The 143,809-nt window shown below is 45.2% G+C and overlaps 2 protein-coding genes across 2 annotated transcripts; one reads left to right on the top strand and one right to left on the bottom strand.

Moving 5' to 3' along the window:
- The first annotated feature begins 20,580 nt into the window (after positions 1–20,580).
- Positions 20,581–61,922, top strand: RPIA (ribose 5-phosphate isomerase A). The gene is made up of 9 exons (XM_016201854.2): positions 20,581–20,865; positions 30,473–30,533; positions 32,080–32,135; positions 49,409–49,468; positions 51,560–51,624; positions 53,087–53,155; positions 53,824–53,965; positions 55,401–55,500; positions 61,601–61,922. Exons 1-9 carry the CDS (start codon positions 20,581–20,583, stop codon positions 61,696–61,698), a joined length of 936 nt encoding a protein of 311 aa, XP_016057340.1. The 3' UTR covers positions 61,699–61,922.
- A 30,054-nt stretch (positions 61,923–91,976) lies between these two features.
- On the bottom strand, positions 91,977–127,004 carry LOC107528717 (immunoglobulin kappa light chain-like). The gene is made up of 7 exons (XM_087820032.1): positions 126,923–127,004; positions 123,836–123,938; positions 109,098–109,394; positions 105,056–105,173; positions 104,557–104,851; positions 95,120–95,157; positions 91,977–92,299 (listed from the first exon to the last, which is right to left on the bottom strand). The coding sequence occupies exons 3-7, from the start codon at positions 109,110–109,112 to the stop codon at positions 91,977–91,979; spliced, it is 789 nt and encodes a 262-aa protein (XP_087676158.1). The 5' UTR covers positions 109,113–109,394; positions 123,836–123,938; positions 126,923–127,004.
- Positions 127,005–143,809: the final 16,805 nt, after the last annotated feature.

Genomic DNA, 143,809 nt, shown 5'->3' on the forward strand with positions numbered 1-143,809 from the left:
AAAACAGTCCCAAGAGGGTAGTTCATAGCACTGCAGGCCTACCTCAAAAAGTAAGAACAATTTTTAGTAAACTATCTAACCCTACAACTTAAAGAATTAGAAAGCTGCCCTGTGAAGCTGTCCGGACCAGGGCTTTTGTTTGCTGGGAGTTTTTTTTATTGCTGCTTCAATTTCATCAGTTGTTATTAGTCTATTCAAGTTTTCTGATTCTTCCTGAGTCAGTTTTACATGATCTCACTCATATGTGGAATCTAATAAACAAAATAGACTGAGGAACAAACTAGATCCAAAGACATAGAAGCGTGGAACTGACTGATGAGTCTCAGTGGAAAGACGGGGTGGGAGAGCGGGTGGGGAGAGATTAATCGAAGAACTTATATGCATAACCCATGGACACAGACAATAGTGTGGTGAAGGCCTGGGGTGGGGGTCGGGGAGCGGATGTGGGGAAGAGGGGATCAATGGGGGAAAAAAAGAGGGATATCTGTAATACTTTCAACCATAAAGATAAATTTAAATAAATAAATACGAGTTTATATGTCTGTATACTCTTCTTTCTGGTATTTAAAGGGTTTCAAATGTGATTTTAAAAATCCACCCATGACCCCTTCTCCTATCCTAAATAGGTACCACTTTTATTAGTTTCTTGTGAATTCTTTCAGAGTTTCTTTATGCAAATTCAGCTAATGCAAGTATTTATTTTCTCACTTTCTAATAAACATACTATGCTCTATACTGCATTTTTATTTCCCTTTTTTATAATTTAAGAATATTTTGGTATCTTAGCACCCAAAGGTTTAAATACCAATTAAATACCAATTTTCACTTAAAAGAACCAGAAATTTTTGAAGAAACAGGTCATTTCAGATTAAACCAAGGAGTGTAAAAGGTGATCTGGAATACCTTGTGTCACAAGAAAATAAGCAGACTCTCAAAGACCAGCGAAGCCTGAAGAAGATCCTTCTGGAAAAGATTGTTCAATATGAGTATCAGCAGGATTGAAAATCATTACATATATTCACACCCATAATTTTAAATGATACTCCAAAAATGTCACCTTTAGAGGATTTTAGAGGTCCCCATTCACTTAAAACTGGGTAAATTGGGGTGGAGAGCTTAGTGAATCAAGCATTTTTATACTAACTATACCACTGAGTAATCAAATACAATGAGGAAGGTTTGTTTTTGTAGACGTATTCTAGCTAATTAAGAAGGAATGATAGAGCTAGAATTTTGCTATTCCGCACCTCTGAGGAATTAACGGAGCCAAGGCAGTGGCAGGATGGCAGAGGACAGACAGATGTCACAGACCGTGTGACAGGAGGACACAGCACTACTTATGAAGTCATCTTGCTGCCAAAGAAATCAAAACATCAAACGTAGATTGGATCAAGCCTGTGGATATAACTACAAGTTCATGGGAAAGACAAGGGACAGAGGAATTTTTCAAATAACTCTACAGGGATGCAATAAACAAAGTTCACACTATGGGAAACAACAAATAAATTAAAAGGGGAGCCCTGGCTGGGTGGCTCAGTTGGTTAGCGTGCTATCCCAATACGCCAAAGCTGTGGGTTTGATCCCTGGGAAGGGCACATCCAAGAATCATAAATAAATGGAACAACAAATTGACGTTTCTCTCTTCCTTTCTTAATTTTTTTTTTTTTTTAAAGGCTTTCAAAATTACAAGGGGAGAAAGATGGAGGGGATCCTACAGATTAAAAGAGATTTAAGAGATATCAATAAGTTAAAATGTATGCACCTGTGAAAAAAAGACAAGTTAGCAAAGCAGGCCTGAGACGTCTGTTCTTAGAAAGGGCTGTTTGCAAGGCTGGCCCTCGGCTGGTATCTGGACCCTTGGATCGGGGTGCTCCTCACCATTCCCTACCGGGGAGGATGGCTCCCTGTGCATACACTAAAAACAACGTGGTTTGTGCGATTACCAGCTTTCCTTCTGGGAGTCTGGAACTCTGGCATATGCTACGTAGCTGATGCTTACGTGGCCAGCCCCCAATACAAGCCTTGAGCTCGGAGTCTCCAATACGTTTCCCTGGTAGACGGCATTTCACACGTGTCATCACGATTTCATGTTGAAGGACTTAGGTGCATGCTGTGTGGCCGCCCTGGGAAAGGGCTCGTGGAAGCTTGCTCCTGGTTTCCTCTGGACTTCACTCCCTGTGCCTTTTCTCTTTGCTGATTTGCTTCCTACCCTTTCTTCATAGTAAAGCATGGCTATGAGTACGGCCATGTGCTGGCTCCATCTGTCCTTGTAATGAATCGCCAAACTTAGAGGTGCTTTTGGGGACCCCAGGCCTAGTACCTTATTTGGATCTTGATAAAACAAGCAAGCAAGCAAACAAACAAACAAAAACTGGAAAAAATTAGACAATCAAAGACATTTGAACTCAATATAACGATACTGTGGAAGTACTCATTTTTTAGATGTGATAACAGTATCATGGTTCTGCTTAGGAGATACATATACTGAACTATTTGTGGTGTTTGAGACTTGCCTCAACATATTCTGGAAGGAAGGACTGGGTGTAGGTAAGGGTGTGGATGGAAAAAGATTAGCCACGAGCTCATGGCTGATGAAGCTGGAAGATGTGTCTATGGGACTTCATTGCCCTATTTTGTCTCCCTTTGTGTATGATTGAAATTTCCCACAATAAAATGGTTTTTTTTAAAAGAGCACATTTTGGATATCTTTCCACTTAGGTTCATAGAAAGTTTCATCACTGGTTGTTAGTTTCACTGCTGCAGAGTTTCCCACTGTAGGGGTGGCCTCAGCCCCATGTCTGCCACTGTCTGTAGATCACAACCCTCATGTCATGAGCAAGTCCACTTGGAATTGCTTCTCAGCTGAGCTTCTAGAAACTTGCTCCAAATCCCCCAAAGAAATAACTATTCGCCTAAGAGAGGTGCCACGTTGGTCATTTCAAACCAGGGGGAAAATGCGGTGACTCCTAGGGGACATCCTACCCGAGGCGAAATGCACTGGGACAACAGTGTGGTCGAGGGATTGTGGTGACCCCCGGAGACCCAGGGCTGGGGTGTCCAGAGTCCCGGAGTCTGCGTGGAGCACGTGGAGTCAGCAGCACTGTCCGGCCAGGTCTCCAGGTCTTTGAGAAATTCGAGGAGGGGGATTAGTCACCAGATTCATAGCTTGTGGTACTTGTGCTGTCTTAGGATAACTGACCCTAAGGCTTTGGGAGGACATATCAGTCAGCACTCTTCTGTGCAAGCCACAGGAATGAACTGTTTTAAGAGAAATTTTAAAAAAATATGTTTTTATTGATTTTTTTAGAGAGAGAGGAAGGGAAGGGATAGAGAGATAGAAACATTGATGAGAGAGAAACACCATCGATTGGCTGCCTCCTGCCAGCCCCTACTGGGGATCCAGCTGCAACCTGGTCATGTGCCCTGACCAGGAATCGATCCGGTGACCTCTTGTTCCTGGGTTGATGCTCAACCACTGAGCCACAGCAGCAAGGCTTAAGAGAAATCTTTTGAAAGATATATTGGTGAAAGGATACTGGATAGCTCACAGAATTCAAGAAAAAGCCGAACAACGAAGTCTCTGAAAGTACAGGAACCGAGGCAGCTTTGGTTTGGAATAGTTATTTCTTTTGGGGATCTGGGACAAGGCTCTAGAAGCTCAGCTGAGAGGCAGAACCCAAAGGACAGTCTCTTTCAACATAACCATCAGGAGAGACCACCTTAATCTTTTTTTTTTTTCTGGAGTCACACTGTCAAAGTTCAGCATCCCTAGAGAGAGAAATCTTTGCCTGAGCTTGGATTATGAGTTCATTCTCAGCTAGAGGAGAGCAGGGACCTTGGTCAATAGTCCGCTCAAGACAGCACCCAGTGGATGGGGGAGGGCAACGTTCCTACAGGGAAATCGGAGTTCCTCTATCAGCTGCTGGGGGGATGGATCCTGGGCAGACAAAATACAAAATCCTTACACTGAGGAGAGGAAGAACTGTGGGGTAGGACCTTGGCATGGCCAACTGTGGAGCTGGAGTCCCAGGAAGACTAGTTGGACCTTAGGGGCTATATCCTGGGGCCTTGATTTTCTCTTCACTGGTGTAGCCTGAGAAACAAGGGCTATGCTAGAAAAATAGGCCTATGACTTTCCTGCTTTTCCCTGTTCTACAGAGGTTTTAAAACTCTGGACATTAAAAAAGATATTTCAAACTAATAAAAGAGAGGAAGCAACATGAAAGACTCCTGGGCGGGAGGCCATGCAGTGACTCACTGCAGCTCAAGGCAAGAGCTCTGCTACCTGATCCTGTCAAAGAAGGTTCCACCCATTTCCCAGTCAACCAGGTTGTGTTTTGGGTCCCTCCCAATTCACCTGCACTGACTCCCATAAACCCCAGTGCAGGAGTGGCTCACTGCCCGCCAAGGGCTGTTGCACTGTAATTGGACTATGAGAACATAGAAGAGCGCTTTCCCGATCCAAAACCAGAGCATGCTACATCCACTCGGAGATGGAGCTTAGAAAGGGCTAAAAGGTTATGAGACACTGGAGGGGTTTACTCAGGAGGCTGTGGAATTTCCTTCCTTGGATATCTTTAAATACACAATAAAATACATTTCTAGCTAAATACTGTACCATCTACAAGATGGCTTTTCTGGGTGCCTCCAGTTCTAAGGCTTTTTATTCTGTCAAGAGCCAAAATGTAAATATAAAAGTAATCTAATGTGTCCTTCAATGATAATGTTGATGGCTCTTCAGGCATGTTGCTTAGTTCCTGACGTCCCATTCTGAAGCTTAGCTGCTGAGACTTGGAGAGTGGGTGGCCACGATCTTTACCCACCGTTTTTGAGTAAGCTCTCTCGCTGTGGCAGAGTGGTTATGAGAGGCCCAGGAGGTAGGATTATTAAATTCCAATCTTGCTTCACCCACAATCATACTGAGCCACCGTGGCAAGTTCCTGGCTTCTTTACCTCCAGTTCTTTCTCCCTGTTTTCCTCCCTACCCCAACTCTTCCCATCATTTGTACATTTATTTTGATAAAGCTATGGCACTGATGGTATCAGGGACATTAGCTATCTTTGTGCACAATACAAAAAATAAACACCTTTCACCCTCTATTGTATGGTTACAGAATAATTCCTATTAATTTTCTTTAAAAATTAACACAGTTGACCATAGAGAAGGCTGGTGACAAGAATTAGAATCAGTGCCGATTCACAACTAGAAAAATAATTCAGTGTTAAGCTACTGATCACGAAGCAGTAAGTATCCTTTTCCTGGGCATAACATGAACAACACTGGCAGTCAGAAAATAAAGAAGTGGGGAGATAATCTTGACAATCCCTCGAGACCCAACGGTCCCTGGGCTCTCCACTCACCTGTTTGAATTTCTAGCCCTGCACATCCCTTCCTCCTTGGCAGGGCGGTGACTGGGTAGCACCGTCCATTCTCCTGAGGCACGGGGGGCCGGGCTGCCCAGCAGGCATCGCCCCTCGGGCTCACCGCTGTCCCCTCAGCGCGGGCACATAGCGGGCTCTCGGTAAATATTGGTTAAACGATGAGCGAATGAATGAATGACTTGAATGAGCAGCGTTTGCCTGGACTTGTTTTGGAATTAAGACTATGGGGCCTTCACCCTTCTCTTAGCCGAGGTGAGAGAGCCTCCAGGAAGAGGGGTTCAGGGAAGGCGGGTTCCATCCCCCACCTCGGCCCTTCCTCCAGCAGCCACAGTCCGAGGGCCAAGCGGGCGGGATGCCGGCAGCCTGCCGAGTTCGCCCCTCTGGGCTGCCTCCCTCCTGCGGCTGTGCTTCAGGTAAGATGTTTCCATGCTCTTTTCCATCCCCAGCAGCTCCCAAATTCCAGAGACAGGGATGCACGCTCTCCCTGTTGTCTCGGTGGTGCTGTTTTCAGCAGGGGGACTGTCACCTGGTCCTGGACACGAGCCCCAGCTTCACTCGGAGAGGCCAGTAGTGACTCTGATCTCCGTTGTCCTGAACCTGGAAGGCAGGGGAGGCTGTGGCCTGGCTCCTGGTGGGTGGCCCGAGGATGAGTGCTTTCTTCTCCAGTTTATTCTGGGAGGACTGGCAGAAGCTGGAAAATCGAGGTCAGTGTCCTCCACCTTCTTCCCTTGGCCGCCTCCCGACGACTATCACCCTCTTTGTGGAATTGGGGGCGGAAACCTGCCCTTTAATAAAAAAAACCTTGATCTTAGTTCTGAAAAAAAGCAGAAAGATGGGCAGTGTCTATACCCAGCTCTGGGTTGCACATTCCTCAGAATTCTTTTTCAACTTAAAAGGCCAACCCCCTCATGCACCTGGATGTGCCCCAGGTAGCCAGGAGCAGCTCCGGGAGGAGGGGAGATGAACCCCATGGAGGGCTCCCTGAGGGGAAGAGCGTCTTCTCTCCCAAAGGAAACTTGTGAGTGCAACGCACACAGGTCTCGCCTGGAAGAGGCCTGGCGCTCCCAGGACCCGCTGGACCCCGGCCGCCCTGCCCAGCCACTCTGCCAGGCCTGTGCTTCCCTGTGCCTGTGAGCATGCTGGAGGCCCCCTGCTCGCTCCTGGGGTTTCCACGTGGGCTAAAGGAGGGAAACTGCGATTGGTCCCTTCTAACTGAAGTATAAAAATAACCAAAATCATGAAAAGGAAGCTTTCAAACACGTCCTTTGGTCATAAGCCCCAGCTCTTGAGGCTGGTTCTTAGTTCATATTAAGTTTCTCAGAGCTGTGAGGGCCTCACCGAACCTTGTAGCTCTACATATGCTTTCTTATTTTTATTTTTATTATTTTTTATTTTTCAGTATATCTTTATTGATTTCAGAGAGAGGAAAGGGGAGGGAGAGACAGAGAGAGAAACATCAATGATGAGTCATTGATCAAGCCCGCAACCCAGGCATGTGCCCTGACCTGGAATCGAACCCTGATCGCCTGGATCCTAGGTCCACGCTCAACCGTTGAGCGAGGCCCGGCCAGGCCTACATATTCTTTCTTAAATCCAGGTGATCCCTTGCGCACATTCCCTAGGACAGGGCCTTTAGACATGGCCTTTACTATCCTAACAACCGGTAAAGGCTTAGCCGATGCGCTCAGGCTGTCCTGGGCTGGTGGGTCCCAGGAACCAGGCCTCTGGCTGCAGGAGCCCTTCCCTGGCCGGCGTGCATGGAAGACAGGGCTCTGGAGGGGGCGGGTAGGGAAGGGCCTCACGCTCAGACTGGGGGCTTGTCTGCAAGCAGAGAGAACAAAAAGCTGGGGAGCCATGCGAAAAGCATCTGTAAAAGATTGATTTACAATTGCTTCAAGGGTTCCATGAACCACTAATCCCAAGAAACGCTTCTTGAAAAAGGGTCTTGGGGGTAAAACGCTTCGGACACCCAGTGCCCTGCAGTCCTGAGATCTCCGGGTGATTCACAGAACATGGTTTGAGTCTCCGGAAGTCTGGAGAGATGGACTTCACTCTGCTTAACTCGGGAGAGGAAAAGGAGAGCACATTGCTGAGAGCCTGACCATGTTTCCAGCCAACCCCACAGCAAGGGAATTGCCCCATCTCATCCTCAGTCATGTAGGCAATTTCAAATGGATTTGTAGGTAGCTTCTTTACTTTACCAGAATATTGTCCAGCCAATTTAAGATCAGGCAAATGTAACTTGCATGTCCAAACTCCACTAGTAAGTGACCTCGAAATAAAGTTTTATTGATGGAATATCAGACGCTCAATGCTTCTAACAGAAAGTCTTGTGTTTCTGTGACAATGTTGGGCTGCCTTTTTTTTTTCCCCATGGAGCAAATGCCACAAGTGTCCTGGAAGGAACCTGAGAGGAAGGCCACAGCCCCACCTTGTGTGCCCTGGAGGCCTGTGTTGGCCTGAGGTTGGCACCTCAAGCTGGGCTGGAGCCCTAGGGAGTCTCAGAGACATGTGCCATAGAACTGTCAAATGGTCCCATTTCCTTGGTTGTCTTCTTTGTTTGTTGTTGTTTTTTTGGCAGAGATAATTGTGTTTTAAAAAGTTGTTTTTTAAATGACAATAAAACAAGCCAGAACCTAAAAAAAAAAAGTCTTGTGTTTATAGCGATTCTCCGCTGCAAATATTCCTGGATGCCCACAGGTACAGCCTCAGTGCCCTCTAGGCTGGGCCAGTTCCAGGTTCTAGTTTGGAGAACAGAAGGGCTAGAGGACAGTTCCCTCCCATGTTCACACCTGCACCCGGCCCTCACGGTCCTGGTCCACGGGCTACGCTGCGACTTGCTGCCTGCTTACCGCCTTTCTTCGTTCACGGAGACCCTCTAGGTGACTCTGCCGCGTTCTCTCTCTCTGGCCAGCAGGAAAATTAATTTCAGAGGGATGCTCCTGGGAGAGCTGCAGGGCCCCCATGTCATGGTTTCCCTCTTATGCTACACTTCTGCCCTCCTCAGGCATAGAACACATTAGCACGCTACAGGTGCGTAATGGGGGCAAGCTGGGTCTGGGGCATCACCTTCTGTAGGAGCCAGGGTTCCCAAAGAAACAGAACCAATAGGACATACAGGGGTGGGCAAAAGAAGGTTAATAATAATAATAAATAATAAATAATACAATAATAATAAAAGAATAAACTGTGTATGTGTTTCACATACAACTGTAATAACTATATATCTACTTTTTCCCATATACATAAAATAGATCCAGGAAAGAGTTGATACTGCAGCCTTAAGACTGAAGACAGGATGGAGGCAGAATTCCTCCTTCCCAGGGAGACCTCAGTCTTTTCTCTTAAGGCCTTCAACTGATTGAACGAGGCCCACCCACATATGGAGGGTAATCTGTTTTACTCAAAATTGACTGCTTTCAATATTAATCTCATCTAACATGTATCTTCACAGCAACATCTAGACTGGTGTTTTAAAAAAATGGGTGTAACGGCATCACCAAGCTGAAATTAATGTCACACCCAGGGGTTCTGTAGAGCTGGGCCCACTGCGCCAGGCTCCTGGGCCACTTGCAGTGACTTTCCTCTCAGGCTGCTGTCTCTCTCTGCAATCTGATGCCCACAGCGTCAGGCCCTGGCTACGTACCGAACCCTGGTACAGCCACGGTGGTGTGTACAGTGGACAGAGCCCTCCTCTTAAACCCATTAGACCAGTCTTAGTTTGCATCAGGTTCTGCAGTTTTTTCTTTAATGTACTTTTCCCAAAGAGTTTCTTCATCTTCAAACACTAAAAGCTTTAATTATTTTAAAACAATATGACAACATGGAAATGGAAAGCGAGGTGCTGGCTGCCAGACAATAGCAAAAAGACAACCACACTATCCAGTCCTTAGTGTTCAAAAGACTGACTTCAGAGGGTGGAAGGCAAATCGATTTGGTGATGTCCGTGTACAGGGCGGGACAAAAGCAGGTTTCGAGTTGTTCACATGGAGAGCAATACAGTAACTGATGAATAACAGCACACGCACAACTGCGTTTCCCGTGCTTCCACCTGGAAGCCTCCTTTTGCCACCCCGCATGGCGGGAAGAGAGGCTGTCCACAGCCACGGAAGCCCCACCCCGCCTGGGGGTTGGGAGGCTGGTGGAGAGCGTTTCAGCCACAGAGACGGTGAAACACACCCAGGCTCCAACCTCAGCTACATGAAGACTGTTTTTCTATTTTATGGTTTCATCTACTAAATAGTTTCTAAATTTCACTTCTTTCCTCTCTTGCCATTCTGAAGTCTGGCTTTTTTTTTTTCAGTCTTTCCTCTTTAGATATGCCAATGTCAGAACTCTTTTGGAAGGCAGGCCACTGTCACAAAATTGTGCCTGGTGACCAGTCTCCCACACTGATTTTCATAATACTTGTTCACTTTACACTGGCTCAGGCATCATAGTCCATTGCGGAATGGCAACAATTCCATTCTGGCTACTAGCAATGTGCACAGAGGGGATTAAGAGGGGGTGGGACCATTAATCTTAAATCGACTAATCAAAAGTGGCCTCGCTATGGACTGTAGAGGCCATGGCGATGCTCAAGCCATAGAGGTGCAGGGGATGCACCTCTATGGGAAGTGAACAACACTGGTCACCTAGACAGCTCATCTTCCAGTCTTTGTGGGATCCATCCAGCTTTGAGTGAAAAAGCAATTGTACCAAAATGAACAAATATTTCTGAGCATCTACCCTAAATTAGACACTGTATTTGCTCTACATACCCAATAGCGCATAACACCGTGTATTTAAATGCCATTATGTTTAAAATGTTTCATTATAAAATGGGTCCATATTGGAACTAAACCAAGGGTTTGACTGCTTAAAATGCAATGGACCTTCACCAAGCCCAAAGACATGGAGCTCAAGCTATTTCATATCATCATAACAAAAATTTGTCCTACTCCAAACCTTAATTACTTGTGCAGTGCATATTCTTATGAATATGACCAGTCTGAAAGTATCTGTGCCCATAAGTAATAGGACATTACCTGGAGAATACTATGCTAAGCGAAATAAGCCAGTCAGAGAAAGACAAGTATCACATGATCTCACTTATAAGTGGAATCTAAAGAACAAAATAAACTGATGAACAAAATAGGTCCAGAAACATGGAAGCATGGAACAGACTGACAAATCTCAGAGGGAAGGTAAGGGGGTGGGGTGGGAAGAGATTAACCAAAGAACTTATATGCATATATGCATATCCCAGGGACACAGACAATAGTGCGGTGAAGGCCTGGGGTGGACGGATTCAACTGGGAGGAGAGAAGAGAGACATCTGTAATACTTGCAACAATAAAGATGAATTTAAAGCAAGTAACAGTACGTTATCAATTTCCAATTCACTTCTGCTGCCATGTAATGGACATGTGTAATGTGCTAAATATCTAAGCAGGGGACTTTAAGAAAGAAGTATTGTCCAATTTGTGACTTTTTTGTCTCTGAATTTAGTTCTCATGGTAATTTAGAAATTTTAATAGTCAGCACCGTTGTTGTTTTTTTAATGGTCTCTTCAACTAAATAGCAAGTCCTTGGAATAGTACCGTAGCTCTGCGCTCGCTTGAGACCCTTAGCAGGCTAAGAGAGAAGGTCCTCGCATCCTATCTCAGTGTGACCAGTGCAAAAGCTCAGCACTGTGGCCAACATGCAAAGCACAAAACAAGTGTCTTTCTTTCCAGGATGGTAGTTCTCCAGTTTTTCTGCATATTAGATGTTTAAAATTCTGGTGCTCAGACTGCACCCAGACCAACAAAATTGGAACCTCTGGAGGTGGGAAGCAGCATTAGCATTTTTCATTCTCCCCAGTGATTCCAAGGTGAAGCCAAGTCTGAGAACCAGTGTTGGGCCAGCGCTTCTCAAGTTCTAATATTCATGCAGATCACCTGGGACCTCGACACAATGTAGGTCCTAATTAGGCGGGGGTGAGGCCTGAGACTCTGCATTTCTAAAAGTTCACAGGTGGTGCTGATACTGTTGGCCCACAGCTCACTCTGGATCAGCAAGGTCAGAGCAGCCGGGTAGAATGGGGTTTCCCATGGAGAAGCCAAGGTCCCATGTGGCCAGGTGCAGCGGGTGCTGTGGATCGCGTCCCTGTGTCAGCTCCACCGCTTCCTCAGGTGCCTGCCTGTGTTGCAGAGGCAAGAAACCTGCAAACTACAGTCCCCATTGCATCTAGGGCTCTGAATTTGATTTCCATCCACCAGTCATAAGGGCTCAGGTGGCATTTGAATTCAGAACTGAGTTGAGTTAGGGAGGTGGCAAGATACAAGGCACCCATATTGCTCTGAGGATTGTAGAAAAAGTTCTAGAGTGAGGTGGAGTGGCAGCCTCCCAACAAAGCAGAGCCCTGGTGGCTCATTTCCTCAGTATGGACTTGGGAGTTGCTCTTGAATTCTCAGTCTTCTAGACTCTATGTCTTTAAGGCTTTCTGAATTAAACCCTTCCTGTGGAAGCTGGTTATGGTGAGTTCTGTTCTTTGAAACTAAACTTTGGCCAATACAACAGGTGTTATGAAAGAGAGCAAACCTGTTACATTGAATGGGCCAAGGAGAACATCTGGATACAGTCAAAGCTGGGGTCCAAACAGATGTAGCTCACAAAAAGACAAGTGGCAGGGCCAGAGGATCCTCGTGGACATGCTTAATAACATCCAGTATTCTTTTGAAGATGGGAACTCACCCACATATCAAAGTCCCTCGAGTTTTGTTTTGCTTTGTTTTTATTAGTCAAAATCAAAGACTTTTAAACTGGCCTCTGGTGCCTAAGAGCTACTGGAGTTATCAAGTGTTTCTTTTGGGATCCTGAAGGAACACCTATCTAGAAGGGAAGGGAGACTCAGAGCTGATACTGAAGAGGGAAGATTTAAGAAATTAAGATGGCAAAGCTCCCTTATTTTTCTAGGGTCCTAGGTGAATGGGTTTCTGAGATTGGGGCCAAGCTGTGTGTTGTAGCCAAGCTATTTTCTCTTTCTTAGAATGTTGTGTCCCAGCCTCAGGGGCCAAGGACTCAGTGCCAGGCTTCTGAAAACCGCACGTGGTCACCAAACCTTTGGCAGTGGGTTGAATAAACAATGGATCCACACGAATACATGACAATCCAATAAATGAAGAAATGGCATGGTTAATAAAATACAAATATATTTAAGGTTATTGGAGAACTCACAGTTTATTTCTCATTATGAGTTTTGTTAGGTCAACAAATACTGGAGGAAACAACTCCTAACAAGTAGAGATCTGAAAGCCTTTTTTCCCCCATAAATTAAAACAAAGGCCCGCAGGCCTAAAGTATTACTGCCCAGTCCTTGTATAGGAACGGCAATGTTCCAGCTATTTCAGCTGTGATACAGGGTGGAATAGGAAGAGTTTTCATGGCCGGGCAGGGGGAAAAGACCAGGGTCTGAACAGAGGTGCAACCTCGGGGCCAGCGGCACATGCCTCACATGGAGATTTTTCGTCTACTGTACAGTTTGGAGATTCTGTTTTTGTTTTGCAATTAAGAAGAATCCATCTTGCTTCTAATTCAGAGTCAAGGTAAGAAGATAGCCCCACTTGGAAGCAGTCTGTGGTAACAGCATAAAGATAAAAACACAGAGAAAACCCTGTCCTGGCCAGCTGGCTCGGTGGCACGAGGGTTGTCCCATACACTGGAAAGGTTGCGGGTTCCATTCCCGGTCAGGGCACAGACCTAGGCTGTGGGTTCAGCCCTCCACCGGGACACGTGAGGGAGGCAACCGACTGATGTTTCTCTCTCACATCTCTCTCTCCCTCTCTCTCTTTCCCTCCGTCCCTTCCTCTCTCTCTCAAATCAGTAAACATATCTTCAGGTGAGGGTTAAAAAAATAATAAAATAAAAATAAATAAAATAGCTGTGATTTAAAAAAAAAGAGAGAGAGAAAATCCAAGACCAGAGTACAGTCACTCACTCATTCTACAAACAGCCTTGACCATCACGTCAGTTCTGTTCCAGGTAGAGCGCACTAGGTCTGGGGGTGTCTGCTAGATACCACCGTTGCCCTCAGGAAGCTCGGTTGAGTCTGGGGGACATACTAATATAATGGTGACCAAATACAGTAGAAAAAGTATCAGGACGGGGTGTTTCAACTAGGACCATGTTGAAAGTGGCCTTCAAATAAAGAGAAAGATTCAGTTCTGTATCCTTCATTTCTTACATAAACCTGATCTCAGGCTGAGCAGGAGCAGGCAAGGGAAGGCCTGTCTTTACAGCCTGGGGCTGAAGTGTTAGGCACGGACCGAGACCCCCTGGGGCCGGGGGAGAGGCTGCCTTGTGAGGAGCTGCCAGGCTAGACTGAGGCTCTCGCAAGGTGGCTGGGTGGCAGCGCGCCCGCCTCCCAGCTGCCGCCGCTCGCAGGTGTCCCGTTCTCAGGCTCGGCCGATAGCAGGGCTGCGTTACCATCACGGGATGCGGGGCTGCTCCCGCCCTCGCCCAGCCAGATCAGTCACGCTGGCCACAGACGCAACTGACTGCGAGCCGGAGCCTCGTTCACCTTGAAGACTTGGCACAGTGGCGGTGGCTCACCCACTCCCGAGGCACAGCTGTGCGTGGACACAGCCTGCTGGCTCCACATGGGGCGGGGGCCTGCTGGGCGGCCCGAGTGTCCCTCTCTGTTCCCAGCAGTACTCGTCTAGGTGACAGCTTTCCTGGGCCAGGCGACCCAGCTGTGCGCAACCCTCCTAACTTATATTAAGCACCTGTGTGTCTGGGGGCTGCCGAGCCCTGCGGCCCACACTCCTCGGCCTTGCGGGGGCGGGGTTGCTGAAGACCAGCAGTGAGGCTGAGTGTTTTCAGCGGCACCAGCTGACATTCATTGTCCCTTTCCCCAGGTTTTATTCATGAATCGGTCTGTATGCTCGCCCCCGTCCAAAGGTGAAATGGGGTTCCCAGAAGAGCAGGCGACCTAGGAAAGCTCCCTCTCTCCCTTGGAGCTCTTGCCTTTGCAACCAAAAACCTCAGCAAAGCTGGGGCTGCTCCGCAGGCCCCACTCCTCTCTAGACACTGACCACCCAGGTGGCCTGGCCCGCTGGAGGCTTGCTCGTGCCCTGCCAGGGAGGCTGCCCGGTCCCGCATTCACACTCCCCTCCAATGCAAGGCATACGGCGGTTGTATCCTGAGATTCAGCAAGAAGCTTGACAACAGCTCTGCTCGGCTCCAGCATCGGGCTGGGCAGAGGGGAAGCCGGTGGGATTGACAGTGAGTTGCCCTTCAGGACTAAGGGCACTAAAAAGTGTCCACCATCTTCCTGGGTCTCCCATTTTCTACCACATCTCCTCACTCCTCTCCTTACGGGGAACTGGGTGGGCAGCGGTGTCCTTGGTGCTGGGTGTCTGTCTTGGGGTCGTCCTGGGTCCACTCCCCAGACTCTATGAAGGTGAAACAGTCGGCCTGAAATCCAACTAAATCACTTTCGTTCACTTGATTTTATTTATTTATTTTAGCTTTGCCCAGGTCATATGAGTAGGTACCAAAGAAGAACAAATACTTTTTGCAAACCTCATATAAATTTATATAGGAGGATCTGATAGGCAAACACCTTGCAATAAATACACGGCCTAGAGACATATGTGCTATCCACGCTGAACACTTAATATGGCTCGGTCCTCAGCCCTTTGCACAGTATCTGTCATATGAGCATGATAAATATTTGATAAACTTTTTTAAAAAAAATTATCTTTATTGTTGAAAGTATTACAGATGTCCCTTTTCCCCCATTGACCGCTTTTACTCCGATAAACTCTTGAGCCAAGTTTAGCTGAGTACATTATTGGATCACATCCAAAACCTCAGGGCCAGCCGATCTGGAGAAACTCAGCTGTTCCAGAAATTTCTCCCAGCAGGAAACAGAAAGGCTTCATGATCCAAACAGCTGGTTGTCTTCACCTCCGCGACCAAATTGATCCTTCAGCAGAGGCCTGCCACCTGGTGGTAGCTGCTAGTATTGCTCACTGGCAAACCACAATTCCTGCGTTGGGTGAATTTATTGGGCATAGAATCATCAAAGGTAAGGGCTGGGAGAGTCTCCATGCTGTAACTATATTTCTAACCACTAGTATAGAGAAACTGAACAAAGAATACATTTTAAAAATATATATCTTTATTGATTTCAGAGAGGGACAGGGAGAAAGAGAGAAACATCAATGATGAGAGAGTCATGGATCGGCTGCCTCCTACACACCCCCGACTGGGGATCGAGCCTGCAGCCCCGGCAGGTGCCCTGACTGGGAATCGAACCTCGATCTCTTAGATCATAGGCCGATGCTCTACCACGCTGGCCAGCCCAGACAAAGAATATTTTAAATAATTTATGAATTCATTTATATGAGAAATCTCATAATGGGGTAAGGGAATGGAAAAATCTGTGAAATCTGTGGAATGCTTACTTGAACTAGGTATTCTATGTAGATTTCCCCCCTCACAACAACCTTGTAATATGGATGGTATTGTATCAATTTTACAGTTGATAAAATGGATACTCAGAGAGGTTATGTATGACTCTTCTCTGACATTAAACAAGAAAGTAAAAGGGTAGATGCAATTCTTTCTGGCTCCAAAGCATGAACTCAGGCTGTTACACTGCACTTTGCCAAACATTTAACAAATCATTTTTAAAAATTAACTTTATTGCAGTATAGTTTACATACAACTGTATGCTTTTTAACATTTTAACAGGAAATTACAGCTATTTTACAGCTTATTCAACTACACCACAATATCAAAACCAGGAAATTAATATTGGTACAGTGTAGATATGTGCTATTTTATCACATGTATAAATTCATGTAACCACGACTACAGTCAAGAGGCAGAAGTGTTCCATCACCACAAAGACCTCCTTTATAGCCACACAATTCTGTGCTGGTCTCAGCCTATGAACAGTGATGCTGTGAGCTGGCAATGCCCGGGGCACTCCTTGGGGCCTGTACTACTGGTGTGGACTCCAGACAGTTCTTTCAGAGCCAGCGTTGTGGCTGAACTGGCCCTGTGATTCTTATTATAGTAAGACACAGTTCAGGCCTGGCCAATTTGGTTCAGTAATCAGGGTTTGATTCCAGCCAAGGGCACATACCTCGGTTGGTTGCAGGTTCAATCTCCAGCCCCAGTCAGGGCACGTGTGGGAGGCAACCAATCGATGCATTCCTCTCATATCCATGTTTTTCTTTGTCTCTCCTGGGTGGGAAGCCTGGCTCTTGGTCTAGTTGTGCAACTGGCAATGTGTTTATTCCAGATTTGAAGTGGGTGCCTCAGCAATAAACAGCTTAACATCAGCCAGTTACATTAAAATCAGAAAAGCTAATTGTCAGCCCTGGCTGGTGTGGCTCTGTGGTTAGTGTCAGCCTGAGTACCAAAGGGTCCTGGGTTCGATTCTGGGTCAAGGGCATGTTCCTTGGTTGCAGGTTTGTTCCCCAGCGTTGGTCGGGGCACCTGTGGGAGGAAACCAATTAATGTGTCTGCAGGCCGACACTTTAACCACGGAGCCAAACCAGCCAGGGCCACAGAGGACTTTTAGGGCAGCAACACTATTCTGCATGATACTGCAGTGGAGGATACACGCCATTCCACATTTGTCCAAATCCACAGAATGTGATATACCAAGAGTGAACCCTAATGCACTATTGACACTTTGGGTGGGGAAATTCCTTGTGTGTGTGGCTATCTGTGCATGTCAGGTGTTTAGCAGCATCCCTGGCCTCTTCCCATTCAATGGCAGGAGCATCCCCCAGTTGTGACAATGTCTCTAGACTTTGTCAGGTATCCCCTTGGGGACAAGAATCACTCCAAGTTGACAAGCACTTCTGTAAAGATTTTGAAAGGCAGCCTGGTATCACACAGCAGGAGTAATTGTGCTATACATTTATTTTTTTTTCTCAGAACCATGAGGTCAACCAGCAGGAAAACTCAGTTTTGGTAAAAGGATTGCTGGTTTATGCCCCAGTGTTAAATGTATAGCAGGGTGGCAATACTGATGTATTTACCGTGGCTCACTTTAATCAATAGCCTATCAGAAATGATAAGGTCTCACGTCTTCCTAGGCCTTTCCAGCCAGTGAAAATGATTAGTAAACAATAAACTTGCCCTCAGGAACGGGATGAAGCAATGCAGGCCACAAGTTAAGGCTCCAAAAGACCAGCCTAAGTGTGTGAGAGTCGGATGTCAGCTAAAGTACCTATTTCTAAATTAGTATAACTGCTGTATAAAACTAGGTCAATCTGAACTCTAGCCTGAGGTGTATTTGAGTCAGCACCACTTGCCTCTGGCAGGACCCCAAATCCATTCCAGCTTCTGCCTTGTAGCTCTGTACAGCCGGCCCTGGGAGCCCCCTTCCAAATGACCACACTGAGGAAAACAGAGGTAGGGGAGGGAGGTGGGAAGTGGGGAGAGATTTCCTGCTCCACTGAAGCACAGGCAGGCATTGATGGTGCTGTGTACCTCCCTGGGGGCCTACACCCCAGGACTAAGGGAAGTACTCAGTGTTCCTCTCAGACTGGACCACACTGGAGCCATCAAGGGGTGAGGTGCCCAAGGCCCTCTCATCACCAGTTATAGTGCAGGGTGGGTTTGTCCCTGTGATCCTTCATTCTGGCCCTGAAATCTGTTCTAAGGATGTAAGATTCCATGAAAGAGGGGAAAATGAGCCACATGTGGTTCTTCTCAATGTGAGTAATCTACAAAAAAAATTAAAATTTTTGGTGTGTTACTAAGATTATAAAGTAGATTGATCTCACCTTTGTGAGACCTGGAATGTGGTCCAGGATCTGAAAACTATACCTCCCCATTTATAGTTTTTTCATTCTTTTTTCCCTTTTTATCCATTTTCTCTCAGGGTCCTTGCTATTACTTGTGACTTGAAAGACTAAACGCATGACTTGTGTGGTTTACACACATCAAAGTTTACAGCTAGATTGGTGGTGGCATCGGGGCCTTGGCTAAGTGAGGACTTCTTTAATGCTTCCTCTGTGTAATGGGGGTAACAGTACCTACTTCTTGGAGTTGTTAGGACTAAGTGTGACAGCATCTACAAAGCATTCAGCTTGGTACTTGGCTCCATCACCAATACATATGCAAGTAAGTGTCCTAGGAACATGGTAACATACCATTCCAAGGGTCAGCATAGTCTTCAGCCCCAAGAGGTGCCAGTGGAACTTTAGAACATCTGTGAGAATCAGTGGGCATCACTGCAGACCTAAGGAGAAGGGTTAGGTGGGGCAGGAATGAGAAAGGATCGCAAGATTGGGAAGACAGAAAAGAGAGAGGCACAGACAGGGAGAATTTTGTAGAACATTGGTCACCCTCAAAATACTGAGCCAGGCGCTGCCCATTCTATAAGGAAAAGGTCTCTGCCATCAAGTGACTTGTAGTCTTTAGAATGAGACAGTGAAGTGAATAGACTGAGATAAATTATGACAGAGAGGGTACAGGTGACTGGAAGCACAGAAGAGCAGCTATCCCAGCAGGGGAGGAGTCCCTAAGGTTGTCTGAGAGCTAGAAGGGTAACTGTGTGCAAAGACATGGAGATAAGATGTGCACAGCAGACTGAAATTCTGTCTGGCTGAAGACAGAGTGTGAGGCTGAGGCAAGAAATCTGTTATCCAATTCTGCTCTAGGTGTGTGTTGTGGACTATCTATAGGACAGACACATGGAGGATGCTGTAGGGAAAAAGCAAAGTCCCTCTCCTCAGAAATATTATTTTCTAGAGAGGATGATAATAAACAAGTACAAGACTAAGTAAACAAATCCGTGAGAGGTCTGCTGGAAATAAACAATGGGTAAAGTGATAGATGGGTGGGTAGGAACCCGGTTTAGACAAGGTGATCAGGAAGACTGAGGAGGTGGCATTTTGGCTGAGGGAAGGATAAGATTCAGCTGGTAGTGCGGAGATGGGGAGAGCATTTAATGTGGTGGGAAGCCCCAGGGCAAATGTGGAGGCTGGAGGGGTAAAGCAGAGACTGGCTACGAACAGTTGCTCCAACCTCTGGGTAGTGAGTACTGAGGGGCGAGAATGGGGAAAAGACTGCCCCCCAGAGGATGCAGAAAAGGTCATTGGTTTGACTCAGGTGGCCTTCAGAGGTGCACAGACCAAAAGTAGGGGGGGGTCCCAAATATTTTCTCTTGCATCTTAGCCATAACTTTGTACTACTTTCTAAATTCTGCTTAAAACCTAGGATTCAAACATCACCGCAAGTAACTTTTCTTCCTTAGAATAAGGCGGAGAGGCCCAGGGGCTGACAGCCTCAGTGGGCATAGTAAAGAGAATCCGTGACGAGGGCGCTTAGGGGCCCATACTGGTGCTTTGCACAAACAGGGAGAAGACCTGGAGTATGACGATGGCTTCGTGGGCAGACAGGGAATTCCACCAGCATGGGAGCGAACCACAAAGGCTGCAAGCTTGGTAAGGACTTCCTAGTGGTAGGTATGGCTGGGGTCGGCATTAACTTCCTCTTCTGTAAAACGGGGACAATAAAAATTCTCCAATCCTTACTATGGCCCCAAGCAAGACACCTTACAGAGAGAAGAGAAAGCTGCTACGTTCGGTGTAAGTCCTTCTTAGTCAACAGGAACTGCACGGTCTCTGCAGGGCACACTCGGAGGGGACGAGGCTCCATCCGGAGGAGCAGGCCCTCCAGTACCGCAAGGAGCAAGACAACGTCTAGGGCGCGGGGTTCTAAACGTGCTGGTTCTGAGCCTCCGCAGGTCTCGGCCAGGCCTCTTCGGGTGCGGGCGTCCCATATGCGTTTCTCTTGGGAGTCTAGAGAAGTCACCCCCCAACGGAAGTCTCCAGAAGACCGACTGCCCCGCCGAGAGATCTCCGCCACTGCCCCTTCCTTACTGCTGGGAAAACAACAGGGTCGGCTCGAAAATCCCTCCTCGGAAGCTCGGGAAGACGGAAAAACCTCCCGGGTTCCCCCAACCGCGATTACTTCCCCATACGGGCCGACGCGCCAAAGCTGGTCGCTGCCAATTTGCGTAACGATCGCGGAGCATTGTGGGGCTGGTAGTCCAGGCTGGGGGCGCGGCACCGGGCTACCGAAGCCACAGAACTACATTTCCCAGGAAGGCCCGCGCGGACGCCCGTCGTGTACGTGACGACCAGACTTCCGGAAGGACCTGGGGAGGAACCCTGGCTGAGGCAAGAGCCGGGCGTCGGGATGCAGCGCCCGGGGCCCTTCAGCACCCTCTACGGGCGGGTCCTGGCCCCACTGCCCGGGCGGGCCGGGGGCGCGGCCTCTGGAGGAGGCGGGAACAGTTGGGGTGCCTTGGGCTCCCACGTGCGGTCGCCAGTGTGCGCTCAGTCTGGGATTCCTTGCGGCGTAGGCGGAACGAGCAGCAGCGGCGGGGAAGCCGGCAGTGCCTCCCTGGCCCCCTGCACGATGTCCAAGGCTGAGGAGGCCAAGAAGCTTGCGGGCCACGCGGCAGTGGAGAATCACGTGAGGGTGAGCACCTCGGGCTGCGCTGTGGGCTCCTGTTGGGCTCCGTTGGGGGGCCTAGTTCCTGGAAGGGCGTGGGCCGCTGGAGAAGAAAGAGGGCGCGCTTTGTCCCCGGTTGCATCCCTGCTCCTTAAAGGGCGTTTTGAGGTGGGATCTACGGGGGGCGAGCTCTCTAAAGACTCCTTGTGCGCCGGACAACGGTTCTGCAAGTGGAGTCAGGTGGTGTCAGATGTGGAGTGGGGCTCGAAGGGGCCTGCCCTCTGGTTTCCTTATCAACAAATGGAAACGGTCGAGTCCTGGCTGCGGAGAGGTCTTCTCTTCGCTCTCCGGGGAGCGGGTGGAGAGCTGGCTTGAAAAGTGCCAGAGCGTTTCACCCCAAGTAGGTGTTAGCTTGGCGCGCCCGCTCCTGAGTGTACCCGCCAGAGGGAAGGGGAGAGTCAGAGGGGAAGACCTGAGCTTTAAAGCCCTTCGACAGGCCCGGTGGACACTTGCAGTCTGGGGGATGCTGTTCGAGGTGTCCAGCTGTTAGTGGTGAGGTTGTGGCTGTTTGTTAAGTGGAGAGTGTGATGCTTTTAGTGGAGTTTTTTGACCTGAGTGAATTTGCTGCTGCCAATCAAGTTAATTATCTTAATTATAGTATTTGGGGAGCCAACTGGAGTATCTCTGTCCTTAGATGAAGTTTCTTTGACTTTATGGGCTTTTTGTCTTTTTTTTTTTTTTTTTTTAAATTCTCACCCAAGGATATTTTTTTCCATTGCTTTTTGGAGAAAGTGGAAGGGGGGGAAGAGAGAGAGAGATATATCGATGTGAGATAGACACATTGATTGGTTGCCTCCTGTACCCACCCTACCTGCTCTGGGATTGAGTGTGCAACTGAGGTACCGGCCCTTGACCTGAATGGACCCGAAGACCCTTCAGTCTGCAGGCCGATGTTCTAACCACTGTGCAAAACCAGCTAGGGTGGCTTTTTGTCTTTTCTACTTAAACAGTGGTACCTTCTATTGATAGTTCTGTATATGTATTTGATAGTGCATTAGCTTACAAAGTTATTTGGCACAGGTGGGTAATGTTTGATCTCCAAACAGCCTGTTGAAGTGGGAGGGGCCAGTGCAATAAGCTGGTTCAGCATGTAGAAGGAATGGCCAGCCATCCTCCAGAAGGAGTGACTCCTGTTCCAGTGCCCTTCCACAGTTCCACAGCTGCCCTGTCCTGCAGTCTCTTGTTCCAGGTCTGGTTAGCATAGGATTTTCTACAGGAATTCACAGAGTTAATGTAAAATGTGTACTTTTGGGATTCAGTGTCTCAGCTGCAAAATTGGGACAATAAGCTGAGATTTCAAAATGCCTGCATAAAGTGAATAGCTGATCTACGGGTTAATGAAATCAGTACAATTAGAAAAGCCCCATATCTTAGTTTTCCTCTTAACGTATTTACATTAATATTTGGTGGCACATGTCTTCCTGACCTTGGTTTTATGTATTTGCTTAAATAAAAATCTGCAAGCCCCCACCTCCGTCTACAGCCCCAGACACCAGATTCCAGCTACATTATTCCAGAAGTTACCAGGTGATACTGGGGAGATCTCCATTGGTCTTTTAGGGTTACCTCATCCCAGTCTCAATGGCGCCCACTTTTCCTACCACCATTCTCTTCTGAAATGCCAACACTACTTGAACTTTGTATTTTGTGCTCTTTAACAGTTATTTATTTCATTTGTTTGCCAGGTGTTTATTGAGTGCCTAGCAGTGTCAGTAGGTGTGGTCACGGGAAATGTGGCTGGGGGTGGGGGGATGAGGAGAGTTTGGTCTTGGACACTTTGCAATTCTAGTCAGAAAACTAATTCAAATTCACACACTTATTGAGCATATTCATGAACTTAATTGTCATACTTTCTCCAGGGGGTATCCTTTGCTCCATCTAAGGCCATGTTTTCCTCTAGCACTTTATGACTTGGCTTGGTGTACTCACTTGTATAAGATTATCAGGGTGGGTTATATGCAAATTCCTTTTGGTTCCATCTTTGGAATGTTCTTAGAGCTGACCCTTCCCTTTGACCTACCAGTTTGCCCCGTTTAGGTTCTCCCCGGGGCCAGGTGATAGTGGTTACCCTTATCTTTTCTCTTTTGTTAACCTCCCAAGTGGTGCATTATCATCCTCTGAAGCTGTCAGCTGCTCTCTTGATAGTGGCTCTCACTGGGCTTCATCCTGACCTCCATGTGACACATCGGGAGCATCTGTTGTAAGTTAGGTACTTAGCCAGGTGGGGAGGATCCATAGACAAGAGACTGGTCCTTGTCCTCAGTTCCACCATCTTCCTTCTCTGCTCCCGTCTCCCGATGTACCAGAACACTGGAAAAGTCAGACTATATAGTGTGTGTTTTCACATCATATCCTTGACCTCGAATGCTCTTTCTTGTCCTCTGCCTTTATGTGAAAACCATGTATGTCCTTCAGAATTTGCTTCAAAGGCCATTTCTTCCTTTCTTTTTTTCCTCAGCCTCATAAGGGGAGGGCAGATTCTCTTTGATTTTGTAGCACTTTATACCTCGTAGGCGCCTTATGCAGGTGTCTTATGTTCTAGTCATCTCTGTGTTTGTGTCTCCCAGCCCTGTAAAAGGTAAGCTCCTATGGAGGAATTAGCCTTATCTTCATGCAGTGAGGGTTCAGTGAGGCTTCCTAGTAAATGTTCAGTGAATTGGGTGACATGTGGACATAAATATGGAGGTCATGGGATTAGTGGTGGGTTGAATCTCTGAGTGCAGGTCCAGTTCCATAGTCCATTGGTGTTCCAATGTGGTGACCACCTCCACATCTGGGTGGATGGAGGACTTGGAGAGTTCTCAGCTGAATCCTTTGAGTAGCCACTCTGAACTCAGATCTGCCAGTTTCTGGGAGTATAGCACCCTAGATGGGTTACGATCCAGGGCCCTGTTCTCCTGAAGGTCCAGAGCCCCCTTTGTTCTCTTTAGAGTCTGGTTTGTTGTTGTTTTTGACTGGCTTAGCTTGAAAAAATTGTGGGGCTGTGGTTCCAGTTGGTTAGCAGAAGTATTTCCAAAGTTACCCCACTGCATGAGGTTAGTGAAATTCTGATGTTGCACATAGAACATGCGGTTTAAGTGTTGCCTATTAGAAGGGGCCTACTCCTCCAGCACAGCCTGCTCAGCAGCCTTCTGCTGTTGGGTCACCTCATAGTCAGTCTTTGATCACCTCAGTTTGGCTTTGGCTTGGACACTGATTCCTGGGCTAATCATTTAATTCCAGGACCCCATCACATGGTTGAAGAGCCTTGGGCCTTGCAGCCCCCTGCAATTTCTGGCCACCTTCAAAAGCCAAGGGAAGAGCTTCGCACAGAGCTTGTGTGACTCACCCTAGTTCATCTGTGTGTCACTTGCCTGCTGGGGGACAAAAGTTTATGGCTGAGTGTTGCAGTGAGGAATGTGGCAGTTGAATTTCTGTATAGCTAGAGCTCTCAGCTTCAAGTGAGTTTGAGTCTGCCTAGGCATGAGTAAGTCAAGGTATTTATTTTCTCAGTTGAAGATCTTTACATGTTCTGATATTCAGCTACTCTGCATGGTTTTGTATTGTGATGTACCATTTACTTGTGTTGAAGATCTTGCTGTTGAGGTTTGCCCAGGTAGCTGAATGACTATTTTTGTGCATTGTCTTCTTGAGGGCATCATCCTGACCTAGCATGAGCTCTGTTTTAAGGCCCCTTGGTATATTTGGTGGCTTTGAAATGATGAGCTAGTAAGTCATTTCCATCAGGTCAGGAACTCAGAGGCTTATGGGTAAAGCCCTCTGTAGGTAGGAGAGGCCCAGGTGGAAGCTGGGTCATTAGCATTAGACCTCTTTTTTGTAACTCCCTCGACATATTGGTCATTCTTTCCAGTCTTTTCTAGTTTTAGGTGTAGTCTCAATTGCGGGAGGGGGGGCACATAGGGTATTCCTCTGGTGATTTTGTCCTGTGGGCCTTCAGACCTTTTCCTCTACAAAGTAAGTTTCACTAAGGGCTTCCCTTGCCAGATGAGTTCACTGTTAATCAGTTGAAGTGAAATGATGTTTCAGCAAATTGAACTTCCTGAAGTTGCTTATTCAAAGTGAAGTTGTGTAGGGGGTGTTATTGATATTGTTCAGAGATGGTTGTTCAGAAAGGTAAAATCATGATTCTTATACATATATAAACCTATATCAAAGATTTTATTTTACTCATTGAATTAATGACGGAACTGGAAAAGATGTTAAAACCTCTTCATAGGAAATACCAAAGAACCATGTGTGTTTTTTTTCTTTTCATTTTAAATTATAGTTGATGTTAAATATTACATTAGTTTCAGGTGTACAACCCTGTGATTAGACATTTTATGTAACTTGGGAAGTGATCACCCTGATAAATCTAGTACATATCTCACACCATATATAGTAATCTTTGTTGTTGGTCCTTACTTTTCATCAGTGAACATTTCATGCTAGTCTCTTCTGGCCTAAAATGTTTCTGTTGAGAAATCAGCTTACAGCCTTAGGGAAGCTCCCTTATAAGTAACTAACTGTCTCTTGCTGCTTTTAGGATTCTTTTTTGTTTTTAACCTTTGCCATTTTAATTATGAGGTGTCTTGGTGTGAGCCTCTTTGGGTTTATCTTGTTTGGGACTCTCTGAGCTTCCTGAACCTATATGTCTACTTCCTTTACCAGGTTAGGGAAGTTTCCCATCATTACTGTTTCAAATAGGTTTTCCATTCTTTGTTCTCTCTCTTCTTCCTCTGCACCCCCATATCGTGAATGTTGGCACACTTGATGTTGTCTCAGAGGCTCCTTACACTCTTATGCTGTCTTCATTTTGGGGGGGTTCTTTTTTTTTTTTTTTTTTTCTGTTCTGATAGGGTGTTTTCTGCTTTCCTATATTTCAAATTGCTGATTTGATTCTCTACTTCATCTGCTCTACTGTTGATCCCTGTAATTTATTCTATATTCCAGTTAATGTAGCCTTATTTCTGACTGGTTCTTTTTTATGGTTTCCATATCCTTTTTTATGCTGTTGAAACTCTCACTAAATTTCTTGAGCATCCTTATAACCATTGTTTTGAACTCTGTATCTGGTAGATTGCTTGCCTCCATTTTATTTAGTTCCCTGTATGGAGATTTCTTCTGTTCTTTTACTTGGGACCTGTTTCTTTGTCTCCTCATTTTGGTTGCTTCCCTGTGGTTGTTTCTGTGTATTAGGTAGAGCTGCTACATCTTCCATACTTGGTAGAATGGCCTTATGTATTAGGTGTACTGTAGGGCCCAGTGGCACAGCCTCCCTTATTACCCTAGCTGGGTGCTCTAGGTGAGCCCCCCGTGTGGGCTATGTACCTTGTCCTATTGTAGTTGAGCCTTGATTGCTATTGGCACGTCAATGGTAGCGATTGACACCCCAGGCTAATCAGCTGTGAGGACTGGCTGTGACTATAGCAGAGGAGCTGCTGTGCAGGAGCTGACCCTATGGAGCAGGACTTGCTGCAGTGGGGCTTTGCTGTCCATTGAGTCCGCCCCTTGAGTGTGTTGCTCATAGAGGTGGTTGGGTTATAATACTGTGTAATCTAAAGCTGTCTACCAGGTGCACTGGTCCTGGGGCCTCCTGGGAAGTGCAAAGTCAGCCCCCTCCTGTGCCCTGCCTGGGGCCACCTGGAATGGGCTACAAAGAAATCTGCAGGTGGCTGATACTTGTGCTGGGCTTGAATGTGTCCAGGAGAGGCCAAGCTGTGAACCGAGGCTGTCTGCCACTAGTGCCAGGCCTGAAGCCATTTAGCAAGAGGTAATGAGTATGCAGAGGCTAGATGCTGCTTGTTTGAGAGAGTTTAGGAAAGTCTGAAGCCTGAGCCAAGAGAGGCCATTTGTATAGGAAAGCCACAAGAAACAGACTGGGTTGGGCCTGCAAATGCGGTGAGGCAGGGTCTCAGGGAATCACCAGGAGGGGGCAAATAGTGTTAGGCAGGTTGATGGAGACTCAGATATGGTGCCCACCCTCCGGGTCTGTGGGGAAGGGCTCAGCAAAGGAACAGCGGCCTCTCCCAACACTTCTGTCTGGGAGAAAGCTTCTCCTCCAGCCCTCGCCTTGAAACCAGACAATTCATTTCCTCCCACTATTTCCCTGGAACCTTTCCAGCTCCTGCTCCAGAGCTGGAGCCCAGAGTGAGTCCAAGTAAGTCTAGGCTTGGGCCTTTAGGAGGAACTGCCTCCAACTGCCTTCATCGCACTAAGCCACAATTTCTGCTGGTTTTTACAGCCAGAAATTATGGGTATGTCTCTTCTAGGCACTAGAACCCTGGGCTGGGGAGCCTATGTGGGGCTGGGACTCCTCTCCCCTTATGGGGAACCACCGCAGCCGAGGTATTCCTCCCAATTTTTAACCTCCACATATGGGTGTGGAACCAGCTGGTTCCCTGTCTCCACCCCTCCTACCAGTCTCATGTGGCTTCTTTATATCCTTAGTTAGAGGACTTATGTTTAGCTATATTTTAGGCATCCTGAAGGAGTGGGTGTTCTATGATTGAGTTGTAGTTTTGGTGTGGCTGTGGGAGGTTCTGAGTACCTTGTTTATCTGTGCCGCCATCTTCACCAGAAGAAAGAACCATAAATTTATATGCAGTCAAAAATGTTAAAATTTACAAGATCTGTTGGTGGCAATGGGAATGGTACCAGTTATTAGACCAGACCCGCGTTCAGCAACCTTGGTACTTGAGTTGTGGCTAAGAAAGAATTCAGAGCCAAGACTCAAACTATAAGAGAATATTTATTTAGAAAATTACAGAAGTGGAAGAAATCAATGGTAGAAGAAATGGGCTCAGGAAACACAGAGGCAAAAGAAGGTCCCTTGGAGCTTGGGAGTGAGGAAGGTAGGTAATGGTAATGCATCTTCGCGGGAAGGGGTGAGGGAGATGAAGGGGAAAGACATGAGCATGGTCTTGGGAGGGAGAGCAAGCTGGGAGCTCCATCTTAAGGGTTTTAAGGGTGGAGATTTTAGGGGATGTCCCAGGGGAAGATCTCAATAGAATATTCAGCAGTTTTCCAGGTGTGTCTTTTCAGGGTTGGGGTCTCCACTGATTGATTGGTTGGCCCCAGGGCAGGGGGTCATTACTCAGTGCAGCTGGTCCTGAAGTCAGCTGTGGCATCACTGTCTGGTTTTGCTGCCTTTCTGGACCTGGAGCTACTAAAATACAACTGAGGCCTAGATGTTATCTCTAGGGAGGTAAGATCTAGGGGTCTAAACCACATCCAGTGATATGAAACAGTGTGGGGGTCCAAACTGCATGACCAGCTATATGCTAGGGGAGGAAAGGTTACCCTGTGGGCAAGGTCCCACCTTAAAATTGTCTGTGGCTATGCACCCCAGGCTTTCTGCCCTGGTGACCTTCTTTACCTGGCCCATTGTCTTTGTTCTTGTCTAACTGCCTACTACAGATCTATCTCTAGGGTAGTAATCAAATGGGTCTTATAAAACAATCAATTTACATTTATATGGACTTGAATTATTTGTATTGTTAATGGTTTTCTAAAAGTTAAAGTCTATTTCTACAGAGTTGTAAAATGGCCTAGTCAAGGTGTTACTGGCATTGGGGTTCTTGGGTTTCCCAAGATAGAAATTGAGAGGAAACCCCAGAGAAATTTCCAGACAGATTTTATTAAGCTTATGCTTGAGCACAAGGGAGGCAGCACAGAGGAAAGAAAGGTCCTCTGAACTGGTCCCGGGGCTGGCTGTGCTTGGCTGCTTTTATAGGCTGTGGACAAACTGGGCTGTCCTGTAAGGGGGTCTTTTTGAATAGGAGGGTTTTTTGAAAAAGGCAGGCATGCAGAATTTTCTATTCCAGGCTTGGGTGATTGCCTTTTCCAGCTTTGTTGCCTGGTTTGTACATTGGCTCCTGAGCTGTGGGGGCAAGATGGCCATCTGCTCACTACCACCACCGTAGGAAGGTCAAATAGCGGTCAAACCTTGATCAACTGCGCATGTGGGTCAGCAGTCAAGGAGGCAGTTAGAATGGGGATAAAATTAGCTACTTCTGCATTTTTGAGTAGGGAATGGAGAGGTGGTGACAGCCTGCAATCCCACATTCCTTTGGACCATCTGGCACCCTTAGGGTCTTGGACCCAGGCCCCTGTGCTGTGTCAAAGGCAAAGGCCCACCCCCCTGAAGGATCAGGTAACACAGTACCTACAGACTCCAGCAAGACATTGAGTGGCCACTCGTGATCTCTTGTGCTCATTTCTAAGTCTTCACTTTTTCCTAGAGTGTTGAATTCATCTCTAAAGTGCGGATAATGGGTCTTCAGATCACAAGGGCTTGTTGTGAGAAGGGACTTATAATATTTATCCATTTTCTTGGAAGACACTTAGTAAATGGTAGCTGCTGCTTTGGTTTTCAGCCCTTTGGCCTTAGACTGGCGGGAGATTGCTCCCAGAAAGTTGCTTAGGACCCGGGCTTCACATTAGTTCCTGAGTGTTCTGCCCTGACTTTGTGCTGTGTGTGGTTTAACTGACTGCAGCCGGGCCTCTGCTCTGCTCCTAGGCACCTTCCCCTTTGTTAAGAAGGCAGGCTCAGTAGTGTGAGTCCTTGTCTTGTTCGTTGCACCCAGGAAGTGTTCGACATCTTTGCAAGTCCTATTGCAGATGAAAACTTTTCCTCATACTTCTAACTAAGCCTTTGCCCTCTGCAGACTCTCTGAGGCAGCTGATGCAAGACGTAGACCCCTTAACATCACCTGCACAGAGACCATTATAATTGCTATGTCAGGGATACTTCAGACTCTCCCCTCTTCTGTTGACTTTTGGGGGCTCTGGACAGTGGGCTGTATATGTCCATCAGGTTCCCTGTGGTGCCCCAATGTGAAGGTATCTGGGGTCAGTCCCCTGCCTTCTAGATGTTAGGCATTTGTAACAAGGCACTGAGGCCAGAAATCCCTGCTTCCTGTTCTATGGTTGCATGTAGGCTCTGCTGTTCTTTCCTATAGTTTTTGCTCTCTGATGCCCTTCCTGGGGGTTAGACAGGGACCTTTCTGGGCTCATCTGCAGGCCACCGTTGGGAGGCCAACTTCAGTTGCTGTACACTGTAAGCAAGCCAAGCCTTTTGTCTGATAGGGAGTATTCACTGTTAGACAGCAGCCCCAAAATGGAGTCGCACATGCTAAGCCCCACATCCCCAAACCAAGTCTTAATGACTGTTTGGCTCCCAGGAATGGAATCTAAGCCAGTCAATCAGCCTGAAAGACCCTGCCATCCCTTAGAGGAAAGTCTGTGAAAGTCTTTCATTTTGGACAGTTCCTTGGAGCTCCTCTGTCTCCTAGATTGGATGCTGCCCAATTGAAGTCAGTTTTTGCTCAAATAAACTCTTGACATTTGTAAACTTGCTCAATGTATCTTTCAACAGGTGGAGGTGGTGATGTCAGTGTCAGAGATAAAAGCAGGAGGGCTCTGATAAGCTGCCACTGGGCACTATAATAAAGACCAGTGGTTATGTGTCTGTAAAATGGGCACCCTGGTTCATGAATTAATGTCATAATAATTTTATAACTCTAGCAAGCAGGCTGGAGAGGGAATAAAAGATGGTATAAGTTTTGTTTTTTCTCTCCCCCTTTTCTGGCAGAATAACCAAGTGCTGGGAATTGGAAGTGGTTCTACAATTGTCCATGCTGTGCAGCGAATAGGTATGTTTGTGGGCTGTTTTCTATATCTTTTGGGGGGCATGGAGGGTGTGGGGGTAGAAGTGGAGGGCAGGAGTGGGGCAAAGGTTTGACACCTGCTGGATATGGCTCCAGCAGTATGGAGCTGGGGAAAGGGGCTGCTTGTCTCTCAGCTGAGTGTTTCTGCTCTTCCCTTAGAGGGATTCTTGAATATCTTCAGCCACCTTTGGGGGTTACCCTAGCTTTGTTTACTCAGCTGGAGGGGAGGAATAGACTTAGAGTGGGGTCTCAACACAATTTTAATCCCCATCAGAGAGAGAGAGAGAGAGAGAGAGAGAGAGAGAGAGAAAGAGAGAGAGAGAGAGAGTGTGTGTGTGTGTGTGTGTGTGTGTTTGTTTTCCATCACGGGGACCCTGAGGCAAGCTCTCTGAAACCTGTGGGTTTCTCAGGCAACTTCAGGCAAACAAATCAAGGTCAGTGCAGGCTTGACCCTGGAGTGAATGGGAGGTGCCTGCAGTTGGTAGCTGGTGCCCACAGGTGCTGACTTGATTCTGATTAAGGCTTCTCTGCTTAGGAAAGGTGCAGGAATTCTCAGCCCCTGTGGCTGCTCAACAGGTTTTCCTGTCCTGCTTTTGTTTGTAAGAACAAAGCCCAGAGGAGAGGCTTGCCTGCTTGCTGACCTCTTCTAGTTCCCTGGGGAAAGTGCTCAGGAGTCAAAGTCCAGCAACTCCCTGTCTTTAAGGAGTGGCTCTGGGGCTTGCATGATGGCTCCTGGAAGCCTTCTCACTGGCTGAACAGGGGCTGTAATGTACACCCTTCTGCCTTAGCACTGAGAATGTGGCGTATTTTAAGCTCAGGAATTAACTGTGCGTTTCATAATAGTGACACATAAACCTTAAGATGCAACCCAGTGATTAAAGAGATTTAAGTCTTAACAAGACAGTGTTTTTCTTAAGATTTTTTTTTAAAGTCAAGTTTTCCCAAAAGATAGAAACCCCAAATGCATAAATAAACCCACTTTAACAACCCTCCAGGGGCTACAAATTATTATATTTTTTTGTACTAAATGTAAAAGTTGAGTTCTAGCTTTTCCCTATAAAAGGCAATATAGGGATGTAGTTAAGACTGAAGCTAGACTGCTTGGCATCGTATTCCAGCTCTGTCACTTGTTAGCTGTGTAGCTACCCAGTTACTTTACCTCTCTGTGCCTCAGTTTCCACTTCTGTAAAATTGAGATAATAATTGTACCATATCTTTGGGTTGTAACCGACCTTCAAGATTAAAGAGTTCACAAAGTTTTTTGAATATCGCCAAGCATGTAATAGTAGCAAATACTGGGGTTGCGCTTCCTGTAGTTAGTACTTACTCCCTGGGACTTTCTAGTGTCCCTGTCGTGTGATGTGTGATGTAGTTCACCAACTTTGTCACCAAGGGGAGGGCACAGAATGAAAGGCAGCTGTCAATGGGGGGTAGACCTTTCCTTTTTTGTTGGATTTGAGCAAATGTGTACAAGATTCAAAAAGTAAAGTGAGAGAGTGAAGACCCACTAGCACTGTTTCTGTCTCCACAGCGGAAAGAGTGAAGCAGGAGAACCTGAGCCTTGTCTGTGTCCCCACTTCCTTCCAGGTAGGTCCTACTTTCCCTTCTGCATCTTAGCCATCTTAGTAGTGGTTTGAGTCTTCCGGGTCCCTGAGGGCATGGAGGTGTGGCCGTGGGTGTGCACCTGGATTGTTCTTGGTGAGGGCTGGGGAGAGCGCCAGGAGCAAGAGGAGAGTGTATTTACTGAGGATTGCTCCTCAGAAGTGGGGCCTCGGATGCATTCGTTCATTCACTCTGAATGGTTCAGTGTGTCTGGCATTAGGCAAGATGGTGGATTCTGTAGAGATGACCTCAGGGTCTCTATCCTTAAGGAACATTATTTCCATTTGTAGATGAAAAAACTGAGGCAGAGGGCATTAGGTGATGTGTTAGTAATGCAAGTGCAGTATTTACAGTTCATGTCTAATGCTCTCTCACCTTAAAATAGTGGACATTGGTGGAGGAAAGCAGGGGAGCCAGTTAAATACAGGGAGAGGTCAGGGGAGAGGAGACTTTGGGAAGGAAGGAGGAGAGGTGCCCAGGTAGAGCTGTCCCTGCCCCACATCTGGCTCCCGTGGGGAGGGTAGTGTATCATCTCTCATTGGGTTCATTACGGTGACACTGTGAACTGAGGTAAAGTTTGCAATTACGGGTGGTTGGTGCTTCTGTGACTTTGTGGACTCAGTTTTGAACAGCGAGGTATCAGGAAGGAAACTCTTCCAACCCTGGAGGCTCAGCCAGCAGCCTGTAGGCAGCTCTGATGATGGGAGAGGGCAGGTGAGGGGCCGGAGAGGTGCCCTCTAAGCCTGGCAGGGGCCTTTGCCTATCAGAGTAGGAGCCAAGGAGGGACTCCAAGTGGACAGGATAGGAAGTTAGGGAAGGATGTGCTGCCAGAGCTTCATGGAGTGAAATCTCTTGGGACCCTCTGCAAGGTTGGTGGACACCCAGGGGACTGAAGACAGTACCATAATTCCAGCCACAGGCTAGAAAATGAGTGGTTTCACGTCAGGTCTTTGCCTTGGAAATTCTGCTGCTCTGAGGAGATGCTTTGAAAATCAGTGGTTGAATGGATTTTCTTGGCATTTTGAAAAGCTAAGTGTCTCATTTTCCCAAGTCACTTAACCATTTAGTATTTTTCTTTCTTATTTAATAAATTATTTACATTGGATTTTTTTTATGGTGGGTCTTGATAAGCTCATATGTATTCCTGGGGTTTGGAAGACTTCATTGGGGCAAGGTGCGGTGCACAGGCTGAAGAGAGATCAGACAGGGCCTGGTTATCTAATTATCTGCCCTGGCTAAATAGGGTGCCTCGTGCAGGTGCAGAGGAGACATAAGAAAGCCCTGCAGAGAGTGAAAGCCAGGGAAGACTTGTAAAGTGCCTGACCTTTGACCGTGTTCCTCCCCAACCCACACACAGCTCCGCTAGCAAAGGGCAAAAGCCCTACTGGTTGAAGGTGCTGAAGCATAACTTCTGATCAGCTGTACTGTGCTGACACAAAGCTACTCTTCGGAATCTAGGCTTAAAAATAAAAACACTTGAAGAAAAACCCAAACTGAGCAAAAATATCAGTGGCCACACTGCAGGGGAGCTAAGACTGTAGGATTAGTGCAGGCAAGTCATCTACAACAACGGAATCACCCAACAGCACATTTGTATTGCTGTTAAGTGACACGCGAGTGTACATACATATGGATTGAAGAATCTAATCATTCAAGCCTTTTTAGTTAAAAAAAAAAAAAAAGACTCCCCTTACCCCCCACCCCTGACTACCACATTTCTTGCTCTTTAGATGGACATACTTCAGCTGATTGGATATTTGCTCCACATCTCAGAGACCTGCTTTTCTTGGTATTTAAAATTAATTTCCAACTTTAGGTAATAGATCTGCACTGAAGGATGAATGGAAGGTAGCATGTGGTGATCCTTTACCTCCCTGGTCTCACGGTTCACACACTTCTCTCCCAGTCTTCCAGGAGAGTTACATTTGGGTGCAGTTTACTCAGTGTTTGCAGAATTGTGACCATCCAGACTACAGCTGACCTGTAGTGTGCTGTGATTACTCTTCCTCACCTGCCCATTATTTTGTTTTCTCCAAAGTGAAGTAAACGTTGCCTTTGTTTTTTCATTTGCTTGGCTGTCTGTGTATGTACTCCTTACTAATTCAGCCCTCCACCTTTACCCAGACAGGAAATCTCGCCTCTTTCCCACACAGTGGATCTTCCACTCTGTCAGTGTCGTCTTCTTGGTCAAATCTCTTGGTAGTTTGGGGTTGGTAATGCTATAGCAGCTACACCTGGCTGTCATCCTGGAGACCCCCTTCGCAGTCAGGGAATTCCTTCTCTGGTTTTGCGTCCATCCTATTTCTTGGTGGTTCCTCACGCTTCCCTCACACCCTTCTGTTTTCGTCAGTTCTGGCTAAGCACATCCTTTAGGTAGCTACTCGGGTGCATGGGATGCGAATTTGTTGACACTTTGGATATCTGAAAATGCCTTTGTTCTAGTCTCCTTTGAAGTCAACTATGTGATTCAGTAGAGAATTCTATGCCAAACCATTTCTTAGAATTTTCAAGGGTTTCTCTCTGGTCTCTATTATCTTCTGGTTTTCAGTTTGCTGTTGAGCTTAAAGCTGTTCTGACTGATCCTCTGTGTGAAACCTCATTTCTTCCTCTCTCAACACTATTCCTTACTTGATCTTTTCTTTGCTCCAGTGGTCTGAATTTCACCATGTTGTGTCTGTCCGGGTGTGGCTTTGTTTTGTTTACTGTGCTGTGCACTTGCTGGGACAGTTCATTCTGCAAATTCACACTTCCATTTTGGGGATTTTTTCCTGTTAATTCCTTTGATTTTCTTTCCTCTATGTTCTCTGGTCTTTCTTTCTAGGATTCCCATGTCCTTGGTGCTTGTGATTTGTTTTGTCCTTTTGTTTTTCGGCTTTGTCTATTTATAGCCTTTCTATTGAACTTTGCTCACATGTTTAATTTCAAACAAGAACTCCTTTTTTATTCTCCGAAGTTTTTTGGTTTTATGGGTCCAGTTTTTCTATTTCTGCTCTTACCTCCCTGAGGATATTAATGATTATTTTCATTTTAAGACTTCTTCTTTTTACATATCTGTTTCCTCAAAGTTGTTTTTTTTACAGTTTTTTGGAGATACAATACCCTTTTTAGCATATAATTCTGAGTTTTGACAAATACAGTCATGTAACAACCAACACAGTCAAAATGTTAGATTGCTTGAAATGTTGTTAGATTGCTTTGGTATTTTAAAAATTACATTCCAGTTTTTCTTACTCTGATGTTCCTTTGCTGTCTTCTGGCTGTGAAGACCCACGGGTGGGATAGGAAGTTGATTGGAAACTCGCTCTCAGGATGCAGGTGATCTCTGCTCCAGGCTTATCTGCTGAGCCCTTATCTTGAGGAACTCGTGATATCAGATCATTTGTCTCTTCTGGCTGGTCAGGTTCCCAGAGAAGACTGCCCAGCTGCCCATGTCCTGGGAGCCAAGTAGGTAAGAGGGCTGCAAGACATCTGCTATTCTTCCGGATATAAACTTGCTCTTCGTTATCATACCTGTGGTAGATAAAAAAAGAAGTGTCTGTAGCATTTTGCAGAATCTCTTTGACTATGATCATGTGACTCCTTTGCCAATGGAACATGACCAAATGGCACCCCAAACTGAGTAGCTTAAGTGGTATGTCAGAGAGGCTTGAAAAGTGGTTTTGCGTTGGGCTTGGCCCTTCTTGCTGCCGAAACCATTCTGCCAGCAGATGAACAAGCGTAGGCTATTTCTGGCAGATGAGTGGTGGAGTAGCCCAGGCCTGTGAGGGAGGCCATCCTACCCCACCTAGCACAGACCAAAACTTCCCAGTCAGTCCAGGGAATCATGAGAATTAATAAATATTAGCTCTAAAGCCACTGTGTTTTTGTGTAGTAGCTACATAGCCAAAGCTTACTTAAAGAATACCCCTTGTCGTCACCTGTGCCAGCAGCCCAGTCCTGAGACCTGCTGCTTGACCTCCAGAGAAGAAACGTCTGCTGTGGAAGCCGCAGAGTAGGCTGTGCAGGTGGAATAGGTTCTTGCACAGCCTTCCCCAGCCTTCTCTGTGCACCATCACGAGTCTGCTCCCCGAAGTTCACTATGCAGCTGTGTCCTGAACCTTTTGGGAGGTTCTGTGTTTATTTGGCTGGTGCTTAGCTTTGTCCAGTACTGGCTTAGGATTTCTTTCTCATTTCTGCCGTTAACCCGTATGCATCAGTGGTCCAGCTTTTAAAAGTTTGTTGCTGTTCTCTTCTTTTTGTTTTGGTTTATGCCTTTAAGAAAAATTCTTTTATTACAGTTTTAGAGAGGTTTTGGGAAAGAGGTGTTTATACTGCTGTCCTTAGTTGGAAATTTGATCCTGCGATTTTAAGATAGCATCATCCTCTTAACCTACTGTTTTATGGTGGAAATGACATGAACAGCTTAGGAAAATGATGGCGGGTTCCAGAAAGTTAGGAGGAAGGGTTGTTCACAGTTCACAGGACTTTTAAAAATTCACTTGCTCAGTTATTGTTTTGTTTTTGTTTTTTCCCCTCCCAAACCCAAACTTATTTCATGTTAAGTTGAGCCAGATGTAATCTCCTGAAATGGAATGATTGAAAGGAGATCAAAGTGTTTTAGGCCTTACGTTTTAAACAGGGAAATCTATAGTGATTTATTTATTTATTTTTTAATTCGAAATATTGCAGATGTCCCCTTTTCTCCCCATTGACCTCTTCCACCCCGCACCCACTCCCCTCCCCAGTCCCTTACCACACTATTGTGTGTACTTGTGTTATGCATATATGCATTTAAATTCTTTGGTTAATCTCTACCCACCCACCCACCTATCCCCACCTTCCCTCTGAGATTTGTCAGTCTGATCCATGCTTCCATATCACTGAATCTGTTTTGTTTATCAGTTTATTAAGTTCTTTAGATTCCACGAATAAGTGAGATCATGTGATGTTTGTTTTTCTCTGCCTGGATTATTTTGTTTAGCATAATCTCCAGGTCCATCCATATTGCACCATAGGGTACGACATCCTTCTTTACAGCAGCATAGTATTCCATGGTGTAAATGTCCCGCAGCTTTTTATCCACTCATCTACTGATGGGCACTTGGGCTGTTTTTCAGATCTTAGCTATTGTAAATTGTACCGCTATGAACATAGCGGGTGCATATATTCTTTCTGATTAGTGTTTCAGGATTCTTAGGATATATTCCTAGAAGTGGGATCACTGGGTCAAATGGCAGTTCCATTTTTAATTTTTTGAGGAAGCTCCATACTGTTTTCCATAGTGGCTGCACCAGTCTGTATTCCCACCAGCAGTGTACCAGGGTTCCCTTTTCTCTACATCCTCTTGTTGGTTGACTTACTGATGGTAGCCATTCTGACAGGTGTGAAGTGATGCCTCATTGTGGTTTTAATTTGCATCTCTCTGATGATTAGCCACGTTGCTCATTTTTTCATATGTCTCTTGGCCATCTGTATGTCCCCTTTGGAGAAGTGTCTGTTCAGGTCCTTTGCCCATTTTTTAATTGGATTGCTTGCCTTCCTCTTGTTGAGTTGTATGAGTTCTTTGTACGCTTTGGAAATTAGCCCCTTATCAGATACATACTTGGCAAATATGTTCTCCCATACCATGGGTTTCCTTTGTATTTTGAGGCTGATTTCTTTTGCTGTGCAGAAGCTTTTTAGTTTGATGTAGTCCCATTTGTTTTTTCTTTAGTTTAGCCCTAGGAGTTGTGCCGGTGAAAATTCCACTACATGACATGTCTGTGACTTTACTGCCTATGTTTTCTTCCAGGATTTTTATGGTTTCATGACTTACATTTACGTATTTTATTCTTTTTGAATTTATTCTTGTGTATGGAGTAAGTTGGTGATCTAGTGTCATTTTTTTGCATGTAGCTGTCCAATTTTCTCAGCACCATTTATTGAAGAGACTGCCCTTCATCCATTGTATGCTCTTGCCTCCTTTGTCAAATATTAACTGACCATAATGGTGTGGGTCTATTTCTGGGGTCTTTGTTCTGTTAAATTGATCTATATGTCTGTTGTACCAATACCAGGCTGTTTTGATCACAATGGCTTTGTAGTACAGTTTGCTATCTGGTAAAGTGATCCCTCCCATTCTGTTCTTCTTTCTCAAGATGGCTGTGGCTATTTGGGGTCTTTTTTGGTTCCATATAAATTTTTGGAATATTTGTTTTAGCTCTGTGAAATATGCTGTTGGTATTTTAATAGGAGTTGCATTGAATCTATAAATTGCTTTGGGTAGTGTGGACATTTTAAAGATATTAATTCTTCCAATCCATGAGCATGGTATATTCTTCACTTGTTTATATCTTCCTCTGTTTCTTTTTTCAGTGTCCTATAGTTTTCCAAGTACAGGTCTTTTACATCTTTGGTTAAGTTTACCAAGTACAGGTCTTTTATATCTTTGGTTAAGTTTATTCCCAGGTATCTTATTTTTTTAGTTGCAATGGTAAATGGTATTGCTTTTTTAGTTTTTCTTTCTGAGAGTTCATTGTTGGTGTATAAAAATGCCCTTGATTTCCGAATGTTACTTTTGTATCTAGCTGCCTTTGCTGAATTCATTTATCCAATCTAGTAGTACTTTGGTGGAGTCCTTTGGTGGGTTTTCTTTGTACAATATCATGTCATCTGCAAATAATGAGTTTTACTTCCTCCTTTCCAATTTGGATACCTTTTATATTTTCTTCCTGTCGCATTGCTGTTGCAAGGACTTCCAGTATTATGTTGAATAAGAGTGGTGAAAGCAGACAACCCTGTCTTGTTCCTATTTTTAAGGGAAATTGTTTTAGTTTTTGCCCATTGAGTATGATATTAGCTGTAGGTTTTTCGTATATGGCCTTTATTATGTTGAGGTATGTTCCCTTTATTCCCACTTTGCAGAGAGTTTTTATCAAAAATGAGTGCTGGACTTTGTCAGATGCTTTTTCTGCATGTATGATATGATCATATGATTTTTTTCCTTCGTTTTGTTTATGTGATGTATCACATTTATTGAAATGCGAATATTATACCAGCCTTCCATCCTCAGAATAAATCCCACCTGGTCGTGTTGTATCATCTTTTTAATGTATTGCTGGATCTGGTTTGCTAGTATTTTGCTGAGGATTTTAGCATTTATGTCCGTCAGGGATATTGGCCTGTACTTTTCTTTCTTTGTAGTTTTCTTTATCTGGTTTTGGGGTTAGGATGATGCTGGCCTCGTTAACAGAGCTTGGGAGTTTTACCTCCTCTTGAATTGTCTGGAATAGTTTGAGGAGGATAGGTGTTAATTCTTTGAATGTTTGGTAAAACTTGCCTGTAAATCCATCTGATCCTGGACTTTTCTGTGCCAGGAGTTTTTTGATTACTGCTTCAATTTCATTAGTTGTTATCGGCCTATTTAGCTTTTCTGATTCTTCTTGATTCAGCTTTGGAAGATTGTATGCTTCTAGGAATTTGTCCATTTCACCCATGTTGTTCATTTTGTTGGCATGTAGTTGCTCATAGTATTTTCTTACAATCCCTTGTATTTCTTTTGGGTCGGTTGTTGTATTGCCTCTTTCATTTCTAATTTTATTTATTTGGGCCCTTTCTCTTTGTTTCTTGGTGATTCTGGCTAAAGGGTCATCCATCTTATTTATTTTTTCAAAGAATGAGTTCTTAGTTTCATTTTCTTTTTTTTGTATTTTTTTTTAGTCTCTGTGTCATTAATTTTTGCTTTAATCTTTATTTCCTTCTACTTCCTCAGACTTTTCTTGCTGTTCTCTTTCTAATTCTTTTAGTTGTGCTAGATGGTTTAGTAGAGCTTTTTCTTGTTTTTTGAGGTATGCCTGTACTGCTATGAACTTTCCTCAGAGGTCTACTTTCGCTGTGTTCCATAGATTTTGGGTTGTTTTCTGTTCATTTTCATTTTTTCCCAGGAAGTTTTTGATTTCTTCCTTGATCTCATTGGTAACCCATTCATTGTTTAATAACATGCTATTTAGCCTCCATGTTTTTGAATATTTTTGAGTTTTTTTATAGTGGTTGATTTCTAGTTTCATGCCATTGTGATCCAAAATGATGCTTGGTATGATTTCAGTCTTCTTGAACTTGTAGTGACTTGCTTTGTGCCTTAACATGTGGTCTATCTTTGAGAATGTTCCATGTGCAGTTGAGAAGAATGTGTATTCTGCTTTGGGATGAGATGTTCAGCAAATGTCAATTAAATCCATTAGAACTAGTATGTCATTTAAGGTCTGTGTTTCCCTGTTGATTTTTTGTCTTGATGATCTGTCCAGTGATGACAGTGGGGTGTTAAAGTCCCCCACTATGGTTGTGTTGCTGTCCGTATCTCCCTTAAAGTCCACCAAGAAATTTTTTATATGATTAGGTGCTTCTATATTGGGTGCATATATATTTATAAGGGTTATTGCCTCCTGTTGGATTGATCTCTTTAGTATTATGTAGTGACCTTCTTTGTTTCTTTATATGGTCTTTACTTTGAAGTCTATTTTGTCAGAAATAACTATTGCTACTTTAGCTTTTTTCATTTCCATTTACATGGAATATTTTTTCCATCCCTTTACTTTCAGACTGTGTGAATCTTTTGCTCTCAGGTCGTGGGTCTTTTGTAGCCGGCATATATATGGGTCCTGCTTTCCTATCCACTCAGCTACTCTATAGTCTTTTGATTGGAGCATATATTACATTTACTTTTAAGGTTACTATTGATATATACTGACTTAATGCTATTTACTCCCCCTTTTGCTGATGTACCTTTCTCTCAATAGTCCTCTTCCTCCTAAAAGCAGTCCTTTTAGCATTCCTTCTAATGCTGTTTTGGTGATACTGAACTCCTTTAGCCTTCTTTTGTCTGGGAAGCTCTTTATTTTGCCTTCAGCTTTAATGATAGCCTTGCTGCATAAAGCAATCTTGGTTGCATGTTCTTGCTTTTCATTACTTTGAGAACTTCATGTCTGTCCCCTCTGGCCTGAAGTGCTTCTCTTGAGAAATCTGCTGTCAGCCTTATGGGGGCTTCCTTGTAGGTCACTGCTTGTCTCTCTCTTGGAGCTTTTAATATTCTCTCTTTGTCCTTAACATTTGCCATTTTAATTATGATGTGTCTTGGAGTGGGTCTCTTTGGGTTCTTCTTGTTTGGAACCCTGTGTGCTTCCTGAACTTGTGTGGCTTTCTCCTTCACCAGGTTAGGGAAGTTTTCTGTCAATGTTTCCTCCACCAAATTCTCTCTCCCTTGCTCTCTTTCCTCTCCCTCTGGCATCCCTATGATGTGAATGTTGTTTCTCTTTATGTTGTCCCACAGTTCCCTTAAACTGTCCTCATGCTTTTAAGTGTTTTTCCTTTTTGCTGCTCTGCTTGAGTGTTTTTTTCTACCTTATCTTCTAACTCACTTATTCTCTGCTTCATTGAGCCTACTTTTAATTCCTTCCAGGGTGATTTTGATATCAGGTATAGTATTCTTCATTTCTGCCTGGTTCTTATTTATCATATCTAGCTCTTTTTTCATATTTTCACTAAGTTCCTGGACCTTCCCATTAAATGTCTTGTGGTTCTCATTAATTTCCTTGAGCATCTTTGTAACCATTGTTCTGAACTCTATTTCTGATAACTTGCTTAACTCCATCTCATCAAGGCCTTTTTCTTGTGATTTTTCCTTTTCTTTAGTTTGGGAGTTGTTTCTTTGACTCCCCATTTTGTTGACTCTTAGTGTTTGTTAGATATATTTACTGTCTCCCAGCCTTATGGGGAAGGATTTTGTAGTGTGAGTCCAGTGGAGCCCAGAGGTGTGTTTTCTTTAATCTTCTGAGCTATTTGCTCTAGGTGTGTCCCTTTTGTGGGTATCCCTTTTGTGAGTTCTTTGGGCTCTCCTGTGTGATTGGGTCTAGATTGTTGTTGACCGCTTCTTGGGAGGACTCTCCTTTCAGGTTGGCTAACTGTGTGTCTCAGCCCCAACCACGGCATGTGAGCTGTTGTACAGGTGCTGGCAAGGCAAGACAGTATACAACCAAACTGCCAGAAAACAAGCAGTAACTTACAAAATATCCTGACAATCGTAATGAAAACATGCAAAGAGAAAATAGAATTGGGAGAGCAAAGCGAGAACACAAATGTTAATGCAAAAAAAAAAAAATAGAGAAAGAGAAAAGGACATAAAGAAAAAAAATTATAAAATAAAATAAAAAGTAAAAAATAGAGACGCCACTGGGAGATAAAAGATGTAGAGGAAAGGATCTGAAAGAAGAGCGAGCAAAATATTGAGAGTAGCATGTAAGAATAGGAAAATAGTTGAAAAAGAAAGAAATAAAAATAAAATTAAGAGACAAACAGACAGGAAGACAGAGGAAAAAAATGGGATAAAAAGAAAAGAAAAAAAAGTTATGCCAGTGGAAGAGGAAGAGAGAGAGAGGTAAATCAAGGGCAGGGAAGGAGTCTAATAAGAGAGATGAGGGCAACAATAAAGAAAAGCAGTAAACTTACTGGTTATAATGATAATATCCCAGCAATAAAATAGAGAATATCAAGAAAACTTTGATAATAGAACCAAAAACAAAACAAAGCAAAAAAAAAAAAAAAAGCATAGCAAAACAAGTTTTTTAAAAAATTAAAGAATTAAATTAAGAACAGAAAATTTAAAAAGAAATTTTTTTTCTTTTCTCTCTTTTTTCTAAAAAAAGAAAAAAAAGTCAATCAGGTGAGTTTCATCTGGGCAGCTTATGTTGTCTATGGCTCACTGGTTTTTATGCTGATATTGGTTCTCCTGGGAGGTATCTATATATCAGCCAATCTAGGTTTTTGCTCTGGTGTCCTTAGGTAGTTGACCGGTCTGAGGCTCTCTGTGGACCACCTCCCCTTGTCAGCTATTTTTCCTCCCCCTTGTGGTTGCCTGGTTTTACTCCAGAGTCTTCTGAAGAGAGTCTTTAGGGTGCAGGCTGGCTAGTGTAGCTCGGGATATTTCTCCCCTTACTTAGATGTTTTACTGTCAGGCACTCACTACGGAGAAGTTAGTCTCTGCTTCAAAGCCAACTTCTCTTTCTTTACCCTATCCTCCAATTCTAGTTCTTCATACAGTTGCCTGCTGCAGGTTCAGATTGAATTCAGTCTTTTGCCTTTTCTGTATGGGCAGTTTCAGTGGCTTGGGCTCAGTGGGTTCAATTAAAAAAAGATTCTGGTGAGCACTTTGCCTGCCCAGCCCCCAGAAGGGGTTTTAAGCTTTTCTTCAGTTCCCAAATTATAGTCCGTGAGAGTCTTGTATTGTCCTGTGAGCTGTTCTCCCTTCCCCCTCAGGTCTGTGCCCTGCGGGTGCTATCTGGGGCTTCAGTGAGCGGAACCAGCCCCTTTCCTGTTGGGGGTGGTGCTCCTAGCGTGCAGGAGAGGTAGGCATGCTCTTCCCCTCCTTTCCCAGATCAGGTTTGCTAATCTCACAGAGTGCTCATTTCATACTCTCCACAATGCAGACACAAATCCCAGCTTTCGCTGTCTCCCCAATGCAAGCCAGTAATGTAAACGCCCATTCAGCAATCAAAAACTCAAAAACACACAAAGCAGCAAAAAGGCAGAGAACCTGCCTGGGGAGGTTCCAGTGCCCCGGGCCTTGGAACCAAGCAGGAGTGGTCACAAAGTCAGCCCCTCTCAGGTCCCCTGCACAGTTGATCTCAGTAAAGCTGAGACAGCTCTTTGCCTGCTCCCCTGGCTCCCCTTAGAGTAGGTGAAAAATCTCTGATTCACCCCACTGGCATCTCTGGCTGCTGGAGTCCCTATCCACTGGCAGCTCTGGTGGCTGGAGACTGTATCCGCCCTGCTGGTAGCTCTGGTTCCTCTCTAGAGGGTGGAGACCTGATCTACCCAGCTGGCAACTCTGGTCCTCTCTCTTGTGGCAGGGCTCTCTTCCCCTTCCCTGTGCCACACAGTTCAAATGCTTTCTGGGGTTCTACACAATGCCTTACAGGAAAGCAGAGGGTCCCTCTAGGTGGCTGCTCAGTGAAGCCTTCTGGCTCCTTTCTATTCAGAAACCATACACTGTGGGACACCCTTTCCTACTGTCAGTCAGGGTGAAAGACTCTTGTCCCAGCTGCTGCCATTAGGTGCATTGTTTCACTAGGAAGGTGAGGTCCCCTTCTCACAGGCACACTGTTCCCCTGGCTCCCTCTGCCCACCCTGCATGGCCTCTCCTTCCCTTCTCTGCTCCGGGCTTGAGATCCCAGCTTTTGGATGTCAATCCATACTCCCAAGGGGAGGGAGCTTTGCAGCCTCTAACCCTTGGGCCTCACAGCCCAGCACTGGCTTCAGGGGGAACTCCCCTTTTCTGTGCCCTCTCTCTCTTACCAGACTGTGTGATATTTCTTCAGTGCTCATTACTTGAAATATGTCCACTCAGGTATATTTCTCTTGTTTTTCCAAGTTGGTTACACAGTATTTTAGTGGTAAATCCAGTCTGTGGCTGGGAGCAAGGGCTCTCTGCTTCTTGTCAGAGTGCCACCACTTTCCTACATCCAACCTATAGTGATTTAAAGTATTTGTATAGGTTTTCCCTTTAAAGTTAGGCTTTGGAAGAAGAAAATAAAAAAGCATTTGAAAGTCAGATTTGGTTTAAGTCAAAAGTAGTTGTTTATTGTTCACACTGGCCTTTAATCTACCTCAAGCAGGCCCTAGAGGGAAGATCTTTTCAGATTTATTGTAAAATTTGTGAAAAACAGAAGGACTGCTAACCTTACATATACCACTGTCGGGAGGGCATCAGCTGTGGGGTTGCAGTGAGAAGTCATTGCTTCCTGTTTTCACTAGTGCCAGCTAGTCTTTATTAGCTTTCTGGCTCCCTGCACTTCTGAGAGCTAGAAGAGGCCGAAGGGGCTTTGCTCCACACCCTCAGGAGATTCCTTAGCTGTGAGTTTGGAGTGTCTGGTGTCCAGGGGCTGCTGGTCTCAGTTGGGTGTCTGAGGCTACATTTGTGCTGGCTGGGTTGAAACTGGACAACAAATGGGTCCTGGCTGCCTGTCACTACTTGAACCAATTAAGCAGAGACAGGGTTGAATTGTATATGAGCGTTTATTCCAATATTGCCGGCACTATGGGAGAGCAGGGGTTCATCCATGAAAATCTGCTCTACCACCGCCCCTCCCTCCCCCATAAGCTAGCAGCTTATATTGGGTAGAAGGATAAAAATTACATAGGAAAGTAGGAATTACAGGCATGGGAAACTAGGCAAGGTATAATGCTAACAGATTACAAGCATTGTGGGCTGGGGGTCACAAAGGGCAGGTGCCTCCAGGACTCCATTGTTTTGGGAACAAGGCTACTAATCTTCCAATGATAATAAAAGAAGTATAGACCACATTCCAAAGTTAAGGCCCATGTCGCGGAGTGTACAACTCTCAGCCAGGTTAGAATGTGCTTTTTCTAATCACAACAAAACAATCATGGTTAACAGAGCATAATTAATATTTCTGCCCCTAACAGAGCCAGTGATGGGTCGATGCTCCCAGGGTAGGGCTGTTTTGTTGAATTCAGTGTTTTAGTTTACTAGAGCTGCCCTAACAAGGCACAATAAACGTAGTAGCTTAAAAAACAGATATATTTTCTCATAGTTCTGGAGGCAGCAGCCCGGGATCCTGTGTTGGTGGGGTTGATCCCTTGGAGCTGGGAGGAGAACCTGTTCTCTGCCTGTCTTCTGGCTGTGGTGGGGTGTGGCCTTTGGCATTGCCTGGCCTGTAGGTGCATCTCCCCGGCTTCTGTCTTCAGGTTTATATGCCCTTGTCTTTGTGTGTGTGTGCCACTGTGTCCATAGTTCCCTTCATAAGGACACCAGTCATATGGGGTTAGGGCTCACCCTAATGATTTTTATTTTAAGTTGATTACCTCTGTAAGGACCTTGTCTCCAAATTAGGTCATACTCTCAGGTACTGGTGGATAGAACTTCAACATACCTCTCTTTAGGGGAGCACAGTTCAATCCTTAGCACTCAGGCCATTTGTGAGCATGACTTGTCTGTGCAGGGCCCCTTGCAGGGGCATCCAGCCAGAGGTGGGGAGAAGGGAGAGTTGGAGGATTTGCTGATGGGAGAAAGCTCAGCCTCCAGACCCAGTGGGATCTGAGGTCATTGTACAGGGTCTTCCATGTTGTAAATGGGGCATATACGGTTTAGAGGAAGTACAGATCCTGTGCTTGTGGTATTGCTTACTGTTTGGGGAGATGAGAGTTGGTGTGGGGCAGGAGGGTTACCCACAAGCCTCCCAGGTTCAGAACATAGACAACACCTTCCAGCCCTCTCTCATGCCAGACTCTGGAGTGGTGCAGGGGTGGGCAGCTAATGGTGGTGGTAGTGAAAAAGGAGTCAGTTGGACATAGTGATTATTGAGGGTGTATATTTTTATCAGGCATATGAGGCTCCCTGTACATGGGAGGTGTTATTCACTGTCTCCAGAGTCCAGTGTTGTGCCTGGCTCTTAGGCACTCTACAAGTGTTTGTTGGATGAATGAATGCTGTCTTTATGTGTCATTTGTCACAAATACACAGTAGAGAAGAAGGAGAGATATGTGCCTTTTAGAGGAAGGAGAGATCCCACTCTTTTCCAGGGGGTTGGGAAGGCTTCCTATGAGGGGTGGAGTCTGGGAGAAGGCTGGAGTCTGGGAGAAGGCTGGCATTTCAAGCAGAGGAGGAATGCCAAGAACTCCAGGACTCCTTTTAAAACTGTTACTGTTGTCCGGCTCGCGTGGCTCAGTTGAGCGTCGACCCATGAACTAGGAGATTGTGGTTTGATTCCCAGTCACGGGGCATGCAAGAGGACTCAAGCCTAGGTTGTGGGCTCAGTCCCCAGGGGGCATGAAGGAGGCAGCCGATGAGTGACTCTCTCATTATTGATGTTTCTGTCTCGATTCCTCTCCCTTACTCTCTCTGAAATCAATAAAGACATATATATATATATTTTAAAAAGTGTCTGAAATGTGTTCTCATACTCTGATCACAGCCTAGATAGACAAACAGGACATCCTCATCAAACAGCAACACTGTCAAGTGGTGCTTTGAACTTAAGAAATGTTAAATTAAAATGATATAGTTATATAGGACTTTTCCCATAGAAATTGTGATAGAATGTTTTTCTTATATCCAGTTTTCATGTAATGTATTTGGGTACAGTTTAGTACTGTTTTTATTTATTTTTATTTATTTATTTTTTTAGTACTGTTTTTAAAATATATAAAACTAATAGGAAATCATAGTACATCACAGTTTTATTTGCATGATACAATATCACACTGAATTGTATGCAGTTCTTGTCATTTTTCTAACACCATCTGTAACAGATGTTTGTTGCTATGGCACAAGTTACCCCCAAACTTAGCAGTTTCAAACAACTAACATTATTTTTTAGTTTCCAAGAGTCAGGAATCTCTATGGTTAGTTGGGTGGTTCTGGCTTTGGGTCTCTCATGAGGTACAGTTGAGCTGTTGGTCAGGGCTGCAGACATCTCAAAACTCAACGTGGTTGAAGGATCTGCTCAGTCATGTGGTGCTTGCAGGCTTGTTCTTCACAGGCTGTTGGGTAGAGGGCCTGTGCCCAAGACTGTCTCAGTGTCTTAAGGACATAGCAGTTGGTGTCCTCAGAGTGTCATGCCATTTCCCCTGCTGTGTGCCATTGGTCACACAGACAGTCCTGGGACATTGTGGGCAGGGGCTACCCAAAAGCATGAATACCAATGGGATCTTTGGGGGGTCAGCTTGGAGGCTGCCTTCCAGGATTCCCAATGTTTTTATAGTTTCAAGTTCTGGAATTAGGGTGATTCCCCAGTACTACTTTTGGAGAAATCTAGGAACTTGGAACTAATCCAGCAATGCCATTTTTATTATTATTTTCTCCCTTCATTATATGTTTCTCTTTAATAAGAACGAAATCATGCATTTTTTTAACTTGTGCTTTTTTAGTCAGCATTTTATTTTAACCTTTTACTATGGAAAACTTCAAACTTTAGAAAGGCTAAAGAGCAATATAAAGAACTTCCATGTACCCATTACCCAGTTTGAACAATTCCTAATTCATGGGCAGTTTTGTTTCATCTGTGCCCCATTCTCCTCCACCTTATTTTGAAACATCCTAGTCATAGTGTAAATTCATTGTATGTATTTCATTCTGTCTGAAAAATAGGGAGACTTTTAAACATCTCAACATACTTAAAAATGTAACAGTAAGCTTTAATAGCATCAAATATAAATCTAGGGTTCAAAATTCCCTTCTTGTCTTATCCTTAAAATATTTTTTACAGTTTGTTTGAACCAGGATCCAAATAAGGTCCATATATTGCAAATTCCAGGGCCTTAGTATTTTATTGTTAGATTTTGGGTGTGAAGATTTATGTTGGCCATTTCAGTCACCCTCATCTTTTTGTAGATGAGAAAATTTGCCAGGGGTTCCATGGCTGGTTCATTTAAGATTAAACCCAGACCCAATTCTTAATCTCGAGTGCTTTTCGCTTTAAGCTGAAACTGTTTTCAAGGCATGCCTTTGAAAGAAACATTCCCGTCCTCTGATTCCTTTGCAGGTTGTGAGCAATGACATGAGCACGAGTCCTCCTCACTGGCCTCGGATGACGAGGTTCATGTGCAGTTTTTCCAGCTGTGAGTCCTGCCCAGGGCCAGGTGGTGGCGGCCACCACTGCCCTTTGCTTGGTCAGCCTCTTACAGGTTACCTGTAGGCGTGTCTGTAAAATTAGTGGTGCTGACTTCCCACAAACATCCCGAATGTCTCCCAGGCTGGGCCTTCACTTTGCCGAGCCCCTCGCTTACCCGTTCAGGGAGTCCTGCCTCTATGCCTCTGAATATGTGTTTTTTCACTTATTTTTACTCTGTGGTATTGCCTGGGAATCATGCCGTATCAATTCATAGTGATCATCTTCAGTCTTTTCTCCACACTGTTGGATTTAAATAAAAACTTTTCTAATCCTTATAGATTTGGTTCTTATTTTAGGAAGTTTTTTTAAACACTGTGTTACCAGAAGCTTTAGGAGGCAATGACATTGTCTTAAATAGCAGGCCACTGAGGAGAAGCTGAGCCAGCACTGGACTCAGTCTTCACTCTGTGCCATGTGCGACCTTCTGGCTCCAGGATGAATTAACTTAGCTTTACCTTTCACGGGTCTAGATCTCCTATCTGCCGGTGAACCAGATTTGGATTTGGGAGGGAACCTCGGTCAGGACTCAGTGTTCAACACTGAAATCCAACAGAATTCTGCACATCTTTGCCTCATGCTTGGGTAAGCGATCACGGTGCTTTTCCCTGTCTTCCGCAGGCCCGCCAGCTCATCCTGCAGTATGGCCTAACACTCAGCGACCTGGACCGACACCCAGAGGTAAGAGTCAGGCTGCTGTGTCTTGCTGCCTCCTTTTTTGTGGCATTCGCTTGTCCATGAGCTTTGGGTATCTGTCGTGGGTAGGACAGAGGTCAGTTCATCATTAACCTTTCTCCTGAGACCTTGAGTATTAATCCTGGCTGAGGTCTCAAGCAGAGAGGTGTTTAGTTTCCAGTACATTCTCTTTGGTTTAACCTTGAGGGCTCAATTTGAGTGTCATTAAGGGGGTTAGAGGAGCCCCAGCTGCACCCTGGGCCTCTTTCGGTCCTTGGACAGATGTTTGATACTGAGTCGGCCCGTGGAGCTCACCATGACGTGGAGAAAAGAAGTGATTGTCTGAGGCACCACTCTCATTGGGGACCGGGTTACACTGAGTTTTATGGTAAAGATGATTACACACTGGGGCTGTCAGAGGAGGCTGCAGATGCGAAGGTGAGCAGCATGCTCACAGTCAACAGTTACTGAGCCCTTACTGTGGACCAGATATTTTGCTCAGTGCTGTACTGGTGGTAAATTATTTAATGTCCAGTAGTCTTGAGGGTGGGTACCATTATGTACCCACCTTTTCCACAGATGTGAAAAGGCACAGAGAGGGCAAGCCACTTGCCCAAGGCTGTGCTTTTTGTAAGTAGCAGAGCCTCAATATGAATTCGGGTGCTTCTAGCTGTAGAGTGGTGCTATTTGGAAGAGTTTTGTGGAAGAGGTAAAGTTTGAGTGGAACTGTGAAGGCTAGGTGGCAAGGACAGAAGAGAACATTCTGGAGAGGGATAGATGGGCCCCACACCAGCAGTTCTGGGCAGGCATGTGGATATATGTAGACAGTGCCCGGGCTGGCTGGGGTGATGAGGACCGAGGGGGAATGGGGAAAAGGCAACATTGGATTGGAAGAGTCAGGCAGGGTATGGCAACTCCAAAACCAGGCTGGTGGTTAGGGATTGATGCTCGTCTAGAGGTGGTCTAGTGCCCTAGTTGTCATGGTGCACGTGGGCCTCAGAGGGGTTAGCAAGGACCATGGGAAGGGCTCATTGAGAAAGATATGTGGGCAGAGCTGGGCACAGGCGAATCAGCTGTTGAGCACTGTTAGGAGAGTAGTTTAGTCTGAATATGGACCTGCCATCCGAACAGGAAGGGTTGCCACCTTCCAGGCCCTGCAGAGTCAGTGCCCAGGCCAAGCCCAGCCCTGGGGTTCTGAGAGTCAAGGAGGAGCAACATAGGCTGTGATTTCGGACAAAGGACACACCCGAAAGGGCAGCAAGGGTGTGCCTGAACCTTTGCCGGCCTTACTTCTGTGCCCCAGCGGCTGCGCCAAGCAACTTCCAATTGCAGTTTGAACTGAATCTGCACCCTGAGGTTTCCTATTGCTATTTTTAAAAACCTACTCGAAACTCCCACATTGTCCATGCAGAGCACAGGAGTGATGAGAAATATGTAGCTTCCTTGATTCCAAATTTTGGAAGGTGAATGAACCGATTGCCCTTTGACTGCTATGGGGGCCGGTGGTAGAGCTTTCTAGTGAAAGAGTGGGCAAGTCCAGACAGGCGTGTGGCCGGGTCATCGTCAGGTACCTTGGATAATCTTCAGTTACGATCACATCAAGTGTGTCAGCTTTATCACTCTTCTTGGGGTCGTCTCTGTCCACTTCAAATTGCCCTGTGTTTGCCCCACTAGTGTGGAAACTTCTGTGTCAGTGTTTCTCAGCCTTTTCCTATGGTCTCTCCTCCCTTCCTCCATGACGTTTTAATACCACAGTTATGTGTATATGTCTGTTTCTGTACTTGGGGTGATGTCACCCACATTGAGGTTGCACTATCCCCGTAATTCCAGCTTGTCCACAGAGAATCCCGTTCGTGAAGAGAGAGTGTAAGAGCTGGACCCAGGTGTGGTTCCCAGGCCCATGTTTGTCTCCGGGTGACTCCAGGGGAACAGTTTAACCTCTCAGAGCCGCAGCGTCTTGATTGGTTAAAAGCAAATAACTAACTGTACCTAGCTAATCAGCTGCAGAGGGCCTGATAAGTTATTGCATGCTCAAGCTTGGCCCAGAGCCTTCCCTCAGAAGGCCTAGTAGGTTTTGTATCTTTCCTCCCAACACAGATCGACCTCGCCATTGATGGTGCTGATGAAGTAGATGCTGATCTCAATCTCATAAAGGGCGGTGGGTGAGTGCTGTGGTGATTGACTTACTAAGGAGTATCTGCCCTAGCAAAGCAAAATGGATCACCGAATAAGCAAATTGGCACTGTGATGTACCTGGGTTTGCCTTTCTACTAGGATGTTGAGAGCTATGGCTGGAGAGCCAAATTGGTGTTTCTGGTCATTAGTTGCAAAATATGGTGAGTTGATTCACCCTAATGGGCTCTCCGTGTCTGCATTCTTCTGCAGATTCAAGCTTTAAAACTGCGGGCTGAACAAGCATATTATTGGGGCAAGATTACTAGGTCTGGGCACCAGTGTGTGGTCTTAGCTTTAAAGCTGCTCTTACCTCTGAGCAGTTAGTGATGCATCTCTTCATTCATTTAGAAAACATTGGAATCTAAAAAACTTAATAAACTGATGAACAGAATAGATTCAATGACATGGAAACATGGATCAGACTGATGAATCTCAGGGATGGAGGGTGGGAGGGCGGGAGAGTGGAGGGGGAGAGATTAACCAAAGAACTGATCCACATATATGCAAAACCCAAGGACATGGATGATGGTGTGGAGAGCAACTGGGGAGGGGGGTGGGCTGGGGTGGAATGGGTCATTGGGGAGAAAAAGGGACTTCTGTAATATTTAAACAAATAAAAAAGAAAACAAAAAAACTATTAGGTGTTTCTTAAGTGGTGATTTGGGGGGTAGGAAGGGTGAGTTACAGAAGGTGAATTTCCTGTTCTACTGGTTCAGACTGAAGTGACACAAACTTTGTTTAAAAGCTCTTTGTGCTCTCTCTACTTCATCACTGTCAAATAGCTTGTAGGCCATGTTGTTCCAAACATACCTTATTTCTCAAGCTATAGGCCCCTCCCCATGCTTAGATGCCTTCTCTCTCAGCTTGGGACTTTCTCACAGACGCGTCTTAAATAGCATTAGACCCGGCCTAACGGAACCATTGTCCCATTTCTGGGTTTGTCCGAGACACAGGCTAAGGTTCCCATAGTCTGTGTAGTAGAATCAGAATGTCAGCTTTGTTGCCATAACGGAATACCATAGCCTGGGCAGCTGCAACAACAGAAATGTCTCGCAGTTCTGGAGCGTCTTTAATTGAAGGTGACTGCCTTTTCACTGTGTCTTCACATGGTTGGGGGAGAGAGCAAGTGAGCTCTGGTGTCTGGCCACAAACACTTTTATCAGACCAGGGCCACACCCTTATGACCTCATATAACTAATTACTTCCTCAGAAGCCCTATCTCCAAATACAATCACTCTGGGGGTTAGAGCTTGGACCTTAGAATTTGGGTGGGGCACAGTTCAACTCATTGCACAGCATGATGGACTTGGGTCATGTCCCTTAAAGAAGTAAAAGGAAGGTTCTCTTTAAGTGCCAGAATTGAGTGGATTTGGGTTTTCTGTATCTGACTAGTTCCCAGATCAAGTTTGTGTCTTAACTCTGTGTTCACGTTCTCCTTCCTATCCCCAGAGGCTGCCTGACCCAGGAGAAGATAGTGGCAGGCTATGCCAGTCGCTTCATCGTGATTGCTGACTTCAGGTACAGTGTTTCTTGTTCTGAACTGTCCACCAAGGAGGTAGTCACACCCCAGGCCCCACCTGCATTTTGTAGAGGAGGGAACAGAGACATGGAGGGACTGTCTGACTTAGGGCAGTATCTAGGAGGCTTCTGTTTTGCTTTCGTGCTGAAGGGAGACATTGCTCTTTATGTGCCTTTGGAACGAGAAGTAGTCTCCCTTGTCAACAGAGCAAGTCCTCGGGTGTCACTCCTTTGATCCTCCCAGGGAGCCCCAGAGGAGGCAGGGCAAACACTGCCCCCGGGCAGTGACTCAGCACACCTGCTTCCTCTCGGGGTCACGTGTGACTTGTGCTGTGGACAGTCTTTGACCTGGCTCTCGGGCTCCCCTTCAAGGTATCTGGTAGAGGCACTTGTGCTGAGTATGTTTTATTTTTAAAGTATTTACTTGTGAAGTATAACTGTAGGAAGAACATAAATAATAAACACCTGTATGTCACACAAAGCTAGTCATAATCAAATTTTAACATTTTTGCCATAGTTACTTCAAATGCATTTAAAACCTCTGTATACTATCCCTGCTTACCTTCTGTGTCCTTTCACCATATAATTAACCCTGTTCCTGAATGTAGTGTTATCTGTACCATTGAGCTTATTTATATTTATTGTAGTTTTTGACCCTTTATTTCCAGGAAGGATTCAAAGAACCTTGGGGATCAGTGGCACAAGGGAATCCCCATCGAGGTCATCCCCATGGCGTATGTCCCAGTGAGCCGAGCTGTGACTCAGAAGTTCGGGGGCATGGTTGAACTGAGAATGGCCGTCAACAAGGCAGTAAGTGGCCATGGAGGTTTCTGGAGGACAGTCTAGGGTCTCAGTATCGTGTCCGCGTTTGTGATATAAAAGCTCTCCAGTGCCCACAGGCTCTCAGTGGCTCTTTCTGCTTCATTAGGTCCTCTGGGCCTGGCCAGGCCCTTTGTACCTGAAGCCTCCACCACCCTGATTAACATCTGCCAAACCAGGGCTTTGGGAAGCCTCTGGAGCATAAAGTTTTTCAGGTTTCGTGGTATAATTTTATTTTTTCCTCTTTCCTCATTCTGTGGTTAAATTTGACAAGAAATAGAATTTCTTGGGGGATGTGAACCCTTCAGGAATAGCTTCTAGATACTTAATTATTTTTCTTCACTTCTAAAGTGGGTTACATTGAACTTGTTTTTCTTACCCATAAATAAAACAAAAAAGCAAAAGTAATAATCTATAAACAAACTATAGCCTGGCCAGCATGGCTCAGTGGTTGAGCATCAAGCTATAAACCAGGAGGCCCATGGTTCAATTCCCAGTCAGGGCACATGCCTGGGTTGTGGACTTGATCCCCAGTAGGAGGTGTGCAGGAGGCAGCTGATCAATGACTCTCTCATTATTGATGTTTCTCTCTCTCCCTTCCTCTCTCTGAAATCAATAAAAACATATTTAAAGAAAAATAAAAACAAACTATAGTTACAAATATAACTACTATAAAAAGTTTGTGAGATATAGAAAAGAAAGATTATCTATAACTCTTCCTTGCTACATTTTTATTATGTGTTTTCTTCCTGGTGTTTTTGTGACTTTAAAATCATTATCCTAATCATAGTGGTTGTACAGAGCTCTGACTCTGGCTTCCTTTGAAGCTGAAAGGCCCAGAGGAGATTGTTGGAGGCTCTCTCATGGTTATTCCAGACAAGAGCTTCAGCATCCTGCCTTCATGGACCTCCTAGCTGAGCACCCATCTCTCCCCTCCAGTCTGCAGGGGAACCCTAGTTTCTTTGCCTTTGGCTAGCATCCTGTCAGCATTTGTGGTCCTAAACACTTTCTAGTGCCCAAAACTGTTGAGGAATTATGGATTAATTAACTAAAACTACCCCCTACCTGATTTGACCTCAGAACCCATCTCTGCTTCCTGTCTTTTTGATGGGACTGCCTGATTGAAAGGTGAAGTAGCATTGCCTCATTTTACATTATTGATGGTACTTAATGTGGAGCTCTGAGAATATTGTGCCATGTTGGTAGCCTGTTCTATCTATACTTGTGTGGCATCAAGACTCAAGTGCTGATCCCAGAGCTCTTGCTCATTACTGCTCACAGCACTGCCTTCTGGAAAGTATGAGGCGGGAGTACTGCTAGGAGTGGATTAATTAGGATAATGGCCTTTGGTTATTGCCTCCACTTTCTGCCCCTCTCTACCTACCTGTATCTTCATTCTTGGAAAATGTGGAATATTATCTCCTAGGGTCCTGTGGTGACGGATAATGGGAATTTTATCCTGGACTGGAAGTTTGACCGGGTGCACAAATGGAGTGAAGTGAACACAGCTATCAAAATGACCCCAGGTAATGTGGATGGTGTCACCCTCTCTGCATAGAGCCTTTCCTCCCAGGACCTTTGCGTAAGCAGTAGGGAAAAGGACTCCATTCACCCACATTTATAGATACAGACTATAGGAAAGGTGTTGTGCTACCTGTTACAGGGAATGCTCCCATCTATAGAACATGGTATAAACCTGGGGGAAGCTTGTGGCTGTGCAGGAATCATGCCCACATATAAGATGGCATGTGCTAAATTCTGCTGGAGGAATACCAGGGGTCTAGAGTGCACGCAAGTTGTGTCCTTTGGGGAATGTGGAGAAGTTCCATTAAGAGAGGTGGTTTTTGAGCTGTGCCTCAGCACAGTGTAATCTAGACCCTGCACTGTTTACGGATGTCTCCTTTGGTGCCCACTTTGTATAGTTATAGAGTGGACACAGATTGAGGAAGGTTAAAGGATGTGCCCAAAGGCCACAGCACCAAGATGGGAGCCCCAGGTGGCCTCTAGACCCTGAACTTTTAGTCCTTATGTCCTTAAGAGCCAGGTCAAAGAGGGGCTGTGTGACACAGACATTTGGAGCAGAGGAGGGCCTCAGATTTGGGGCCCTGGGTAAGGCTGGGTGGGCAATGAAGAGGTGAGTTATGAGTGTGGGCTGGAGGAGGTATTAGGGGTCATATAAGGAAATCAAAAGGAGGAGGGAGAGGTGAGAAATATTACTTAGAGTGTTGAGAGGAAGATTCTAGCTGCCAGTACTCCATGACATGGAATATTCTAGGCCCAGAACTGGCTAATGAGGCAGAGGAGGTCAATTTAGCAGATGATAGTGGCTGAGTAGATTCGGGAGTAGACGGCCTGAGTGTGGGTCCTGACCTGGCCCTGCTCTGTCAGCGTGGCCTTAGTGTGGTTAATTACTGTCTCCTCCTCTCAGAGCATATCCCCAAGCAGATGGCCTGAGTGCAGGTCCTGACCCAGCCTTGCTCAGTCAGCGTGGCCTCTGTGTGGTTAGTTATGGTCTCTTTCTCTGTAAAAAGATCATTCTAATACCTACCTCATAGGATCGTTGGGAGGACTAAGTGAGTTAAAATGGTGCTCAGCGCATAAGGTGGTTGTTGAATGAGTACATCCCTAGGAAGAAAGGATACTATCTTCACCATGAATTAATGCTAGATTCTAAGTTATCCATGGTATTTGGGATTGAAAATGGTGTGAATATATGCCATGTAATAAAGAGCTAATTCTTCCACCCTTTAGTTTGCTATTTTAGTTTTCCATTGACTATTTTAAGCAGATTTCTTAAAAAAAAAAACAAAAAAAAAAACGTTGAATTATGCTTACTCTCTCACTTAGTGTTGTGTTTTTAGTGGAAGAACTAAAGAGCCAAGAAGGCAGGAGGAAGAGAAGACATCGAGCTCACTGTTAGTAAAATGGGAGGATTTGCCTTAACGATAATACAGAGAAACCCAGGGCGCTGGTAGGAAATGGCTCACCAGTGTCAGCATGCTCCTCTGCAGGAGGGTTCTTGCAGTGCCCATGGCAGCTCTGTTGCTCCTGCTCAGACCTTTCTTGGCTTATTGAGACGTTGAGATGTCCTTTGTGAGAAACTTTGCTCCACCTCAGTAAGTACAAGTTACATCCTAGAGATGGTTAGAGTTGTAAGAACTTAAAGTGAGGAAAATGAAAAAAGAGAGGCTAGATATGAAACCATTTAGTACAGTCCGACCAGGATCATCTGTGTGGTTTGTTTTTTTTTCTCTTCCCAATTTGGCTTATTGTGATAGTCGGTGCTGGACCAAGTTCAAGGGAGGTGAAGCAGGGCAAGTTTCCCTTTCTGTCCCTGTTCCCTACCTTGTCCCATGTGCATTCTCGAGGTCATTTAGAGAGTGAGCTGTGTGCATCCCCTTGGATGTTCCATTGGGTCACACCCAGAGCAGATAGGCTCTAGAGAAGGTCCAAAGCTACTGGGGTTCTTTCTCCATGTCCACACTGAGCCACCTCTGCCCTTCCCACTATTGCGGGGGGGGATGTCAGTCATTCCCTCTATCTCAGTAACCTGAGGAGAGGTTGCTCTCAGGTCAGACCTTAGACTGCTGCCATTCATCTCTGCTCTTTTTTTGAAACATTTTCTGAACCTGGTTTGACTTTCTCTTGGATCAGGTGGAAGCTGTCACCTTGTATTACAGAAATTTGAAAAGGATGGTCTTGAGTGGCCACTTAGCTTATTTTGGGGAGGCTCCAGCCATTTTCACACAGATCAGTGCCAGGGACTTCTGTGTTTCAGCAGGTTTTTTCTCTACCTAGTGGCTTTTCATTGAAGATAGGTGAGTTTACTTATTGGGGGTGTCTTTAGAAGTTTTAATTATATTTATTCTTTTGAATTTAAATAGTTTAACATTACACGAGTAAACAGTGAAAATCTCTTCCTTCTACTCCTCCAACTTTCCCTGTCTGGAGGCAGCCTGTGGTTACCAAAATTGCGTCCTCCTTGAGCCATTCTCTGGTAAACAAATCAACCCTCTGCAGCCTCACCCCTTTTTAAACAAGTGGAAGCACATCAGGTACAGGTTTTGCTTCCTAGGTTTTCCTGTCTTGGAGATTAATACATAATAGTCAACAAAAGAGCTTCCTTGTTCTTTTTCAAATAACTGCATGACCAGCCATAACTGCATGACCAGCCCCACCCTCCGGACTCTCTGTGGCCTCACCCTGCCAAGCTTGCACCTGCTGGCTGCAGCCAGCCTGGGCCCCCACTGCAGTCTTTCTTGAGGGACTCTGCAGGAGTTCCAGGAAGACAAAGGGGTGTCAGAGACACATAAGAAGAGACTGAGCTGTGTGGCTTTCGGACGAAGGCCATTATTCCCTGCCCACCCCAACCAGTGTCACTGTTCCTATGCAGAGCCTTCCCTCCACACAATAAAATCTTAATCTGTTTTAGCCTGATGACTGCTGGCCTCACCATGATGACTCCTGGAGACACTGCCCCACTACAAAGGTCTGTTGGCACCTAGACTTAGATACCCTGACACTTTTGCTGAGTGGCCTCAATCTCAGCACTGACATGGAGATAGAACTTGTATAGATCTGGAGAACATCTATTGCTCCTACCTGGTGACTCACTTAGAACTCACATACTGAAGGAGGCTCTTTCAGTGGCTGAGTCTAATAGGCATCCAGTAGACGGAGCCAGGTCTTGGGTGCCTTGGGTCTTTTGCTCACCTGCCTCAGGCTCAGTATTGGTGGTAGTCAGCCTCAGGGCACAGATTGGCTGCTCCTGCATGCACCGAGGCCCAGCAAAGCCAGCCACCAACTGTGGATCACTTTGGAGCTCTAATCAGGCAGCCCAGGGCTGGTCACAGGCACTGCCCGACAGTGACCTGCACCAGGGTCCTTCCCAAGAAGCCCCAGAATCAGTACTTCCAGTGGTAAGCTTCAGACCACAAGCTAATTAGCTCCGCAAGTGGCACACCCAAAGGGAGGTCTTTGCAGGTACCAGACCCTGCTGGGGCGAATTCCGCTTCATGGGGTTAGTCCTTGCGCAGTAGTTCATACAGTATGGTCAGGGTCAATCCACACCGTCTGCCAGCCCAAGGGTCATCCCCACACATGGATGAGCCAACAGCAGTCAAAACTTAACTACAACAGGAGGGCTCATATAACCCACAGAAGGGATATTCCTAGAGCACCTAGCTCAGGTGATCAAGGAGACTATACCAGTGAGCCCCACAGGACACCAACTACATAAGGCCATCTTACCAAGGTTGGAAGACAGCAGATCACCCAATACACAGAAACAAATACAGAGAGACAGCCAAAATAGGGAGACAAAGAAATATGCCCCAAATAAAAGAACAGGAGAAATCCCCAGAAAAAGAACTAAATGAAATGGAGGCAAGTAAGCTACCAGACACAGTTCAAAACAGTGGTTATAAGGATGGTCAAGGAACTTAGGGGAAGAATGGATGAACTCAGTAAGAACTTAAATAGATAGTAAGCATAAAAATGACATAGAATCATCAAAAAGAACCAGTCATAAATGATGAATACATTAACAGAAATGAATATATTAGAAGGAATCAGCAGCAGATTAGATGAAGCAGAGGATCGAATCAGCGATTTGGAAGACAAGGTAGCAGAAAACATCCACTGAGAGAAGCAAAAAAAAAAGAATATAAAAAAAAAAGATAATTTAAGGGATCTCTGGGACAGCATCAAGTGTAACAACATCCATATCATAGGGGTACCAGAGGAAGAGAGAGAACGAGGGATTGAGAACCTATTTGAAGAAATAATGACTGAAAACTTCTCTAACTTGGTGTAGGAAATATATACACAAGCCCAGGAAGCACAGAGATTCCCAAACAAGATGACCCCAAAGAGGTGAAGGTTAAAGACAGAGAGAGAATCTTAAAAGCAGCCAAAGAAAAGCAGTTAGTTACCTACCAGGGAGCTCCCATAAGACTTTCAGCTGCTTTCTCAACAGAAACTTTCAGGCCAGGAGGGATTGGCAAGAAATATTCAAAGTGATGAAAAGCAAGGACCTACAACTGAGATTACTCAGCAAGACTTTCATCTAAAATTGAGGGAGAAATAGCGAGCTTCCCAGACAAAAAGCTAAAGTTTTTCACCATCAAACCAGTGTTATAATATCACCATGGCATTTCATTTTATAGCTGTTGGATAATTTATTTAACCAGATCTTCACTAGGAGATATTTGTTTTCAGTCCTTTGCTAGAAGGGAGTTACCAGATCAAAGGGTATCTAGTGTTTCTGTACAGTATCTTTTGTTGCTAGTTGGTGTTAAATTGCCCTCCATGGATGGTACTAGTTTACCCATCTACCAGCAACTTATGCAGGTGCCACTTTCCCCATCAAACTTTTTTTCCTGATAGTTGAACAGTATTGTTTCATTGTAGCATGTGTGTATATGGTTAACCCTTGAACAACACAGGATTTGAACTGCGTGAGTCCACTTATACACAGATTTTTCAGTTGACCTGTGGGGTTCAAACCCATGCTGCCCAAGGGTCAGTCTATGGTTGGGAATCTGCATATGTGGAGGGCCAACTGTAGTTATACTTCAGTTTTTGGCTGTGAGGGAGGTCGACACCCATAACCCCCTAGTTGTTTAAGGATTAACTGGATGATGTAAATGTCCTCTGTAAAGGTTGCTCACACATATAATTAATTCTCATTGCTGAATAGTATTCCATGCTATTTTTGTGTGTGAAAAAAAGTTTGTATGTTCATTCTGCTCTTGATGGGCATTTGAGTTTTTCCAGTTTTTAGCTATCAGGGAAAGCACTGCTGTGAACATTCTTGTACATGTCTCTTCATGGTCATATGTATGCCTAACAGTTGCTTATATAACTAGAGTAGAATTGCTGGATCATTAGATATGAATATGCTCAGTTTTAGAAAATATGTCAACAAACATTTTCCAAAGTGGTTTTCCAATTACTTCCTCTGTCTACCTGTGGAAATGTCTTTTCATCCTTGTCGAATTCATCCTACTCTTCCTGGGGAGCAGGTAGTGGTGTCTCGTCGTTGTAATTTACATTCCTTTTCGTCTTGTTTGACCCCCATTTTTCATGTTTATTCGCCATTTTGGATAGCCTCTTTCGCGAGGTACCTTCGAGTCTTTCGCTCATTTTTCTGCTAGGTTGTCTGTCTTCTTATTTATTTGGAGAGTTGTTTATAGAGTTTGATGGGGTTTGGTTGGGTATACACACTGCAAATATACCTCTAAGGCTGCCAGTGTGATTTAGAGTAACTGGGAGTGGAGTTACTTAGAAGTCACTGGAGACCTTTAAACTGGAAAATAACTTGTGACATCTGGAGGACAGAGAAGAGCCAGCTTCCAAAGCTCTCAAAGGTGACTAGTGTAGACATAGGATGAGCATGATCGAAGGCTCTGAGGCACGAAGAAGCTGGGCACATATGGACATAGAAAGGGAGCCAGGGTAGCAGGGGAGGAAGGAATTGTAAGAAGTAGTAGAAAGAGTCTGAATCTCTCTTAATTTGTCCAGTGTTGCGAATGGTCGTTGCTCCTGATGACCCTGTGACCCCTGATTCTTTTCTTGCCTTGGGAAGCTGGAACTTAGCTCTTCCTTCCATCCTTTATCCTGCAGGTGTGGTGGACACAGGCCTCTTCATCAACATGGCTGAGAGAGTCTATTTCGGGATGCAGGACGGCTCAGTGAACATGAGAGAGAAGCCTTTCTGCTGACCCTGCAGGAGTGGAGGGTGTTCACCTGGAGTCCCCAGCCCACAGCCAGGTGGATGTGCCTCTCCAGGAGCCTTTGCCTTAACATGTCTGTGCCAGGGGGCCGGCGGCAGGATGGGGGTGCGGGCTAAATCCAGTCTTCTTGTATTGTTATTAAATGTCTTTTTTAAAAAGAGAAATATAAACATATATTTTTACTATTAAAAATACTCTGTTTTCTAAATAAAGTACAACTTGATTTCATGTTTTATATAAAACATTTACCAAAAAAAGAAGGGAACTGTCTTTTAAACTTTCACCCTGAGCCTGCTGGTTAAGTTTCTGAATGTTGAGTTTGCTGAGTAATGTAAACCAGAACTTTTTTAATTGGTACAGGAAGGGTCCAGCAGCAGTGCCTCCCTGGCACCTTACAGGAAGCGTTGGAGCCTGCTTTTCTGCTGCACTCCTCCTTGGACTTTAGTTTTGTTGTGGTCACTCACAGTATCAGGCACAGCACCTTGTTACACATCTTAAGATGTGGTTTACAGAAGTCTGGTGCATGTGGCGTGAGACGTGCAGTCTCTGAGCTCCCGGGATACACACAGTCCTTCCATGAGGCCAGGGGTTCGCTCAGGCCCTGCTGTTAGAAGCAGTTGGCCAGAAACACTGGTTAGTAAGTGCTGCTGTGGAGTGGGAGACGCCTGTAAGTGCTCGTCTGTGTTGTTAGTATTTTGTCGCTTCCTTCATTATTACTTGCATGGCTCAGCATCAGAGATTCTCGCCTCTGTATTGTTTGAGGGTGGGAATAAAGCAATATGGTGCCGGTAGTCTTTGTCTTTGTTATAGAATCTGCAGCAGCACTGCAGTGAAATAGAATCCATTTTGCTCACCCAGTTTACATTGGATCTCTGATAAGGGATGGAATTTACTCAAGACATCTTGAGCCAGAGAGTAGGCAAACATTTTCTTCATTTCTGAGAGAGCTCAGTGTACATTTTATTTTCTTTGTTAGTCAAGGATAACAAAACTAAACCAGTCAGATCACTCCCAAGTTTTGTTAGTGCAACCTTTAGAAATGGCAGCTGCCAAGCAGTGATGTGGGTGACCTGAATCTCACCTTTATTCCCTCCACCGCAGTCTTCAGTGTGTGCCCGGTGAGCAGTGAATTGTCCAGACAGTCCCATGGACAGGGCGGGAGAGGCTGTGAGAGCTCGGTGAGTCTCACGGGGCGGAACCCACCTGAGAACCCTGACCTCCCGGTGCTGACGTTGCATGATGCTGGGGACAGTCAGCTGCCTCTGTTTGAAGCTTGGATTATAGCTACCAACTTGTTGACACAAATTTCTGCTCAATTAAGCTGCAGAGGGAGTTAGCCAGGCATGAGTGTGGAGAGGCTTTCTCTTCCTTCCCAGCTCGGACTCTTTCTCTTGGTTCAAGGTGCTCTTTAAACATAGTTGCCTCACACACTGGGGAGCCTGTTGTTGGCAGTGCTTTGTTTTCCTTTAGGACTCCTTCGGCCTGGGTGACAGGCAGTGTTTGTGCAAAATGGCCACTAGACCTTGGCTGAGAAACTTGATAGAACTAATGGTTGAAAAGGTCCTTTAAAGCTCTGTGATGCGGATTAAATTCAGGAGTAAAGACAAACAACTAAGTACACTGGGTTTCTAAACCCACCTGCAGGTGCCGATCACAGGTCAATTCTGAGCTGGTGTCATAGGCACTCGCACCCGAGACCAAACTCCAGCTCCTTCAAGTGTTAATGGGAGGTTGTCCTTCTCTTGAACAAAACAGAACACTTGCTATGCTTTAAACATACACAGCAGTTCTTGAGGTAAATTTTGATGAAGTTTCTTCAGTAAAATAGTTATTAAATGTGACATTGTAGGTGATGAGTTGGATGGAAATCATTTGCAGGCTGGTGGTCAATAGGGGTGCAGGTCAGTGCTGGGGAAGGTGATAACTAAGTTAAATGGCCTCATTTCTGGGAATGATCAAAGGGGAAAAAGCACTTGGATGTGAACAAAACCTGCTGAATTCTGGTTTCAGCTGAGTTCATACAGGTTTTATACTCTCCATTTATCAAACTGAGTCCCCATCATGTGCAAACTCCTAGGGGGACAGAGAAGGGGAGGTGCTGCCGGTGCTCTTGCCCTCGGGACTGTCCACTCCTAGCCTGCTGGGCGGTACAGGTGGGGACGGGAGGCCCCACGCAAGGGGAGAGCAGGGGGAACCCACTGTCCGCACAGTGGGGAAGAGATGGGCCAGGACTCTCGTGCTGGAGCCAACCTGCCATCGCTTCCTGTGTGCCAGGTGCTTCCCTGGGCCTTTGGCCTGTTATCTCAGCAACTTGATGGCATTTGCTCTCTTCATTTGCAGAGTGAAACAGGCTATGAACTAGAAAGCAGACCAGACTTTTCTGGCTTTGGACTTGCTCCTAATTCCAATTGCTTGTGACTGTGCAACTTGAGTCGCAAGTAATTTGTGAAAGTACTTGTACTATAGGAGCTCCAACCCGGGAGTGCCACGCTGTTCTTTGCTAGTCCAAAAACTTCATGTGGGGGACCAGAGGGAAAAGACATAGCCTTTATTCATCACACAGTGGGGAAGATCCAGGGGTACACCAGGCCAGGTGTTTCCACATCGGGCCAGGGTTGAGCAAGGGGTTCTCTAGCAGCTAGCAAGGAGGGGGGAGGGAGCTGTGCCTGGAATGGCCTGCAGGCCAAGGCCAAACAGAGGGTCTGGTGAAGCTTGTTAGCTGTCAAGGATGCAGGAAACACTGGGATGTGGGCTTCTCTGCTCCTTGTGGCCGCTGGCCAGGTGGGCACCTTTCCACTAACTGGGAGAGGGAATTGGGCTATATCCTCGCTTGACCCTACGGAACTGAAGTTAGTGAAGTGGTTTAGTGTGTGTGTGTTTCTAGGCTCCTGGGTAATCCTATAATATTAATTTCTGTTATCGGATAGGCTTTCTTTAGCAGGAGAAGAGGTAGACAGCACAACCTAGTGTTGGCCATGGGAAAGTGCCATTGGTTGAAGTCATCCTTGTCTGCCACCATTGAATTTCCTCCTCTCTCCTGTCCTCCTTTCCTTTCCCCCTTCCCAGGCCTGGGGATTAGAGGGGTTTACTGACCTGTTGGAGACGGGAAGTCCATGCATGGGAGCCACAGGGAGTCGCAGGGCAGTTAGGACTTAGGGGATTTGGGCTGACGTCTGGTGCTTTCCAGGAGGACTCAAGGAAGCAGGGCTTTGCTCTGGGTTGGGCGTTGTCAGGGCGCAGGAGAGTTCTGTGGTCGGTCATCTTAACTTGAACTGAGGTGAGAGGAAGGGAGCGAGGCTAATGCCCTGCTGGGTAAGGCGGCAGCAGCTGCTGCTTGGCTGGGCAGGGGGAGGGGAGATGTCTGGTCCTTTGTGTCTGGACTGTGTTCGTCTTTTGTCTGTTGAGATGTGATTACGGAGTCTGTCTTCATTTCTCACAGTCACAGAGTGGCCTTTTCTGATGCTGACTATGAAATTTTGTACGTTCCACAGAAGAATGCAGCAGCCTACGTGTGGGCGCCAGACTGTTTGTGGGGCCCGGCCAGTGCCTGGCTGTTGGTGGCTGCATTTTCGTTTCGCAGGATCCCCTGACCCCAGGTCTAGAGGGCCCAAGCATCCTCCAATCAACTCCTCTCCTTCGCTTTGATTCCTAGGGTAGGTAGTGAGCACCTGCTGTGTGCTGGGCACTGGGCAGAGAATCCGGCACTTGTGATGTAGCTCCAGCCTTCAGACTTCACTGGGGCCAGAACAACCGCCTCTCGGAGCCTGGCTGGGCACTTCCCGTCACACCAGCAGCTGGTGCAGCCAGACTCGGGCTTTCCTTAGCCTTCACTCTGCCTAACCTTGTCATCAGGTGATGTTTTGACAGGTGCAGTGCCTCTGCTCTTAGTAACTGGGCTCTACCGTGGGTCAGGAGAACATTCCAGTAGCCCAGTGTTCAGGGTGCCCAGGTGGCCTCAGCAAGTGAGCGTCTGGAATGTGCTTTGAAAGGGAGGAAGCACTGGTGGGTGTGGGCAGCGGGTCGAGGGAGGGAGGGCAAGGTCTGCCTGGAGAGGGAACCCCAGCGTCTGTGGGGAGGGCATTACTCAGACTGATGAATGAAATGGATTTGGTTTTGAAACCAGTTCTTTTGTGTTGGGCCATTGAGAACATTCCTGCCCAGCATGTGCGTGGGAGCAGGAGCTGCTCCATCACCAGGAACTGAAGCCCCGGCTGCTGCATCTCTGTCCCGGGTGACGGAGAGAACTGCACTGCAGGGAGTGATTAGGTTCTGGGGTGTCCCCACCCGAGTTCCAAACAGTTATACTCATCGCATTTTATGTGAAAAGCTGTTCTCAGTGGAGGGTGGGGCCGACTTCCATCACCTGGGAGCTCTGAGGGTCCCCTGACTTCTGAGCTGTCACCGAGGAGCTCTGAGGGCCCAGAGCCCTGACCTCTGAGCTGAGCTGCACTTGGCCAGCCTTCCGGTGCCAGCAGTGCTGCCTGTTTCTTTGCAAACCTGGGGGGAGCATTCCCAAGGGGGAGCCCATGGAGCTGGCATCCAGGGCAGCACAGGGAGTCAGGAACAGCCCTCCCCAGTGGACATGTGAGCTACACGTGTAACTAAATGTTCTAGAAGCCACGCTAACAAGGTACAAACAGGTGAGATTAATTTTAATAAAATATTTTATGTAACCTAACATATCTAAAATACTACTGTTTTAACATGTAATCAACATTTTACATTCTTTTATTGCACTAAATCTTCAGGTGCGCTGTGTATGTTACTGCACTACATCTCATTTTGAACTGGCCACACTTCGAGCGCTCGATGGGCACCCTGGCCAGCGACGACCTTTCTGGAGAGCACAGCTCTACAAGTTCAAGGGGAGCCAGTATTGTCGTCATTCTAGCTTTTTAAGGCTCTTTTGGTTTCTTGGGGCCAGCCTGGGTCCTCTGGGAGCCTTGAGACCGTTCTTAGAGCCCACAAAGGTGAAGTCAAATGGAGGGTGCCCAAGGGGGTCTACTCAGTAGAACTGAGACCATCTATACTTTACGCACGTGACCTTCTTGTCCTTCTAAGTGGCCGTAAGTCCAGGAAAGAGGAAACCATTCTTTCAGCCTCTAGGTTAAGTGATTATTTAGTTAATTATATTATTTTTTCTGATTAAAATGAATTGCTATCTTACAATAATAACCTCGGTTTGAAATTCCATTTTCCACTTAGTTTTGGAGAAGTTATTTCACCTCTAAGCCTTGAGTCCTCAGTGTGGGTGTAATACTGTTTCCTTTCAGAGTTGTTTTGCAGATAAAATGAACTCATTCATTCCAAGTGCTTAGGATAATCATTGGCACATTGAGCACTTAATAAATGATAAATTACTAGCAGTGTGCTGTGGACTTGTGATTTCTAGTTTCCTTGGGCCTCAGGATCAAGGGCATTGGGATGCCCAGAATGGCTCTACTGAAAATCCAAGCTGGTTGGAAGGGGCAGTGCTGGGAAACCACGAATGAGCTGCGGGTACATGGAGGTGGAGGTTCACTGTTCTCTGTTTTTATATATGTGACATTCTCCATAGTAGACTGTTTCCTAAATGGTTGCCAGCTTTTGCTCTGCAATTTGCTGAAAGAAGTTGGTACAGTGATTTTCTGTGCCCCTGTGAAGTGCCGCAGGTTTACTGGAGACGAGTGTGTGTGTACTCTGCCTGGGGATGTCGGGGGGAGCCTCGTGCACTGTGTGCTTGTTTTGCTGAGTCTCTAAAACCGATTTAATTAAAATTTGTATCAGCTTAAAAAAGATTTTTATCAGCTTTATTGAGGTATAATTCACATACCATGCAGTTTACCCATTTAAAGTGTATAATTCAGGGGCTTTTAGTATGATCATAGTTGTAGAGGCATCACCACATGAATTCTAGAGCATTTGCATCACCTCAGAGAGAAACCGGTTCACTAGCAGTCACTCCCTGCTTCCCCTAGTGCCTCCCGCCCCCGCCAATCATGAATTCACTTTCCGGTTATGTAGATTCGCCTCTCCTGGGTATTTCATACAAATGGAATCATATTATGATCTCTTGAATCTTTTATTTAGCGCGTTTTCAAGGTTTATTCATATAGCATGTATCAGTACTTCATTCTTTTTAATTAACAAATATTTTATTGTATGGCTATTCCACATTTTATTTATCCATCAGTTGGTGGACACTGGATCGTTTCCACTTTTTATCAATAATGTTGCTGCAAGTTTTTGTGTATGAATATACGGATATATGTTGCTTCATTGTCTCCTCTCTTTATTCTAATTCCTCTCTTTACTACCTTCTTTTGATTTAAATAAGTATTTTTTTGCATACCATTCTAATTCCTCTGGTTTTTACTATTATTACATATGTTTTAGTGGCTTTCTTAGTGGTTGTTCTAGTTGTTGAAAATTGAAAGAAGAAGACCACCAGGCAGGCAGTGGTGGGTGTGGGATGAGTGAGATAGAAGAGACCATTCCATGAAGGGGGAACAGAATGTGCAAAGACGGGGTTGGTGAGGACCTGGTGGGAACATCATTTGGAGGAGCTGTGTGTGGCCAACAGTGCTGGCTCTGGGAAGGCTTGGCCAATTGACTGTTCTTGCTCAGGGTATAAACATTACAGGAGTGTCTCAGTTATCTATTGCTCTGTAACACTTAGTGGCTTTCCACAACACCACTGATTTGTTCACAGTCCTGCAAATTGAACAGAACGTGGTGGGGACAGGTCATCTCTGTTGTGTGTGTCTTCAGCTGGAGCAACTTGGCTGAGGCTGGGATGTCTGGGGGGATGCCTGGGCTTTGCTCCATGGGCGCTCTTGGGCTTCCTCACAGCATGGCAGCTGGATTTTCAGGAGCATTCTTCTGGAAGCTGCAAGGCTTCCTCAGAAATTGTACAGTGTCACTAAAAGCAAGTTAAAATGCCAGCCCATACTCAGAGAGGCAGAGAAATAGACTACTTGATGAGGGAAGGAATTAATGGCAGTTTGCAAACTGTTACAAGGAATGACAAACGTGTAAGAAGAATTTAATATTCATTATGCTGGTGGCAGCCCGGCTAAGTCATTGTGCTGCTATTTGTGTAGTTCTTTCCCCACTGCCAGGAACAACGTTCAGGGTAGCAACACCAATGGTGGCACCTAATTTTGGACCACTTGAGGCTGGGACCTTGTTGAGGCAACGCAGAGAAGAGCAATGGCAAGAAGCCACCCCTTGGGGCTGACAAGGTGTGTCACCAGACAGAAGCTGGGCACTAGTGGAAGCTGGAATCACAGGAGAGGCAGGCACTGCTGGAAAACTTCTCCCAAGGCAGAGGGGACGCATACCTTGGCTTAACCCTTTCTCCCACTCTGCAACATTTGGCCCACCAGCCAAAAGTCAGTTGGTAATGGAGCCAAGGGCAGGGCCTGGATCCAACAGTAGAACAGTAACCTGCCCTTGGATCGCATGATCTCAGCCAGATAAAAACTGTGCTTATTAAATGATGTTCAAAGTCATTTTTGCTGATGGGATTTATATATGACTTTTATTTTCATATATATATATTTTTGTATTTAGAACCTGAACAATATTATTAAAACTAAAAAATGGTGAATGTGTGGGGAGAGATGCCAAATAAAATTTCTACAGTAAGAATGAATATGAGCAGTCATAGGAGGTGGGTTTCCTGAAGCTCCAGGCTTCCCTGGGCCGCCCCCCAAAAGGCTGGGTGCGCTCTCGACCTGGCCAGCAGGGTGCGCTCCAGCCCAGCACAACCAGGCAAGCCAGGCTACCTACTGGCAATTCCCTGGCCACCTCGGGGCGGGAGGGCAGGGGCACATGTTGCCCTGCCTGCCTTCCCAGCCCCAGCCCCAGCCCCAGCCCCAGCCCCAGCCCCCATCTTCCATTTAGGCAAGCCTTGGACAGTACTTATAGCAAGTCAAGCACCGCCCAACTCGAGGGTCCTTATTGCCCTTTGGAGTGTTTGGCGTGTGTGTCCACTGAACCTTGAGGGTGAGTTATGTTTGGCAGAAAGGAATGTGCACGGAGGAGCCAGTGGTCACCGTTAGAGCTCTCAGCCTTAGGTGCCATGTAAGACAAATGCTCTCTGAAACTACCCTGGTTTCCCCTAAATAATCGCCTCAGATTAATGAGTGTGCAAGGCTCCCCCTGGCCCTGTCTGCTGTTCTTCCAGCGGCTCACCCGAAGGGCCTGAGCGGCGATCAGCCCCAGCCCTTAACTGGAAAGTGCCAGGCTGGTCAGGGCTGTGTGACCAGGTGTCCAGAGGACAGTCCTTTGCAGGTGGGACGTGCATCGTGACTGTAGCTGCCCCACTGCTGATGCGCGGCTGGGCTGAGCTGCAGCCCTGCCTGCCCAGAGCCCCCCACGGCCTCTTCCCGCGGCAGGTTGTCCCTGGACATCTCCATACAGGTCCCCAGGGGTCACGGGAAGTTGGCAAGTCCCCGTGGGGGAGCCCCGGTCGAGGGCTGAACAGTGCTCACTGCAGAAGTGTAACTGGGCTGTGCTGCTGAAGGGAGCCAGCCGCAGGAGGAGGCCCTGGGCCGCCCTGGGCTCCCCCAGGGACCTCGCCAGCCTGCTGCCTGCGCAGAGACCCTGGCTGAGGGCTGGGCGCCCCCACCGCCTGCCGCCTTGTGCCTGTCAGAAAGCCCCGACAGGGAAGAATTCCTTGTAAGCGTAGCCGGCTGTCCTCTCCAGGCCCTCTGCCCCCTCCTCCCGCTGTCATTGTGCTGCTATTTGTGGAGCTCTTTCCCCGGAGTGAGTTCAGAATACTTACATTTCGTGCTTTTCTACTTAGGAAGGAGTTAAACCCTCTTAAAGGAAAAGCTTGCTTTGGTGAAAAGTAAATGAAAAAACTGTATAAGCAAAATAGAACTATTCAGTGTGCAGAGGGCAATGGGTGCAGTTTTAATAGTGGAAAATAAATCTGATTTCATCCGAGTAAACTTTCAGGCATGAAAAGCCGAGTCTCCAGCAAGCACGAACCCAGCCAGTACTGCGTGTGAAGGCTGATCTTCGGAATTCTCGAGGCTCTTCGCAGACCTGAGACCTGTCTGTCTTGGCTGACGCCTCAGGTCGGCTCTTTCTTCTTAAGAACAATTTTGTGGGTTTCATGACATCATTCTTATTTTTTATAATATAATTCACATACAATAAAATTCACCACAATGCACTCTTATTCCTAAAATAGGTCACTATTTTATGAGATGTGTATAGAGAATTTTATATTTATGTTTAGAAGTTTTGAGGAGAAAAGAGGAATGCTTTTTTTTCTAACCTTGTAGATTTTGATTTTCATTGAACACATGTGGCAAGTACTCATTAATTATTAATTCATTTCATGGGGCAAAATGTATTTCCTGTGTGCCCCTTTCTGTAGGAATCACATTAGATCACTTCTAATTCGCAGTGTGTATCAGAGTATAAGTAATGTCGATGAGTAAATGATTCAAAACATTTACCCAAATAAACGATTAACATTTACTGAATCACTGGAACTTATTTTTCTGAATAATTTTCTGTAATTAATACTTTTATAACAAGAATTTTATAGTAAGGATAATTTTAAATGAATGTTTCAAGTTTTGGCTTTAGAAGTAGTTCAAGAATTATTTCTCCTTGCAAAGAGGGCTTTTACAATTTGTACTTCTACGTCTAACTTCTTGTTGTGTCTTTTCTAATTTACCAGTTTTTAAATTTCAGCCCACTTTTATTTTAAAAAAACTACTTTAGAGCTCGAATACTTTATTAAAAATTTCTTAATCTGGGGGACAAGTGGTAGGGAACTACTTCCCGTGATTATTCTTTGTGCTGTTTGAGTGCATGTATACCTTTCCAAAATTTAAATGGAAAACAGTAATCAAGTCAGCAAATATTTGATACACTCTGGTGGTTTTCCTTCACATATTTGCCCTTTTAATTACGTTCAAGAATGGAATGAGACGAAGAGACATCAGAAATTAGAGACAAGTGACTTCAGTCACTAAAGCAACATATCTTTGTTAATTTATTTTAGACAATTGTCTAAATCTAAAGGATTTTTAGTTCTCAATCTGGAATGGCTACACTTATTTTTATGGTTCACATGTCACTTGACAGTAAAAGGTCATTTAAGATTCTGAGACGTGTTTGCTGTGACTGGTGAACCTCTGCCTTTCAGATCATTTAGTTCAATCTGTAGGAAGCAGGTAGCTTCTGTAAGCACCGGCACTGTGCCCTGGGGGCTGGGGCAGAGTCTCCAGGGCTGTGGAGTGAGCCAGGCAGGGCCTGCACAGAGCTTGGGAGGGATGGCTCCCCCCAAATCTAAAAAGAGGACAATGGTTTAGTTCTGACGTCCACTGTGCTATGTTGGCAAGTTTCCTCCCTCCCCCTTTCCTGTTCCTGAATATTACTTATTGGAAAAATGATATTCTAACAACAAACATTTCAAAGGAAGAAAATTCACAATCTTCCACTTTATTGTAACAGTCGTAGCATTTTTGGCTGTGTTTTCCTTCCCATCTTTGTTTTTAAGCAGAGCTGACTGTAAGGCCTATGGATTCCACAGCCCGCTTCATAAATGCCTCATCGATTGAGTTTCCATGTGGCCACGTGGATTTTGGAAGCCTCCTGTCAGTTGGCCGGAGTTAGTCCATGGGATTGGCTTTCCATTTTTCTCTCTGCCATTCCTCCCATTGTTGGATATGTAGGATTTTTCTAATGTTTGAATTTTAGACTTTTTGAAATATATGAGTTAAAAGGAATGGAATTTTAGTGGCTTTTGATATGTGTTACTAAACAGTGCCAACTGTTTCACAAATGTTTTTAACCATGTGAGGATTATTTTACAGTTTATTTCCACAGGTTTGTATCCCTCCTCTCCAGCCAGTAAAAAGGTGCCTGAGGGTGAAGTCGGCCATGGACGTACAGCTATGTATGTTTACTGTGAACACCTAGGCTTCGGATACTAAATTCTTCAGACACTATCTCACTCAGAAATGCAAAAGTAACCAATTTAGCTGCAGGCCTCAAGTCTGATATTCTATCCGACTCGATAGCCCGATTCTGTATGTTTTTGTCCCAGTGGCTGGGATGCACTCGGTGGGCGCATCCCCACCATCCGTGTGGCGTGGCTGAGCACGTGCGTAGGTGCTGGCTCCCGAAGGTTGCGAAGGCCGTGCAGGCCCAGCGCCGGGAGCTGGTTCACCAGCGGCGGCCCGGTCTCCCTGGGGCAGCTGCGTCTAGTTCCTCCTCGGCCGGTTACCTTCCTTCAAGCAGGGCCTCTTCATATGGCTTTTCACTTGGTAAGACTTTAAAAATCCTCTAAGAGAAATACTGCAAGGCCTCTTTTCATACCAAAGTGGTTATTTTCACATTATAGATAGCAAATCATTTCAAAGGAAGGACCTTAAAATGCTTCATATTTCTGTGTAGGAATCATAGTAGCTTAGATGTGGAGGAAACCATCACAGTTAACCTGTCTAACCCCTCATACTACAGGCTGGGAAACTGAGGCCTGTTTCTTGCCCAAGATGGTTAGCAAGGTGGTAGCCGAGGAGGGCCACCGTTTTGAAAGTCAGCATAGGGAGCGTTCAGTGTTTGCTCTTCTACAAAGGGGAGCAGGCAAAAGAACATGTTCCAGTTCAGAAACCAGAGGAAATAATAATCGCAGGCCCCCCAGCTCACAACTGTGAAGTTTTTCAAGTTTATTAAACTCTCGCACACGCAAAAGTGTGAATGTGTAAAATGACATTTAACTAGAACAATCCATTCCTTAAGGAAGGCAACTCACGGGGAATCCTCTGAGCTTCTTAACAAACTTTGGCAATTTCCTTAGCCCTGCATTGCATATTTCATCTTTTGCTGAAAACATAAAATGAGTTTGCAGATTCTGATAACTGCACACAATAGATTTTAAATCATCCAGTTTTGAGAGAGAAAGGATGTCTAGTGACATGATTTAAGTGGAAATTCACAGAATCCTTGAGTCTGGATGGCAGTTCTTTGGAGGAGGCGGATGCTAGGGAGTGCTCTCTGGTGAGTGGAGCCGAGGACAGGACTGAAGGCTCTGTTCTGAAATGAAGGAGCAGAGCGGGGAGGCGTCCTGTCTGAGATCTGGGGATTGTAAAGCAATACTCGCATGCAGGGTGAAAAGACTAATAGGAGCGGTGGCCTTTGCCCAGGCCTCACGCCTGGTGCTTTCGGTTGTCATTGTGCTTACGATAGCCTTCGAAGAGGGGCCCTGTTGTCCTAAAACCATGATGAGGAGACTCAGCTCTCGCTGGCGTTCGGTGCCTGCTCAAAGCCAGTCCACCAGCATAGTGGCAGAGTTGGATTCAGAGTCGGGTCTGCCTGGCTCTGAAGTCTTTAATCTTTCCATTGCCTTTTTATTGATATACTGAAGAAATTATGATTAAAACATTTTTCTGCTTTTCTTGGTAATTTATTCCAAGATCTAACAATTTCCTTTTCTGCACATTGTGAGGAAGGAGGGTGGGCTCTTAGCTCTCCGGCCTCTAAGCTGTGGCTGGACCTTCTCTCTCTTCCTTCCCTCCTGCTTAATCAGCACGGGGTGGGGCCTCCACAGGAGCCAGAGGATTCGAGTACCTTTCTCTGACTTTGCCTGACTCTCCCTTGGTGCTATGGAACAAGCTCTGCAGTAACTGCACTGGAATCCTAGGAGGAAGGGCCCCTGACTCCATGTGGCTCACCCACAGGAGCGTTTGGCTCCTCCATTGTGACTTAAACAACCTAGATCCTCTCCCTTCCACTCTCGGAAATCAATAAATACCTTAAAAAACAAAAAACAAAAACTCTAGCTCATGGTGAGAAAAGCCAATTTTCATTTCTCCTTTTGCAAGCCCATCTGGAAAGGGCAGATGCAGGCCTCGGTGCCTAAAATAGAAGCTTTTGTCTCGAGAGTGACACTATGGAAACCCCCTGCTTCCTCACCTGTTGTTCAGATGAATGAAATGAGGAACATCTGTCCCTTCATCATGGCATTTTCCTGACTTCTGTGAGACCTTTCATTCTGTCTTTGAACTTCTGGTTTCTTCACTTGTTAAACAACTGCATGGCTCAGCAGTTGAGCATCGACCTAGGATCCAGGAGATCGAGGCTCAATTCCCGGTCAGGGCACATGTCTGGGTTGCAGGCTCAATCCCCAGTTGGGGTTGTGCAGGAGGCAGCCGATCAATGACTCTCATCATTGATGTTTCTATCTCTCCCTCTCCCTCTCCCTTCCAATCTCGGAAATCAATAAATACCTTAAAAAACAAAAAACAACAATAAAAAACCCCACAGGACTTGTTCTTGGTGACCTCAAGGATCCTTCTCAGCTTTGCTGTTCTGTGTCCATGTTTCTGAATAGGGCTTAGGTCTTGGAATTCACCACGTCTATCTTGTTTAATTCTCCCAGCAATATCATTCTAGCAGGAGTAGCTGGGACTAAAGATCATCCTTGCTGGTTCAAGTTGTCATCCCACATCCTGACATTCCATTTGCTCTTAAGCCCTGCTGTGTGTGCTTGGGATCCCAGAAAGCAATAAGTAATTTAATTTAACACCAGGGAGGGTTATTTCCGTGATGAATTAAGGATCTGTCTCAAAAATGCTAAATCTTAAGAGGTTAAACTTTAAGAAATGGATATTTATAAAACTCCTCTGGCTTTTTTGTGATAGACAAAAATTGATCCTTGAGTTTCAGTCTCCTTCTTTGCAAATTACAATTAAAAACATCTTCTTCATGAGGTGGTCATGGGAACTAAATGAGAACAATTACGTGGCACCGCTAGCAGTGTCTGAGCCTTACCAGGCACTCAGAAGTTGCTTATTCATTACGATCAACTAATGAGTTCCACTTTTATGCTCATGACTGGCAGCTATTGATTAGCCTTGAGGCTGAGAAATTCCCTCAGGTCGCAATAAGCTAGCTGTACTTTAGTAAGACAAAATGAATGCATTCAAAACAATTAGAGAACAGCTTAAGCCAGGACATAACCAGTTACTGAACTTGGGAGAAGGCACCCTTCGCAGAGCAGGTAGATTCTCACAGGGATGATCTCCCAGTCTGATTTTCAAGGAAAGTGGTCGCCAGTATAGCCGACCATCCTAAGAAAGAGTCAAGATCACATGTTATGGATTTCAACAATGGGGAAAAGACTAAGTGAAGTTATGTGCTGTCAATAGCAGAGAAAGGTGTGTGTCATTCAAAATGATCAGTATAACCTCTAAGTAGAAAAGTGAAGTGCTGTGGAACAGCAAGGGAAAGAAACGGAACAGAAAATTGTAGTAGTAGTGTGGCTTTCCCTTGTGGCTATGTGTGAAGATACACAGATAAATGTTAGGAAAAAAATGATGTGAGAAATTAAAATAATGGGTTATTAGGGTTATGGATTTATGGATGAATTTCATAAAAAGCATTTCTTTAAGTAAGCTTTCACTAATAATCGGCATAGACCAAACAGTTTGAATAATTTCATGCCGAATAATTGCTTGGATTGAATACTATATCAGTCCCCGGGAAAGGCTCCATCCATCCTTCTCTGAGGCAGGACTTCCTCTCTGGTATTTATTGTAATCTCTGAATGACTTGATTTTTTTTTTTTAATGTATCTTTATTGATTTCAGAGAGAGGAAGGGAGAGGGAGAGAGAGAGTTGAAACACCAATGATGAGAGAGTCGTTGATGATAGGCTGGAGATCGAGCCCACAACCCGGGCCTGTGCCCTGACTGGGAATCGAACCTCGATCTCCTGGATCCTAGGTCGATGCTCAACCGCTGAGCCACGCCCAGCTGGACTGACTTGAATTTTCTTTAAAGAGAAAAAAGTGCAACAAATCCCATAGGTCATGGAGTCCTCTTCCGTTTACATTTCTGTGGATCTTCCTCCTCAAATTTCCTTCAACCTGATATTGAGTCCAGAGCGAGGGGGAGGCCCTGGCAGCTCTGACCTTGAATGTTGGGGATTTGTCCTGCTACTTTTCTGCAAGTGCTTGGTTCTCTCAGGAGTCATTCAGTCCAGTAGAGGCACAAACGCCACATACTCAAGAAAGAATAATACACCAACAGTCATCTGGCTGAATGGGTAATTCAGGAGGTGATTTACAGTTTATTTTGGCAGATGGACTCTTCATTTCCAAAAGGATTCCCCAGGAATCCCTCAAAAATGCATTGACTTTCCAGAAACACATTGATTCTGGTCAGTGGTTGACATGTAGGTGGTATTGTACTCTCAGGGCTGGCTCTTCCATGGGTTGGACAGGTGGGTTCTTGTTCAGGGGAAGAAACTGAGTAGATGCCACATGACTGTGGTCCTCACTGATCTCCCAGTTTTCCATTTTATTTAAGTCAAATCAATTCAGCCCTTGCAAGCCAGTCCAATGCAAACAAGCCCAAAAAACCTGTGGGTGTTTGTGCCAGTGAATTCACTCCTGAACTAGAAGTTAATGAGCCAGTGTGGCCCTGCTTGTCCTCTGGGCATTCTTGCCACCATGGGGAAGACTGGGGCCCCTTTTCACTCCCTCTGTGTGCCACCTTCTCAAGGCCTGCTTGCCTAGGTTTGCTTGAGAATGTAGAGTAGAGGAAGGAGACAGAGAGTTTCAAGATCTGCTTCTAGTCTTGCCTCAACTTCAACTGCTAACAGTGTGGAGGAAGTCAGTCACACTCTCTAGGCCTTGGTCTCCTTATCTGTTAAGTTAAAGGGAGTAGGCTGACTTTTCTGGCCACTGCTCTCCAGTCCTAGTAGTCACCTTCTGCTCTTTTATATGCACTTCTTGATTAATGCAAATTAAATCCCAATCGCTCTGAAACTTTTAGTTGGCACTTCTCAGGGAGTGATTTCCCTTGTACCCTTTTTTTTGGGCGGGGGGGCAGAAAGGATTATGTTGGTTGTGGGGTTTTTTCTACACAGACTCCTTAAGGATAAGACTGTGACATCTGGGTCCTTGTATCTCCGCACAGTGACCTGAGCTCTTGGGACCATTGTCAAAACAACATTCTTCTTGGTGATTCTAACCTTTCTTTTTAAAGTCTTTCTCATGTCTATAAGACATTTTAAATTCAAGAGTAAAAAGTTATCAAAATTTTAAATAAATCTTAGAATTCTAATACATCCAATATATTTTTTAATAATTAAAAAAATTTTGAATTACAGTTGACATACAATCTTATATTAGTTTCAGGTGTACAACGTAGTGGTTAGACATTTATATACTTATGAAGTGATCACCCTCATAAGTCTAGTTTACCCACCTGACACCATACATAGTTACTGCAATGTTATTGACTATATTCCCTATGCTGTACTTTATATCCCTGTGACTACTATTATAACTGACAATTTGCACTTCTTAATCCCTTCACCTTTTCACCTATCCCCCTAACCTGCCTCCCATCTGGCAACCATCAATTTGATCTCTGTATCTATGAGTTTGTTTCTATTTTGTTTGTTTATTTTGCTTTTTAGATTCCACATATAAGTGAAATCATATGGTGTTTGTCTCTTTTTGTCTGACTTATTTTACTCAGCACAATATCCTCTAGGTTCACTCATGTTGTTGCAAATGGCACGATTTTATTTTATTTTATTTTTAATATATCTGTATTGATTTCAGAGAGAGGAAAGGAGAGAGTGATAGAAACATCAATGATGAGTGAGTCATTGATTGAGCCCGCAACCCGGGCATGTGCCCTGACTGGGAATTGAACCCTGATCGCCTGGATCCTCAGTCGATGCTCAACCGCTGAGCCACGCCCAGCCAGGCAAGATTTTATTCTTTATTATGGCCCAGTCATATTTCATTTGGGGTGTGTGTGTGTGTGTGTGTGTGTGTGTGTGTGTGTGTATATATATATATATATATATATATATATATATATACACACACACAAATTCTTCTTTACCATTTTTCTATTGATGGGCACTTAGGTTGCTTCCATATCTTGGCTATTGTAAAAATTCTGCAGTGAGCATAGGAACATATATAGCTTCTTGAATTAATGTTTTGGATTTCTTTGGACAAATACCCAGAAGGTGAATTGCTGGGTCATAGGTAGTTATATTTTTAATTTTTTGAGGAACCTCCATACTGCTTTCCACAGTGGCTGCACCAGTCTGCATTCCCACCAGCGGTGCAGGAGGTTCCCTTTTCCCCACATTGTCTCCAACACTTGTTTGTTGATTTGTTGATGGAGCCATTCTGACAGGTGTGAGGTGATATTTCATTGTGGTTTAATTTACACCTCCTTGATGATTAGTGAGAGAATGTTAGAAATAACTTCACAAAAATTTTTAAGAGATTTATTCTTGTAACTAAATGAGGTTTTTTGATAAATTTGTCTGGAGACACACACACAAATTATTTCTGGTTGTGAAGGAGCAATAATTCTAAGTCATTTGGGTGCAAATAAGCACTCTTTTCCTGTCACCAATGACTTCTTGCCTGTAGTTGAACCACTCCACCCAAAATGGACTTCTTATCTCTGCTCTTAGATGTGACCCAGTGTGTTCACAGGGGGGGTGAGAGTGGCCCTAGTGCTAGGTGGGGGTGGGGGTGGGGGAGTGGGACCAGATTGTGTGGGTTGTGAGAATGGCACCTCATTTCCAGCGGGCGGGCTCCAGAAGGTACAGCCTCCTACCCTGAGGTGAAACCTTCTTTGGCGTGGAAGGCAGCATGGAGCGGGTGTGCTGTCCAAGGACAGCGAAGGAATGAGAAGACCCGTCCCTGAAGGTCACAGTGCAGTGACACTCTTTACAGAGACCTGGATTCTCAGGTCCAATGGTGTTGCTTCAGGTGGGCAGCTGTGTGGAGCGAAAGGCGCGGTGGGCTTGAAATCAGGGGTGGGTGTCTGAGAGGCTTTTCCACTTGGGTGGGTCTTCTGATCTTTCTGGTCCTGTTTCTTCATCTGTAAAATGGGGAAATAATGTCACACTCTGAGTTGATGTATCAAAATAACCAACAAAACCATCCACATAGAAAAACAACCCCTATAATAGTTCTACAAACATGTATCATTTATCAACAATTTATTATTTGTTCACTCATGTGTTCATTGAATACATGCTTGACAGCCAAGGTGTTGTGCGTTGGCTAAGCGTGGCAATAAGCATAAAGCTGTATAAAGATCAAGGTGCCAGATTCAAGTTCAGGTCCTCAGTGGTGGAAGGATCAGAAACCAGAGCTTGGGAGTGAAGATTGGAGCTCTGAGCCCTCCAGCCGCTATGGCGAACCACATTGTCAGGCATGGCTCCCCAGTGAAACAGCGCATTTCTTTATTATTGCGAAGGCCCTGCCTCTTAGGAGCTTACATTTTGATAGGAAATAAAGACAGAGATACTTGGGGCTTGCACAAGTCAAGTCCATAGTGATGGGTGGCACAGAGTGAGCTCAGTGATTGGGGTTGGGGACACAGTGGGCTCTGGTGACAGCAGCAGTTTCTCATGACTCTCAGGTGATCTTCTTGAGGAGGTGGGGTTTCTTCAGGTTAACTGGAAATAGAGCTGAACTTTCATTGATTTTTCAGACATACCTGCAGATACATAGTGAATAGGAATTCGGAGGCTAACAAATTTGGTATGGCTACATTTAAAAAGCGTTCTGTGCCTCATTGTTTTGCAGGTTGTCATGAACCTGACAACATGGATGAAAAGATTATTTGCAGCTGTCGTATCAGGTAGGCCTAGTGAAAATATAAGTGTTAGGACCTCATTTAATTTTACTTAACTCTTACTACAGAATACAGTAATTGAGATAAGTATATTTCTTCCTACCCTTTGCAACAGCATGGGTGGACCTGGAGAGTATTATGCTCAGTGAAATAAGCTGGCCAGAGAAAGACAAGTACCGTATGATTTCACTTATATGTGGAATCTAATCAACAAAATAAACTAACAAAATAGAAACAGACTCATAGATACAGAAAGAAGACTGACAGCTGTCAGAGGTGAGGGAGTAAAGGGGTTGGGTGAAAGAGGTGAAGGGATTAAGCAAAAAAACAAAAAAAGACACCCTCGTAATCAACAGTATGGTGATTACCAGGGGAAAAGAGGGGTGGGAGAGGTAGGAGAAGGTGGGGAGGGTATAAATGGTGATGGAAGGAGACTTGACTTTGGTGGTGAACACACAATACAATATACAGATGATGTATCACAGAATTGTACCCTGAAACCTATATAATTTTATTAACCAAAGTCACTCCAATGAATTCAATTAAAAAAAGAAAGAAGTGTATTTTCTTTTTCTAAAAATGAGAGGTTACTATATTTCTGAGCACCAATGCAATTAGAAAACCCAATTGAGGTGGAGGGTGGAGGAGCGAGTTGCAGGAGTGAGAAGCACTCCAGACAGAAGTGCGTGTCTGTGGGGACGTGGGTACATTGGGCCGGCGATGATGAGGGTTGGGTTGTGTCAATTTCCACATGTGTCTGTTTAGTTTCTCCTGTTTCAAGGACTTTGGATTTTTGCAGTTAATTTAGGAGACACTGACTATGTCCTCAAGCATTTCCGATCTTAGAAGAGTGAGGGGCAGAAGGGAGGAGAAGACAAGCTGGCCTAAGGACCCATAGCCTCAGATCCATCTAGTCCTTCGGCTGGGCAATCAGAGGAAACCTTTCCACTCGGGGAGGGCTGCTCTGGTTAATGTCGCCAGTGGAGACCCTTGGGAATTGTGTCGTCTCGCAATGGAACCTGGAACAGTGGGTGGCAGACCAGCTGACCTGCATCCCAGCGCACAGCCATCACCAAAAGCCCATGGCCGGGTCCGCGGGGGAAGGACCTGTGACGAGAGCTCTCTTAGAGCCCACCCAGTTCCTCCCTATTTCTCTCTGTTTTTCTCTCCTGCCTTATTGTTTCCACCTCTTTTATCTTTTGTCTTTCTCCCAGGTCTCTTTATGATCCTTTCCCCCCAATCCTCTTTTAGATTTACTTTACTTGAACACACTGGAAGTCAAGTACATAAGTGACGGGTGGTACAGAGTGAACATATAATGTTTATATTAAATTATAAACATTAGTTTGCTCCATAAAATGCTGCATACACACAGAATATTTTCTATTTCTTAAAAAAGAAGACAGAGAATTGAAAAGCCTCTCTACACCATGGAAGTCTGTGGAAACTTTTCTGGATTGGTGATCCTGAATAGAATTTCTTCATGTCCAGATTACTGTCTTTGGTAGGCAATAAAAGAAAATATATATTGGAAATCCCTATGTGGATTCTCGAGTCTGCAGAGCACAGTGAACACCGAATGGGAGCAGACGGGGTCTTTCTCGTTTCATTCAGGTCTGGGGAACTGGTCTGGGCTTGTGTGGTGACTGAGGATCTTTAAGGGCTCAAGGTGAGTGTTTGTAGGTCACGCCGGGCCCCCCGAGGACGGGAGCTGCTGTGCGCCTTCCCTGCGCGCCTTTCCTCAGCCCCCCAGCCCCTCGAACACAGACCAGCCGCTCAGAAATGTCTAGAGACAGAGAATCTAGGGAGATGGGTAAAATAGCTGATTCCCAGTTGTTTATCTTCTTATTCCCCGCTATCCGTGATGTATTTTTTTTCTTGTTTTGTGTCTCTGCACAGTGAAGGGAGAAATGGCAGCTGAAGTCACCAGAAAACTTTGGCGAATGAGCCCCGGCCTGCGCAGGGGGCCGGTGCGGGAGGCGGCCTCGGCACGGTGCCCGGGAAGAGTGTGTGACGTCTTGGACTTCAGAGCCTCCCGTTCCAAGGACACGAGACACACTCGGAGTCCAGTGCCCTTCCTGTTGGGGAGACCGCGGGATGGTTGGGCCACTTGAAATGACACGCTGATGACGAAAGAGCACATTCCTTTTCTTCCCCAGTGTGAAATGTTGGCCTTTCGGGAAATGGCCCTTCCTCCCTAGTCCTGCAACCTCACGCGTGGCATCGGGGCTGAGGGGCAATACGCACACAACCTGGTCCTCAGCCCTGAGGGGGAATATTGTATCGACGAGCAGTTTCTGCACTTTGTGCCTCAGTGTCTCCTTTCAGGCTGAGAGATTTTTCTTCTCCTTACATGTCAAATAAGTAAAGAGGAACAGGACTGTGATACGTTATTGCAAATTGGGAGAAATGAAAGTTTCAGCCAAGCTTAAAGAGGCTTCCTGTGGAACGAATCGCTGTGGGGAGAAGATCCATGAAGCTCAGTCACGGACTCCAGAACCTAATAATAATTAGGTTGAATAAAAGGTCATGGACCGAGCTCACATTCTGTGACATGCCCTGTACTAAGTGGATTGTATACGACTTTTCATTTAATCTTCACAGTGATATCGAGATGGAGGTTCTACTACTATTGCTTTTTATAGACAAAGAGGCATAAGACAAGGACGTGAGTTTGAAAGTGATGGGCGCCCACATCAGAGCTTATTAAGCCATGGCTTGCAGTCAGGCTGGAGCACTGGAGTGACTTATGAGAACACTCTTGTCGTCAGGTAGATCCCAGGTTGGCTAATGTTTGTGCAGGCGGGTGGGGTATGTATTTTCCCTGACCTCCAACAGGTGGTTTGTGGCCCTCCTGTACGGTTCCATGGAGCTCTGTGGACACCCCGCCCTTGGGCCCATAGCTTTCTGATACAATTCCTCCTCCCTCCCTCCCTCCCTCCCTCCCTCCCTCCCTCCCTCCCTCCCTTCCTTCCTTCCTTCCTTCCTTCCTTCCTTCCTTCCTTCCATAATAGGCTGGGGGCTCCTTGAGATGGGGAGCTCTAGCCTATCCACTCTGCTGTCTGCAGCACACAGCACAGAGCCAGGCACATGAAGCTGATAATCAGTGCCTGTGAAGAGTAAAGGTGGGCATCCGCACACCCAATCATACAAGCAAGCTTTGTCCCTAGTAGTCAGGGTTGCTTGGCGCAGATAGGCAAGCAACTGCCCTGTGACTTGGGTACGGACCAACGGAAGGACGAATCGATGTGTGGATGGCTATGTGCAGGGATGGAGGGTGATATAATAAAAGAGAATGCTTTTCTCATGGGCACTAGGAAGTTTATAGAAATACGTACTAAAATGTTGCTATATTGCACTCCCCTCCTTCCCAGCCTCCTACACCTGAGTCGCTCAAACCATTCCACATGGATTGGTTTTTGCTCTCAAATAATTCCAGGACCTCTGTGGGCACATGAAGAAGCTACTTGCTCATGGCTTCTTTCTGGTACGCACTCTGTGTGGGTCTAGTTACCATGTTAGGCCTCTCAGAGGATGATGGCTATTCTGGGCTGGGGTTTTCCCATAGAACCCTGGTACTGGAGATGGGGCGGTGGGTTTAGGTGGAATTGTATCAAACAAGGTTAGGGTGGGTGAGACTTCTGTTCCAGTGCTGGACGCAGACTTGGCCAGATACTGTGAAGACCCCAGGTGCAGGGGCCCTGGGGAACCTCTGAAAGGGCGTGGAGTGCACCACCCAGCCTGCTGGAGGGGGATGGGAGTGAAACCAGCAGATATGCTTAAGGTTCTATTTTCAGTTCCCCAAAAGGTCTCCTTGACTAAAGCAGTATGACAGTTGCTGTAACAGTTGCTGTCTCAGTCCCCGAGACTGTCCCTCAGAGGTGGCATTGCTATTTTAATCTTATCAAGCAAATCACTATGAAACCTGGTGATAACCAGTCTGGGGTAGGGGTGAGTTGGGGCCTGAGCACTGTGATGGTGGAAGATGTCAGGGTACCAAGAGGGACTTTTGATTAATGAGTTATTTTTCCAAACTAGATCAATATTCCTATTTGTCTAAGGCTTGGTTGACTACTTTTGCAAAGGGTCATGGATTCCTCCCTGAAGTTGTCTGTAGTTAGCTCCTTATTGCATCTAGTAAAAACACAACAGGTGGAGAGACCACTGGCTGTGAACCTCAATTATGTGTCTGAGGGACCAGACAATACCATTCAATCCTGCTCCTCAGTCTCCTTGTCTGCTAATGAGAGATTTAATTTCCAAGGTCCTTTCTTGCTCTAACACTGCTTCTTTGGCCCTGGAAATGGGATCCCTGAAGAGTAGTTACTAAGGGAGCCCTGTGTTAGATTCAGGGCTCTTGATAGGGCCACCCGAGCTTGAAACCTGATTTTGGTATTTACTGACTGTGTGACCTGAGACACAGTATTTATTCTCTCCACGTTTTAGTGTCCTTATAACACAAACTGGCCATGGGGTTGTTGGAGGACTGGGTGACATGGCCTCTGTCACTCCCGAGACACTACCTGCTACTGTTACTACAAAGCAAACAGCTGCTACAAGTTGGCACCTGTTGAACCACCAGCAATATTACTGAAGGTCTTCTTCTCTATGTATTTTTTGTTTCCAGCCCAGTCCATCAACATTTTATTACTGTGCTATTGGTTAGTGGCTGTTTCTCGTTTGTTCTTTGAGCCCATGGTAAAATAAAAGCTTATATATTTACTTGAGAAAGACTCATAGAGAGGGGAACCCTTATTCAGCATCCAGTCCAATCCTTTTATTAGATCTAGAGGAGCTGATCAAAGCCTAACTATTACTATTACAAACCAGTGCTATGGAAAATCTACACAGGACCTGCCATGTGCAAAGTGATGGGAAAGATGCGGTGGTTTGGGCTTGAAAACCTTGGTTTAAGTCATGGTTCTACCTCTTATGAGCTCTGTAACCCCAAGTATGTAACATAACCTCTCTTAGCCTTAGCTTCCTCATGGATGATGCAGAATTAACAAGAAGCCCCTGAGTGTGTGATGGGAGGGTCAAAGGTGAGAGCACTAGCAGATGCCAGGGCCCTCCTCACCTCTGCCTTCCACTCCCCTCTTCCTCCTGATTCATTTTCTTGCTCTAGGCAGAGGATCTTGCTAGTTTCAGAAATACAAAAGGTTGCAGTGAGTTGGGAGATAGAACCTTCTCACCAAGAGTAAGGGCTATGCAAGTCCTGGGAGAGCTTGGCAGGTAAAGGAGCGGGGAGAGCGACAGGGAATATGGAAGGAGGTAGGGAGGGAGAGGGGAAGCCATGCATCTGAGCTCAGGAAAGGGGCAGGAGGAAGGTGAGGGAGAGTGGCAGAGCGGCAGAGAAATCAGGAAAGCACATTTTTCTAAAAATCTGGCAATGTCTTTGGGCGTCAATGGGGGGGCATGTTTTCCATGCAAGTAGTCTCTAAGAACTCAGGGCAGACGTTGGCAGGTGTTGGCCAAGGGAAAGGAACTGGCAGATGGTAAGAGGACTCTCTTGTGAATTTCCTTCTTCCCAACCCTTCTCTGGGCTTGACCCTGCCCAGAGCCTTTACTTGCTTACTTCAATCTACACCGTCTTCCCAAGCTTTTAAATGTACACAGTCTAGGAGATGCACACTGATTGAAGAAGTCATAAACAATTCCCAGGCCCCCCGTGGACCGCTCTTCTCCTCTCTCACTGTGATCGTCTGTGTTCCTAGCTAAGGTAACACCTGCAGCTGAGCTCCACCTGCCTCTTCTCACCTGCCCATGGGCACCGCTCCAGCAGTTTTCTCTTCTCTCCCCTGCAGCACCAGGTTTCCCTCTCTAAGGGATCGTTCTCATTAGCTTTAAACAATGCTGTCCTTTCTCTCCTCCTTTCAGATACAGCCTCACTCTTTCCCAACTCCTTCCTTGGGAGAATTGTCCGTGCACACTCTCTCCAATTCCTTTCTTCTCATTTTCTTTCCAGCTCATTCTGATCAGACCATTGCCCCTGCCATTCTATGGAAATTGCTGTGCTTAGTTCACCAATGACCCTCGCATCACTAAATGTATTGGTCCATCTTCATTCCAATGACAGAACTGGCAGCTGACTGGTGTCCTCTCCTTGTACACTTTTCTCTTGGGTCACAGGACAATACCACCCTTCTGATTTTCCTTCTTCTCTGACCAGCCCTTTTCAGCCTTCATCTCTGGCTCCTCCTCACCTCACCGGCCTGTCAGTGTCGGAGCTCCTCCAGGGCTAGGATTTCTCTATCCACACTCACTCGGTAGCGACACCCATGCAGGGTGATAATTTTTAGCACCATCTGTATAGTGATGACACACTTATGTTTCTAGCACTGGCCTCTCTCTCTTGCAAATGCAGGCTCTTCTGCCTGACATCTCTTCTTGGTTGTCTGACAGGCATCTTAGACTTAGCATGTCCTAAGCAGAGCTCCTAAAGCTTCAGTAATCAACGCCATGTCTGTCGGTACACGAATGGACAAATAGAACGTGGAATGGAATAGTGAATTTAGAAATAGCAACCCAACAGGGGAAACGAAAGTAGTTTTAAATAGATGGTCCTGGAACAACTGGATATCCATATAAAAAAAAATGAATGTTGACCCCTACACCTCATACTATACAGAACATTAATTCCAGGTGAATCAAAATTGAGTCCTGGGCCCGGTGCTCAGCAGATGAGCGTCGATCTAGGATTCGGGAGATCGTGGTTTGATTCCCGGTCAGGGCACATGCCCGGGTTGCGGGCTCGATCCCCCGTTGGGGGCGTGCAGGAGGCAGGTGATCAATGACTCTCTCATCATTGATGTTTCTATCTCTCTCCCTCTCCCTTCTTCTCTCTGAAATCAATAAGAATATATTTGGAAAAAAAAAAAATTGAGTGCTGGGTCTTTTCTCCCCAGCCGGAATCTCCTGGAAGCTTCCTCAGCTCATTAAGGACACGTCGTCCTTCCATTTCCTCCGGCGGAGAACCCGGGATTCACCTGTCTTCTCTCTCTGTCCACATCCTCGTGGTCAGCACGTCCTCTCAGTCCTGCCTTCAGAGCAGCTTCATCTCTTGCTTGAATTATTGCAATAGGCTCCTGACCAGGCTCCTGCTTCCACACCTGCCGCCATCCTGGCCCCGACAGTTTATCTCGTCAGACCACCCAGGGAAGTCCTGCTACATATAAATCGGGTAAAATTATTCTTCTGCCCAAACCCGCTGGCCTTCATCTAACTGGAGTAAAACAATTTTTCCTGTGGTTCCCGAGATCCTTGTGACCTGTCCCCCCGTAACCCCGGGCTGTAAGCACTGTGGGCACACACCTACCTCAGGACTTTTCACTTGCTGTGCCTCTGCCTTGGAATGTTCTTACCCACTTGGCCACATGGCTCACTTCCTCGCTCACTGAGGTCTTCACCTCCAGGGACACCTCTCCTAAGGCTTACCTAACCTGAACGCCCTACCGTAACAATCCCTGCCCTCTCCCTCTGCTCTAATTTCCTCTTTAACACTTGCTATTATCTAAGATACTGTATTTTTATGTATTAATATTGTTTATGATTCATCTCCCCAGCTAGACTATAAACTTCATGAGGGCAGGGAATTTTACCTGTGCTGTATCTCCAGCGTTTAAAGCAGCATCTGGCAGGTTTTAGGCATTCAAGGAAATACTTATTGAATGAAAGAATAACTTGGGATACAGGTCCACACACTATTGGTTAGCAAGTTTCCCATTTCCCAAAACAGTTCTGTTGTTTTGTGAGGCTGGTTCAGTTTCCTTGTGTATCACTTGACTGTCTGATTAGGTTGTAAGAGCGTTAGCTGTACGAACTGTGGAGTTTTTCTCATATTGCTTTGTAGTCTCCACTATTGCTGGCGTTGCCAAGGGTATGTAGCAGTGGCTTCCTTCCTTCCAAATACCTACATGATATATCATATCAAGTAAATAGATGAGTGTTATAAATATATGCAGCCTACCTCCTTCTATCTACAAAATATTTCTTACTTTGTAACTATTTGAGTCCTAGTGTATTTATATTACTTGGAAGTTATGAAATTATTATTATATAACATTGTTACATGACTGACAATGTTGTAATTTCTATGCCCATACTTGTAAGAAATTTTGTGGAGAACATTTTTTGGAGGGTAATTTACTAGAAAGAAATAGAGAGGTAAAAAGGAATCAAGATGCCCAGCCGGTGTGGCTCCGAGCGTCGACCCATGAACCAGGAGACCATGGTTTTGGGGTTCATCCCCAGCGGGGGGCGTGCAGGAGGCAGCCAATCGATGATTCTCTCTCATCATTGATGTTTCTATCTCTCTCTCCCTCTCCCTTCCTCTCTCTGAAATCAATTAAAAAAACATATTAAAAAAAGTGGAATCGACATCAACCTGTCAGGGTACATAAACTCAGCCTCTTAGTAGCTGAAGAATCGGAAGCACAGATCTCTGAGTTTTCTCATTCGTATAGAAGGGAGTTGAACTAGAAAAACTCCTTTTGTTGATATTTGTCCTGGTCTTCCCTAAGGTTCTGGTTGTGAACCCAGGGAAACTACATTTTATTTCTTCATGGGGCAGCTTAATGTCAAGTTCCAAAACCTTTCTGTGTAAAGCTTGGACGATTTCCCAGGATAAATTTGTAGTTTAGGATAAACTGCACAATGAAAGACTACACTGACATTAAAAAGATGGAAATATTGCTATTTGCAATATGTGGATGGACCTGGAACATATTATGCTCAGTGAAATACGTCAGGAAAAGAACAAGAACCGGATAATTTCACTCATATGTTGGATATAAAACAAAAAGCAACAAATGAACAAACAAAACTTAAAGACAGATGCAACAGAATGGTTTCGAGGGGAAGGGGACGGAGGAAGGACCAAGAGGGTGAAGGGGGCCAAATATATGGTGACAGAGGAAACTAGGCCTTGGGTGGTGAGCGCACAGCAGTATGCCATGGGTACGCAGATGTCATGTTATAGAGTTGTACACCTGAAATTTTAAAAAAATATGTCTTTATTGATTTCAGAGAGAGGGAGAGAGAGAGACAGAGACACCAATGGTGAGAGTCATTGATCGGCTGCCTCCTGCACGCCCCCGCTGGGGACCGAGCCTGCAGCCCGGGCCTGTGCCTGAGCGGGAATCGAACCGGATCCTCGGTGGATGCTCAGCGGCTGAGCCACGCCCGGCCGGGCTCAAGGAGCCCCTCGAAGGCGCTCGAGCGACAGCAACTTTGGGCTACTCCTTCCATTAGAATGATGACTGCCATTCGTACCTCCCTCGTCTAGGCTGGGTACTTAACACTTTAAATGAATTATTTCGTTTAACCCTCACAGCCATCTTACGAATAAGACCTCCATTTCAGGTGAAAACACTGAGGCACAAAAGGCAAGCCACTTGCCACTGTCACTTCTGAGCATATTTTCTCAGGCAGTAATGTACAGACAGTTATGTGGGGAAAACAGCCCAATAATGTGTTCAGTGCACCCCCGCCCCCCCTCCCCCCCGCTCATGGTGAGGCTGACTCACCTGTGCTCACCCAGTGGGAGATGAGACTAAACCTTAGGTCTTCCCGTGGCCACTCTGGTCACCAATTTAGTTCAGAAATAGGCTAGGCCACACCTTGTTTGCTTGTATAACAGCTCCCACCTCCTCCCCTAGCAGATACCCTGACCAGTGGCACCTTCGATGGGGAGACAAAGAGGCCTGGCAGGCACAGGGCTCACGGGGCCCCAGGTGTCAAGAAAGAACCAAAGCCTTGTTAGGGCGAGGGACACGACTGGAGAGTTAGCCTGGCATTGCCCAGGAACAAGGCACCGTGTAAAAGGACAACAAATAAACACTGGTCTCCAGGCCGTCCTCCCCCTTTCATTTCTTGTTCTCGGTTAATTCTTCCCTGTTTTCTTCCTTCCCGCTCTCCCGCCCTTGCCGATGTCTCTCTGTCCGTCTCCATCTCCCGAGTATTTATTGATGACTCATCTGTGCCTAAAGGCAAACGCATTCGGTGCCTTTCCTGTCTCCGTGCTCCTGGCTCCACGTCGAGTTCGGGACAACCGTGGAGGCCCCGCTTGCACCCTGTGCCAGTGAGTGTCGGGGGGGGGGTATTCCTGCTGACCTACCAATTAGTCAAGGGGGAGCGTTTCGGGAGGAGAGCCAGTGTCTATTGTCTCTTCAGTTGTCGCCAAGCTGACAGTGGGGCCGTGTCAGTTTGTTCGCCAGATGCCTGTAGAAGCCGTTCAGATCCGCCGCAGCGGGGGCGGGGGGGGGACAGCACAGCAGAGCGGGGGGACAGGGGAGGCTCCTGTCGCTCGATGGAGTGGCGAGGCTGCTGGTCGGGACACCCCGGAATAACGGAAGTGAAGGTGCCCCCGAGGATGCCATGCCAAGCACAAGGCCTGCGAGCAAACCCGGACCATTCTTCACAACTGAGAGCACCTCCTCGGCTTTGCCTTTCACCTCCGGAGGTATCCGGTCGCTCGAACCCTAACCCTAACTGCACAGCTCCGTCAAGGTCACAGAGCGGGACACTTGACACTGCCAAAGCCCAGAAGGCCCCCTACTCTTCCCAGGCTCGGCCGCCCCACCCCCAGCCCTGAGCAAGCCCTACCCAAGGCTCTGCTTTTATGTTTTCTGGGATTTGAACTTTACATAGATTAAAATCCACAGAATGTATCTTTGTGTTTGGCTTCTTTTGCTCATTGGCACGTTTGTGAGACTCACCTCTGTTCTTACTAACTCTCCTCATTGGACAGGGTTCCACGGTGCAGGCAGGAGACAGCTCGACGGCTCATCTTACGCTGGTGGACATTTGGATTATTTCCAGTTTTTTGTTTTTTATAAAGGAGGCCTAAGTGTTTTGACGACAGGCCACAGTCCTCCAGGAGCGGGGTTGCTGGGTATAGAATATGAACATGTGTGGCCTGGCAGCGCAGCGATCATTCAGTCAGGGTGGGAGAGGTGCTCAGTATCACCTTTGGCAGGTCAGAGGCCCTGGATACACGTTTAAAAGTGTAACGAAGCCATAATACTGCGTTAGGTTGAAGTGCTGTAATGGACTTAAACATTTCCCTATTGCTTGTTCATCTAGGTCGTTTTTATTATTTTATTATTTTATATAGTGTTGCAATGAATGACTCTCTTTATAGCTGTTTCCTTCTGAAAAATTTACTTTTGGTGAATTCTCGGGGTAGGTTCACCTGGATCGAAGGATATGTGGTTAGAACTGTCGCTCTTTAAGGGACCCTGAGGGGGAAGAACAAGGAAGCAGGCCTCTCACACCATGGCCTGGGGGGGTGAAGACGGGCTTTGGGTTTCGAGGAGGAGAGTCTCGTAGAGAACAGTAGGGTCGGGGTAGATGGTGAGCTTTGCAAATGCTGGTGTAGTTTTTAGCAACTCAATATTTAGTTCCTTGGAAGATAAACTGGGTAATTGGAAAAACAATGTATACCAATCGTTAAATTAGGAAGAGGAGAGAAATCACTAGTGCAGATTTACTTTATTCATTTCCCCCCCCACAGCATGATTAAAGCCCAAGAGGGGGAGCGGGGAGGGGGAAGAGGGGCTAGGGCACCGCCGCAGGGGGAGAAAGGGCCCAGGAGGGGCGAGGGAGGGCTGGGCCCGCAGGCCTCGCTCTCTAACACTCCTCCCTGTTGAAGCTCTTGACAAAGGCCGCCCCCAGGCCCTGGTGGGAGACCTCGCAGGCGTAGACGGCATGGCTTCTGTACTCGGAGGCCGGCAGCGTCAAGGTGCTGCTGAGGCTGTAGGTTCTGTCCCTGTGGTCCTGCTCCGAGGCGCTGCTCTGGATGCCCTGGGTTTGGACGACACCGTCTACTTTCCACCTGACGCTGACTTCCCTGGGGTAGAAGCGGCTCAGCAAGCACACGACCGAGGCGTTTCCGCCGCTTAGCTGCTGCGCCGACGGGGGGAAGATGGAGACGGACGGCTTAGCCACGGCGCCTAGGAAGGAAGCACAGAGCGCTGTTCCAGCAGCAAGGAGGGTCCCCACGCGGCCGCATGGTTGCTGGGCGACCCCAGAGCCCAGAGGGGCGGCTGGACAGGCAGACGTGGCATGGCGGACAGCAGGGTGAGGGACAGACGGCAGCGACGAGGCCAGGGGGCGCACCTCAACCTCCACGGCCCTGAGTCCTGCCCTTACGAAGTCGCATGTGAGCCCTGCAGCCATTTTAAAAACACTTTTGTGCGCTTTTCTGACCTCACGTCTCTTTCATTCAGCTGTGCCCCCGGCCTCCTGCAGTAACTCGGGGCTTCAGGCCAGAAGCAAGGCCACGTCACCTGACCCCTTGGAACTGAGAACTGAGGCCGGGTTTTGGCCCCCCCGCCGGTCATTTCCTCTGTGCCCTCCCAGGATGCACACTGAGGGCAGACTTTCCCCTCCGGGGCTCCCCTCGGTGTGCTGGGACCAGGGCCGCCCTGCAGAGTGGGCTCAAGATGTGTGCGCCTGGGTGGGGTCCGCCCTTCACCCTCTGTGCTCAGCCAGCGGCTTCCACACCCCTCACGAAAGTCCCAGAGGGAGGCCCGGGCCCTGGCCCGAAGCCTGTCGCCATATGTGCAGTCAGTGTTTGGCCAGGCCAGAAAGGGTCAACTGTCACTTGGGCCACCTGCCGAGGAGGAACTGGGTAGCTTCGCTCTGGCTGCGAGCAGCTGCCAGGTGGCCTCCTGGACGCCCCCCTGCGGGAGGGCAAATCAAGGAAGCTTCGCTGGGAGAGTCAGAGACGTGAACGGGTTCTTTACAAAGCTAACCCCCATGTTAGCCAAGCAGTTCAATACAACATACTGAGCTTTTTCTGTTTTGATATTTTCTTCTCTTTTAAACTTCATTACTAGTATTTAAGAGAATTTATAAAATAACCTTGGAAGCAAAATAATGTTAATTCTAGAAAGAAAGGAGGGGAAATAGGATGTGAAGATACTCCTATCTGGGTGAACCCTTGATAGATTTAACTTTTCATCCTGCATTAAAATATTAAATAATTAGCATATTTGATATGGAAGTTCTTGTAAGACATCATATTAGCTTTAAATGGTATTTAAAATTCAGTAAAATAATTTTTCAAAGGCCATAAAATAGTTTAAAATACTAAAATAGTTTTAAATAGTTTTGTTTTAAAAGTTTTAAAACAGCCCTGAAATAGTCCTGTTAAGTTGCTGCAGACCAAGAATAGTGTCCTAAATATCACTATTGAAATCAGCTGAAGTAACACAACAAACTACTGAACTACTTTAGAGGGTATGGAATTAAAATACTCAGATAAAAATTCTCTATCACAGAATAAAGGTATCAAAAAATATGTTTATATTTTTTATTAGTGACATTTATATATGCTTAGATATTTTAACAATGGAAGTACAATCTTACCCAAGCTATTAAATTTTTGAAAAATAAAACGTGTCACAAATTTACGTTATTTTTAATCAGTTACTATACCTTAATGTTACTTAATGTGAACTCAGTAAAAGTTAACTGTTCAATCTCTGAAAGGCAAGACAGCCTTAAGTTAAAATATTATTTTAAGTTATATTTTTTCTGGTGGGAATTTTACCCAGTAAGCTACATATATTTCTTTTCTTGGGACTGAACTTTCTGATTCCAAATAATAGATCAAATGTATTCTTTAATAAGCAGATATCAAAATAATTACATATCACTGAAAAAAATAGCTTTAAGTTCTCTATAGTCCCCTAATGAAAATTTTCATTGAGGATATAATAATGAATGTGAATTATTTCTAAAAATCTCTAATAAATCAGGCTTCTCCCTGCTTTTCCTTTGTTAGCTCAGTGCCCACCATGTTTCTATTCTCTTTTGTTAGTGGCATTACTCGTATCACTGTGCCAGGGAAGCAGCCGTGGCAGAGCTCAAGAGGCCCGTGCAGACTTGCTTCAGCCTTTAGGGCCAGGCTCACTGCCACTGAGCGCTGTGGCTGGGCCACGAAAGTCACTCAATCACGAAAGAAGACCGCCATGAGATCTACAGGCCCCATTAGCTGTGCCACTGCCTCTTTTGCGGTATAAAAACATTCCAAGTAATAATTGAGGTAAATGAAAGAACATTTTCATTAAAATATTTACTATTTTTCTACAAATCCATGGACGTTTAAAAATATAATGATTTCATTGAAAAGTATCTCTTCGAAACTGAGCTTTTGGGGACAACCATCATTCTATCCTTATGATAAAAGATCATTTCCAGTTTAATTTAGTCCATAAATTAGATTTTAAAAAGGTGATATCTGTGAAGATACAGAATCTCCATAGACTTTCTGAATGTTGAGTTTGTCACTCATTTAGACTGAAGATGATGTGGCTGCTGATTCTCAGCTGCATCTTGTACATGGCAGACAGACATCTTCCCTAACTTCCCACTGGTTACCAGTGTGCCCTATTGATTCTTATTGTTAGCTTATCAAATAGAGAGAAGAGAGAAAACCAACTAAGAAATACATCTCTCTACATTTCTGTGTTATGAATAAAGACCAAAAATTGATACAATATTTAGCAAAGCTCAATAAAAATGAGTTCACTTTTGCTCTTTAAAATTGCAAGGATTTCCTTTTCATCTACATGATTTTTATTCCCACTCTGAGTAATTTGATTTAGATTAAATTAATCTTTTTATCTGCAAATCTGTTTTTGGAGCACCAGAAACACCTAAATGCCCTCATTTACTCAGTTCCACAAAACTCACACTTAAGTCTCTAAAAGTCAATACTGGCATTTAGACCAAATTTCAGAAGGCAATAAACAAAAATTACTTACGTTTTATTTCTAGACGTGTCCCTGGGCCAAAGGTGATCCACAGTATTAGCATAGTTATCATCCCTTCAACAAAAACCTCTTTTTGCTGTTAATCCCATTACACTGACAGAACCAGAAAATCCCGCAATTTATATGCCATGTCAACCAACCAGCTCTGCTTTTCCATGAGAGGAACTGATTTCCAGTCCCTTATCTGATTTTCAGAAGAATCCCATTCTTTTCAGAATTGATCTCAACTCAAATCCCAAACATGAAAATCCCCAAATTACACCCCCTCTAAGGACTAGCAAGGTGCACGTGTGTTTGACCTCAGCGTGCTCTCCGGCTGAAAGAAGCCACAGAGCCTCTTCCCGCAATCAAGTTATTTTGATTTGGAAATCTTAGAGAGCAGTCATCAGCAAGCCTCTCCTGCAACAACCTTCTCTCCTCTGTACCTGCCCTGGGAACGAACTATTTTATCCTTGACATCGAATGAATGAAAACACACACAAAGAAACAAAATACAAGTTAATTACACAGAAACAGAGAAAAATTAGTTGAAAAAAATATTTAGGTTTGATCTCCGGCCTGTCCCCTGGCTGAAAGTGTACAAACAAAGGATCCTCTTAAGCCCCCTCCTAGACAAACACTGAGCTTCCACTTCTGACCACTGAGTAAGTCTCTGAGTCAGGGTTTGTGCTGGCCGGTTTGCTCAGTGGTTAGAGCGTTGGCCCACGAACTGAAGGGCCCTGGGTTCAATTCCGGCCAAGGGCATGTGCCTCGGTTGCAGGCTCGGCCCCGGTCAGAGCATGGGCGGAGGCAGCCAATCGATGTGTCTCTCTCACATTGATGTTTCTCTCTCCCTCCTTCTCTCTCTCCCTCTCTCTCTCTCTTTCTCTTGAACTCTCTCTGAAAAAGCAATGGAAAAAATATTCTCGTGTGAGGGTAAAAAAAACCAAAACACACGGTTTGCTCCACAGTAAATTCCTGAAAGTATCACTAGGACAGGTTCTCACCCTCCGTGCTTTTCAGAAAAAACACGAAATCAGTTCTCAGGTTTGTTTACAGACTTGAACTTGATCTTTGCTCTGGAGGGTGTCAGAGTCTATCTGGCTTCAGATTCAGCTTCATAGACGCAGGGGTCACCAGACACAGACAACTGAGAAGGAAACTTAGGTTTTGCTCACGTTTGCTTTCCAGCTTGGTCCCTGGCCAGACACCGAGCACAATCACAGCTCTCCACGGCGTCCTGTTCAGAAACCATCCTCGCTCAAGGCTCACAGGGTCCTGGCCAGCTGCTGATGCCTCCCTCCCTGGGAGCAGGTGTAGAATGTGGTTTTCTTAGATGACATCTAAAACCCTAGAAGACAATATGTTTATGCGTAGGGGTGATGGTCCCTTTATTTCACAGGGTACTGCATCTGGACTACTGTTATATCCATTCTTTTTTTTTTTTTTTTTGGAAAGTAGGCTGAATGTAAATCACAAAGAAAACAAATTTTTAAAATTGCACTTCTTTGCACCTTCTCCTGGGGTTGGGAGCTTTTGCAAATGATAAACCTTATTCAGTGCAATTATGGAATCCGTTAGCTTCTGTCAGCTAATAATAATTAAAGAATGTCTTCATACTTGAACCTCTCATTTGCCACAATATTGTTGCAAAAGGGTAGACTAAATGTATATTAAACAAAGGCCTGCTCCTTACTTTGAAATGTAGGTTGGAATGAAGCTGTAGATGACATGTGAAAAAACACAAGGGTCAAGAGAGAACAAAAGCGGACTTTACCTGGTCGTGCATCTATTGTCACGGGACAGGTAGGGCGCTCAGAAGGGCACCCACCACGCCTCGCTGAGCTGAACCGGGGGCCTGCTGTCTCTGGAGCTGCCGGGGAACCACGGCAGACCTTAGTGATTCCATGGGAGCCCCATCAAAGGCACTGAAGACATCCTTTGGAGTCTGGCCTCACTTGTTGCTCTCTTCTTTCACATCAGCAAACATTGCTCCCGCCATCCTAAACTCCTTACAGTCCTTCTACGGCCTCCAGCTTTTACAAAACAATCCCTCTGCTTGGAAACACCTCTGCCCACCTGTGTTAGCTCATGAACAACTAATTGTCTTCCAAGACTCAACTCAAGAGAGACCTCTCAGATTATCTCACAGGTGACCTACATTTGCAAAGTACAGAGGCAGGTCACTGTGCCCAGAACACCTCACCTCATTGCTCTTACTTGCTGTCAGATTCTTTCTGTCCTACTGGATTGTAAGCTGTTTGGTGTTTTATTTGTCTTGTATTTGGAAGGCCCTGTCCAGAATCTTCACTTAAACAGATATTTGCAGGCTTAATGAAAAAGCACCAACAACAACCACCTACAAAAAATAACTGAAAGTCCACGATGGATCAGAGCTGATGAATTATAAAAGACTAAGGACTGATATTGACCACTGCAAGAGTAAGTTTTACAAGAAAAATTATAACTGTATTTCTGAAGACTGGGGATAGGTGGCCTTGATTCTGTCACTGGGAGATTTGCCAGTTGCCTTGAATAGCAAAATCAGAAGGTGAGGAAAGAGAGGAATCAAGTTGGAGGGAGAGAGGAGAGGAATTGGCAAGTGGAAATTAACTGTGCAAAAGAATTGGCTGGGACACTGCCCCCATGGAGCCTACTGAGGATAGAGAGTGTATCTTCTCTGCAGAAATACGAGCATTACGAGTCATAGTAGCTGGACATCAGACATGGATCGCCACATTTAATTATCCCCCCAAATCTAGGGACTAGAAGTTAATATTATTCCCTATTTTGTAGATGAAGAAACTTGAGTGCAGAGAGGCGAAGTAACCTGCTCATAACACTGAGTAGCAGAACTGGGATTTGAACTTGGAGCTCGTGTGCTTAACTGACACTGGGAGTAAAGTGCCCCGAAGAAGCAGCCTGCATGACCGCAGAAAACACTGGGGCAGGGGAAGGAGCAGGAAACTCCTTAGACCGTGCCGAGGTTAGAAGTGAGTAGGTGAGTGTGCTCGAATGTATGTACAAGATTTCTCTCTTGCTCTCCCCCACCCCTCCACTCCATAAGCAGTTCAGAATCTAACTCTGCTGGGGGCCAGATGGCAAGCAGCTTCACTGAGGAGTTTGTTGGATTGCTCCCCCCAACTTTCTATTCCCATCACTCTTGTACATTAAATCCAAGAACCTCTCAGGCTGTTTTATTGACACTCTGCCTTTCCTCAGTGCATCACCATTGTCTTACCTGGCTCTGGAATATTTGTATCTGCTAGTCCATTTTGAAGTCTGTGGCTCAGCATTCTTTCCAGCTGATCAGCCATGGCAGCGCCCAAGGCAGGCCATTCTCTTTACTTCACCTTGACTCCTTAGGGTCAGGATGCTCTGTTACCTGTGCTTGACATCAGGTGATATCCCACAGGGTGAGGAGGCAATTCTTAAGCCCACATTCAGTGGTACTTGGAGCCTGATCAATTGCTGGTCTTCCAGCTGGAGTGCCAGGAATTGACATCTGTCGTGGTCCCCTGGCCCCTTTAGCCAGGAGGGAGAGAGTGGAGGTTACTTGAGAAATGACTGCTTCCTTCTCGGCTTGGAGCTGTGTCATCTCTGAGGAAAGACAAAGTCCTTTGCAACTTTGCAAATATGTGTTCCATACACATGGCCCCTCGATGCTGGCCCATTCGGGAAAATGTTTCCAGAGGGTATGAAGACTGCAGGTATTTTTGACTCCTGGGAGTGGAGGGGAGACTGACTGCAGGACTGCGGGAGGCTTATTACCCTGGGGAGACTCAGCCCGGAGATTTACATATTGAGGGTTGTGGTTTGTGGCTGGTTTTACACAGTGACAAGCCCCTCGAGCTTACCCTAGTCTACTTGGCATCTAGCCCTGCCCACCTCGTCTACTTGGCATCTAGCCCTGTGTCCTCCGTCACCCTACCCATGGACAACTACTGTGACTGGGCGAGCTCGGACTGCACTTGTGACACCCACAAATTCAGGCTTGCTTCTCTGCGCCTTTGCCCTTTCTAGTGCCACAGTCTGCAGGTCCCACATGGACACGACTCTGCTCCCTGCTGGCTCAGGGCTCAGTGCTGAGCACTTTGCTCACCACCCCTCCCTCTCCCCTTACTCTCCTGGGTAAAGGCCTGAGCTCTATATGGGTCCTGCCAACTGCCGATGACTGACTCACGCCTTAGCTGTGCATGCCTCCACCCCATCTCGGAGGATTCCCATCTCTTTCTGCTTTCTATTCCCACTAGCTTTTCTCTTTAGCTTCCTGGGTCACTTTATTGTTTGTATTTAGAAGTTTTTTGGCCCTGGCCGGTTTGGCTCAGTAGTTAGAGCGTCAGCCTGTGGACTGGAGAGTCCCAGGTTCGATTCCAGCCAAATGCATGGCCCCAGTCTGGGCATGTGTGGGAGGCAACCGATTGCTATGTCTTGCTCACATCGATGTTTCTCTCTCTAGTTCTCTCTCCCTTTCACTCTCTCTGAAAAGCAGTGGAAAAAATATCCTCAGGTGAGAATTAAAATAAATAAATAAATAAATAAATAAATAAATGTTTGTTTTTAAACAAGGGAGTATTGTGGTTGAATGGATGTGTTTTCCCATGATCTTAACCTGGATCCTTCTTTAATTGGCTGATTTGTATTCTAAATGGGGTTAAAGCAGGCTGGTCCCCGGTGTTCCCTCCACTCCCATCTGCACACACATTAAGGGGAAGGAAGAAGCACAGACCACCCCCCCCTCGCCTGCCCCACAGTCCTGATAACCCTGGGTGAGGCCCGGAGTTCCCCACCTAAGAGGGGAGATGAGGAAGATGATCTGCCCACAGGAAAACAAGCAAATAAATCAAAACAGGAAACCAACAGATGGGAGCAGGAATAATTTGGACTTTGAAGTTGACTGTGATAAGACTGTCTACCACTCTCTCAAAATTCCCTCCGCAATGACACAGGAAATATAAAAATGAGAAATTGTTCATTGATGGAAACCACTTGAAGAATGGTTAGCAAAAATGGAAACAACTTGAAGAATCTGATTAGCAAAAATTTATTTTTATTTTATTTTCAAGGAAAACCACAAAGATTTGAGTTGATGGAGAATCTGGACTCCGAGTGATCAGGGACCAGACCTGGGAGTGGGCAAGGTGGGCAGTGCAAAGCCCAGAACCACGTGGGCCCCTCCCCTGAGCCTGGACTCACCCTGCAGCCCATGTGAGTAGTGATGAAAGCAAAAAGGGATCAGGTTCACAGGCACTCAATTCAGTAGCAATCGGATGAAATCTCTAAGCCACTAGAAGGAAAAAAAGACAAATAAAATGAAACCAACCTAGGAATTCAGGAAAAAGAAATAAAAAATCAGGAAAGCATGATGAATAGAATTACGAAATAAGATGGAAGGACCAAGTTCAAATAGTCAAAAACTATAAGGAATATTAAATTATTAAAACATTGAAAATAAGGTGACTATTAACAAAAATTCTCTCCTTGATCAAGTGCTATTCAGGTGCCTCTGAACTCTCTCCTTTACTAGGCCCTGACTTTTGGGCGTCTGTGTTCATCTCTGCATCGTCCAATTTTAGCAAGAATCTTGCTAAGTTAGTTTAACCAGAATTCCCCAGCCTAAGTCATCCTGGTTACCTAACTGGGTCTGCTATATTCCACCATCCTCAGGGGATGCCTTATCACCCTGCCTGCCTTCAGCAAGAATCCTGTTAAGTCAGGTTACCAGAATCTCCTCCAACCCCTGATGTTACTTCTTATTTATCCATCCATTGACCTCCACCCTGCTCCTTGGTTATAAATCTCCATTTTCTCCTGTATTTGAAGTTGGGCCCAACCTCTTTCCCCTACTGCGTAACCCCATGGCAGTGGTCCCTCCACCTTTGGTGAAGGTCCTAGATTAAGTCTGCCTTGCTATTTTTAACAAGTGTCATGAATAATTTTTTCTTCAATAATATGTGTCCTTTCAAGATCATTTGATTTGCTGGAGAAATTGTTTGATTTATATTTAAAAAATTTTTTAAATTTAATTTTCAATTACAGTTGACATACAATATTACATTAGTATCAGGTGTATAATATAGTGGTCAGACATTTATATACCTTATGCAGTGATCACACCACTAAGTCTAGTACATATATGATACCATACATACTTTTACAATATTGTTGACTGTATTTCCTATGCTTTACTTTACATCCCCTTGACGATTTTTATAGCTGGCAATTTGTACTTAATCCCTTTTACCTTTTTCACCTGTCCCCTAACCCCCTTCCATCTGGTGACCATCAGTTTGTTCTCTATGTTTATGAGTGTTTCTGTTTTGTTTTTTAGATTCCATAAGAAAGTGAAATCACATGGTCTTTGTCTTTCTGTTGGACTTTTTTCACCTAGTATAATACATTACAGGTCCATCCATGTTCTCACAGAAGGCACGATTTCATTCTTGTTCATTGTTGAGTAGTATTTCATTGTATGAATGCAGAACTTCTTTATACATTTGTCTATTGATGGGCACTTGGGTGGCTTCCATATCTTGACTGTTGTAAATAATGCTGCAATGGACATAAGAGTGCATATATCTTTTTGAATTAGTGTTTTGAATTTCTTTGGATAAATACCTAGAAGTGGGATTGCTAGGTCATATGATAATTTTATTTTTGGGGAAACTCCACATTCTTTTCCATAGTGGCTTACAATCCCACCAACAGGGCGGGAGGTTTCCCTTTTCCCGACATCCTCACCAACACTTGTTCATTAATTCATTGATGACAGTCATTCTGACAGGTGTGAAGTAATATCTTCTTGTGGTTTTAATTTGCATTTTCCTGGTGATTAGTGAAGTTGAGCATCTTCTCATGTCTGTTGGCCATCTGTATGTCCTTTCAAGTCCTCAGCCTATTTTTTAAAAAAAATTGGATAGTTTGTGGATTTGTTTTTTGACAATAAGTTGTATGAGTTCCTTATATTTTGTGAATACTGACCCCTTATTGGATTTATTGTTGGAAAATACCTTCTCCCATTCAGCAGGTTGCCTTTTCATTATGTTGATGGTTTCTTTTGCTGCGCAAAACTTTTTAGTTTGATGTAGTCTCATTTGTTTATTTTCCATTTGTTTTCCTTGCCTGACGAGGCATACCCCAAGAAAATATCACTAAGAGTGATGCCAAAGAGTTTACTACCTATGTTTGATTCTGCCAGTTTTATGGTTTTGGGTCTTACATTTAAGTCCTCAGTCCATTTTGAGTTTATTCTTGGATATGGTGTAAGAAAGTGACCCAACTTCATTTTTTTACATGTGTCTGTCCAGGTTTCCCAACATCATTGTTTAAAGAGACTGTCTTTACCCCATTGTATGTTCTTGGCCTCCTTTGTCATAGATTAATTTACCATATCAGTGTGGGTTTATATCCGGGCTCTCTATTCTGTTCCATTGATCTCTGTGTCTTTTTTGTGCCAGTACCATGCTATTTTGATTACTATGGCCTTGTAGTATAGTTTGATATACATCTAACTTTGTTCTTTCTCAATATTGCCTCTCCTGCAGATACATAGGGCTGAAAAACTGAGTTCTGTTTAATGTAAAGTTCTGGTAATAGTGATGTATACTTCTGTCCAGGGTTCTACAGGCCTCCTGAGCAGCACCTTTTCACCAACTTTGCAATTGAATTCATCCGTAACATTACACTGCACTACTGGACCCAGATATGGTAAGAGATTCATGACCTAGAGCTTGAGCCCCTTTCTCCTTCTCTGCTCTTTTTAACCCTTTGCTTATGTAGCTTAACACATGCCTCTTGCAAGCCCCCTTCCAACACCACATACACACAGCAGCTGATGAGTTCGGGGAGAGCAATTAGGGCAGCCCAGGTCCCTCACTTGGGGAGGGTTTTCTTGGGGTTGTAACACTGTGGAGGGATTTATTTTCCTGATGACAGTAGTAACTGTAGCATCATCTGTCTCCAGGGTGCTTAGGATCAGGGCACATTCTCAGACCTGCTGCCTAAGAAGCAGACTGGGACCTGGCTGCCAACTGGACACTTTACATATGAACGGCTTAGCAGGTGTTCCAGGATGCCATTTTTGTTAGTCACACTCTCACTTGTCCTACAGGAGATTGTGACTTTGTCTCCTGGGGACACAGACCAGGAGAATGGACTCTGGGTCAGGACAATGTGCACCCCAAAAGCTACAAGGAAATAGAAGAGCAATACAAGTTTATACAACAAATTCAAATACTTTATTTCTAATTATTCATTTCCATTTGGAACTAAAGAAGAAAATTTGGGCTTGAACAATATTTGAGCTTCTTTCAAAGTTCATGAGAGTCTATCCTCATGAGAGTGGATCATATTCTCACACCTTTACAACCGTTTCTTGTTTCCTGCCCATTTCTTCCTGGGGATCATGAGAGCGAACACCTAGCGCAGTGGAGCCGGCAATAACAACCTTGTGTCTCTCACCGAAGGGATGTTTGTTAAAGAGCAGGACTCATTTAAAGGACCGTTGAAAAGTAAGCCCCATCTTCGGGGAGGAGATATGAAAAGAAGCTTGGTCCACAAAGGAGTGCACTTGCTGAGGACAGAGCATGGCCCTGTGTTTGTCAGTCAGAAAGTCCTTCTCATATTCTCAGATGACATGGCAGGTGAGCACCTCATAAAGCCGACTGAGTAAGTGCTGTAAGACTGGCAAGGATGTGCCAGGCACGTTAAGCCTGGGGTGGTTAGTGGGAGGGCATGCGCATGTGAATGCTCATCCGGTGAACACTTGAAATTAATTTTATATACACTAGGTGCACTTTACTGTGCTCAGTAGTATCTACATTTTTTAAATAAATGAGTTAATTAATGAGGAGGAATTATGGAGTCAGAATAACAGGTACTTTTTTCCATTTTCCTTCTTTACAACTACTGGTACTTTGAGTAACCTAAGCTCTGATGACCTAATTTCCCATATGTAGAGGATTATCGTGAGGTTAATTACAATAAATAAATAAGCCCTTAGAATATTCAACACATGGTGAGTCTTCAAGACTCAGTAAATGTGAACTGGCAGGGCAATGACTGCTACTGCTGTTATCTGTATTAGTGGTGTTGGTGGTGGGAGCAGTGGTGGCAGAGCTCCTTGAGTATGAGCTTCTTCGTTCCCTAGTTCTCTGTTGCTATAAACACTTTTCAGAGTGCTTCTCAGAGATGCACAGACCATGCTTGAGCCAATTGCTTTGCAATCTTGAACCACAAGATTTGGGGATTCTGTGTCATCAAGAAAGGAAGCCACTGAAGTCCTAAAGTCTCTTGCAGGCCCTTCCCCATGAGCCCTGTGGACCCTTCGCCCACAACAGGCCCTCCCAGACGAACAGACTGCAGGGAGGCTGCGGCTGCTGGACCACCTGCCGTCACCACAGGGCCAGCCTGGGAGGCGGGTTTGTGTTCAGGGCTGTAACACTGTGAGAGGAACTGTATAATCCTGCTGACAGTAGTAAGTGGCGACATCATCGGCCTCCACCTCGCTGATTTTGAGAATGAATTCTGTCCCATACTGAATCCCAATGAACTTTTCTGGGACACCGGTATATCGGTTATCAGCGTCGTAGATGAGAGGCTTAGGAGCCTGGCCTGGTTTCTGCTGGTACCAGGTCAGGTAGTCACTAATGCTCTGATCAGCTCTGCAAACCATGGAGACGCTCTCTCTTAGAGACACGGACAGGAAGGCCGGGGACTGGCTCAACACAGTGCTCCTGCTGGCAGCTGAAAGGGAAGCAGAACAGAGTCACAGCGGTAACCAATCCTGCTCCATCTTCCTCCCAGGAGAGGATCTGCCCTGGTTCCCTGGCCTGAGAGCACGTGGGTCTCTGAGGGGGGATCGTGGGCCAGAGATCCAGAGACGCTGGGCAGACCTCAGGAAGAGGGACCTTTCATCATCACAGGGTGCTCCCTGCATCCCCTCCTCACCTGGGAGCAGGAACAGCAGACAGAAGAGTTGACTCGGTACACCCATGTTCAATCCGGGCTGTGCCTGAGACTCTTCCTTCATGCACAGAATCACTGAGCAGCCCTTTTTATGAGGATTCTGAAGAGCAGAAACAGAGTCTGGGGAAAATATGCAAAGCAGAGGGGGCAGGAGAGCAGGCCTGGCCTGCAGCTGGCAGCAGCCTCGTGGGCGCTGCTCCTCCAGGCTTCACATCAGTTGTGGGCCTCCGACTGAGTCCCAAGGAGCTTTCCCCAGCGTTTGTAAGATAAAACCATCTCTATAGTTTGTGGTCCTCAAGATCTAAGAGCTTGTAATTAGAGTAGGGGGGTTTCCTTTCAAGAAAAAGAAAAAAGTTAGATGACTTAAAATTTAATATGAGCATATAATTATCCCTGTGGATTCTGACGCACCATGCTCTAGAGATAGTGTAAATTCTTCTTTGTTCTGTTAATCCTCAGCTGAGGACTTTCCCATTGATTTTTAGAAAGAGTGGAAGGGAGGGAGGAAGGGGAGAGAGGGGAACGTCGATGTGAGAGAGACGCATGGATTGGTTGCCTCCCGCACTTGCCCTGACCCTGGCCGGGATGGAATCTGCAACCCAGGTACATGCCCTTGACCGAGAATGAAACCCACAGCCCTTAGGTCCATAGGCTGGCACTCTAACCACTGAACTACTCGGCCAGGGCTATACCCGTTTCATCTTGATGTTATGAGCCATGGGGTGGGGAGAGGGGAAGGAGGGAATGTATGCCATGCCTGTGGGCACCATGCCCACACAGAGAAGGCTCACAGCAATTGGAGTATATTTTCACAGCCTGTATTATTCTTTATTTTGGAAACTTATTATTTTAAATGTTTTTTTTTCCTCATTTTCTATATGTAATAACTTTTTCTCATTTCTCTCTTTAACTTTCATTCTATTGTCACATTTGAGAGTTACCAGGTATTATTTTGCCTGATACAGTTCCCATGTTGTCATTAATGGCAACACTTCTTTTATTCTCACAAATGACCCAGTTGGGTGAAAAGTTATAGGGTCACCCTAGACTCTGACTCTATTCCTAGTATACTAAAATATTTGTTAATTGAAAATTAATAATTTATGTAAAAAATTACCATATATCTTTATATCATCTGAGGAAAAGGGTGAAGAAATAAAATGGAGTCACTATGGTCAAGCTGCTAAATTATTAAAATCAAGTAGGTTGTGGCACAAGGAAATGATTCTATTCTTGCTTTAAGGAGCCTGGGAACTTAAACTTGTGAAATTTCCATTGTGTGCCAGTGCCTGAATGTACCTGAATTTTATAGATAAATGTCTGAAAAACTTAAGAATGTTCATGTGCCGGAGGTGTATATATATATATCTCATAGACGGCCACCTGCCATGTTTAAGAAAGAGTGTTCATTATTGAAACCACCTGGCATCCAGTATCCCGACCACTGGATCCGGAAGCTTCCCATCCTGAGCCAGTCTGGGGCTAGGAATGCAGGGGTCATCCCCACCTCCCAACCCCCAAATGGAGTTTTTACTATGAGAACTGTTAGCTTTTCTTTTTTCTTCATAACACTTGGTATTGTCTAGTCGTGTTTTTGGTTTACAAACCCCTAAAGCCCTTGAATAAATATTTGCCATTCATTTCTAGCCAATGCCTCCTTACAGCTTTGTGATCCATGGGCACACCTATCAATTCGATTGAAAATGCTTTTCTCTGAACCTGGGGATTATCATTATCTTCTTAGAAGGCAGGGGGCATGCAGGAGGCAGCCAATCAATGACTCTCATCATTGATGTTTCTCTCTCTCTCTCTCTCTCTCTCTCTCTCTCTCTCCCTTTCTCTCCCTGAAATCAAGAAAAATAAATAATATTAAAAATAGAAAGAAACAAAGCCTGGGAACTCAGGGGTACTTTGTTATGCAGTTTGAGTACTGCAAAAATGTGCCACCTAAATTAGTTGAGCTGAAAAGTAGGTACCTGTTTGCCTGCTAAGCCCCGTTCCAAGGAGTGGGGCTTTGCGTGGGGCCTGGGCTTCCATATGGCTCATTCATACAGACAGTTTTTCTCTTGGTTACTCTGCTGAAGAGGGCAGACACCATCCTCACAACCCTGAGTCTTCCGCTTGTAACAGAATATATTTACCATTCTCCCCAAAGGCTTATTCAACTGAAGTCTGGATCTGAGTAAGGGGAACGGGACAGGAGGAAGTCCTTTGGGCATCTGTACTCTAAGCTCTCTCTTTAACACAGAAGGAGGCTCTTCCTGGTGTTATCGCAGAAGCAGAAAACAGCATTTAGAAAGGCACCTGAGTTCTAGTTGAGTACAGCCTATCAGATACGACACCAGTACCAATATTTTGCTCTTTGGCATCTCCGTGTCCTTCTTTGTAAGACAGAGTCATAATTCCTGCCTACCCCACGGCTTAGAGCATAGACTGCACCAGTCTGTCTAGAAAGGCAACGTTAGAGATGAACACTGTCAGGCTACGGCTCGTGGGCCTCATCAGGCCCATCGCTTCTGTGTGACTTGCAAATTAAGACGAGCTTATTCATTTAAATGGTTGAAAAAAATCAAAAGCAAATTAATATTGTGTGCCACAAGGAAATCATATGAAATTAAAATTTCAGTGTCTATAAATAAAATTTTATTGATATTCAGCCATACTCACTCATTCAAGTATTGTCTATGGTTGCATCAGTAATGTAAATGAAGGGCTGAGCCTCAGGCACCAGCTTTTTTTTTTTTTTTTTAATATATCTTTATTGATTTCAGAGAGAGGAAAGGAGAGGGAGAAAGAGAGATAGAAACATCAATGATGAGAGAGTCATTGATCAGCTGCAGCCCGCAACCCAGGCATGTGCCCTGACCAGGAATCGAACCCCGATCGCCTGGATCCTAGGTCGACGCTCAACCGCACAGCCACACCCGGCTGGGCGGGCACCAGCTTTTAAAATAGGAAAACTGACCTCTTTAAGGGAATGACTGGGAGCTGGGCATTTGTCTAGCTGTATTCACATTTGCCACGCTGTCAAAAGTTAAAGCAAGAAGCATGATACCATTCTCCCACAAATTTGCCATAATATATTAACTGTCAGAACTTGATGCAAGTGCAAAAGAACTTGCCATTTTCCAAAATCCTGTGCAATTTAGAGGCTTCACCCTAATCCTCAATCAGAAGAAATTAATCTTCTATTTGTAAATAATGCATAATAATATGCTATAAGTCACATCTGTTAAAAATAAAAATTCAGCCAAGTAAATTTGAAGACCTAATTGGCTTTATTAAGTGATCTATCAGTGGAGCAGCATCCTCTCCAGCAACAAGAAGGGCACTCAGGGGGCTGAAAGGAATGGAGGGGTTTTACAGGAAGAAGGGAGAGGTGAGGGAGCTCCTAACAAAAGAAAAGACTGGAACACCTTCTTTGGGGGGAAGGACATGGCAAGGGTTTTAATCATGGGAACTGCCTCTTTTTTTTTCTGTGGGGTGTTAATCTCCCCCTTCCAAAAAAAAAAGTCTAGGCAGTAATAAAAAATAAAAGCACTTATTTGAAGTCAGAAATGCGGTCCAGGAGGTGCAGGCTTAGGCAGCAATCTCAAACATGTTCTAAGGAAAGAAAGAAGTTGGGGTTTACCAAGGCCAAGGACAAAGATAATCCTACGAGGTCACAAGGGTTGCTTTTCAAGATTCGTGACTGGCGCGGGCACAGCTGAAGTTACACGCATTTCCACGTGCCTGGTTCCTAGGGCTAGTGCTAGCAGAGAGCCGGCCCGTGTGCATTTCGATACGTAGCAGGCATCTACCCAGGATATTTGCTGCTTGGCCTTGAGCTCGGTTCCCCAACGGTTTAGCAGCTTGCCCACAGTTCTGAGAAAGGAGGCATGAGATGTACACAGGCCCTGCCTCCTCAATGTCCTGTGACTCAGTTTTTAGTGATTCTCTTAATAATGCTTAAGGCGTTTGATTTTCTGTTACTATCTCCCCCTTTTATTAAGGTCTTTCAGTATAGGAAGCTTCAAAGACTAACCTTTAGTTTTATCATCCCATTGCGATGCCAGAGTAGCCCAAAGCCTGCTCCCAGTCCCTCCTGTCCTTGGAGGGGAAGTCTCAAGGCTGGTCATATCAGTCATGCTCGATCAGCACGCTGGAGAGCCTGAGGGCCACATCTGTAAGCAGGCACCAGTCCGATTTTCCCAAGAGGCTTCTGTAAGTCGGTATTGATTCTTCTGAATTGTCTGCTCATCTCTGAGTCTCTGCATGTCGCTCTCAAACATGACAGTTCAGTCAGAATCTTGGTAATATAACCAATATTTCCAATTATGTCCTGTTATAAGGAGAACAGATTCTTATTCAACTCATGCAAATAACTTTATTGGCGTAAAAATAAAAATACTTACTGAGAGTTTGCAAATTCTGAAGGGACCAGGTAGGGAGAAAAAGATGTATGTTTCAATTTTGCTTACAAAGGTATACTGTAATTTACAAAATTGTTCTAAGTCATAGGTACTCTAAGAGGAACAAGTTTCCTTATATTTGGAAAACAAAATATTAAAAATTAGCTATGTCTAAAATAAAAAGTCATAAAAATTACAATTATCCTCATCTGTTCATTTAGTCCCACATAATTAATTTAAAACATTTTGATCTTTTGTTAGCAGTCTTATGAAGCTATAACTTCTGCAAATTTTTGCCCATTTCAATGTTATGACCTTAAAGTTTATCAGAAAACCACATTTTAAGGTGTCAGAGTCCTCTCTATAAATCTTTTTAAAGATAAAACATATTTGCAAAAGCATCAGTGTAAGACAATAATTCTGTAAATTATAAAGATTTTAAAATGCCCATAGTTAAAGATAATGTAATTGACAAAAAATTTTCATATGACATTTTAAGAAAATAACTAGAATTGCAAATAAAAACATTACACCAAGACATTTTAGATCTTTAGAGATTTTATATAATTTTTAGAATATTTATTTTAATAACAATATGTGCATATAAATACAAGAAAACTATTACTCACTTGACAATGCTTCTTTTATAATTTTAGTATATCAAATAGGTCTAATTAGCTTAATTCCCCCCTTTTATGCAAAGAGAAATGTCCTTTAAAATGTTTCAGTCTTAAATTTTAGTTTTAAAAACTTTTTAATTTTGGATTTGGGGAAGTTTGTCAAACATATAAAAAAATTTTAAAAACACTTGGTCAAATAGGATCATAGGTCACTGTGAAACAATGTTTAGTTACTCATTTAATCATGATGGTGTGGGGTCCAGAATGAGCCACCCCAGGATATGACTCCGTGGGCTCAGGAGAAACTGATGATCCCCCCCCCCCTTAACTTCCTAGAAGAATTTAAATGGAAGGACTTACTCATAATAAAAGATTCTCAGTGATAGCCTCTCCGACAGTGTTTATTCACTAAACATCTGCTCTTATCATCCTGCTATGTCTCTCTGAAGCCCTCAGGTGCATTCCCTCACCCCTAGCTCAGGGTGTCTTCTATACCTCAATCTCCTTTCTATCTCTGAACTTCCCATGTATGTGCTGTGCTGTTCCTGTGCACATAATATTAAACTGATTTTTTTTGTCAGTCTCTCCTGTTGATTTGATTAGTCAGTCAGCCAAAAGAACCAGAGGAGGGAAAGGGACAACTTCCCCCTTCTTCACAATGACAAAGAATTTGTACGCCAATGCAAAAAGTTAAATAGTTGTAAGCAAAATTTAGCTCTTTTAATATTAAGAAGATTCAGTTTACTTAAGCAATCAAAGGCCTGATGATACAGAGAACATAAAATCATTCTGAGACAGGCAAGTAAGCCAGGACATGTGGAATAGGGAAACAGACAGATAGTTAAAGCAGCCAAGTTTAGCAAAATGGGAAATCCTATCTTCCCTAACCAAGGACACTTAAGAGTAAATGGTTTCCAGTTCTCCTCTCCATCCAGAGAGCAAATGGCTTGAATCACCCTGCTCAGGAAGGGAGATAGCAGAATTCCAATTAGTGCCATTTGTGCCAACTCCACCCAAGCACGGATGTAGTTGGGGAAATAATCTCATTTTGACACATCAGCACAAAGCTGATGAATGTTCTATTGGGATCTTTGCCCAAGATCTCTCTAAACTCCCAAATTTAGACCCTCAAAACGAAGGACTCAGGATTTACTCTCCGTTTCTGGAGCATGCCTCCCTCTCTTCTTTCCTGCAGGCTCGCTATCTTTGTCTTTCTCTCTCCTAAGCATCAAGGACCCTTCTTCTACCTCTGTAACTTGTTTCCTGAGCCAACACAGCCCAGCTGGCTCACTTCCACAACCTTTGTAACTTTCTAAATAAACTTTCTCTTCAAATATGACTTCCTAGCCCTGAATTCTTTCTTTGCCAAACTCAAGAACTGAGGTCTAGCTTTGATGGTAACAACTGGTGCCACTTTGCAGCCAACATTGCAGGCAACAATTTTAAGACCATTTTTCATAATATCTTATTAGGATCAGATAAATAGTCCAAGAAAACTTTGTCCTTTAAACAGAGAGAGCCATAGCTGGGTTTGCTCAGTGGTTAGAGCATCAGCCCGAGGACTGAAGGGTTGCAGGCTCGATCCCTAGCCCCTGTCAGGGTGGGTGTGGGAGGCAACCAACTGAAGTGTCTCTCTCACACATTGATGTTTCCATCTCACCCCCTACCTCTCCCCCCTCCCCCTTCCACTTTCTCTGAAAACCAATGGACAAAATATCCTTGAGTGAGGAGATATATATATATATATATATATATATATAGAGAGAGAGAGAGAGAGAGAGAGAGAGACAGAGAGAGACAGAGAGAGACAGAGAGAGAGACAGAGACAGAGACAGAGAGAGAATTGAACTCTAATTTTGCATCAGATTATTTTTGATATTAAATTCACTTAATTAAATTTACACCATTATTTAGCTTTACAGTACATAAAATCTTCTTTCTCAATATTCTTTTTCATAAGCCTTCTACAATTTTCCTTGTAATTCCCTAAAATGTGCATTTTCAGATCTTATACCTTCTTTTACTAAAAACATATATTAATTTCTTGTATATTAGTTAGAATTATTGCCCTCAGAAATTTTAATATCTAGTGAAAATTAAATGACAACAGAGAAATGGAGGTGAGAGATCCCCTTGGTTTCTCTCCCTGAAATGTCAACAGGCTAAACAACTATAATTCAACAAAGAATTCCCTACTCGATACAGAGGCACGCCTGAGAGACCGTGCATTGAAGCATCTAAAGGTGGGCAACTGGGAATAAGCTGGGAGAAGGGGGGGGAGGGAAGCCCAGAGGGCCTGTAGGCGCAGCTCTGCAGCTGAGGGCTAGCGGTGCTGCTGGGAGAGGGCAGGAAGCTGTTGGGAGCAGGCACTTCCTTCAGGCTGAAGAATAGAGAGCTGGGGGGAGGGGAGTCCAGCAGGGCGAACAGAGAGAACACTGGCTGAGTCAGCAGGCACATGATAGAGCCTGGGGTCCTGCCGTGAGGCTGTCCGCTGTCTGGTGCGGGTTCTTCTGATAAAGAAACAACCACAGAATCCTGCCATCCCTTGGACTCCCAAAACCTGCCTCCTGTTACTCTTAGTGTCAGGTCGAGGAACATTTTATCTATAAACCAAGAGCTATTGCAATAGAACTACTGTTTCCCTCTGTGACTGATCTCCAGGTGGGGTGCTTGGGGCTGGGCCCCATGGAGGTCAGGGTCACCATTAGGGTGAGAGCAAAACAAACCCCATCCCCAGAAGTGTGGCTGTACTGTCTTATAGAACCTACTGAGGTCAAGTCTGGGAGATCACAGAGGTAAAAAAATCTTGTGATTCAGCACCATCTACTGGAAAATAGTAAAATGACCACTTCAGAGAAAGCTCCTGCAGAGAGGCCATTGATATAGACACAGAGCATGGCCGCTGTGGCTCAGTGGCTGAGTGTCAACCTATGAATCAAGAGGTCACATGCCCGGGTTGTGGGCTTGATTCCCAGTAGGGGGCATGCAAAATATCAAAACTGGGATGCATCAAAAGCAGTAATAAGAGGGAAGTTTATATCATTACAGGCCTAACTCAAGAAATAAGAGGAATCCCAAGTAAACAACCTAACATCACATCTTAAAAAAAGGAATGCAACCCAAAGTCAGCAGAAGAAAGAAAATCATTAAAATTAGAGCAGAATTGAATAAAATATAGAACAAAAAGACTATATAAAAAATTAATAAAACAAAGAGCTGGTTCTTTCAATAGATTAATAAAATGGACAAACCCCTGCCTAGACTCACTAAGGAAAAAAGGGAAAAGACCTATATAAACAAAATCAGGAATGAGAGAGGAGAAGTCACCACAGACATAACGGATATACAAAGGATCATACTAGAATATTATGAAAGACTATATGCCACCAAATTCAACCACCGAGAAGAACTGGATAAATTCCTGGAAATATATAACTTTCCTAGGCTACATCATGGAAAATTTGAAAAGCTAAAAAGACTGATCAGGCCCTAGCTGGTTTGGCTCAGTGGTTAGAGTGTCCACCTGCAGACTGAAGGGTCCCAGGTTCCATTCTGGCCATGGGCACGTACCTTGGTTGCAGACTCAATCCCTGGCGCCGGCTGGGGCATGTGCGGAGGCAACCAATTGATGCATCTTTCTCACATCAATGTTTTGGTCCATCTCTCTCTCTCTGCCTTCCACTCTCTCTGAAAAGCAATGGAAAAAATATCCTCAGGTGGGGATTTAAAAATAATAAATGAATAAATAAATAAATAAACAAACAAACCAATCAGCAGTGAGGAAATTGAACAATCATCAAAAAACTCCCAAAAAACAAAAGTCCAGGACCAGATGGCTTCACCAGTGTCTTCTACCAAATGTTTAAAGATTTCAAACCTATCCTTCTCAAACTCTTCCAAAAAATTGAAGAAGAGGAAACACTTTCTAACACATTTTATGAGGCCAATGTAACCCTGATACCAAAACCTGGCAAGGATAAGACAAAAAAATAAAACTACAGGCCAATATCTCTGATGACTACAGATGCAAAAATCCTAAATAAACAGAATACTATATATATGTATATATATAAAATACATAGTGATCAGGTGGTATTCATTCCAGGGGCACAAGAATGATTCAACATATGCAAATCAATCAATGTAATACACCGCATTAACAAAATAAAGAATAAAAATTATTTGAACTTGCCCTGGCTTGTTTGGTTGAGTGGTTAGAGTGTAGGCCCAAGGACTGAAGGGTCCAGGGTTTGATTCTTGCCAAGGGCATGTACCTCAGTTGCAGGCTTGTTCCCCGGCCCTGGTTGGGGCACATTCGTGAGGCAACCAATAGATGTGTCTCTCTAACATCTATGTTTTTCTTTCTCTCTCTCTCTCCCTCCCTCCCTCCCTCCCTTTCACTCTCCCCGAAAAAGCAATGGAAAAAATATCCTTAGGTGAGGACTGAAAAAACCACACAATACATACTCATTAACAGATGTGAATTTATCTTTTAATTTCTCTGTAATAAGAAACCCAAAGTAGGTGAACTTAGACTGAGTTAACAATTAATGTTTCAATATTTTATCTTACTAAAAATGATCTAGATACTTAATAAATCTATCATTTATCTTAACTTTTTTTAAAAAAATTGATTTCAGTGAGAGGAAAGGAGAGGGAGAGAGAGATAGAAACATCAATGATGACAGAGAGTCATCGATCGGCTGCCTCCTGCATGGCCCCTGCTGGCCATCGAGCCTGCAACCTGGGCATGTGCCCTGACTGGGAATCAAACCACAATCTCCTGGATCCTAGGTCGATGCTCAACCGCTGAGCCACGCCAGCTGGGCACATTTGCCTTAACTTAATAGAACTCTAAATTAGTTTCAAGTTATCAACAATGTTTGAAAAACTATTTTTAAGTAATATACTGTAACATATAATTTACTGATAAAATGTTTCACCCAAAAACCTTCTACTGAATTTACATCTATTTAGTTTAGTTAAGAATTGTTTAGATTACCCATGAAAAAAATCATGATATATAAGTCAATTATTATCCCAGGTTTTTTCCCTGCTGACACATTTTATAACAGAGATAATATAAACTTACTTTTGTAAACCCAGGTAAACTAAACCATTATATTTCATAATGATAACTTTAAAGACATGTCTATTTAAATAAACCAAACTTTAACACACTTTAATATCAAATGTTTTCCCGGACTATGAGATCCTAAAAAGCATTTGGGTTAGTTTCTGCTATATTTATTAATTTATGTAAGTGCTTCATTTTTTAAAGCCAATTAAACAGAGTTCTTTTATAAATTATTTTAATACCATATTGTACCCAAAACATACAAATAAACACAGAGAAAGAAACAAAGTTACTGATATTTATAGAGAAGGCACTTAAGATTTATCATGTACCCTATTTCCAAGAACCTTTTTTTTTTTAAGGAACGACTCTTAGGTCTTAGAGAAGATGAAGGTAGGAAAATCTACATCATAGGATGATCGAGCACCTTCGGTGGGGAGGGAGGCACAAGGCACAGAAAGTGCACAAAGCCACCGGGAGGATACACTGCCCACCCCCGCAGGCCTGATGGTAACAAGTTAGCGCTTGGCTTTCCCAGGGTGCAGGCCTGGCTATTTTATAGAGGGTTGGGTTCTGGTCCCATCTGGTCTGTAGGGGTGAGAATGACCTGAGCCTGATAAGTTAGTCTTCAACATCTCCAGGGTAGGATGGGGTGGGGTGAGGGGTGCCTGGGTCTGAGTTGTCAGGGCAGCCCTGTACCTCCCAGGAGGCCCCAGAGCCAGTGTGCCCAGTGGACAGCTCAGACCATGTCGAAACACCACCCAACCACCTCCACAGCAACATACTCAAAGGGCAGGTTCAGAGGGACAGGGGCCCTGCTGAAGTAAGTCTTGCTCTGTGGGGTGGGCCCCTGCACAGCTGATCCTCCATGCTGGTCAGTAGTGGCAGCCAGTCCTTGTAGCAGCTTATCTGCTAGGGGAAATCCCTCCCACTGAGGTACCAACAGCAATCAAGGCTCAACAACAAGAGGGTGTACAGACCTACTGGAGTGTCCAGCTTGGGTGATCAGAGAGGCTGTGCCACTGGGCCCTACAGGACACCTACTACATCAGGTCACTCTACCAAGCCCAGGAAACATAGCAGCTCTGCTTAATACATAGAAACAAACATAGGGAGGCTGCCGAAATGAGGAGACAAAGAAATATGTCCCAAATGAAAGAACAGAACAAGACTCCAGGAAAAGAACTGAACAAAAGGAGACAAACAATCTACCAGACACAGAGTTCAAAACACTGGGTCTAAGGATGTTCAAGGAACTTAGTGAGAACCTCAACAGCATAAAAAAGAAAGTCAGAAATGAAGGTTACACGAACTGAAATGAAGAATAATTTACAGGGAATCAACAGTACAGTAGATGAAGCCGAGAATCAAATCAGCAATTTGGAATATAAGGAAACAAAAAATACCCAATCAGAACAGCCAAAAGAATCCAAAATGATGAGGCTAGTGTAAGGAGCCTCTGGGACATCTTCAAGTGTACCAACATTTGCAACTTGGGGTGCCAGAAGGAGAAGAGAGAAAGCAAGAAATTGAAAACCTATTTGACAGAAAACTTCCCTAACTTGGTGAAGGAAACACACACACACACAAGTCCAGTTAGAACAGAGTCCCAAACAATTTGAACCCAAAGAGGCCCCCAGCAAGGTACATCATAATTAAAATGCCAAAGTTTAAAGACAAAGAGAAAGCCTTTTGTATTTTTTTTCAACATTATTTATCCTTTCTATGCCCTCTTCCACCTCCACCATTCCCACCCCTCCACCCTGCACAGTCACCACACTGTTGTTCTTGTCCATGAGTAAGAGAGAATCTTAAAAACAGCAAGAGAAAAGCAATTAGTTACCTACAAGGGAAACTTTGCAGGCCAGGAGGGAGTGGCAAGAAATATTCAAAGTGATTGAAAAGTAAGCACCTACAACCAAGATTATTCTACCCAGCAAAGCTACCATTTAGAATCGAAGGGCAGTTAAAGAGCTTCGTAGACAAGAAAAAGCTAAAGGAGTTCATCACCACCAAACTGCATTATGTGAAATGTTAAAGGGTATTCTTTAAGAAGATTAAAAATATGAACAACAAAATGGCAATAAATACATATCTACCAACAATTGAATCTACAAATAAAATTAACAATCAGAAGAGAAACAGACTCATGGACACAGAGAACTTTTTGTTGGTTGCCAGATGAAGGGGAGGGTTGGGAGATGGGTGAAACAGGTGAAGGGACTAAGAAGTACAAATTTGTTGTTACAGAATAGCCATGGAGTGTAAAGTACAACATAGGAAATATAGTTAATAATGTTCTAATAACTATGCATGGAGTTGGATGGGTGAGAGATTTATTGGGGTGATCACTAATTAAATTATGTAATGTCTGGTCATTGAGGTGTACACCTGAAAGTAATATAATGATGTATGCCAACTGTAACTGAAATTAAAAAAAATATTTTTAAAAACACACATCATAATTAAAATACAAAAGGTTAAAGACAAAAAGATTTTTTTTTAAATTGTTGACAGTATTACAGATGTCTCCCATTCCCACTCCGTTGCCCCTCTCCACCCAGCCCCCACCCCACCCATGCCCATAGCTCCCCTCAACTTAAAGAGAGCTCGGCCAGCAAGCATGCCACCGAAGTCCAAGAAGCCTGCCTTTTGGAGCCTGAGGAGGGATTCTCACCAGGCTCCCCATGAAAGAGACAAGGCTGTGCCACAGGCACGGCCATCCTAGGGTGGCATGCCAGGCACCTGGCACCAGCGAGGTTTCAGCCTGGCCTGTAAGCTGTGCTACAATGTGTGGAAGGTGGTACAGAGCACCGTGGACTGGGGGCCCTTTTCTCCACGTCCTCTCCAGCACACGTTGTTTGTTGTCTGTCGGTGGCTGCCATTCTGCGGATGTGAGGCGATGGGATGGAAATGGCTGGCTCCTCAGCGGCTAGAGGGCTCCCACCAGGTTAGCAAGGACGGCTGTAGCTGCGGCTGTTTCTTTCAACACTGGCACCACCTGCTATACTGGCGCATTCTGGCCTTGCTGCACAACAGCCAGAAGGCGGTGGGGGAAACCATGGTTTGCTGCCAGCGGCAAAAGAGTTACCTGCACTGATTGGGCCCAGTGGGAAGCTCTGGGACTCGGCTGTGGATCCAAACACAGGCCAGACTTGGAAGCAAGGGCAGAAGGACATGATTCAGGACCCATGCAGGGAACTAGCAAACCTGCTAATGCAGAATGAGGGTCGGAGCTGGAGGGGTGCTTTTCCACCCTGTGCAAAATTGTGGACTTCTGGGCTGACCCTTACCAGCTCCCTGAGCCCACTCAGCAGCCAGGGGCTCCTCCCTTTTCTCTGGGGAAAGCAGCAGGAAGGGCAGGGATTCCCTCTTGCTGTAGCCACGATTCATGACTGAACCACTTGCTCTGCTGCATTGGACCCCTAACCCCTCTCCTTGGAAGTCAGAAGTCACAGTGGCAGAAAATGCTAGGAGTCAGCATTTTAAATGTCTTCCTAGGTCGGGCTAGGAAGATTGTTATAATGAGGAGAAAAGGAACCTCACTGTGTGACCGTCCTTTGAATTTTCCCCTTTCCTGCCCTACCTTTGGCATTCCGCAGGATCCTCATTCATTGTTTAAGACAGAAGTTGTGTCCATGGTGAAAGATCATCCCTCTTTCTCCCCTAATCCCTGAGATCATATCTTATTCACTTTACAGACAGGAACCCGTACCCAGGAGAGGGCGAGGCAAAATGGACCTGGTGAAAGGGCATGTTCTCAGAGACAAAGGAAGGATGATGATCCTTGACTGTTGCTGCTCTTCACAAGGAATCTGTTATTTGTGTCTATTTTTATTCATATTCAAGTTTATGGTTAATCTATTCCCATCCCCCTACCCCCTGAGATCTGACAGTCTGTTCCATGCATCTATGCCTCTGGACCTATTTTGTTCATTGGTTTACTTTGTCCCACAGACTCCACATATAAGTGAGATTATGTGATATTTGTCTTTCTCTGACTGGCCTATTTCGCTCAGCATTATAATCTCCAGGTCCATCTATGCCGTCACAAAGGGTAAGAGATCCTTTTTTTTTTTTTAAAGCTGCATAGTAGTCCATTGTGTAAATGTACCACAATGTTTTGTCTGTTCATCTGCTGATGGGCACTGGGGCTGTTTCCAGATCTTAGCTATAGTAAATAACACTGCTATGAACATAGGGGTGCATATATTCTTTCTGATTGGTGTTTTGGGATTCTTAGGATATATTCCCAGAAGTGGGATCACTGGGACAAATGGCAGTTCCAATTTTAATTTTCTGAGGAAACGCCATACTATTTGCCATAGTGGCTGCACCAGTGCATTCCCCTCAGCAGTGTACGAGGGTTCCCTTTTCTCCACATCCTCGCCAGCACATGTTGTTTGTTGATTTATTAATGGTAGCCATTCTGGCAGGTGTGAGGTGATTATCTCATCATAGGTTTTTTTGTTTTGTTTTTAAAATATATCTTTATTGATTTCAAAGAAAGGAAAGGAGAGGGAGAGAGAGACAGAAACATCAATGATGAGAGAGTCATTGATTGAGCCCACAACCCAGGCATGTGCCCTGACCAGGAACCGAACTCTGATCGCCTGGATCCTAGGTCGACACTCAATCACTGAGCCACGCCCGGCCGGGCTCATTGTAGTTTTAATTTGCATCTCTGATGATTAGTGACGTTGCACATTTTTTCATATGTCTATTGGCCATCTCTATGTCCTCTTTGAAGAAGTGTCAATTCTTTGCCCATTTTTTAATTGGATTGTTTGTCTTCCTCTTGTTGAGTTGTGTGAGTTCTTTATATATGTTGGACATTAACCCATTATCAGGTGCATTATTGGCAAATATGTTCTCCCACACAGTGGGTTCCCTTTCCATTTTGATGATGGTTTCCTTAGCTGTGCAGCTTTTTAATTTGATCCAGTCCCACTTTTTAATTTTTTTCTTTGTTTCCCTTGACCTAGGAGATGTAAAGGTGAAAATCCTGAGACATGAGATGTCAGATTTTACTGCCCATGCTTTCATCCAGGATTTTTATGGTTTTACAACTTAAAGTCTTTTATCCATTCTGAGTTTATTCTTGTGTATGGTGTAAGTTGGGGTTTAGTTGTTTTTTGGGTTTTTTTTCATGTACCTGTCCAATTTTTCCAACACCATTTATTGAAGAAACTGTCTTTACTCCATTGTATGCCTTTGTCTCCTTTGTCAAATATTAATTGGCCATAATGGCGCGCGTCAATGTCTGGGGTCTTTGTTTTTTCAACTGGTCTATATGCCTGTTCTTGTGCCAGTACCAGGCTGTTTTGATTATAGTGGCTTTCTAATATAGTTTGATATCCAGTATTGTGATCTCTTTAACTTTGTTCTTCTTTCTCAAGATTCCTGTAGCTATTCAGGGTCTTTTATGGTTCCATATAAATTTTTATAATGTTTGTTCTAGATCTGTGAAATATGCTGTTGGTATTTTAATAGAAACTGAATTGAATCTATAGATTGCTTTGGGTAGTATGGACATTCTAATGATATTACTTCTTCCAATCCATGAACACAGTATATACTTCCACTTGTTTGTATCTTTCTTTATTTTTTCAAGGTCCTTTAGTTTTTTGAGTACAGGTCTTTTACCTCCTTGGTTAAGCTTATTCCTATACATCTTCTTCTTGTTGCGGTGATAAATAAGATTGTGGTTTTTTTTTAGTTGTTTTTTTTTAAATTAAAAATATCTTTACTGATTTCAGAGAGAGGAAGGGAGAGGGAAAGAGAGATAGAAACATCAATGATGAAAGAGTCATTGACTGGCCTCCTGCATGTCCCCTACTGGGGATCAAGCCAGAAATCTGGGCATGTGTCCTGACCCGGAATAGAACCATTATCTCCTTGATTATAGGTGAATGCTCAGCCACTGAGCCAGGCTGGCCGGGTGAGATTGTTTTTTAGTTTTTCTTTCTGAGTTCATTATTGGTGTATAAAAATGCCAATGATATCTGGATGTTAATTTTGTATCCTGCTATTTTGCTGAATTCAGTTTTTAAATCTAGCAGTTTTTTTGGTGGAGTGTTTATGATTTTCTATGTACAATATCATGTCATTGTGAATAACGAGTTTTACTTCCTCCTTTCCAATTTGTCTTTTATTTTTTTCTTCTTACCTGATTGCTGTGACTGGGACTTCCAGTACAGTGTTGAAAAAGAGTGGTAAAAGCAGACACCCCTGTCTTGTTCCTGTTCCTAAGAAAAACACTTAGTTTTTGCCCACTGAGTATGATGTTGGCTGTAGGTTTGTCATATATGGCCTTTATTATGTTGAGGTATGATCCCTCTATTCCCATTTGCTGAGAGTTTTTATTATAAATGGGTGCTGGATTTTCTTGAGTGCTTTTTCTGCGTCTACTGATATGATCATGTGATTTTTATCCTTAATTTTACGTGATGTATCACATTCATTGATTTGTGATTTACTGTACCAACTTTGCATCCCTGGAATATGATCTCTTTAATGTTTTGCTGGATCCAGTTTGCTAATATTTTGTTGTAGATATTAGCATCTATGTTCATCAGGGATATTGACCTGTCATTTTCTTACTTTTTAGTGTCTTTATCTGGTTTTGGAATTAGCACAATGCTGGCCTCAAAAAAAGCTTGGAAGTCTTCTTCCTCTTGAATTTTTTGGAATAGTTTGAGGAAGATAGGTGTAAACTCTTCTTTGAATGTTTGGTAAAACTCACCTGTGAAGACATCTAGTCCAGGATTTTTATTTGCTGGGAGTTTTTTGATTACTGCTTTGATTTCATTAGTTGTTACTGGTCTATGCAGATTTTCGTATTCTTCCTGATTCAGTTCTGGGAGGTTGGATGTTTCTAGGAATTTATCCATTTCACCCAAGTTGCCCAATTTGTTGGCATAAAGGCGTCAAAAGGAGTCATTCAAATATCTCGGCCAAAGGCCTTCCATGCAGCAGGAACAGCTGGTGAATTGGACCCCAAGAATCTTCTCCTGGCCCATACCTGTTCCATCTGAGTTTCCAGGGCAGTGTTTGCTTCCCTTCTTGGCTTCCAAGCCCTGCGTTGGGGCAGGTTCTGTCCTGAGCTCAGTGGTCCAGCCATCCCCAAGAGAAGACTTGGTTCACCCTGAAAACCTCCTCTTCCCCCACACATGGAGTCCCATCTCTCTAGAATTCCCCAGGATCATGAGAAGTTCTGGCCACTAACAATAAGAAGATCCCCACAGCTATATGGTTTGACCTAGCTCTTTATATGGGCGATGTGAGGCCAGGAAGAATAGGATGTTTACAAGGCCTTAAAAAGTGTCACCCAGCCCTAGCTGGTTTGACTCAGTGGTTAGAGGATTAGCCCTCTGACTGAAGGGTTGCAGGTTCCATTCTGGTCAAGGGCACAGTCTTTGGTTGCAGGCTCAGTCCTTGGCCCCGGTCAGGGCACATGCGGGAGGCAACCAATCAATGTGTCTCTCTCACATAGATGTTTCTCTTTCTCTGTCTCTCCCCATCCCTTCCACTCTTTCTAAAAAAATATATGGAAAAGATCCTTGGGTGAGGATTAACAACAACAACGACAAAAGTGTCACTCATCCATCCATCAGCCAGGCATCAGTCCCACCTCAGAAGCTTAAAGACACCGTAAGAATTTTTAAACTGATTTATAACAGGTAGACACAGCCCTTGTGACATGCCAGTTGTTCCCACCATTTTACAAACACAAATTCTTTTACAACCTCCATAACCTCAGGGTGGGTATGGGTATGTTTTTATTACTGCCAACTGTCTGATGAGGAAACCAAGGCACAGACAATCCTGCTCTCAGACCTTGCCTCTGTAAAGTACAAATATTAACACATCACAGCTTCTGTGGACCAGGCATCTGGGCATGGTTTGGCTGAGAGCCTTTGTCTCAAGGTCTCCATGAGGCAGGAGATGGGTTTCAATTGAGGCTCCACTAGGGACAGATTTCACCCCAAAGTCACTTGCCCGGTTTGTGTCCGGATGCAGTTTAGACTCAGAGCTCAAATTCCTGCCTGGCCTGGGCCCTTCCTTGGTTCTCTCCTATGGGGCCTCTATGCAGGGCAGCTCAAACCATGGGCGTTTGCTCTCCCAGTTCCAGAGATACTACAGACAGAAAAAGAGACAGGTGGGCAGGCAGGCAGACAGACAGATGCATACCCACAACAGAGAGAGAAAATGAAATAGAGGCTGAGAGAAAGGAAGGGAACTCAAGAATGAGAGTACGAGAGGAGTGACAGGACCTGACATCCCATCACCTGGGCTGGATTCTATGCTGTGTGAGCACTCAGTGAACACACAGGATGTTCCCACCAGGAGGCTAGAATCACTAGAAGCCACGGTGAAGGCTCCAACCACATGGATCTACATGAGGCACTTGGTCTAATTCTCAGTTTAACAAGAGACCACGGGCAGGATGATAATATCTGAGTTTCCTGTCATTTCAACTGCTTCAAGGTGGAGGCCTAAGATGAGGCCAAGATGGGCAGTGAGTCCCCAAAGATCACACATGGGACCCATGGCCTGTTCAGATTGGGGTTCCATGCACATCCCACCCATTCCTGTAACTCCTCCACCTCCGTGTGTGAAGCAGATACATGGGAGGCCAGCCCACAGGTGTTGGAGGTGTTATCTTACTCACACCTGATGAAGTCCTCAAGAAATGGTCTAGCATCATCCTCATTGTGCAGGTTGGGAGACTGGGGGGTTCCTGAGAGGCACAGAGGCTTCCCGAAGACACAGAGCTGGGAAGAAAAAGGAGATGTGAACTCAGCTTTCTCCTCCAGGCCAGGGACCTAGCTTTGGATAGCTCTCCATTCTGACCTGCAGGACCTTGAGCAGCCATCTGACATCTCTCAGCCTCTGTATTCTCATCTCTAGAATGGGGATGTTTCTTGAGGACTCAAGGGGACAATGCTATTCATACAAACTAATACGGGGAGGTTTGTTGTTCCTGAGATAAAAAACATGCCTAGGAGGTAACAATTGTATAAACATCCCCCCACCCCCCACCAAACTGAAGTGGTACTTTTTTGTTGTTGTTTAAAATATTACAAATGTCCCTTTTTCTCCACAATGACCTATTCCACCCCGTCCCAACCCCCTCCCCAGTCCCTCTCCACACCATTGTCTGTGTCCTTCGGTTGTGCATATATGCGTATAAATTCTTTGGTTAATCTCTCCCCCTCCACCCACCCACCCTCCTCCATCCTTCTGAGATTTATCAGTCTGATCTATGCTTCCATGTCATTGAATCTATTCTGTTCAGTTTATTAAGTTCTTTAGATTCCACATATGAGTGAGATCATGTGATGTTTGTCTTTCTCTGCCTGGCTTATTTCGCTTAGCATAATATTCTCCAGGTCCTTCCATACTGTCCTAAATGGTACGAGGTCCTTCTTCTTTACAGCTGCATAGTATTCCATGGTGTAAATGTCCCACAGCTTTTTATCCACTCATCTACTGATGGGCACTTGGGCTGTTTATAGATCTTAGCTATTGTAAACTGTGCTGCTATGAACATAGGGGTGCATAAGTTTTTTGTGATTAGTGTTTCAGGATTCTTAGGATATATTTCTAGAAGTGGGATCACTGGGTCAAAAGGCAGCTCCATTTTAAATTTTTTGAGGAACCTCCATACTGTTTTCCAGTGGATGCACCAGGCTACATTCCCACCAGCAGTGCACTAGGGCTCCCCTTTCTCCACATCCTCGCCAGCACATGCCATTTGTTGATTTATTGATGGAGCCATTCTTACAGGTGTGAAGTGACACCTCATTGTGGTTTTAATTTGCATCTCTCTGATGATTAGCAATTTTGAGCATTTTCTCATGTGTCTGTTGGCCATCTGTATGTCCTCTTTGGAGAAGTGTCTATTCAGGTCCTTTGCCCATTTTTTAATTGGGCTGTTTGTCTTCCTCTGCTGAGTGCTATGAGTTCTTCGTACACTTTGGAAATTAGTCCCTTATCAGGTACATCCTTGGCAAATATGTTTTCCCAGACCATGGAGTTCCTTTGTATTTTCAGGCTGTTTTCCTTTACTGTGCAGAAGCTTTTTAGTTTGATTTAGTCCCATATGTTTTTTTCTTTTGTTTCTCTTGCTCTAAGAGATGTATCAGTGAAAAGTCCACTACGTGGGATGTCTGTGAGTTTACTGCCTATGTTTTCTTCCAGGATTTTTATAGTTTTGTGACTTACATTTAAGTCTTGTGACCACAAGGGAACAGTGAAGAGAAAGAGCAGCCGAATTCAATCTGGGATCCACCCACCTGAGGACTTATTTTGTGAGGAAAACAAATCTCTCTTGTTTAAGACACATTTCATCAGTATTCTGTTGCTTACAATCCTCAGCTTTCACAGTGAATGAGATCCTTCCAACTCCTGATGGTGGGGGGCAGGGTTGTACCATTTCATGGTATTGCAAGAAATGCGTGAGTGTGGAGGCAGAGGAGAGGACAGAGGGAAGGAGGGAGATGCCTGAGAGAAGTATCAACAGTCTTCCAGCTACTCCAGAGGACAACTTTGGGACACAAGGCATGACACCGCTCTAAGCTGGGGTGGGAGAGGATGATCCAATGAGGATCTCAAAGTATGACCAGAGGTGAAGGAGGGACAAGACAGAAAAATAAACAAAGGTCAGATCACGGAGGACTTATTTCTAAAGGCCATAGGAAACCTTTGTCAATTTTAAATAAAAGACAAGATTGTACATTTTCAGAAGATTACTCATTCGGGCAGCATGTAGGGTAGAGAAAGGCTTGGGATGGGGCAATGCTAGAGGCTGACAGACCAGAGAGAACACATCCTATCAAGAGGCCATGATGTCAATATGGCTTAGTACTCTCAATGCCAACTCTGATCACTTCAAATTAGAATCGATTTGTCAGGAATGTCAATGATGAAACACAGGATACACAGGACTCTTCACAGAACTTGCCAGGTTAATTCTAGCAGTTACAAGAAAGTAGTAAAATATGCCCTGCCTTTTCTCAGACCAAGGGACTCTAGAGAACAAAATAGGAGAATTTGCCAAATAAGATTTACTAAAGTGGTAAGGAAAAGGATGTGGAGTCAGCTCAGAGAGAGAAAAATAGATCAGAGGCACATAAGAGGCTCGAGAAACAAACCCAACCATATGTAGAAATGTAATTAATGATGTGTGCGGACTACTGAAGGAGAAAAGTACGAATCAGTGAGGATTGCAGGTGTCACTGGTAAGACATGGGGGAAGGGTGACATGACATCCAAACCTCACTGCAAGTCCAGCACCTTTCCTAAGCAGAGACACACCCTAATCAAAATCAAGGGAGCACCTGCAGGCACCTCCCATTCACTCCAGGGTCAAGCCTGCACTGACCTTGATTTGTTTGCCTGAGGCTGCCTGAGAAACCCACAGGCTTCAGAGAGCTTGCCTCAGGGTCCCTGTGATGGAAAATACACACTCACACTGATGGGGATTAAAATTCTGTTGAGACCCCACTCTAAGTTGGCTCCTCCCTCTCAGATGAGCAGAGTAATGAAAGCTAGGGTAACCCCCAAGGGTGGCCGAAGAGACCCAAGAATCCTTCCCTGAGGAAGGAGCAGGAACACACAGCTGACAAACAAGCAGCCCCTCTCCTCAGCTCCTTATGGCTGGAGACAAACTGGCACATGTAAAAGGTCTGCCCCCTGCCCTCAGCTTCTACCATCCTACCACACAAAACACCCAGGAGATAGCTCAAGAACATACCTATTCACTGTACAGCACGGACAATTGTAGAACTACTCCAATTCCCAGCACTTGGTTATTCTGCCAGAAAAGGGGAAGAAAAATAAACAAAATTTATTAATACCAGCTTTTATTCTCTCTTAAGCCCACTTCCTAGAGCTATAAAGTTATTATGAACATTAATTCACCAACCAGGGTGCAAGGCAGGTACTGTGCCCATTTTACAGAAACATAACCACTGAACCTCACAGCCGGTCATTATTATAGTGCCCAGTGGCAGCTTTTCAGAGCCCTCCTGCTTTCATCTTTGACACTGACATCACCACCTCCACCTGTTGAAAGATACACTGAACAAGTTTATAAATGTCAAGAGTTTATTTGAGCAAAAACTGACTTGAATTGGGCAGCATCCAATCTAGGAGACAGAGGAGCTCCAAGGAACTGTCCAAAATGAAAGACTTTCACAGACTTTCCTCTAAGGGATGGCAGGGTCTTTCAGGCTGATTGACTGGCTTAGATTCCATTCCTGGGAGCCAAACTGTCATTAAGTCTTGGTTTGGGGATGTGGGGCTTAGCATATTCGACTCCATTTTGGGGCTGCTGTCTAATAGTGAATACTCCCTATCAGACAAAAGGCTTGGCTTGCTTACAGTGTATGGCAACTGAAGTTGGCCTCCCAATGGTGGCTTGCAGATGAGCCTAGAAAGGTGCCTGTCCAACCCCTGGGAAGGGCATCAGAGAGCAAAAGCTATAGGAAAGAACAGCAGAGCCTAAATGCAACCATAGAGCAGAAAGCTGGGGTTTCTGGCCTCAATGCCTTGTTACAAATGCCTAACATCTAGAAGGCAGGGGACTGACCCCAGATACCTTCACATTGGGGCATCACAGGGAACCTGATGGACATATACAGCCCACTGTCCAGAGCCCCCAAAAGTCAACAGAAGAGGGGAGAGTCTGAGGTGTCCTTGACATGGCAATTATAATGGTCTCCGTGCAGGTGATGTTAAGGGGTCTGTCTTGCATCAGCTGCCTCAAAGAGTCTGCAGAGAGCAAAGGCTTAGTTAGAAACATGAGGAAAAGTTTCCATCTGCAATAGGACTTGCAAAGATTTTGAATACTTCCTGGGTGCAACGGACAAAACACAGGCTTCACACTACTAAGCCTGCCTTCTTAACAAAAGGTGCCTAGGAGCAGAGCAGAGGCCCAGCTGCAGTCAGTTAAACCACACACAGCACAAAGTCAGGGCAGAACACTCAGGAACTAATGTGGAGCCCGGGACCTAAGCAACTTCCTGGGAGCAATCTCCTGCCAGTCTAAGGCCAAAGGGCTGAAAACCAAAGCAGCAGCTACCATTTATTAAGCATCTTCCAAGAAAATGGATAAATGTTATTATAAGTCCCTTCTCACAACAAGCCCTTGTGATCTGAAGACCCATTATCCACACTTTAGAGATGAATTCAACACTCTAGGAAAAACTGAAGACTTAGAAATGAGCACAAGAGATCACGAGATTTCCACTCAATGTCATGCCGGAGCCTGTATGTACTGCATTATCTGATCCTTCAGGGGGGTGGGCCTTTGCCTTTGACACAGCACAGGGACCTGGGTCCAAGACCCTAAGGGTGCCAGATGGTCCAAAGGAATGTGGGATTGCAGACTGTCACCATCTCTCCATTCCCTACTCAAAAATGCAGAAGTAGCTAATGTTACCCCCATTCTACCTGCCTCCTTGACTACTGACCCACATGCACAGTAGATCAAGGTTTGACTACTTCTTAACCTTCCTATGGTGGGGATAATGAGCAGATGGCCATCTTGCCGCACAGCTCAAGAGACAATGTACACACCAGGCAACAAAGCTGGAAAAGGCAATCACCTAAGCCTGGAACAGAAAATTCTGTATGACCTTTGAAAACCCTTGTATTCAAAAGGACCCCCTATAGGAGGAGATTAAAGATGGCAGTGGACTGAGTGGGAGCTACAGTCATACTCTCCTGGGACCAAACTGGAATTACGACTGAAATATAGAAAAACCATCCTGAATGATAAACTGGAATTGAAGATGAGCTAGAGAGCACCCTCATGACCAAGGAGAAAAAGTGGAGACCACATAGAGATTGGTAGGAAGTGCGAGGACAAAAGAGGGCTGGCTGAGCTCCCACGGGCAGCAGCTGAAGGTCCAAAGGGATATCTCAGCTGTGGGGGTTCCCACTGAGGACTCTGGGGACTAAACCCCAGGCTGGGCTTCCTAGCCAAGAGCTCCACAACTGAGAAAGGTGCACACATAACATCTGGTTGTGAAAAGCAGCCAGGTTTCTGTCTGCCAGGAAGAGACAGCTGGAATTGCAGGCACCATCTTAAAGAGCCGGCGCACCAAGTTTTGTGCGTAGCCACTCACCTTGGACTAGAGCAGAGGGAGGGCAGAGTGGGCTGGAGCTGTGTGAGGAGAATCTAGGGCTGTGGTCTCTGGAAATAGAGCTGGATTCCCGTGCCGAGTCATTTCCCCATGCAGCAGAGGTACACATTTACCTTCCAAGCAGTTTTTGCCTGAGGGGAAGCATTTGCCCAATCCTGCTGGAAAACCTCTCACTCTACCCTGTAGAGTTTCTACAGCCTGAGGCTCATTAAGAGACTGATAACAATCAGCTGCCCCACCCTATGGAGTTTCTATAGCCAGAGGTGCATTAAGAGAATGACTTCAGAGTGTTTAGAGTCTTTTTGCCTGATCTGCTTCTGGACCCCGGCCTTGGAAAAGCAGACTTTGGTATGAATCTTGGTCCTGTCCAAATGCACCCAGCCGTAACAGAGGGGACCTCAAGCCATGGGTTGTTCATAGCCCCAAACAGGGTACCCGTGGCCAGTCACAAACAGCTTGTAACATTGGCCTGCACCAGAGACCTTTTCAAAAGTCTGAGAGTCCTAGCAGATCTACCTAATACATAGAAACAAACCCAAACAGGCAGCAAGAATGGGGCAACAAAAAAAGCTCCAAATGAATGAACAAGAGAAAAGTTTCCAGAAAAAGAGCTAAATGAAATGGAGATAAGTAATCTATCAGATATAGAGTTCAGAATACTGATTGTAAGGATGCTCAACCGCCATGAAAAAAGATATGGAAACTACGAAGGAAATTAAGAATGACATAGCAGAAATAAAGAATATATTGAAAGAAATAAACAGCCAATTAAGGGAAGCTGAAGATCCGATCAGTGAATTAGAACACAGGGTAGAAAAAATCACTCAATTAGAGATCCAAAAGGAAAAAAAACAATTAAAAAATAGGAGGACAGTTTAAGGGAGCTGTGGGACAACATGAAACATTACACTATTTGCATCATAGGAGTGCCAGAAGAGGTAAAAAATGGGCAAGGGTTAGAGAAACTCCTTGAAGAAATAACGTCAGAAAATTTCCCTAACCTGGTTAAGGAAAAAGTCACACAAGTTCAGGAGGCACAGAGCGTCCCAAGCAAGAAGAATCCAGAGGCCCACACCCAGACACATCATAACTAAAATGCCAAAATTTCAAGACAAAGACAGAATCTTAAAGGCAGCAAGAGAAAAGCAATCTGTTACCTACAAAGGAGCTCCCATAAGGATGTCAGCTGACTTCTCATCAGAAACTCTACAGGCCAAAAGGGAATGGCATGAAGTATTCAAGGTAATGCAAAACAAGGATCTGAAACCAAGACTACTCTATCAAGCAAGGGTAACATTCAAAATAGATGGTGAATTAAAGAGCTTCCCAGACCAAAAAAAAAAAAAAAGGAGTTTATCACCACCAAACCAGTACTGCAGGAAATGTGAAAGGGGCTGCTTTAATTAGAAGCAGAAATAGAAGCATTGCAAGAAATGTTAATGGGAAGTAGAGAAACACAGGCATAAAGAATTTAAAAGGCAATAAATAAGGACCTATGAATAATAACCTTAAGAACTTTAAGGGAGAAATCAACAGCAATAATAGACAGTCATGAACTTTAACACCCCACTGACTTCACTGGATAGATCTTCCTGGCAAAAAGTCAACACAGAAACTGCGACTAAATGGCACACTAGATCAGATGGATTTAATTGATATTTATAGAACATTTCACCCCAAAGCTGCAGAATATACATTCCTCTCAACTGCACATGGGTCATTCTCAAAAACAGATCACATGTTAGGATACAAAACCAGTCTCTACAAGGTCAAGAAGACTGAAATCATATCAAGCATCTCAGATCACAATGGCATGAAATGAGAAATCAACTACAGTAAAAACACTCAAAAACATTCAAACACATGAAGCTAAATAGCATGTTATTAAACAATGAATGGGTTACCTATAAGATTAAGACAGAAATAAAAAACTTCCTGGATACAAATGAAAATGAACACACAACCCAAAATCTATGGGATGCAGTGAAAACAGTCCTGAGAGGGAAGCACTACAGGTCTACCTCAAAAAACAAACAAACAAAAATTTAGTAACTATCTAACCCTACAACTTAAAGAATTAGAAAGATCCCCTGTGAAGCCATCCAGACCAGGGCTTCTGTTTGATGGGAGTTTTTTATTACTGCTTCAGTTTCATCAGTTGTTAGTCTATTCAGGTTTTCTGATTCTTCTTGATTCAGTTTTACATGATCTCACTCATATGTGGAATCTAATAAATGAAATAGACTGAGGAACAAACTTGATCCAGAGACATAGAAGCATGTAAGAGACTCATGAATAGTACAAAAGTGGGGCTGTGGGCCACGTGTGAAACAGACATAGCCGCTTCCTCACCTCCCCATAATGGTAATTTTCCAGTTCACAAACTCCTTTGAGTTGAAGACATCTTTTCCATGTTCACATGTATTTTGGTGTGTAAAGGTATTAATTTGGAATATGAGAATAAGATCTGAAATCTACTCCAGTCTCTGATTCAACAACTCTAAAGATTTCAAAGCTACACAATGCAAGTCTGCTGAAATCAAAAGTCCAGTCATTTAACACTGTTAACTCTGTACAGCAAATTTCCAGGCAGACAGAGACAGGCAGTTGCTAGGATGCATTAACCAGGGTTACTTCAGTGATAAACCTGGGTCTCTAGCCCTGGAGAGGACAAGCCCCTGCAACCCACTTTACTGAGATTTCCCAAGGGCACTCATTTGTTAGCCCCAAGACTGGGAGGAGTCAATCCCAAGACAGGCTGAAGTTTTTGTGAAAGGAAAGATGGGAGAGTCACTAAATGAGCTCATTCCTGACTCTCTTTATTAATTGCCTCTGAGTTTACTAAAATCGCTTTGGAGCTCAATTTCTTTGTTTATAAAATGGGAATGATGAAAGGCAGCCCCACACACTTCACTCAGGAAGGAGATGATGAGAACTTGACAGTGACATGCCTCAGTGCTGCCAGGCTCCGTATGAAACTGGGTACCATCTGCAGGGCCATAGATGTGGACACTATCCCCGCTGTCCAGGGGCCAGGCAGCCCAGTGGGCCTGAGAAACTGCCTGCTTCCCCCAGGGATTAGGAGAACTAAGTTAATTATAAAGAATTGAGATGGAGCTATATAAGAGTTTGTTAAATAAAACAAAAGGGTACTTGGCCATAAATAAGAAGGAAATCTTACCCTTTGCTACAGCATGGATGGGTCTGGAGAACAGTATCTTAAGTGGAATAAGGCAGTCAGAGAAAGACAAGTACCATATGATTTTTACACTCATATGTGGAATCTAATGAACAAAATAAACAAGGCCCAGCCAGCGTGGCTCGGTGGCTGAGCACCGACCTATGAACCAGGAGGTCACGGCACATGCCCAGGTTGTAGGCTCTCTCCCCAGTGGTGGGTGTGCAGGAAGCAGCTGATCAATGACTCTCTCATCATTTATGTTTCTATCTCTCTCTTCCTCTCCCTTCCTTTCTCTGAAATCAATAAAAAGTGGTAAAAAAGAAAAAGAAAAAAAAAGTAGAGACAGACTCACAGATACAGAGAACAGACTGACAGCTGTCAGAAGGGAGGGGGTTGGAGGGTTGGGTGAAAAAGGTGAAGGGATCAAGCCAAAAAAAAAGAAACCAAACTCAAAGACAACCATATGGCGATCACCAGAGGGAAAGAAGGGGGAGAGTTGGGGGAGGAAGGTGGTAAAGGGGCAATAAATGGTTTTGGAAGGAGACTTGAATTGGGGTGGTGGACACAATACAATATACAGGTGATACATTATAGAACTGTACACCTGAAACCTGTATAACTTATTTTTGGAGAGAGAGAGAGAGTAACATCAATGTGAGAGGCACTCATCAGTGCATCATTGATTGTCTTATTTCAGTGTTTCTGGAACCAATCCCCACCTTCCAAGTGATGTGATACTGAAAAGGGTTAGTGCTGTTTTCTGAAAAACTTTCAAACCTAGTTAAACCTATGCAGCGTATCTTCTAACAGGTGGAACCCTAAATCTGAATAAGTGGTACCCTGAGGAAATGTAATTGCATTCAACATATTCTGTTTTAGAAAGCAGGGAAGCGTGTCATTAGAAACGTTTCCATCAGAAAAAGGTAAAATATGAAGACTTTATGTTCTCAGGTGAGCGACACTTATCCAAGTTTAAACATGTGCAAACCCCTATCCTGTGCCCACAAAGAGGTGACGGGTCTTGTCCACGTTTGGTGGCCAGTATGGTGGGCACTGAACTTTGGTCATCAGTCCATTAAACCATCATTACAAGGGGTTCTTCTAGGCTAGAAAGGGGCCCACAGGCCAGCAAGCCCACAGCCTATTTCTGTACAAGCCACAAGCTAAGAATGGGTTTTACATTTTTAAATGGCTGGGGAAAAAATCAAAAGAAGGATAGTTTGTGGCACATGAAAATTATATGAGACTCACATGTCAGGGTTGGTAAGTAAAGTTTTGCTTGAACACAGCCACAGCCATTCGCCTCCACACTGCCTTTGGCTGCTTCGGCCACACCTGGCAGAACTGAGTGGTGACGGGAGAGGCTGTGGGGCCCACAAGCCTTAAAATATTCACTATGGAGCCCTGTGAGGGGTGAAAATGCCCTGGACAACACACAGGACCAAAAGAGCAAAGGCCTAGAACACCATTTTGGGGACATCAAGGCTAGGGGACAGGCAGAGGAGGAGAGACTGGCAGAGGAGGAAAAAGCAACTCATGGAAAGGGGGCCCACCGTGGCGCCCAGTGTCCCCGGGAGCCAGGCAAACCCAAATCGCCCCAGTGAGTGACGGACGGTGAGCACAGGTGCCCGATGCTGCTGTCATATGTCATTTTATCACTTGCTTTTTTGCTTAATATAGTTTGTCCATGTCCACAGAGACCCCTCGTCCCCCACTTAAGGACTCCAGAAAACGTGTGCCGAATCTAAGGGTGCAGAGTTCCGAGGAACTCTGGCTGTGCTTACGGTAAACTGATTTCCGTGCTTACAAAACAGGAAAGGGGCTTGCTGTGAATAAGAAGAGACTCCTGTGACCTGCATGACTGAGGGATTCCCACTTCAGGACTAAATTATGCCAATCGGCTGCACTGTCCTTAATTTTTCTAGCACTGACAGAGAAGGGTTTTCTGGGCACTGCACTTCCAAGTGTCTTCACTGACAGGCAGTAAAAGAAACATTATTATGAAAATCATGATCCTAGTTGGAGGGCAAATGTCCTCATAACTCTCAGCAGGAAAACAATCTGAAATGCTACATTTACTGCGCCAGTAAACGATGTGGAAACTAAGAAGCACGGATGACTGGGAAAGTTCCCAGAACAAGAAAAAAACGATTGTTTTTACACTTTAAGACTCACCAGAGGTGGCTGGATCCTTTCCCAGCTTAATGGCTCCATAAAGCGCTTTGACCACTTTCAATGAATCTCTTTAATTCTTCTTAGTATTATTTTTTGTATTGATATTTTTAGAGAGAGGAAGGCAGAGAGAGAGGGAGAGGAAGGGAGATAAAGAGAGAAAAACACTGATATGAGAAACTTCCATAGGTTGTCCCCGCACGGACCCTGCCCAGGAATCAAGCCCGCCAGCTTTTGTTGTATGGGGCAATGCTCCAACTAGCTTAGCCACAGTAGCCAGGGTACTCTGACCACGTTCAAAGGTTCGGGATAAGGCGAAGTTGTGACTTCCCGCTAAAACCCTTTCACGCTGCAAGCCCGAATGCTCTCATCACCTGGCCTCAGGCACTCTGATGCCTCACATTTGATGAGAGCTTTGTGGCTCACAAGTGTCTGTGGTTCTCCAGACAATGGCAAGGCAGTGTCTGCACCCCAGAGACACAGAGGTGATCTCCATGCTCAGGATGCAGGAGGAAGTCCAAAGTCCTTCAGGACCTGGCTTCCTCCCCACTTCTACAATTATCTCAACCCCTCCACTCTCAGAATCCCCTTAATCTACAGCTAAAATGAACTACTGGCAGCTCCTGAAAAGTAGTCACCTTCAGGACTTTCAACATGAAGTTCTTTGTGCTAGAAAGTTCTTTCCTTTCCTGGGCTAGTGCTCCCTATGCTATGCTGCGAGACTCACCCTGATCCCAGAACCTATGGGAAGCAACGCCCAGACTGCCAAAAGCCAACACAGGCTGCTTGGGTTCTTCTAGCCGTCCTGTGCCCTCTCAGCTTCCCTATGCAGAACCCTTCAAAGGATTCTCCTGGTCCTCCAGATAAAGTCCAAATTCTGTGAGAGTCCCCTTAAGGTGTCAAGTACACACACACAAGCATAGTTTGGAGTCTAGACTCTGAAGACCATACTGACTGGATTAGAATCCCAACTCTGACCTTGTCAGCTGTGCAATCTTGGGGAAGTTAATTAACCGCTTAGCCTCAGTGTTCTCATGTGTAAAATGGGAATGCAATATATTTACTTCAAAGAGTTGATGTAATGATTACATTACATATGTAAAGCTGTGAGGGCCTGGGACATGGCAAGTATACAGCCTAGTGACTGTTACACAAAAACCTCTCCAATGTGTCTTTTTTCCATCACCACCAAGCAATAAACACCACCATGCAATAAACTCAATTAACACTATTACCTGAAGAGAGCATCCGATCCCACAGGTTAAGGGATCAGCCCTACAACACTCTGCCCCCTTCCCCCCAACACGAGGCCCTTCCACTTCAGATGCCAAGAGCAAGTGCAGATTGTTACCTGTGCTTCTGACCTATAGGCTATATAGTTGGAGGTTCCAATGATCCCCCTCCTTTGGGTTCGATTTATTTTCTAGAGAGGCCCACAGAAAACATTTTACTTACTAGATCAATAGTTTATTATTTACTAACAGCTATAACTCAGGAGCAGCCAGGTGGGAGAGATACAACTGCAAGGTATGTGGGAAGGGCTCTCTCCAACTTCTCTGAGGGCTCCACTCTCCCCGAATCTCCACCTGTTCACCAACCTAGGACTTCTCAAACCTTGTCCTTCTGTTTTTCAGTTTTTCAGGTCCCTTCATTACACAGGCATAATTGATTAGATAATTGGTCACTGAGTCAACCACCAACACCTCTTCCTTTCCTGGATGTGGCGGTTAGGGGGTGGGACTAAAAGTTCTACCCTAACCACAAGGCTGTTTCCCTGAGAATCAGTCCCCATCCGTAGGTGACTTAGGCCATTCCAGAAGTCACCTCATTATCCTGACAAAATACACTGGGACAGCTCTCAGCATTTAGGAAATCCCATGTATTTGAAAACCTGCCCCTGGGCCCCAGAAAGTGCCATCTTGGCTGAGAAATGAATGAGATGTCAAAAACATGGGTCCTAATGTGAGAATAAGCTGGGGGAGTTTGAAAAAAGAGATGACCAGTGTGGCTAGACTGAAATAGAGAGAGAGGGAATAGAAGATGAGAGGCAGTCAGGCAACTACAGCCTCAGGCCAAGATAACAAATTGGGATTTACTCCAAGTCAATGGAAAGTGAGCAAGAAGCTTTGGGAAGGAAAGTGACATGATCCGATTTAGGTTTGCAGAAAATCACTTCCACAGAGAAGTTTTCCAGGATCCCCGGGTTGGGTCAGGACTCACTGGGCTAGATATCTGGACAGCCTGTACTTCAGCTACCAGGACACTCGCCAGTGTAGCGTATTTGCTTGTTGAATGTCTATATTCCCTGCTAGACTATAAATTCCAGCAGAATAGGGTGATGCTGGTCTTGTTCCCTCTCATGACCTCAGCCGGGGCATAGCAGGCGTTGACTAAAATGTGTTAAATGGAGAACAGCCCTTACCACCTGTAGTATATGGTCTCCTAAGGGTTTCTCTCCCCCAGTAGGGGCTCCTTGAGGGCAAGGACCACGCCTGGTCCATCGTCTGTCTGCCCCACGCCCAGAGCATATTTAGAAACCAAAACCAGTTCTGACTTCAAGAGGGTCACAGGCTGCGCGGCTGGTGTGGCTCAGCGGTTGAGCACCGACCCATGAGCCAAGAGGTCCCTGGTTCCATTCCCGGTGGGGCACAAGTCCGGGTGCAGGGTCCACGCGCAGGAGGCGGGCACGAGGCAGCCCATCGGTCTCTCACCCCTGTTTCTGTATCTCTCCCGCTCCATTCCTGTCTTTCTAAAATCACTAAAATAACGTATTTTTAAAAAGCCACAGGCTAGGAGAGGCCAGTTCTAGAGTCAGAGGACCAGGCAGGGTGCAGGGAAGGCCGGCGGGGCGGCCTGAGCCTCCCCGCCCACAGGGTCGCCGGGGGCCCAGAGGCTGGTCCCCGCGCAGCGGTCAGAACGCGACGGGCGCCCGAGGAGCCCGAGGGACGCCGAGCTCCGGGGAAAGCCCTGGCCCGGCGCGTCGGGCCCGGGGAGTCCGGGGAAGCGCCCGCGGCCGCTCGTTTACGACCATGGCAATGGAGTCGGGCCCTGCGGACACCGGTTCCCCACCTGGGGACACAGGTTCGGCCGGGGGACCTGCTGCAGGCCGACCGCGGGGCCCGCGGGGCCGGTCGGCGGGGCTGGGGCGGCGCCCGGCACCCCCCCGGGACACGCCCGCTCGCCAGGCCCCGGGCCCCGACGGTCTCCCGCACGGTCCACGCGGCCCCCGGCTGATATCCCAGGAGAGACGCGGGCCCCGCCCCCGGGACACGCCCGCTCGCCAGGCCCCGCATCCCGACGGTCTCCCGCACCATCCACGCGGCCGCCCGGCGGATCTCCCAGGAGAGACGCGGGCCCCGCCCCCGCCCCCGCCCCCGGAAGCCGCTGTCACTTCCGTGCAGCCCTTCCGGCCGCCGCTCAGCCCGGTTCCGGCGGCCTCTCGGTGGGCGGGGCCGTGCGCCCAGGAAACGGCCCCCGCGGCCCCCGCGCCCCGGCTCCGGGCTCCCGGCCAGCGAGCGGAGGGGCCGCGCTCCTCCGGGGCCTGGGGGGCGGAGGGCGCGGGGAGGCGGCCGCGCGGGGGCAGGCGGCGTCCACGGCGGGCTCCCCGGCTCGGCCCTGGCGCCGTCCCCGTTCCCGCTGAGATTCCGGGCTCTCCCGTTCCGCTGCTCCTGCCCCTGCGGGTGGACGGGGGACCAGCGCGGCGCTCAGCCGCCCCGTTGCCGGAGGTCAGCTGCCCTCGAGTTTCGTGCTGTGGCCAAGGTCTTGCAGACGCTGAGGACGGAGCTCCGGGGTCCCCACCCCGACCCCAGCTGTGCCCGGGCCCGCGCGCTGCTCCTGCTCCCGCAGCAGCTGCGATGCGGGCGGGAGGCCTCCGGCCTGGCCGCCGGGTTTGGTCCGGACGCACGCCCACGTCCCTTCACGCGGCGGGGAGCTGCTTGGGGCCCCAGCGTCCAGCCGCTGTCCAGGCTCCAGGGACGCGGTGACCAGCAGGGAAGTGCGGGAGGCAGCCGGGCAGTGACTCTCATCACTGACGTTTCTCTCTCCCCCGGAGACACACAGGCTGGGCGTTCTGTTCTTGTCGCTCATTCCTTTCTTACAACTGTTTTTCATAACTCACTGATTCAGTCAGTAATTGCCGAGGGCCTCTTATGTGCCCGACCCTCTGGTAGGCGGCGGGGCTGATGGGGTGAGTGAGGCGGACGGCTCTGCTCCTGCAGGCCTCAGACCAGTGGTCCTGGAGGGCGCCGGGCAGAGCCCCCAAAGAAAGGGGGTGTGATACAGGGTGCTCGGTGGGGCAGGGAGCCACCTTAGGGACTGGTCAGGTAAGGCCTGGTGGAGGAGGGGACATTCTAGCAGGGGCTCGAGAAGCAAAAGCTCCCTGATACTGGGAGAAAGCATCCCGGGTAGAAGCAGCAGCCAACATGAGGGCCTCTGAGTGAGCCTCAGGAGAAAGCTTGGAAGTCAGTCAATCACATCTATAGAAATAGAAAACCCACAGTTGAGAATCGAGCCCGCAACCCGGGCATGTGCCCTGACCAGGAATCAAACCATGACCTCCTGGTTCATAGGTCGATACTCAACCACTGAGCTATGCCAGCTGAGCAATTAAGTGCATTTTGAATTAAAATACTCAAAAAAAAAAGTGATCTGAATGAGAGCTGGCTTATTTTCTCTGTTTAGTCATGCTCCAGCTATAATTTTTACCTGCCTCAAAGTTCCCACTATTAAACATGACTTCTCTTTGGCATGACTAGATGGTGAAGGAATTAAAATGCCTTGTTGTCTGGCCCCCAGGTTTCCTTAGATGCCAGATTAACACTCCTTTACCTTCCTGAAGATCACCTGTGGGAACCTTGGCCATGACATCCCCTTCAGAGCCCATCATGTTCCGGGAGTTCTGCCCTTTGTACTATCTCCTCAGTGCCATTCCCATGAAGGTCCAGAAGGGTTTCCACTCTGGCGGTCTACCTGATGGCCAGACTCCGCAGCTTACTGGGTCAACACTGTGTGTTCATCTCCCACCTGTGGCGCACCTGATTGCCAACATCAAGTAGCGCATCTGCTGCTGTTTTCTGGTGGGTCTAGAATGTGATTTGATTTATAGGTTCACAGGCCTCCAAGTTTCCTCCCTATTCAGCGGGTCCAGAGGCGGATGTGACAATCACTCCGGTTACTGACTATATAAGTCATCCTCCTGAGGAGCTGGGAGCATAATCATAGGAGGCACAGGGCTCCCATTCCAATAACTGAAGACAACTCAGGCCTGTGCTTCATGTTTGCATGATGTCCACAGCGCCCTTACCTGGACCAATGAATGACATTTTTTTTTCATGATTTTACTGAGTCATATTTTACACATGATATAATTCACCCATTTCAAGTGTACAATTCAGTAATTTTAGTAAATTTACCAAGTTGTGCAGCCATCATCATAAACCAGTTGTAGAACTTTTTCATCATTCCTGCACGGTCTTTCCTTCACATACGTAACAGAGATCCCGCTGGGTTCATGAAATGTCATTAAATAGAATTTCAAAACATTTAAAAAGAATTGCATCATATCCCATCTTATCAAAGAACGGCAGCAATTTATTTAAACATAATTAAATTTAGATCGTTTCACATTTTTAACAATAGATCTATGATACGATGAACACAGTTTGTAAATTTCATGTGCATTTCGTAATATAGAACTAGAGTAAGTTTCTAGTATTTTAAAGCAAAGAACATTCAGAAAGAATAAAAGGCGTAGAGGTCTGAATGCAGAACCTTTTCTAATCCTGTGGTTGGCAGAAGTGCCAGGACAATTATTTTCAGTGATGGCTGACAAGCACCGTGATAAAGAGGAGCAGCGTGTGCCCACAGGTGCGAGGATGAACCCAGGCAGCTCTGTGCGCCTCCCTCTGACCTGTGCAGCAGCTACCAGGACATCAATTCTTTACAAACTGCCTGTTAAAATTTAAAGCCTGACTGTTCCTAACATGTTAAAGCAAAAAGGCACATAAGGGACCCGAGGTCTGGACCAGCACAGGCAGCCGTTGTTTCTTTCCCTTACCTTTTTGTCATGCCTAGTATTCTATGTTTAGGAGACAAGCCCACGGGGACTCTAACCCGAGCTGCTTTGAGAGCAGCCTGGGCATGCCTGGGTCAGCAGAAGCTCTCTGAGGTATGTGGGACTCATCCTCACCTGGCAGAGCCCTCACATTGACCTCTCAGCAAAGCTCAGAATACACACTTCAGTTTCTCACTGAGTCAAGACAACACCAGGCCTGGAATTCACACCCTGCACTTCTCAGGTTGCTCCCTAATTACCAACTGATCATCTTTGCTTCACAGCAAATCTCCACCACCATGCCCAAGTGGATAGCTTAGAGAAGTCTTCAAATTAAAACCATAGCAAAACAAGCTAAATTATATGTATTATGTCAGCGGGTACTTTTCTTATGCTTTGCTATTTCCCAGCAGAATTCTGAATAGGACTATTGGTGGCTTGGCGCTCATGGCGAAACATTGGCCACGTTGAATGATTCCATCCAGGTTTCACGTTGAGCACAAGTGCCTTGGTGTACCTCCCCATATAACGGGAAAGAGCAACCAAAAGTGATCTGATGTGGTTGTAGCCAGGCTACTTCTGAGGGTCGGGGAAATCCAGGTCCCAGCTCCACACCTGGCATGACCATGCTCTGTAAGCTCACCTCCTTAGGCTCCATGGAGCTTCTGGCTCCAAGGCTTCTTTGATTGCCTCTGGCTTTTTAATAGAAAAACAACACAAAGAAGCAAAAAGCAAGGCTACAGTAAACCCTGTGACATCAGGAGGCATCAGTCTGAACTCACGTAGTGATATACGTATATGGGGATAAATATGATACTAATTGGTTTTAAATTATTTTGAATTATGATTGAAATGAAATGTGTGTGTACATGGGTTAGCACACACACATATTGCCTAGCTCTGACTGCTGAGAGGGCCTAGAATCGGTGACATCCCAGTAGCAACAAGCACACCTAAGGCCTAGATCTAGGTTTCTAAATATTCTCTAATGAAATAAACCAGAGCTCCTTGGAGAAGTGGTGATTCTAAGGGTGGGATAGGGAAATACAAGATCAACCTGGAGCATCTTGGGATGCTAGCCAGTCAGGAAATGCTGAAAGACAAAAGAAGGAATAAGGAGAGAATTTTGAAAGGACATAGGAGCCGATTTAAAGCGCCTTCTAGTGGATAAAACTGGAAAAATTTGAGCAGCAAAATAAAAAGCAATAGTGTAATATCTTCCAGTGAATAAAATAAATATCTGTGGGTTCATATTACATATATTAGTGAATAAATAAATAAATAAATGGGGAGACAATTCTTTGTTACAGAAGAATGCCAGTTAATACATATGACAGGAATGAGGGCAATAGAAAATTACCATTAGAACACCACATTAATAATTGCTGTAGGAAAGAGCCACTGATGCATGTTAAAACTAGTGGGCAAAAGTTTAAAAACAACCCAGATATTTGCATAGTTTCAAACTCTCTCTCCCAAATACTTATTATTTACAAAGGGAATGAGATCTTATTCAGAACATACTAACCATTGAAGAAGAACCTTGTTCTTAAGTATATTGTAATCATTCATATTTATGAAAGAAATATTAGCAAACACATGATATAATTTTGATTGTCTGAGTGTCTCATGACTTTGCTCTAAAGTCTTAAGTAAATGGATTCAAGTTAGGTCTGAAAGGGTACAATCTTGAAATCTGTATAGATTTAGGTTTCTAGTTACAGATCCTGATATACTTACTGGCGCCTTAATTTGAGTATTTTCAGGTAATTCCCAAGTCTCCTACTAAGTGGAAGCTGATCAATAAGTCCTGGATAGTTTTTGCTCCAAGACCTTGGCTCCTTGACCTCCCAGTCCTGCTGAGCCATCTGGATCTTTTGGAGAAGTTGTCACAGGTGAACTCCCAACTGCTACTTCTGGCTTCTCCAAGCTACAAAGGGGTGGAAGTGCTGGAGGAAGGCTCAAGGTCATGGGGCAGTGCACAGTCAAGTCTTTAAAAGGTTTGCACTAGTTAGGATTCTTATGGTTACAAAATTCTAAATCACCTTTCAAGCAGGTGGAAAGACAAAGACAGAGGGAAAGTTGAGCACCTGGACCACATGGATCTGGGAACTCCAATGCCATCATGAGATCTTTCTCTATTTCATTCCACAGGTTGGTCACCAAGTACAGAGAAATGCACCCATGCACATTTATGGGATGTGCTTTTATGGTATACATTTATTATTAATACACAGTAAATGATTTATTGATATTTTATTACAATATGCAACAAAATATTAGCATCTATGTTTCTAGTTTAGGACTACCCTATATGTACAGACTAGACAAATATGACTTTCCTGGGTCACATGGTGGAGGCACCAGGTGAGTTAAGGGACAGGAGAATACTTTAATAGTTCCCAATTATACCTATTACAGTCCAGGCACTCAAGACAGACTAACTCTTTTTTTCAGCATATTTCCATGATTCCTAGGGGAAAATGCTGATTGGCCACCTTGGCTCAGATGTTCATTGCTGCCTGCAGTGGTCAACAGAGGCCAGGAGGTCACTATAGCTCCTACAGCTGTCACCTGTGCAGGGGGGAGAAGTTGGCTTGTCATTCTAATAGCTATCCACACAGCCTTTAGTTGGGACTATCTTTTACATGGCACTAATTACAAAGCAAGAACTTCACAAAGTCTATTTCCTTTGGAGCCTGGATTAGAACCCCCAGCGCTCTGGGTCCAGTTTGAACTCTTAGCCGCTAGCTTCTATTTCCCATAATTTAAAAACCTGTTTTTCTGCTTCTTAATATAAAGTTATAGATGGTTATTGTGGAGAAATAAGAAAATACAGGACACATTTAGAATAAAATCACCCTTAATATTACCATGCAGAGATGAATACTATTAACATACTGGTGTATTTCCTAGTTTGTGTTTTTTCCTAATTGAGTTCATATTGTTTACTCACCCCGTACCTTGGTTTTTTGGTTTGTTTTTGTTTTGTTTTTAGTATGTATTTTGAGCACTTCCTTATATTCTTAAGTAATTTTGGAAGTCTGGTTTTCCAACTCCTACTGTTTAGTGTTTAATTTTACAGGG

This window comes from Miniopterus natalensis, chromosome 9, assembly GCF_054644295.1.
Source record: "Miniopterus natalensis isolate mMinNat1 chromosome 9, mMinNat1.hap1, whole genome shotgun sequence".
NCBI classification, from domain to species: domain Eukaryota; kingdom Metazoa; phylum Chordata; class Mammalia; order Chiroptera; family Miniopteridae; genus Miniopterus; species Miniopterus natalensis.

Bases quoted from the DNA above. Each gene is read 5' to 3' on its own strand.
- RPIA (XM_016201854.2), top strand. From the start codon at position 20,581: ATGCAGCGCCCGGGGCCCTTCAGCACCCTCTACGGGCGGGTCCTGGCC. The intron at 51,625-53,086 runs GTGAGTGCTGTG...TCCTATCCCCAG, and splicing joins AATCTCATAAAGGGCGGTGG to AGGCTGCCTGACCCAGGAGA. The intron at 55,501-61,600 runs GTAATGTGGATG...TTTATCCTGCAG, and splicing joins AGCTATCAAAATGACCCCAG to GTGTGGTGGACACAGGCCTC.
- LOC107528717 (XM_087820032.1), bottom strand. The intron at 104,852-105,055 runs GTGAGGAGGGGA...CTTCCCTTTCAG, and splicing joins TCTGCTGTTCCTGCTCCCAG to CTGCCAGCAGGAGCACTGTG. The intron at 95,158-104,556 runs TCTCACAGTGTT...GCTAATACTGTG, and splicing joins CAGCAGGATTATACAGTTCC to GATCACCTTTGGCCCAGGGA.